The sequence below is a fragment of the Pseudopodoces humilis genome, chromosome 3 (assembly GCF_049639895.1).
Source record: "Pseudopodoces humilis isolate 2021_Gansu_Grassland_sample_001 chromosome 3, ASM4963989v1, whole genome shotgun sequence".
Classification (NCBI taxonomy): Eukaryota; Metazoa; Chordata; class Aves; order Passeriformes; family Paridae; genus Pseudopodoces; species Pseudopodoces humilis.
Window position 1 is genome coordinate 55,025,455 of NC_142202.1, and position 144,179 is coordinate 55,169,633.

Here is a 144,179-nt window from a genome sequence, read left to right on the forward strand (position 1 = left end):
TTTAGGTAATGAGATCAGTTAATTCACAGACACCCAAGGACATGGGCCCTCTATCAGTGTAAGCCAACCTAAAACTAAACTTCTGATAAGAAGCTGTTCCTTCCCACCTTCTTCCCAGTGTCAGAGCTGGCACATGAGCTAAATTCTTACATAAGGATGTTTTCAGTCACACCAGGAAGCTTCTTAGGTGGGCAGCTCTCTGAGGGTGGTCATGGGAAGCTGTGAGCACGGTAGAAGGTGAGCAGGAGCTCAGCCTTAGATTAGCTGAAATGGATCAGGGAACTGCTCTGAGATGCTGCTGTCTGCACCTATTTGTAGGTGCTGTCTGCACTGGTATGGACGTCACTGCAGTGAGCACTCCACCATAGTATGCAACTCCACGTAGTATGCAACTATGTCAAAAGCAGGATAATAGTGATGACCAGCTAAAAGATTTCAAAGGTCAGAGGTGTTCTGTTGATATGAATTCAGGTATTTGCTATGAGCTAACCATAGTGGGACAAACCCCTGCTTTAATGCAGCATGGCTAATATAGCCTTTTCAGGGCCACATTCATTATTGAAATGCCATGAACAGTTTTTGCTCACACAAACTTAATTGCTACATGAAGAATATTTTTATAATTTAAAATTTTGTCTTTGGAGAAGATAATAAGAAGGACAAAGCAAAAAAAAAATCTGATTGTCTTTTGAACTCTGTTGTACAGCACAGCTGTGTGTTCAGCACAATGTATCACACACAGCAAATCAAAGCCAGCTTAGACTCAACTTTTCTACAGCTTTTTCCTCCAATACCTTTGCAGGATTACTAATTAATAGAGACCAGATGCCAAGTACTTGAGCATGGCCTTAAATCTAAGATGCAAAGAGCCTGCTCTCCTTATTGTCCCAGGGGCTAATGCAAATTGAATTTAAGCATCTCTTTTGATTTTTTTTTTACATTTTGTATCTGGCCTTCAATCTGTTGTAAATAATAATACAAAAGATAACAAAGTTCAACCATACAAATACCTTTCTTCCTAAAAATTTTGCCAAATATTCTAAGCAAGCAACGAGCAGGACTCCAATTAAAGACTTGCAGATACAACATAAAAATAGAGAAAATAATGAGAAAAAAAATTTTGAATTTAGATCTTTATTATACAGGCCCAAAGCTGTGGTCACCATGCAGTTACACTGTAATGGGAATGATTTTGCTGAAAGGCTCTCACTAAACAAACGTAAAGAGACCACAGACTACAGCATTCCAAATAACTGACACTTTAATTTTGAAAAGCAAAAATAAATAAAGGAATGGCAAGTATGTCCTTTTCACATATGGTGGGGCATATACATATTCCTTCTTTCCTATAGCTATTCAAGAGACAAAATTAGCAAATACTGCCCAAAACCTTTTGTGTGATGGCTCAGCTAACTTTTAACTGCTTCTCTCTCCTTGGATATTCGATAAAACACACATTTAGATAGGTGCATATGCCAAAAGAAGAAATGCAATGTGGGGAGTTTTGTATTTAATTTTTACTTCCTGCATTTCCTTCTCTTTTTATGACATTACCAGGAAGTAATTGGAGACATCCAGTCAAATAAAAGCCCTAGAAGTTTTCCCTTCTAGTTTTTCATTATAATCTCATAATTTAAGAATTAATCACAAATTTTAAAAGGTTGAGGTGTCTTACAAGGAATTCATCATCTCTGGAATACAGATAGCCACAGTGAAGAGCTGCACATAGACTGCACACATAGTGTTATCTAAAAGTGGTTATCTTTAAAAAAAACCAAAACATTTTAAAAAATCTGTAGATCAAAACATAGCATGTCTTATTCCCTACAGGATTTTCTTGCAACCTGCTCTTCGATTATTTGCACTAGGAGATGCTACAAATGATATTATTACAATATACAGTCCACTGTCATCTTCTGGTCCAGCAGAAGAACCTGTCTCTTCGATGGATGCAAAACTGTTCATCTGAGCAGATCATCCTCAACAGCACAAATATGGTCTAGAAACTCATAGAGTTTATTGTTTTAATTTATAAAATTAAACCTGCCCCAGACAGGTAATACTGGTGTGTAATATTGCCATCCCTGGGTTCTGTCAAAAACGGGGTACTGAGGTGCTCAGAGCCGTCTCAGAGCGCAGCGCTGGGATCCTTCTGGCACTCCAGACCCAAGGTCGATGTGATGTGATGCGTGCTAGAACGTGGGCGCACTTCTCACTTAGCTCTGCAGAGCCCGGGACATGGTAAGCTGCCAGAACTTCCTTCATCTTGCCTGTTGACAAAAGGAACAATTACTAGTCATCACTGGTTGCTGGAGTTTAATTCCAATTTTTAAAAAAGCCCTATAAATGAGATGATTTTTTTTTTTCAGCCATGCAATAGCAAATGAAAGATTTGGGATAAATTTTACAGTCTCTCTGTTAACCACACAATGCTTATGGGGGAGAAAGGCCTAATGCTGTATGGTTCTTAAAACATTATCCAGGATTAAACATACTATTATTTAAAAAATAAATGTCTAGTAGCTTAGTACTTTAAAAATGTCAATATAATATTATCCCTGGAAAAAATAATTTTGTAAAGCAGATTTTCTGGATTAAAGTCCTGTATTGTCTCTCTCACACACTGTACACAAGATACAGAGTAAACAATCTAGTGGATTAACAAACAATGAGCAAGAATCCAACAGGTTAATAAGTGGCTTATATGAGTTCATTGTAGAACTATCTCTAACACATATTGGTCATGTCCATTATGTATTTATAACAACTATAAAACCTTCATAAGTGACTCATTGAATGGGCTTCACAGAACCGAAGGTCAAAACAGACCTCTACATTATCTATTCTGATTTTCTGTCAATTATAATTTTTCCAGATAGTCTTCAGTGAAGTCCAAAGGAAATCAAACTTTTATTATCACAGACCAAGATAGGAAAGACTAAGAATACACTTCCAGTATATATTTGCTGCAGAATATGTAGAAGGCAGAGGTACCTCTGGAGGGTGATTGCCCCACTCTCTAGGTAACCTCAACAAGGTGTCCATCTTTTTCCAAGGACTGTGAGTAGATTGAAGAGCAAAATTTCTTACGAGTACGAATGTGCTATATCGTACCACAGACATTTGACCATGTTCACATATCTATTTCACAAAGACCACTCACAAAGCCACCAGACCCTATTTTCAGTCAGTACTGACATGGGCAAAATGGTAAGAAGTATAATTGCTTCAATCTAAGGTAAATACAAAAGCCATGCAATAAATTCCAGAACCAATGCTAAGATTTTGGTTACATACCCTGCAATTTGCTGGAACTACACAAAATACTTTTTATATATAATTATTATTCTTATAATTATCATATAAATAGAAATACTGAAGGAATAGAGGTAGCAGGTGATGTGAGAGATCTCTTTGCTCACCCCTGACCAATGCAATATCTGCTGATGTTTGTCTAACCTATTTTTAAACATCAGAATACTTTATTTTTACTTTGTCATTTTCCACTGCCTTGCTTCCAAAACGCTTGTTTTGCTCTATGAATTTATTAAGTGTATGTTCTAACCTTTCATCCAAGCCGTCATTGAGAATACTGAATATTACTGGAACAAGGAAAAAACACTTGAAGAACTCTACTAAATGATGCATCCTTGAGAACTACTCTTTGTATATGGATCCCGAATTTATACATTCACATAACAATAATTTATTCTAGCCCAGTTACCCTAGCATAAGGGAATAGTAACAACTAATAAATTTTGCTATACAGTCTTGTTCAAATAAAGCTGCTATTACTAGCAAATATATTTTAAGAAGAATTATATAGACTTTGGAAATAAAATTGTTACGGACAGAAGATTTCAAGTGATAACACAGTCTTGCTAACAACTGATTTCACATCAATTTGTGAAGTATGTGCTTTATTGAAATATTGTTCAATTTAGACTGGAATTGTTTCACAGCCTTTTAAAATTAAGTTTTGTTCAATGAAATGTTCCACTGAGAAAACAACAAACACATACCACTACAGTTTAGAAACAAATCAGTTGCACAACTTCACAAAACTCTAGACCACAAAATTATCATTTACTGTTTATCTTGCAAAAGATACCTTGATCAGAAACATAACGTATAAGACTGCTAAGACCAACAGGGCCAGTCATATTGAGCTTTGCAAAGAAAAGATTACCATTTATATTAATCTTTATGGAGATACAAGCCAGTTCCACAAATACAGGAGGCACAGATCACTCTTCTTAACCTAATTTGGATTATTAACAGACCTTTTCTACTTTTCACTCTATGATATATTTTGTTTGTGCCATCTGCACTACTCAGAAAAATGAAATAACTTGCTCCCCAAGGTGGAAACAGAGTCCCCAGTTCCTTCTGGACTGGAGGAACTGGAGGTCAGCAGAAACTGAAATACAACACAAAGCCCACCTTCAATTAACACAAAATTTCATTTGATATTTAGGGATATATCCCAGTGGATTTCCAGTGAAAGAAAAGTGAGACTGGCTTCCTCTGAAAAATACGTGGTGACAGAGAAACAGCAGCATAAAGAGTACACACAAATACTCCCATCTTTCTCCAGTGGAAAAGAAGGAAATAGGATAAAGGACAGGTGAGCCAGCCTGATTGCTCATGATGTACAGACTGCTGTCTGACTGCCAAGACAGAGAGGAAATCCCACAGCAAACCTGCTTTTTACAGGAAGTCAAAAGTCCTGAAGCTGAGACAAAGCAGATGTCTGCCCCTTACTGAGAACAGCTCTAGGGATTATAAATTATAGAGATTTAGGAGATTTTATCAAGAATTTTAGACATACAGATACCAAAATTGCTTTTGTCTTTTTGTCAAATGGGCTAGGATTTCTGAGAGTCAAGATTTTGCTAACAGTTGACAGGGAAAGAGAGACAAACTGTTCATTCAGAAATACAACTGAAAGTCCAGGCAGCAGCCTGCTCAGGACCAGAAGAACTGACACCTTGCTGACATGGAAAGATGTGTCATGGTGACTCCTGTCTTCAAAGTTCATCGTTGTTCTCTTTGCAATCCACGGCAAGCAAACCTGTGATAAATGTCGGTATCCAACCAGAGTTATCTGGAGCCAGTCAGTGATGGCAGGAGAATCTGAGCCCTGCTTGCCTAAGTGCTTAACACAAGTGGCAGGAGCACCCATGAGGAGGTGTGTGGGTGTCTGCCTCGCACTGCACAGCACTCACTCTATGCTACAGAGACAGAGCAGTCAGCTTTGCAGTGTAAATGTACTGCAACAGTAAAGTGAGATGAATCCCACGCCTTCTTTTCAAAAGGAGAAACAGGAGTCTGTGTGTTGGCTGACAAGGGGAAAATTAGTAACACTCAGTGTAATTAAGACTGCGGTTATCAAATTGAGATTAATAGAAAGTGCAAAACTTCCTCATTTTAGCAAGCAGCATAAAACCTACATAATTCAACTGACTTTAAATTTCAGTGGAAGTTTGTGGGTAAAGACTAGATTACTGATAATGACATACCTCAATCTGTTTGTTCCCTGAGGTCAGATGTCTTAAGCTTTACACTATGGGAATGCTGATCATGGCAATACCTGAATTAAACTATGAAACCCTTGTCCCTGATGTCAGAGAAGCCTCTATCAAGGTAAAAATAAGATTTGGGATCTCATAGGATGTTTTATATCTATTGTGCTGTCATATATAAAAAGGCAGTAAAAAATTTGAAAATTATGAGGGTGTTTTCTATGACTCAGCCTAAGGGGTCTTGGGGAAAAAAGCTGCAGTAATGTTCAATATTTGAACTGCTATATTATTTCTGTATCTGTATACAAAAAGATTGTTATACTTAATTTTTAAACAAGTGAAAAGGCAAATATTAAGTCTTAGAATATATCTAAGAGTCTTGATATCATAAAGTTATTGGGGATGTAAGACTAAATGGAAGTTACAATGCACTAAATTTAAACTATACTTAATGAAAATGGATAACAAAGTCTCTAAACCTTTAGAGAATTTATTTAGAAGTGTATTTTAAAATTAACAAGAATCTGCTAGTTTAACAACCACATGAAACTGTTTAAAAAAGTAGTGTATACTTTAAACACAAGCAGTGTATAATTTAAAACAATTTAAAACCATTAGAAAAAAAATCCTATGCAACATGATTTAAAAATCTGAAGAACTTTCAAAGCTTTTCTGCACTGAATATGGTGGCGTACGTGATATCAGTTAGAAATGAACAGTCCAGTGGCACACTGCATTCTGTAGGTAAGACCTGATTAGGATACCAAGTGATAATCCAGTTGTCAGCCCTCCAAAATACACGCTGGCATCAAATAACTTTACGGGAGTGGGTGAGTTCTGGGCTGAAGGAAGAATTTCACAGCCTTGAAGCAGTTTCCCTGGTGTGTGACTGAAAATGCTTTTACTGCACTGCACAAAACAACTGTAGCCCCTTCTACTTTCTTCCCTTCCTTTCAGGTAATCTATACCTGGTGTTTTTCACTCCATATGTATCTTCTGTCAGCAAGAATTCTGTAATCTGAACTACATAATTCTTACAGCTGTGCAAGCTTTGGCCAATTCAATCCCTGGCTTCATCAAATCCAGTGTTATCAGCTCCAGAGAGTGTCTTGTGAGCTCCACGATGTGATGTTTTTCTGTAAGGCTTCTCCTTCTGAAGAGAGTTGTTCGTGCATGAATAGGAGTTTTCATATTTTAGTTCATTTTTTTATGCTCATAGATGAAAAGAAAAGGTGGAAAATGTGATTTTTAGCTGGTCATAGGCTCAGAAGAATCTGAGAAAAGCAGAAGATAAAAGGGATTTCTAGAGCCTTTATTTTAAGATTATTTTAAAGACAGTCTCATAATCTTGGAAGGCCCAATTTTTGAATATTTGGCATCTGCATGACTAGGAACATCCAAATATACTGTCTTCCAGCTTTGCTGACTGACACAGTTATCCTGCTTTGCCTTGCCATGATGGAGAGAAAGATTTAAGTTTGTTTGGGGGTATGCCTACGCACTTACATGACTGAAACTTGATCATGAGCCAACTCATGACATACTTGCTAGAACACTTCATCTACGTTCAAGCCAAACAGAGCTCATTGGTGTGGCTACGGAATGGCAGATGGTGTGAGCTAGAAACTGCAAACAACACCTCAAGGTGTTAATGAAGAACAGCCTTAATCTCTCCGCAGCTGAGCTCGACTGTGGGAATGCTTCTGGTTTGCTTCAAGGCAAAGACACATCCATAAACCCAGCAGGGGCAGTTCAAGCAAACCCTTTTGGTATGCGCTGAAGCTGTGAAGCTGTGAGGACAAGCTCGGGGTGGGGTGGTGCCGAGAGCTGGCAGGCATGGCGAGAGCATCCCCACAACAGCCGCACGTTCCGTGGGAGAGCTGGGAGCCGACAGTGTGACTGCTGCTGTGCCTCATCAGTCCTGCAGGAGAAGCCTTAAAATAACCTGGACCTCTTCAGCCCGTCAGGTGCCTGTGGCTGATTCAGGGAGCTGCCAGGGTCCCAGAGAACCAAATTTGTCCCAAAGTGCTTTTTTGCCCTGGCGTTAGCCACTGGGAGGGGAGCACTTGGCACCAGTGCCTCTCTCACCCAAGAGACAGGTTGGATTTTGCTGCCTCCCGCTTGTGGGGCTGGTGTGTTCCTATAAACAGGCACACTGGGACAAAGCAAATAAAAATCCATTGCACAATCACTGAATATCAGCTGGAATTGACTAATAAACTGTATGCCAGCAGGACATAGCAGTGCCCTGTACTGTCTCAAAGCAGTAAGTCCTGGCTGGGCTTCCAGCAGCATGGAGGAAAGCTGAAGACCAAACCAGTAACCCTACCCTGAAACTGACTGGAAGCTCTTACACCTCTCTGGGTGTTTCTCAGGGCTGTAAGACACTGATGGCTTGTGGCAATCCTGAGACAACCCAAACCCCTGGATTTTTCTTCTCTCTCACAACTGAAGTCTCTTAATTTTCTACTGAATATCTATGAGCATTTCCTGACAGCAAATTCTGGAGCATGCAAAACAGTCCATAGCCCTTTACTATGTGGAATAGGATGGGTACAAAGTAGGGGAACAGGAGACAGAAAGGTCTCAGCATGCAGGCCTCTCCCATTCCTTTCCATTAAACTGCATTAACTGGCCAAGCTCTTAATTTTTTTTTAACATCTTTTTGTTTACTATTCCAGAAGTTCATTGCTCTGATGACTAGAATATTTTTTTTCCTACTTTGAAACCTGCATTTTCATGATCAATTTATAACCCCAAGTTTTGTGTTTATAATAAGGATATTTTCTCTTTTTTTGGGTGTCCACTTTTTGGAAGTGATTTGAGAGACTATGTTCACAATCTCTTTCTCAAATTTCCTTTTATTAGGTTAAGTCAACATCTGTTAGCATCCTCTTGCCTCTTGGTTCTCCTGTTTCCCTATCTTGCCACTCAACGTCTTCCATTTTTTTTTTTATTTAATCATGAAGGATGAGACTTTATGCTACAAAGTTCTGTTTAGGAGGCTGGTTGACAGAGTCTCTTGGAAGGCAGTCGTGAAGGGCAAAGGAAGCCAGGAAGGCTGGACATTTCTTAAGAAAAAAATCTTAAAGGTGCAGGAGCAGGCGACCCCCACATGCCAAAAGATAAGCTCTCAGGAAAGAAGACTGGCTTGGCTGAACAGAGAGCTTTGGCTGGCATTCAGGAGAAAATGGAAACTTTATAATCCTTAGAAGGGGCAGAGAACTCCAGATCACTACAGGGATCTTTTGAGGTTATGCAGACAGAAAATTAGAAGGGCCCAAACCCAACTAGAACTTAATCTGTCTACAGCTTAAAAGACAATAAAAATTCTTCTTAAGGAGAAACTCCATCTTTTACTGGATATGGGGTGAAATATAGCCACAGAGTATGAGGAACAGGCTGAGGTACTTAATGTCTTTGCCTCAGTCTTTAATAGAAAGACCAGTGGTTCTCAGGGTACCCAGACTCCTGAGCTACCAGACAAAGGATAGGGAGCAGAATGAAGCCTCGATAATCTAAGGGAAAATTGTTGGTGACTTGCTACATCCCTGAGACAGATCCAAATCAATGGACTGGATGGGATCCATTCAAGGATACTGAAAGTGCTGGCAGAAGTACTCATCAAGCCACTTTCCATCATTTATCACCAGTCTTGGTTTACCAGTGAGGTCCCAGATGGCTGGAAGTTGGCAAAAGTGATGCCCACGTACAAGAAGGATCAAAAGGAGAATCCAAGGACCTAGAGGTCTGTCAGCCTAACCTTGGTCCCAGGGCAGGTCATGGACCAGTGTCATGGTGACACTGGTGGCTGGGTTCTTTTCCCCAGGACTGAGATTGATGAGAGAGAGACTGTTTTCTTGTGTTCGGACTTGGTTGTTTATTCTTTCCTTACCTATATTACATTTACACAGAATACAAGGAGCTACATACACTAAGATAGAGAGGTGCAAAATGGCTAACGAAGAATCTCTTCATGGTCTTTTATGTGTCTATTTGTCCAATAACCAAATGCCAAGTAAGTTATTTTTCTTAGTGACCCAATGACCCAACACCTGTGTACTGCACTGCGGATTTCTTTGTCCATTCACTCATTATTACTCAAAAAACCTTTAGAAGAAGAAGATGAAGAAGGAGAAAGGGACAATGCCCTAAGTCCTCCATCTTGTCTCTTATTTTCTAATATAGCTTAAACCCTAAAGTCTAATTTTCTTTCCCAGTGACTTAAGAAAACTCTATCTAACCTACACACTTACATTCCCAGCTCTTCTATTTAACTTTAAAAGTTATCTCCATGGTGTTATGCTAAACTCAGTGCTCTCTTGGGTGTCAGAGCCAGGCACCACAGATAAGGGCCTATTTTCTGTGCTTCTGACCCCAACAAACCAGGTCATCTTGAGTGCCTGCACATGTCATATGGCATGTATAGGACAATCAGGGGATTAGACCCAGATATTGTGGCTTTGTAAAAGGCAGGTCTTGCTTGACCAATTTGGTCTCCTTCCATGGCAAGATGGCCTCCTTAGTAGGTGAGGAAAAGTCTGTCCTTGTCGTCTACCTGGACTTTGACACCATTTCCCACAGCATTGTCCTGGAGTAACTGGCTGCTCCTGGCTTGGACAAGAGTTCCTGCATCATTCACTGGGTTAAAAACTGGTTGGATGGCTGGGCCCAGAGTGGTGGTGAATGGAATTCATCCAGCTGGTGGCTAGTCACAAGTGGGATTTCTCAAGACTCAGTGTTGGAGCCAGTCCTGTTAAATATCTTTATTGATGTTCTGGAGGAGAGCATCAAGCACATCCTCAGTTAGTTTGTACATGACACCAGGCTTGGTGGGTATGCTGATCTGCTGGAGGGCAGGAAGGCTCTGCAGAGGGATCTGGATAGGCTGGACCAGTGAGCTGAGACCAGTGGTATGAGGTTCAACAAAGCCAAGTGCCAGGTCTTGCACTTGGGTCACAACAGCCCCATGCAGGGATACAGGCTTGGGGAAGAGCAGCTGGGAAGTGGCCTGGCAGAAAAGGACCTGGGGGTGCTGGTCAACAGCAGCTGAACATGAGCCAGCTGTGCCCAGGTGGCCAAGAAGGCCAATGGCATCCTGGCCTGGATCAGCAATAGTGTGGCCAGCAGGAGCAGGGCAGGGATCGTCCCCCTGTACTCGGCCCCGGTGAGGCCACACCTCAATTCCTGTGTTCAGTTTTGGGTCCCTCACTATAAGAAATACACTGAGGTGCTGGAGAATGCACAGAGAAGGGCAAGAGAGCTGGTGAAGGATTTGGAGCACAAGTCCCGTGAGGAGTGGCTGAGGGAGCAGGGGTTCTTTAGCCTGGAGAAAAGGAGGCCCAGAGGGGACCTCATCACTCTCTTCAACTCCTTGAAAGGTGGTTGTAGCCAGGTGGGATGAGTTTCTGCTCCCAAGTAACAAGTGACAGGACAAAAGAAAATGGCCTCAAGTTGTACCAGGGCAGTTTTAGATTAGATGTCAGGAAAATTTTCTTTATGAAAAGAGTTGTCAAGCACTGGAACAAGCTTCCCAGTGAAGTGGTTGAGTCCTCATTCCTGGAGGGATGTAGAAGTGGTCCTGAGGGACGTGGTTTAGTGGTGGACTTGGCTGTACTGGGTTAACAGTCAGACTTGATGAACTTAAACGCCTTTTTCCAACCTAAGTGATTCTAAGATTAAGATACTGGTAACTTCACTTTCTCTGCTGGAGTTACCTTGATATGTCCTAAGATAGCATTTCACCCTTTCTATTTTTTTTAACACAACTGCACCAATGGCTCAGAAATATCTCACAACTAATAAACATACTTTTTTATTCTCCCTTGTTTTGTTGTCTCCAAAAAGTAATAGCAGAAAGTTTATTTATTTCATTGAATGCCCGACTTCATATTTGTACTCCTAAATTTTATCCCGATCTTGCAGCATCTCCTTCGGATGAAAGGTACCCACCCATCCGCAGCTGCCTGCTAGGGTTTTGTCAATCTGCAGAATCAATGTGTCTCCTCTGTGCACTCTGCTGTCTAACAATTGTATCTTCTGCCTGGTCTTAGCCATGTACTGGAGACCCACATGCCCTTCACAGTTCTCACTTTGCAGTGGAAATACTGTTTCCAATTGCTGCAGTGCAGGAATTATGTCCCTGGTGAATTAGAAATGCATGAATAGCCAGGAAAGGTGAACCTTACAACATGGAGTTTCTCTTAAAGATCCTAAAAATTGCTTGAAAATATCAGTCTACATTTATATGCAATTATTTATATTTAACTTTAATTAATGACTTAAATAATCTTATTTTACATCTAAGTTAGGACTTGTCATTACTTATGGTTTCTCTGTGACCTCAGCTGCTATTGATCAGAAAGTCAGTAATTCCAGTCTGATTATGCCTGTCTGGGACTGGAACCAAAAATATTTTGGCAACGTAATTAAAATTTATAGATTATGTAAACAAAGTGTGTCTTACTTCCATGCTCTTATTATTCTGTAAATGTCTCTGTATTGATGGTAGATCAGTCCAGCACTAAATAAGCAGAAGTTAATCTTCCTGTAGGACATTTTGTTTCAGATCATTAACTCCATTTTCTAGTCAGCTGCCTCTCTGCAAATTCTAAAAGCATTGACTCAATCTATGTTGGTGTTACTGCTCATTCATTTAAGTTATTCCAGTCAAATGCCACAACACATAAAAAATAGCTCAGATAATCATTATGGGACAGAGCTCCAGGGCACTGCCAAAGCTCTTCACCTGTTGAAGACTACAGGCTGCTATGGTCTCCCAGTGACTTACTATTAAATCCATTCTGGCAGGTTAACTGGATGAACTGTTAAACAGATTTTTTTTTTTTTTAACTGTCTTTCACATTACATTTCCAACTTCTTGGTGTGCTTAATTCTCTCTTAAAAAAATCCAAAACTGTAATGTGCCTCTTATCAAAAAACAATGGGAATAGCTCTGTATAAGTATCACAATCAGCAAAAATTTATTATTTTACCAGCTCCTCATCCCATATTTTGTTTCCAAACTCTCCATATCAAGAAACATCTCCATCACCATTATTCTCTGATAGCTCTCACAAAGAGTGATCTGTTTTTAAACAGAGGTAGTTGCAGCCTCTTGATACCTCTGCTTTTAAAATTATCTCTTGTGCACATGTCCACTTCTAAAATCTTGTGAAGTTCCAGAGTTATCAGGCATTCAACATTAGGCCCTTCAAAATGTTTAGTTTTTCAAGTGTACAATTGTCAACAAACATTGTTTTTTCCAAGATATGGGGGAAAAAGAATCAACTTCAGTTGTAAAGAGACCATATTTCTTTCTAAAAAAAGACAGTCACTAGAGCTAGAGTCTGCTCCTCAGCTCCACCACAGACCACCTAATCCACAGAAAGTTATTCATCAGAATCAGTCAGCTGGGGAATGCAGTCTGCTCTGGATGCCAAGGATCTCCAGAGAGCAACACAGCCGAATTCATATAATTCCTGTTCACCAAAGGATTAAAACCAGAAATATTCTCGCAAATTACTACAATATCTTCTTCCTGTAACTACCACCAGCATTTCTGAAGAGATCTGACATTATAGAAATCATGAAATAAATTAGCAAGTGGTTTGAGACAGAGAAGATAGAGAAATTTCAGAGGATAGTTGGTTTCCAATCAGATTCAATTGCCAAGAATATTAAATTATAAAGTAATCTGAAGATTCTTAATGCTACTTTGAAGAAATATTCTGTTTCTTCTTTTGAACAAAAATTCATCACAAAGGAAAATTCTTTTACTGTAAGCAGAGTTTTCAGTAGGCATTGCAATAGAAGGTACTGCAATAGAAGGTTTTTAAGATATACAAAAAAGAACAATCTATTTCAATACCATTAAAAAACCCCTAGGTAAGACATTGTATCTGTTAGGTTGGCCTCTGGCTCATATCACTAACAGAAAAACCTTGCTATCATTATTTTACCAGTAATTCTGCTAAAATGAACAGGTGTGTATTTTTTTTCTCTAACTGCAGAACATATTTCCTTCAGTGATCCAAATACCTGGGAAATGATAGGTACTGCAGAGAACAAACACATCTGACCAGAAGTAAAGATGTACAATAAAATGGAGATAATTGAGAGAGAAGCTTTAATCAATCCATAGAAATCTTCATGCCCATAGCTACCTTGATTATTGAACTCTTACATACGTTGGTATAAGATTGTTGAAATGCAATATTCACCTAATAATATATTTCTAGTACAGTTACAGCCTAGGAAAATTTAGCCTAGTGCCTTTAAATACCATTTCTTTGGAGATTCCTAGGAATGTAGAGGACTTTCCAATTGTTAAGTTTTGGGGATTTTTTTGCAAACGCAGTGCTGCCAAATATTTTTTACCACTAAATAAATGCTAGTTCAGCTGCATTTGAGCAGTAATAGTGGTAGCTAATGGCCTATTCAGTTAATCATAGTTATTCACTCCCTGGAAATGCCTCAGGATATAATAAATGTTTTGTTTTCATTGTGGACTCTTAAATTATAAGCATTATATAACACCCATGATATATAACCTATCTATATGGATACAAACCGAACCCAAAATCACTCCCCTAAAGTATTTCTAGTATTTGGAGCCTCCAAAGAATGAAATATGTTGTTGTTACCCACAGAGCTACTAAAATAGCACTAAAAGGAGGATAAGAAATTGTTTTAAAGAACATTCTGGTTTAACTAAAATGTGGCTATTTGTCATCCATTTACAGAGGTCTGAAATAACTATTACAGAATATTTTTTAAACGAAGAAAATAAGAAACATGCTCAAATAGCTGAACCACAGAGATCCTTCCCTAAAGGAAAGAAGGGCTGCAGATGTAGGATTTCAATCTGCCCCATCAGAGACAGAATAATCATAAAGTCTTCACTCTGAGACCAATGCTCTCATCGGGTGTTGTACCAATACAAGATTTATCTTGTTCACCTCTTTTTAATATTTATGTAGGTTGCAGAAGTTCCTGCCAGTCTTACTTCTGCTTTTTTCACTGCTCAGGAGAGATTATATATATTATGCTGCATGTTGACAACCTGTCCCAAGGGTAGTGTGAGATATACATACAGACATATATATACATATATCTATGCTATAACAGCTGGTTTTATCTCATCACTTTGTGGTTGCCATTATACTGATGAGGCACAGAATCCCCTGTAGTTTCTTCAGGAAATATATTCCAGATGTATTTTTAAAAGCTGTAGAATATGTTTTAAAACAATGTTCCGCTTCTGAGTTCAGGCTGCAATTGCTTTGTAGAAAGAATTAGATTGTAGGTCATAAAAACATTCCCCTGGTTACTTTGAGAAGTGAAGACAACCTTTGAAACAGTCTTCTGCTGGCTTCCTGGATGAAAGAACTTCTCCATGGAAGCATACAAAAACTCAGAAGACTTTCAAAATTAGAATATGAACAAAGTTTGGTATTAAACACCTCTTTTATTTCTCCTGGAGAAAAAGATACTCAAGTATTTGCTGAAGAAGTAATTTGGTAAGCCATAAAAGACATAGGAGGGTGTTCTAGTTTTAACTTTAGTTTTGTAAAACTTTTTAGAATTTAGTGATGAAAAGAAAAGCAAACCAAAGTGATTACAAATTGAGAGATTTCATCATTCCTAGGAAGGAAAGAACAGACCAATGCTAGAGGAGCACAGGGAATGCAGTCACAGCCAGCTTCAGAGCCTAATTCAGAACACCCCCAGGCAAAGGCAATCCAGAGGGATAAAGAGTTCAAAAGAGAGGACTAGTTTACAGAAGGGCAGCACTAAAGCCCAGCAGCAAATTAAGCCAGTGCACAGTAAGTGCACAGTATGCTATACAAGGAGATATTAATTACCTTAGAGCCCCAAAGGAGTAATTTCAGAGGTATCAGTAAGTACACATGCTGCGAGAACTGCAAAGAATTCACCATGAAAACATGCAGGGAAGAGAAAGATAAAGAAACATAAGAAAAGTCCTGCAAACATGTTAGAAAAAGAAATGCATCACTGAACAACCTTGACAGCTCAAAATAAACTTTGCCAGTGAGACTATTTCTGCCATCACCTGCAGCTCAGGAGAGATCAATTTAGCACCTGAGCATTGCCTTTGGTGGCTGAAATGTCAGTGACCTCGGGTCATCATATGCTGTGCAAATGACAGGCAGAGAAAAGTCTGAGTCCATCCTACTACATAACTTCTGCTTTCAATCACAGAAAGGTCTTCCATGAGGTTTCTCAAAACAAGCTAGTTGTTAATCTGATTCCTTGAATATTTGACAATCTAACACTTTGGTGATAAAGGAGATTTGTAACATCTGATATGGTATATTAAATTGGGTGAGGCTGCAAGCAGTTTACCAGGTTGGATCAGAACTCACCATAATTGCAGTAATTTGGACAAATATTCTGAAATTAATGCACTAGATCCACAATGAGAAGGGCAAATTACCACAGAAAGATTTGAGGGGGGTTATAATGGCCTATAAGCAAACCCTAAGTCAGGATTCTATCCACTTGCAGAAAAAGGGAGCCAGATATATAGTCAGAGTAATACTGTAAGCAAATCAAGTAATTATTTTTCCCTTATCAGCAGTGGCAAAGCCCTGACTGCATTACTATATCCAGCTCTGCCTACTGGGCTGTTGAAGGAGACAGCTGGAGGGAGTCCAGGTAAAAGCCACAAAAATTGATAACAGATGTTGAAGAACAGAAGGTTGAAAGACATGGATTGTTTAGTCTAGAAAGACTGAAGACTACGGGAAGACATGATAACATATTTAAAATATGTAAAAGTTTGTTAGAAGAGGATGATAACTAATTGTCCATATTCATCATGCAGAAGACAAGATTTAGTATGCAGTTGTGTAGAACAGCTTTCTAACATGAGGCCAGCCAGGCAGCAGGTTATCCACAGGTATTGCATGTAAGGGTATCTCAAGAAGCGATAGCAGTGGCTGAGACAAACCCATGTGGAGATGAGAAGCATGCTTGGCTCTCCCTGGAAGCAGGCCGACAGCCCAGGTGATCCCGTGTTAGAACCTGTCCAGCCTCATGTTCAGCCAGAGAAACCAGGCACAGATCAGAGCTTTCCATCAAAGATACTGAATACTATGATGCAAACCACTGTCATTCGTCTCAAAATGCTTGCCAGGAAGGATGGAGCCTGCAGGACAAGGGATGAATCTCTCAAATCCATTTAGCTGGTTAATTCAATTGGCTGGAAGTAGCAGAGAGCACCCACTCAGTCACTGCTGGATGCTCTTCTTGTTTAACATGCTCAGTCATACCTTTACTCCACCTTTGCTGTGGATAGCCCTTTCCAGTGGTTTATAGGAGTACTATCACAGGAGTGATTTATCCAGAGGATTCAGGTATACACTGCTGTGGGGCCACTGGAGGAATGAGTTAGTGAATGCATTAGAATGAGCTGAAGAGGCTTTAAAAGCAGTGGGCAGGGCTGAGGCTGCAGCTATGCCTGGCAGGGACCAGGCTGATCACCAAGGCCGTACCTAGACAAGGCAAATGGCACACAGAGGAAAAAGTGTGACACACCAAGAGCTTGCACCACAGAGATTCCCTCCGTGGGGGCACAGCTAGCAGCCACCAGTGCCAAATCTCTGCCAGGGAGGACAAGCTGTGCAAGGCCACTGCATCCCAGGCACCAAGGGAGCTGCTGTTCCCAGCTGGTTGAGTAAATAGGATCAGAAACCCCAGTATGACAGTGAGAGGCAAAGACAGGCTTAACTGTGGGAACATCCGGAGTGAGGCCCACAAGTTTTGCTGCTTTTAGAAGAGTTGAGGAATAGAGATTAGGGAGAAAGATTGTGAAAGGTCCTATCCCTCATAGAAGGGCAAGCCTGAATGTGCAGAACCTCAAGTGACTTCACTTGTACACTGATGTTTTCACAACAGGTCTCTTCCTATTTTTTTTTTTTTTTTTTTTTGTTAAGAAGCATCAAATTTAATTGACATTAACTGGAATTTTCAAAACCAAAATCCTCATGTAAACTGGCAAGTGGGGCTCATTGATTCACAGAGGGAGAAGCTGCATGGCCTGCAGGAGCAGTTTGGCTGTGCTGGGTCTTGCACACTGCTGCAAGGCACCTCAATGGGTCTTCCCCTGTAGTACAGTCAAACACCCTGTGCCTGACAATACAGCAACCCTGGCATAAGGTGCCCTGTCCCTGCTTGAAGGTGCTCCTTCTAACGGAGCAAATCCATTTTCCAAACTACAGTGGGTACAGAGTGAAGAGTGAAATATTTCCACTTCTCTTCTCTTAACCCTTAACAAAATTCTCTATAAAAACAAACTACTCTCCATTAAAATAATTAAACGGAGAGCAAGGCAAACATAGCCAAAGGTCTCTTCTTATGCTCAATCAGATGTAAAGACTGGATAATATATTGCGTATGTTGGAAATATCTTCTTACATGACAATACAGATCATAACTATTGTCCTGGCAAAATCAAAATAATTGATAAATGGAATTAAACAGACCCTGTCAATTATTCAGTTGTTCTTTCTACTTTCCTGTTAAGTCTTAAAGCTTTCTGAAAAACTTCCTCAGTTTAGAGTAGAATAAAGGTCATGCTTCAACCATGAGGATTTCCATTATTTTCCTGGTATGATGTCAAAATTGCTGCATATTACACTAGCTTTTAATTATAAACGTAGACAACTAATGAGACTGTACAACTTATAGACATCCAGATTTGAATTTTTTTAATGGTCCCTGTAGGGAAAAAAAAAAGTAAAAGAAATAGTGCAATACTGACACAGAAATGTTTGCAATGCAACATCCTGATTACTCCCTTTTTATTTTCCAAATGTACTGAGGTAGCATTAACATTTAATTGTCTAATGCCCTTTGAAAATCATTTAAATTTAACAGCTGTTTGTTTTAAAGAACCTCTAACTGCTTTGAGAGGGGGAGAGTGGGGTGGGAAGGAGCACTCTTAGTTATAGAAATGAGCAATAAAGCAACTCTCAAAATACTTATTTCCTCCATTGATTCCACAGTCACTCCAGAGCCTCTGCAGACTGTATTTGCATGGGTAAGGATGGCCGATGAAGTAAAATAAATCTGAAGGTGACTTCTCTATCAAGTGATGTGACTAAGTGGGATATCATCAATTTCCAGAAAATACTTCCTTTCCTTCATTTTGTAAGATTGCCGTTTTGGGCATCTACTTCAGTCTCACCATGGAATGGCAGCACCAGCTAAGTGCTGTGAATATAGTAGATATTCTTCTTTCTGCTATGCATCGTGCCATCTTTAGGTTGCTGCATGTTGAACAATTATTACAGACATTTATGGCAGCATAAACTCTGAAGTAACTATGCCAAGTAGGACTGAGGATACAGAAAATAATCATGAGCTTCCAAGGACAGAAGAGTTGTCTGTAACTTCCTAATTACATGAAAGCATCCTTGTCTTTGTTAAACAGTTCAGTCAAAATCTCCCTGAAAGCATACAGGTTGTTAAAGGAAAAGGCATCACAAAACTTCCTATTAATAGCAGCAGGTCCCAAATCTGTTCCTAGCACTTCTCTTATGAAACCTAACACACAGGCAAGAATGCTCTTCAGCTAATAGGTCACACTCACTTTACAAATATCCTAGCATGAGAGCTTGAAGGATAAAGTAGCACGTTTTTACAACTGACCATGATTCAAAAAGAAAACAGCCTTTTTCAGTTTTGTACTTAACTATGCAAAGTCAAAATCTTTGGACACAAAGTTCTGGCTTAAGTACCTTGAGAAATAAAGTGATGGCGTGGGCAAGAGCTGGGCAGTTCTAGAAAAAAGGGAAGCTTGAACATAAGAGATATTACACTGAGTGGGAAGAGACAGGATAATCCAATGTGAAAGACTATGGAATATAAATATGCATATTTATAAGCACCCAGCAAATGCTTATTATGTGTTAATCTAATCCTAGGTAGGTTGATTTCAGCACAATCACCAAGAACCATCAAACATTTTGTACTTTACTTTCCAGGTGCAATTCCATTAGGATTTACATCCACCTGCTGGGGAACAATATTTGTGTCTTTGAGAACTTGTGCATTTATGCAGTGCACTTTATCACACTTAAGATGAACAGATGCCTCAAAAAAAGGGAATGATGGACTTGGGTAACCTCTGAGACTAAAATTAATATTTTACTTTTAGTACTGAAGGCCAGATTGCTGTGTCTTGTAATTGATTACTTTCCAGTTATACAATAATAAGCTAAAGAGACCCAATAAAGTTAAAAGCATTTGTTTCCTGTGATGAAAAAAAAAAGATTTTTCACAAACAAACTGTCACTCTCACTTCCTTCAAAACAAAAATAATCTATTATGGGAAAGAAGATCATTTTTAATGTGATGAAGCATCAATTTTTGGATGCAACTACAAAACAGCTTTATTTTGTATGGCAACTTCCATACAAAACATATTTTTGTTTGAGCCTTATGTTTAAACAGTGCAAGTAATTTAATAATACAGTTTCAATGTTCATATAAAATAAAAGCAGATAAGGAGACAAATCAAGGATGCATAGCAATTTACATAGCTATATTCTGACTGTCCAACAGGGACTTAATAGTGCTGTAAATTTTTGTCTGTTTAAAAGAGTCAAGCTAAATATCCTACTGGACTAAAAGCAGCCAGATTCCTGGAAGACTGTAATTGAAACTTCAAGGATCTTGGTGACAAGATATTTATTTATGTCTGGGCTTACGGACACTCATTTGTAGTTATTAAAATATGGTTTAATAATCAGTAAAACTTCACCAAAATGCATCTCAGTTAAAATCTTGCAGCCTGGGAAATATACTTGCTTCTTGGAAAGTTAATTAAAAGTCAAAAAAAGTATCACATCTCACAGTGGTAATGAAAAATCTATCGTCTGCTTCTATCAAAAATGTTAAGTGCCACTGAAAGTAGATGGGAGGAAGGAGAAAATAAATTATTTGCGGAAGATTTCACATGGAACATTTCAGAGAATTAAACTCCTTTATGTGAATTATTTTGAAATTCATGAAAAGTAATTAATGCCATCAAGTAAGAGCTTGCTGGTGGAAGGGCAGTTTCTGTGTAATATTTCCCTAACTTTTAGTAAGAAACTTGGGGAAATCAGCCCAGTTTCAAGAAATGTCAGGTTTTTAAAAATATCTTAATAAAATTTCACATTCTAGGATAAAAAAAATAATGGTTTCATTAGAAAAAACAGAATAGTCTCACATGCTCCTCTACCTTGAACCACAATGTCAAGAAATTAAAAAACTAGGAAATAGAAAAATTAAATGAGGAAAAGGACAAACTAAAGGTGTGTTTTAACATATTAGACTTTAAAACTTGTCACTGGCTTATCAGCTGTGCTTACAATCAAGTAAGCAAATGGTCAGGTTTACATAAGTGTTGTTATATTCTCTTCTGTTTCTCCATTTTTGCCTTATTTCTTCCTTTTCCTTTAGACACTAATGCAATGATGCTCCCACATGTGCTTTAAACGTAAGCACATCTGGTTATTCTAAACAGACTAATCATATTTTATGTGCTTTGCTGGATTAGTATCTAGATTTTTAAATTTCATAATAATCATAAAAAAGAGTGGTAAATCAATGGGGGAAGCAATTCAATCCACTTTTCAAAGTACTGATGAGAAATCAAAAGCATTTATTATTATCACAGTTAAAGCACTGCTGAGTGTGTAAATGAGCACTCTCACAGCTTCACAGAGATTATTATGGAGTTGTGAAGGGACCCACAAGGATCAGTAAGTCCAGCTGTTAAATGAATAGCCTGAATAAGGATCAAACCCATTTGATCATGATGGTGTAATTAGCATCATACTCTGACCAACTGTGCTCATCTCAGGATCTGATTGTGTTTCCAATAGACATATTCCGGTGGATTGTTTTTATACTTTCTCTTTTTGGCAGTGCTGCCCTCCAACCTCTTCAAATGTGTTTTGGTGCTGAAGACTGACAAGGATGAAATAAAAGGGTAGAAAAGAAGACAGTACAGCTTTAAATTACATACCACATATATACCACATTCAAGTATGTTTAATTATTGCTTTCAGATGGTACTATTGAGACCTTAGATGCACAAAGAAAATGTGCAATCAACAGCTACCAAAGCAGCATCCATCTCATCCACTTACACAGGAGACAAAAGTAAAATATACGCTATCTGCTCTGTAATAATACCATAATTTCAACTGTCAGGAACTGGTCATAAGTATTCTTAAATTGACCTGCCTCCTGACAAGGAATGTTATAACACTTTTGAATTTATCTCTACTCGAGGAGAATCTAATCTAACTCTAAATTTTAACTAATTTATATTTAATTTTTTAGAATTTAACTCTAAATTCTAACTTCATTTTGACTATATTCTACCACAAGGTTATTTTCCTATCTACCTCTTTATATGCTTGGGCAGCATACCTTTTTCTTATTACTAAAACTAACTTTATACTCTCTTGAAATGGGTATGGATGGGTACTGATTGTGAGTCAGAGGTGACTGTGTGGACTTGGCTCCCTGATCAGTTTGAAGGGTGGCTTCCTCACCCTCTCAGGGAGCTGCTGAGCAGGATAAGCATCTGCTCCTGACACCACAGTTGATGGTCCTATGTCACGGGAAATCACCAACTGCTTCATTTGACGTCCAGCAGGAATTTGGGAAACTGGTGAGGTAGACACCACTTTGCCAGACTAGGAACAGATTCTATCATAACTCCACAGTGGTCTCTGAGTTAATGTAAGCTAATGCCTTCTAGCTGTGTCAGCACTGAATATTTAAGATATGTTTTAGAATAAGGAAACTTTTTTAAGGATATAGAACATTCTGGAGCAACAATGGGGAATGGCAATGCCCTGTTAACTAAAAACATGAGCAATGCAGACCCTTTTCTGTGACGATTCCTTTCATACTTTCACATGCAAGCACAAATTTTCAGAATAACAGTGAAAATTAGGAACATTTTATAGAAGACATACACAGCTCCTGCTCTCAAAATCTCATCCTATTTCTAGGCAGTGAAAGGTTTGCCATGGAGGTTGAGAATTGGATACAATGAGTAATTTTGTGGACTACTTCCAAATGATACTATGATTTCTCCAGGGTCTCTCAGACTTTTATGAGTGTCTTAAAGCTTGGGGAGAAATAAAATAAAATAAAATAAAATAAAATAAAATAAAATAAAATAAAATAAAATAAAATAAAATGAGAAGCAGCAGTTTTTTCAAGGTTTGCAAAGTTGCACAAAGAACTGTTTCTCAGCAGAATGACTCTGAGGTTTTGTTTCAAGCCACTCCTTTGGGAGACATCACCTTGCCTTGTTACAGGTGTGCCCACCTGGGGATTAGCAACAATAAGGTGGGTGGTCTAAACCTAATGACATGAGCACGTGAAAAAACCTATTTTCTTGAAGTATCTTTAATAAAGCTGACCTTTGGAAACAGATACTATTCACCCAGCAACGTATGCTCCCCTAGAAGATCCCAAGGAAAGCCTGTACTTTGCTCTGACAGGAATGAGAGCTTTCTGTGCCTGCATTTACTTGGCCAGCAAAGAGATGGACAGAAGCCTTCCTTGTTCCTTCCCACTCATTGCTACAGCAGCTTTCACACAGATTCACAGAATATTCAGAGCTGGAAAGGACCCACAGGGATCATTGAGTCCAACTCTAAAGTAAATGGCCAGTATAGAGGGATTGAATCCGTAACTTTGGTGTTACCAGCACCGTGCTCCAACCGCCCTCTCCCAGGACGGTGCTGTCCCTGTACCAGACAAGGGTGACAGCTGCTGAGCAGCTATATCCACAGCATGGCCACATGGAGCACAGGTACTCCTCCTGATGCTGTGCCTGACATAGGGGCCTGGACACCTGGCAGGGAACCTGTCCAGCATTTACAGTGGCAGCATAGAACATGGAAATTTACAATTACCTTTAAAAGGTCTGTTTAAGTTGAAATTACTTTAATTTTTATTTTCAAGTTGTTTAAATCAGAAAAAAAATAGGATTATGATAATTTAGTTAATCTAGTTTTCCATTTGTAATTTTTGCTGTTTTTTTTTCTCCCTGTAGCTAGGTTTACTCTCACTAAAATGACCATTGATCTAGAGTTCAGTAGAACCATTATATTTTTTGATGAAAGAATATATCAACATAAATTTATTTAGCAATGATACAGTTTAATATATATTCAGATCTTGATTTCTTATAAAGAGAATTGTAGATATTATGTGCCTTATTTTCAAAGTGACAATTTTTAGTTATCTTCAATTCTCACCCTTTTGAGTCTATACATATTCATAATTTGCAAACAATATTGGAAGACCTAATCAAATTTCCTTGTATTTTGCACTGACTTATGCAATGAAGTTTGTATTTTGCTTTATATGTGCAACATGGTTTTATTTGGTATACCCACAGGTATTCCTTCATCTGCCATGTGAACTGTGACTCCACAATAGCCCATCCATCTCCTTACTGCCCTGACTGTGCTGTGGAGAGCAGCCTTTATGCTCCCATTACAAACCTGCCTGCTGTGTTTCTCCACCCAAGCCATTCTTCTTGCCTCCTCTCCAGTTACTATTCACTGAACATTCAAATGAAGTTTCCCTTTCATCTCATGAGGAGCTGGATAGCCTGAGCTAGAAATCTGAAAGGTGGGAGACTTTTCCTTCTCTCTGCTGTGAGAAAAATGAAGAAGTAGAGCTCTTTACATGTGAAGGGACCACATGAGATTTACTGATAAAATTTACCTCTGTAAGATTGATGTTGATAAAGGAGTGACAGAATGCAAGATAGACAAGTGACAACATGAAGTTATGAATGACACATGCTGCCCTTGCCTCCACACACAGGGAGACATGTCCAGAGGTTCATGCTGGACCTACTGTGCTACCCCAATAAAGATAATTCAAGCAGCAATCAAACAGCTCAGCTTCTACAGGATCAAATCTGGGTATTGCTATGTGAAAACTACTCTTTGACCCTTCTTCACACAACTGATTCTAACAAGAAAAAAAGGACTTAGAGAAGTTTCTTTCTTTGTCAATATAAATAAAACTGGAAAAAGGCCTCTTTCCTACTGTTTGGGACAAATTAGGATTTCTGTTATCAGATGTAATAAAAAAAAAATCTATTAGCTTGTTTTTTTTCTAAGCAGCATTTTTTAAAAACAGCTTATTAAGTCTGTGTTCAAAAAACCTCATGTCCAAGTAAAAACGGAAAGGGTATTTATATTCTAAAAGCCCCCAAATAAAACCAGATTAACCTTTACTTCCTTCCTTTAAATCACAGTAAAGAACATAATTTAATCCATCCTCTGTACCTGCAGAGAATACTACAGTCACATTGTTCTTGAACAGAGGGAAAATATATTCACTGTAGTATGGGGAGAAAAAAAAAGAACTGAAAACTTCAGAGAAGAACTAGGAAAGATCTTAATAAAGAGATGAATAAAAAATTAGTCACTCACGAAGAAGGCTATCACATGAAAATCTCTAGCTTTCTGGGATTTCCTTTCACATTTCAATGTTGTAAGACTAAACCTCTGCCTTCGTCTTAATGCACTGAGTACAAATCAACATGAAAAAACTGGAATACAAAATCCAACTAGTGTACAGCAGAGGGTACAACAGAGGGTGAAAACTACCCCAGTGAGCGTGGACACACAGGAATTGTACAGAAAGCAGTGCACTGAGGCACAACAGTGAATAACTGTGAGAACTGTATAGCTGTATATCTATACAGCACCCCACCTGTCCAGGGCTTGAGGTTTCCCTAGAGCTGCACCACAGTGGGTTGGGAAGAAACAGCCATGACTACGCATGTGCTGGGCACCCTCTGCTGGTTTCACAGCAGCAAGTCACCAGGCTTGGGAAATAAATATAATGAAGTGCAAGCAAAATCTGGGGAAGAAAAAACATCTTAGCTACAAGAAAAAGTAAAAAAGAGGGATCAAAATGTCTTTCAAAAATTAAAATACATAAATACCTGAAAAACTTCTTAGATTTTAACCCAGCTATCTCAGCTGTCTCTCCTTATAGTCTCTATCAAACTAAGAAAGACACTCTATTCTCATACACAAAGCATTCAGCATTTCTTGCATTGAAAATCACTTTTATCCCCTTTAACATAACTTTTATCAGCATTATGGCTAGCAATAATTTCTCCTTACGAGACTCCCCCTGAGTGCTGACAGGGTTATATGTGAACCTTCATAGCCTGCAAAGCTGACATAAACAAAGCTCTTGCACGTTTGAAATTACCAAAAGCAAAACAAAATACCAAAGTATAACAGTGTTAACCTTCAGCAGCAATCAGCTAGTTAGGCACCAATTCTACATTATAAGGAAGTGAAAACATATATAAATCCCAGTAAATTCTCTTAACATCCCTCACAAATCCTTCCGTTTCACAGTTCGCCAAAACCACTCCCTTTGGTCACTGCCGACACTTCTAAAAACATTTTCAATCAGTACCTAAGCATTAAAGAAAGGAATATGAAATCTCAGGTTTGTTGCATCAGTAACAAAATCAGCAGGTGCTTAGAAACTTTTTCAAATGCGACATTTGCACCTTTGTAAGAGGAGCCGCCATACAGTTTAATTCTCACAAAAAGAGTCTCTCAAAAGAAAAATCCTACGATACTCTGACACTTGACAACTTGCTACTTCCTATGGATTTGGTTACAAAAGTGATTGTCATTTTAGAATGCAGAATAAAATATTATATGAATAACCACAGGTAAGTTGACTGAACTTCAAAGATTTTTTTTCTTGCCCACAATCCACTCCTCAATCCCACTAGAAATAATTTCACAGTTCCTGTGCTGTTTGGCTGCTCATTTTTGCATACTCCTCTAAGTCCATTAGGTTGTGATACATTCAGATTGAAATAAATGCAGAAAACATAATTTTTGAAAGAAGAAAGTTAATAAAGTACTAATGCATTTTGTCAAGGAGGACACTGTACACAGAATCAATGTACACGAACACGGGATACAAAGTATAAAGATAAAAGGTAAAAGAATAAAAAGAAACTAATTCAAATTTCCTTTTCTGCAGTCTCTACAGCCAGAAAATATATGCTCTTTTATAGAAAAACAATGATCCAAGAAATATTTGTTAAATTTGTTAAATATTTCACCACTAGAAAACAACAAATTTAATAGCACTGTGATGTACAGTATAGGATCCTCACCATACACATGAGCAGGTGGTACGAACTCCTCTCACCACTTTTGCATTCATCAAGCTCTATTTTATGCAGGAGAGAATGAAATAGTGGAAAAGCAACGGTGGTGTTCTCAAAGAAGCAACAGAAAAAGGCACAGGTGTAAGGGAGCGTTTGCCACATGTCACAGACAAGACCTAGCAATTCCTGTACTGCACAGGTGCCAGTGGAGTTTAGGGCTTCACTTGGTATTTCAAGAGTTCAGAACAAACATGGAATATTTGTTCCACCCTTCACAAAGTATTGGCCACCCTTCATAAAAGGCACAACCTTGCAATTCGTGTAAGGTCCCAGAGCACCAGTACAGATGATAATTAACAAAGGGAGCAACTCATCCAGCTGCTATTCTCATCTTCCTAAATCCAGAGACTTGCCGCAAAGAAGGGTTCAAAAACTGAATAAGGTGTCCTGGAAAGGCAGGCTTATTCTTTTTTTGCATGCTCCTCTCACTGCACACAGCCTGAGAAGGTGCTCTTTGCAGAAAGTGTCATGTTTTGGTGACACGTCGGACTTTCTCTCTTAAGTGGGTGAGGAAATAGGCTGCAGTGGCTGGCTAGACACCACAGTTCTATGTAGGCAGGAAAAGTATAGAAGAACTGTAAGACCACATAGAAAGTGTTCCTGCAAAACCCATCAAAACTTCACTTTCAGACTGAAGACACTGGAAACCACAATATAATAAACAGCTTTGAAATGCTCACTTCAAAGTGCTTTTGCCAAAGAAAAGAATTCAGGGTGAAAATAAAAATTGGGGAAATATTTAATGACTCCAGTAGAGGTTTTGTGCCTAATGAAAAACACTAAATTTCCTATTTCAGTGTCATTAGAAATAGGTAACAATGGCATCTGAAGGATCCAAAAAGGCACTGGAGGAGATCCAAGAACATCCTCGTTAGGAACAGTGATGACAATGAGATGCAGCACGTTTGTGCTGGCTGCCACCTAGCATGGTCAAGATTACATGAGGAATGGGAAAGCAAACGCAGATGTAAGGTGTATTTGAGGTATCAACCTACTGAGAGTATTTTGGAAGACCAGAATCACAAAAAGTTTCAGAATTAACTTTTGGTCTTCTCCCAGCAAGCGACACCTTGAAGAAGGAACCACCTGCCTATAGAGTATCTTCAGATACAATTCTGTTCCAGAACAATCCAAACAAGCGCCTACAGTGGTTTTATCACCTTTCATCTTTCTTGCTTGTAACTGGGTTCCCTTCAAGTAGAGCACCTGGTTCAAAAATCTGATTTGGCAGTAATTATAATATTGAAAAACATACTAACTTTAAATACTTCTCCTATTTGTAAAAATTAAACATGTGATAAAGTTCAGTACAAAAAGACTACTTTTCTGACCGCTGTAATAATACCACTGTTGTGGCTCAGGTAGAAAAGACAATCCTGATCCCTGGATGAGCAGGGGCCTTGTGTCTATATGGCTCAATATTATCCCACTCTCAAGCCTGTGCATCTGGCAAGACACAGCAGTTTGCTTGGATGTATATGCACTCCCTGTGCTACCTCACAGCCTGAGAGGAAAGGCTGTGGTTGGTGTTTTTTCTGGCTGTGGTTGGTGTTTTTTCTAGCCAAAGGTCAGGGTACTTAAGGTTTTGCCTGTCACAGTTCACCAGCACATCATTTTCTATGGTATAAGACTGGGACTGTATTCTCTCATAACTAAATCAACCACCAACGAGACTGAACCTTTCTTACATATAAAAAAGTATTCTGTTTTGCTTTACTTTAAAAAAATAAGACACCAAATACTGTAAAATATCTGGTGTAACCAACCAAATGTTTCATAGCAAGCTAGATTTAGAACCCCAACTAAATATTTAGGTTTTTAAATGTTCAACTGTTTTTCAGAGATGATGTGCACTTAAATCTGTATGGGAACACTCCCATGTCTGACTCCCTTAACACAACAAAGATGGAAGACAAAACAAGTACGTGTCAGCTGCAGGAAGACCATAAGTGCAGCATACACAGCAAAAGGAAAATGAAGGCTGAAGTCTGCGTTTCCTTTCCTACTGTACTCAGTAAATTCTCCAGCTAAGCTTTCCATAAGCTTCTGTAAAATGGATATAGAAACATACACTGATAGTTCCACAGTAATAAATTTAATGTATTGTGTGTTTTGGGGTATGTAGCTCAAGTCAATGCTGGAGTGTTACTGTAAGACAAGATGTGTAATTTTAAAGCTGCATTCTAAGACACTTACTAAGACCCAGTTTTGAAAATAAAAAAAAAGTGAGACAAAAGAGCAATGATGAAATTTTTTGAGAAGGGCCACTAAGAAAATGTAATTTTTAAGTAACTGGGTTTTAGAAAAAGCCAATCAGATGGTAAAACAGCCCATGAATTAAAACCTTTCCAGTTCTTTAGCAGACTTTTTATGCTAAAAAATGCTAGAAATATTTACAGAATTGTTTTCACAGATTTGTTCCTTTTGGATTTATGTTTGTCTACTTTAACGTATCAAGATGAGAGACATTTAGAACAAATTCATTCTCCAAGCCGGGAAAAGTGAAATTCTTCATAGCATTCAGCCAATCTTTGGTTGGTTAAATTTCTTCACTCTGACTAAGAATAATTAGAACATCTGGTGACAACGAGAAGAGTGGAAAAGGAAAATTCAAGACTTTGGTATTCACTACTATGTACAAGTTGCATGGGACAGCTCCTGAGGCCGCTCTAGTTTGTGCACAATTTTTCAAGTTGCATATTAGACGGGATAATATGCCAGGACATGTGAAAAATGCCATTTTAATTACATTCTTGAACATGCTAGAACCAGACTATCATGACAAATATATATAATTTTGAATAAAATTTTTATTTCTCTCTTTTTTTTTTTTTACATGTCATTCATTACTTCTATTCTGGTTAATACAGAAATATAAGAACTTTCCATGGAGAAGGAAATTCATTGAGGAGAGTTATGCAGCACATTGTAAAATGAAATAAGAAAACTTTATTAACCTAGTGCATTCATTTTTGTAAATCCTTTGAAGAAAAAAAATGCTATTTAAATAAAACATAAGCTTTCAAAAAAAAGCAGTATGCAGATGAAGAAAAGAAAGCTAGAGGACATCACGGATTTTGAACAAAGAACACTGACCACGTATTAAAGGGCTGTTCTACACGCTACAGTGAAAAAATCTACTTAGAAAGTACAATTGTTTTAGGAGAGGTAGAAGATAAGACCAATGCATTTAAGTAGCTTTAATTTGCTTACTTTCTTTCTCTATGAACTCTATGAACTTCCTAGCCCAGGACTAGACAAGTCTAGTGTTTGCAATTTTTTTCAGACATTTTATACTATCTATTTCATCATACTCTTAGAATCCCAATAAAATCTTTATAAGGACTGCCTACTCATAAATACTTGCACAGGAATGAGAATTTGAAAGGAAAAAAAGTTATCACCTAGAAGGCTTTGTGTTAAAAGCAGTAGAAAAATCAAGGAAACTAGAACCATATAATCTTCTATCACCTGCTCTTCTAAAGGGCCCTGAAAAAGAAACTGAGACACCCAAGACCGAGTTTGAAATCCTGGACCTAATGAAACAGTTATGTCTCACTGGTAAACAAGTGAGGCGCATACTGGTTTACACTTAAGGAGCAGTATTTTAAATTCTCTAGCAATAACATGAAAGAATGTAACAATTTTAATCAATAGTTTTTTTCTGCAGATAGCAGAAAGCAAGAGATGCTGCAGACAGCATTTGTCAAACTGGGATACTATTGTGAAATGCACCCTTTAGCTACTGAGATAATTAAAAGTAATCAGTAATTATCTCTGTACTAGTAGTCATTCCTCAATAGCAATGATTGAGATTGGGATTGAGATTCACACAATTTGGTAATCTCCCTCTTTGATTTCTGTGATAGTTTTGCCTTAAACAGCATCACTCCCAACTCCTCACTGGTGTCTGTATTACAGTGATGCAATACATAGAATGTATTACTTATTGAACAGGTAACACAGGCATTAATCAGAACATTCTCCAATCAGCATTCAGAGCGGAACCCTGAACAAGGGCAGTATTTGGACTAGGAGATAAACAAGGAACAAAATAATCTTGGATTTTACACCAACACTTAAACTTAGCACATTCCCTGCAAGTGAGATAATTCGTCATGCTTTTGGCTGGGTTTTAAAGTATTTAGATACCCAAACAGGTATATTAACATCTGTATCAAGTTGTACCTCCAAGAACCTTGTAAGCTTACAAATATTTACACCTACCTGAGTTTTGTGGGAATTTTTTGCTGTTGGGACTGGGTGAGGGGGTGTTCATTTTTAATTGAGGTATGAGCAACACTATGAAAAAAGATCAGGAGTATTTAAAATCTTTGGATGCTTGCTTGCTTGTTAATTAGTAAATATTTAATCAGAATGCACACTAACTTCTGCTGAATCTGAAAAAAAAGAAGGTTTATTCATGCTTACTGACTATTTTTCTCATTTCAAATCAGGCTAACAAGCTATTGCTGCTGAAAATAACCTTATCTGTCCACTGGTTTACATATACATCCACTCTGTACAGTGTTTTCAGTGTCTGCTAGAATATGCTATTTCGTGCCACTTTCTTGTTTTCCACAGTGCTTCTGGTCATGAAATGAGGATTGGAGGAACAAAGCATGTATGAAGTGTACACACAGAAACTACAGGCAGTATGCACACAAAGTTTTAAAATTACATTTAAATATTTTGTAAAAATAACATTTTATTCTAGTCACTTCAAAGTTTTACATTCTAAAAAAAGTAATGGGCACCTCACTCATTTGATCAATTCATAGGACTTCAGCCCTCCAAGTTCATAGTTTTAATATAGTTTTTTTATCATCATGGAATTGGAGAGATGCCATTATTTTGCTTTTAATAAACAGCAAAATTCCAAAACAGTCAGCAAGAATTTTAATTTGCTGTCAGTATTTTACTTTTAATCACAGACAGCTTTACCACTAGGGTCCTCAATAGTGAATTACCTATACTGGTAGTCATACTACACAAAAAAAATCCGTGAGATTCAAGATAAAGACTTACGGTTGTCCTAGATTTAAACATCTCAGTTATGCAACCGAATGACATAATTCAAAGGTATTTCTAACTTACTGTAAGAGGAATTCTGTGATAGAATCGCTTGATAAAATAATGTAATACAAGTATGTAAAAAAAAATGAAAATGAAGTGGACAAACTAGTACAACCTTCAGTAAACATTTTTAAAGTTGAGTGTACACTTACTATTTATGTATTTACACAATTGAAATTACAAAGATTTTCTGGAAGAAAATCACTGAACTCAAAATCACATTTCAAATTCTACAGACAAAAATTTATTGATTTTCTCTACATTTTTGTCTGAAGTTTGAAATAAATGGTCCTTTTCAAAAGGAAGAACTGAAGGCACACTTAAAACTGCATTTTACTGCATTGCTGAATGAGATGTGATTACCCCAGAAACAGCACAAATCCAAAATATTTTTTTGCCCTTGATGAACTGAGGTGGTAGTGACAGCTTCCTTTGACTGGATGAAGGTGAATGCATTTTTAGAAAGGACTTTACACACTGAGATACGCTTTATTTCTACTTAATTCCTGCTGTTATCAAGAAAAAGCTTCATTACTTACTATACAATCTCTATTTGGCGTGGAAGTGACATTCAGATCCAAAGCCCCTGCAACAATGGCTTAGGTGAATCCTACCAACCTACATCTGAGTTAACAACTCTATATCCATTTAACACTCTTCACCTATTCACCTAGTAAGGATTTCTTGCACTGGCTTGCACACAATTGTAATGTTCTAGTACACAAATCAATATGGCTCTGAAGTTACCTGTGAAATGTTTGAGAATTACATCAAGTCATCTGCTTTAAAGAATCTGTTTTTCTGCATTTCAACAGAAACCTTAACACACACTAATGTGAACGCATATCCATTATGACACAGATATGCATACAGAAAATCGTTCAAGAGGAATTTTGAAGCATTGAAACACTAAATCAGGGAGGAAAAAAAATCTTCAACTGGCCTATTTACAAGTTACAATGCTCTCTGACTGTACTGCTTTTTTGCAAAGCACAAAATACTCTCTTGACTGAGGGCTTTAGTATAATTTCATTAAATAAGGAAATTTAAAATTAGCATTAGTGACTTTAAAAGAAAAATGACAGAGTACAGAGTAACATTAGTAAACCAGTGATACAACTAATATCACTGTTACTATGCAAGTGCTGAAATGTGCACTTTAAACTCTTTGAGTGAGAAAACATATTCATCTGCAACTGTACAATACATCATAAAACCCTTTACATTTGTAAGCATGCTTAGACTGCTAGAACTGCCTCCTCTAATCTTTGGTAGCAGAGCATATAAAAGATATTAAGAGTAGGATATTCACCGAGACAACCCTTTTTCATCAAGTTCGTGCAAGATAGGAATAAAAGACTAATGGCAAATACAATTTTACAGTTTACCAACTTCAATAAAAACCCTATTAACAGACTTTCATCACTGACAAGAATCACTTTTCAGATCCTATATGTAAGTTATTACTCAAAGAGATATCATGAATTTTCTTTTTAATAGTTCTACTTTTCTTGACTATGAAATATCATGTACATACACTAATTAAATTATGTTTATTGTGCACCCAAAAAACTTGAACCAAATAAGTGGAGTGAACAATATCACTATGACAGCCCTTCAAGGAAAAACTTAAGACTAGTTACAATTAAGGAAAGATGTGCTTGCCATTCTTCTTCAAATAAGCAGCTTCAAATTAAAAAATGACATCCTGCCTTTATGCCTTTTAAAACAATCTCTCATCTACACAAGTAAATGGCTTCACAGTGCATGCTTACTTGTGGAAAGGAAGTTGAAAGAAAAATCTGATTACTGCAAAATTCAAAAAAATCAGCAGTAGATGTCACAACAGGGAAAGAAAGATCCTTTAATTACCTGAATCAACAGTAACAAAAAAGGGAAAGTAAGATTCTTTAATAACGTGAATTAATAACAAGAATTTGTCCAGCTACTCTTGATGATACCTAATATTCTGAATAGGTTTTAAAATTATAAAGCTGGAGTATGACTATTTACAAGAGCATGTAGTAATAGAACACAGGGCAATGGCTTTAAACTGATGTACAGCAGACTTAGATTAGATAGAGATTCTTTAATATGAGAGTGGTGAGGCACTGGAACAGGTTGCCCAGAGAAATAATGGATGCCCCATCCCTGGAAGTGTTCAAGGCCAGGTTGGAGCAGTTTTGAACAACCTGGTCTAGTGGAAAATGCCCCTGCCCATGGCATGGGAATTGGAACTACATGATGTTTATGGTCCCTTTCAACCCAAATAATTTGATCATTCTGTCTGTTCAGCTCTCCCATTATCAAGTAACAGTCACCATTACTGAAAAGACAGAGAATGAAATTTAGGATCCATTTCTATCAGTTTCAAATCAAATTACTTGAAGATGTGACTTAGGGGAAAAAGTCAAGAGTACTTTTGGTTTCACCAGCAGAAAATATTCTTGCATGTGGTCAAAACTGCTCAAATTGTATATTCAGAGACTTCTGTAATAAACTGGCTTATCTTCTAAATATCTTCTATACATAAGTTTATTTTATAATTTTCCAACTGTGCTTAAGTAATGCCTGTGCATGCCTTGCTACTGGCTTGATTACAGTACTCCCATCTTGACTTACTCAGGCTGAAAGTTCCTTAACTTCATGAAGTCATTTAAATCACTGAAGTGGCTCTAAGTATGTTATAGAACTTTACTGAAGCAACGGAACCTAACAGAATATATTCCCCTGAGTCTGTAACAAAAGGAAGTACCACACATAAAAAGAAAGCGTACCAGTACTTCACACAGAAAGGCTTCAGAAAGGAAATCATGTCCCTATAGCAAATGAAGGCTACATTTCATCTTATTGGATATAGTGTTCTACTCAAATGCACTACAGTGAAGAACCACAGTCTGTTTAAAAAGGTAAATTATGTCAAACAACTTACTGATGCATACCGTTTTCAAGTAAATGTGTGTACCTAAATACATCTTGCCTGCAAAGCTACCCAAAATATTTTTCAATATATCTGTTAGTTATGTGAATCATACATCAGCTTCTTCAGTTCCTAGAATCCACAACCTTTCATCACTACAGCAACAGGCATAAGCCAGAACTGCTACCCCCAATGCCTGGGCCCCATCTTCTTTCTGTCCCAATCTCACTCTCTCCTTTGCAAAAGCCAAAATTAAAAGTCACTCCCATGAATCACATCAAAGAATTGGTCCAGGTGTCAGGACAGTTCTTTTCAGTGCACACATTGGCTTATGATGGCTTAATCTACAATAAAAAAGGAAAGTCTTCACTACAGCTCTGAAACATTTATAACTTCTAACAGATGAAGAATAAAGAAACTGATAAAGAAACCAGACTGTTTCACTGATATAAAGTCCCTTCAAGTTTCTAAATATGGCTATTTTTTGGTAATACACATCTGCATGCTACATTATTTAAATAAAGAAATAGAACAGTTCTAGCTGCAAACATGATGCAACTGAAGACTGTACAACAAACTTTTATTCTACAAAAAAACAGTGTTTAGAAATTGATGGTGTAACATATATGTACAGTAGCCAATTTATTAATGTTTGAAGGATATTAACAAAGGTAATAGATTCATTAAATGCATTGTTCTATACCACTACCAACCAAATTGTTTAACAACTCTCACCTGGTAATTTACCTAAAACTTCATACTATGAACAACTTGGCACACTGCCACTCCCAGTTTTGAAGAACAACAGACTAACTTCTAGTTTTCAGGAGGTTCTTAACAAAACGTTTAAAAAGTAAAGCTACTGCCAATATGTGTTTGATTTTGAGTATTTATTTCTGTTGTCTGTGACTGAAGCCTTTTCAAACTGAACGTATTAAAATGAAATAAAACCCCTTAATCTTAAATTCATAAAACATCCTTAGAGCTATTTTGTGCTTTTGGGCTTTCACACAATCAAGTCTGCCTGACCAGAACACTATGAGTAGGTGGTGCAGCAGCATTGGTCGAGCTCTTGGAGACAGACTGTCCGTGACAATACATGGACCTTTAAATATTGTTCATCTCAACTCCCAAGACACATTCTGGTAATAAACACATCAGCAAGGTCCATTACAAAGCAGTGGTTATTTAATGCATACCTAATGACTACTACTTGCACAATAGATAATAATTGATTCAAGTCCACTCTTTCCAAGGGCTACCTTCATTAAGGTGTTTACTATCCAGAATAAAAGTCCCTGGAACTGCAAAATTCAACTATGACACAGCATGAAAAAATATTCCACCTTCTAGAGGAAGAGGACTACGCACACATGAGTAACTTGCTTCTAGGTTCAAAGGCATGCTAATGCTTTACACTCGTGTGATGTTTTCATACTTTCACCCTTTTGAGGGAAGCAGAAGAAGAAATAAAACTTGCATGTTAATGATTTAATGTCAAAGATCAAAAGTCTAATCTGAGCTAAAAAGGTTTCTTTTACCAAAGGGGCATTCATGTAACAGAATCTACCCTTATTATCTTATTATGCAAGAGGAAAACAACTTTCTTAAAACTGAGTGAAAGGATGCTTTCAGACACAGAATTTTAACAGAACTTATTTTGAAAGAAGTTGGTGAAATGCACTTGAATGGAACAAACTGAAAATCTGACATCATCCTACAGCTTAATCTTTCACCACCAATTGAAAGGATACACAAACAGCAAAGTAGGTGAAACAGGAGAGAACAGCACTACTAATTTACCTAAGCAGCCAATTCATCTCAACAATTTAAAAAGATCCATCAAAACACAACCCCCCAACTCTCAATTTCTGTTAAAAACATGTAGGGTTTTTAGACCAACATCAGCTTTTTACTTTTCATGCAACATTTCTGAACTTTGAGTCATTAAAATCAATTAACCACGAAGTACTCAAACACTAAATCTATCTATCCAGAACACCAAATATATTACAAAATAAGAAAATGCAAATATTTGCTTAAGTTTTGGCTTCATGCATATCTGCATTTTAAAAAGTAAGCTAGAATCCTCCTGCATATTCTTACAGTATATATGTTCCACCTTCTAGAAGTAGTAAGAATGTTGTAACAATGAGCAGGAGCAGATAAATACAAGCCTGACAGTACTGCAGTGAAGTAAGTTCTATCTTACTACCTAAAGAAGGTGAAAGGCAAATTTTCACAACCTAGTTTCATTTAAATTTTATTGAAGTGCCTACAGCATTCTGTGAGTGCTTGCACATACACAGGCACACACAGAAAAAGTGGTATCTACAAACAGTTTACACAGATATTTACATACATGTTATTTACATAAACTAATATGACTGCATGATCTTTGATGTAAAAACCATATGCTTCTCGCACTTATAACTGTTGCATTGGTTTTACAAAAGTAATATAAACCTTTTGCAACAACTGGCTAAGCACATATCATAGCTGATTCCAAGTTTTTAGAGCTTGCAGGTTTTTTAAAAAAATACAATACCTAAAACACTGTTATCAAACAAATATGCTTTATTGGCATCTAAAAACAAAATGCACCCAACATTAAAATGTACTTTTTCATTTTTTAAACCCACTGCAGTACGAGGAACAAATCACAAACACTTACTTTAGAGAAAACAGAGACTATAGTGTAGATTTTACAAAATCACTTTTAATCTCTGTGTTATGCTCCTTAAGTAACATGGGCCATTTTTTTTTTCTGCCGAATTGTAGGAACATAAAATATCACAGCTTTATCTATACTTTAAAATTCTGCAGCAGCCTAAAAACACGGACAAGATACACCAGCACCTGTTTTCAAGTATAACAATTTCGATAGCCAAACTAAGGGTAGTATCTAAAAATTCCATTTTCTTCCATAGGAAGTCTTTGTTTGACAAGCTGTTAATTTATCATTGTGAAATTAAAAGCAACTGGGGGCAAGTTTATGCTTTACCAAAGAAATAAAATAAAATTAAAAAAAAAAATAATAAACAAACCAAAAGCAAAAAACGTTTACCTACCATGTTCAAATTAAGAACAGTGTTCTATACAAGTCAGTTGTACAGTTATTTAAGTGAAAGATGAACATGAACATCAGATTAACTTAATTCTGGCAGACAAAAGTGAACTGCTACGGTCCAGTCAGCCATTTATCTATTACAGAGAGATGACAACTTTACAAAAGGTATCTTTTACCTACTGAGTGATGATTATGTCCCCTCAGTTTCTGTGCTTTCTACCACTGGTTCACTCTCTATATCAGCTTCTGTGTCACTCTTCTCTTTGTTTATCTCGACGGAAGATGTCAGTTTTTCATAAAGTTCTGGATCACCCTGCACCTGTGCAGTTGGAGGCTGACTTTCTGTCTCTGTATTTTCACCATTTACCTGGGGCATATTATCAACTTTGCGTTGAGAAGTGGCCCCATCAAAATATTCAAAAACCCGTGGATGTGGAGGCGGGATCCAGTTGTTTGACATTCTGTCTCTTCCAAACCTGTTTCCATTAATTTCTCTGCAAAAATTAAAATCTCTGTCATCCCTATCCCTCTGTCTTTCCCAGGGTCTTCTGCGGTCATCAAAATCTCTGTGAGCATCTTGTTCAAATCCTCTATTCCAACTGGGACCACCACTCCTACTATCAAACCTATAGTTTACATGTCGAAACCTCTCTCTGTCTTCATGGAAACCTTTAGGGCCACCATAAATAGGGAAGGCATGGTGCTCTCTTTCGTCATAATCTCCTCTCTGTCCCCAGTGCTTGTCTGAATTGAAACCAAAATGCTCTCTTCGGCCAAGGTTATCTATACCTGGTCTTCCAAAATTTTCTCTCATGTCTATATGTGGTCTTGCAAAGTGTTCTCTTCCATCTACTGGAGGCCTTCCTATACCCTCTCTTGGATCAACCGGTGGTCGCCCAACAGAATCTCTGACATCCACTGGAGATGGTCTGTTAAGATTATCTCGGTTTTCCACTGGAGGAAAGCGATAATCTCTGTCTCCCTCCTGTTGAATGTTATCACCTCCAAGTGGCAGCCTTTTCTCTGGATTAGAAATGTTATCAATATTTTGTCTTCCTGGTGTTCCAAAAGGTCTTTCTGTTTGATTAAAAATATCTCCTGGAGCAAAAGGACCACGAGGTGGTGGTGGGTGAAGAGATGGATCAAGGATTGCGGGAGGAGGAATAGTACGCTGTGGTGGCATTCCTGGCTGCATTAATGGAAACCTTGGTCCAGGGGAATGGGGCATTAGGCCTGGACGGATATCTATAACAGGCATTCCTGGCATTCTTTGATTACTGATATTTAAATGAGGCATGTTTGGAACTGCAGCTGGATGCTGCATTGCCAGAAGTCCAGAATTACTTGAAATGTTTGGTGGTGGCACTCCCATAAGTCCAGAACTAGTTGAGACATTGGGTGGTGGCATTATGAGAAGCCCAGAGTTGCTTGAAACACTGGGTGGCTGTACTCCTGCCAGAACTCCTGAGCTGCTGGACACACTGGGTGGCTGCATTCCTGTCAGAAGGCCAGGGCTGCTTGAGACACTGGGTGGATGGACTCCAGCTAGAAGCCCTGAGCTACTTGAGACATTTGGTGGTGGCACTCCAGCCATAAGTCCAGAGCTACTTGAGGCATTAGTTGGCTGAATCCCGCCAGCAAGAGAAGAGCTACTGGAGACAGCAGGTAGCTGCATTCCTCCTGCAAGACCAGAATTGCTGGAAACAGTTGGTGGTTGCACTCCTCCTACATGTCCAGAGCTGCTTGAAACACTGGGTGGCTGTACTCCCCCTGCAAGTCCAGAGCTACTTGAGACAGTGGGTGGTGGCCCTTCTCCAGTATGCCCAGAATTGCTTGAGACACTGGGTGGCTGCACTCCTCCAACAAGTCCAGAGCTACTCGAGACATCACTTTGCACTGAAATGCAGCAACAAGAAGAACAGTTAACAAAAAATACCAGTGTAACATGCAGCATTCAAAACAAATGCAGTTTAATCCATGTTCAGCTAATGCATGTGGTGATGATACTGCTGACAAGGCCTGTCCTAGTTTCTATAACTAATATACATGATATCAATCACACTGATGATACACAGACATTATGCCACAGAAATTAATGTCTTTACATAGTAAAGACTGTACAGCAGCTTAAAACTGACAAACCCCAAAGCCATCACCAATTTATGCAATGAAACTATTAAAATCTTTGATGAAATTCTACAGATGTTATACTATCCTACCCTCTCCTGCTCCTTTTCATTGCTACTTCTGTTTAATTATCAAACTGCATTTTTAAGAAGTTTTCTAATGGTTCCCAGACTCAGCTTTATTTCTTGAGACTATGAGAAAAACATATTTGAGCATAAGCTTCTAGAAGTCAATGATCAATTGATGACAAAAATGATTCTCGCCACTTCCCCAAATCAAATTCAGAATGATACCCTACACAACCCAAAAATTCCTATTCTGTAGTTACCAGCTCAGTGGACCATGATTTGCAAAAATCTCTCAGAGTGTGATGTTTCCTGTACACAATCATATCATATAATGAAAACATTTCTTACCAGATCTACTGTTTTCACTGGAAGAAATCTGAAGGTCTGTAAGATGTGATACTTTGTCATCTGATTCAGGTTTGTTGATTGGCAGGGGATTAAAAACACTTCCAGCAGATAATGTTGGAGTAGCTAGATTGCTAGTAACTGTGCCAACTGGTAGAACAAGGCCGGTAAAAGGAACATCCTTCATCGTCTCTTGTGCAATTGGTAATGGAGGCTGTACTAAAGCTGTAGAGAAATAACAGAAGTGTATCACAGTAATCATATAGTGAAACCTTCAAATTTAGTTTCACAGAACTCAGGATGATAAATCAAAAGAAGTGAAATTAATTACCCTCACTGGTGTATTTTCTGATAATAAATATATTTGATAATAAATTTCTAATCCTCACTCAGCAATGTAATATTTAGGTTTTTTTTCTAGAGATCATGAGCTGCAGGCAAACCTAAGCAATCAGTAGTTGAACATACGTTTAAATGTTAAATGAATGCAGTTGGAATGCTAAACTAAAATATTTTATTATATATTATTCAGTGACTAAGACCAAATAATTCCAGTAACAGCTACATGTGTTAGAAAGGTTCAAGTATTGAACTATGCTTAAGAATAATTAACAATTTGCCATAACTTTTTTCAGTAACTCCATGTTAGGTATAATTTTTCAGTCTACATTATAAACTCTGTAACTGTTTTTCTCAATGCCTGCTTAAACCACCTTAACAGCAACTTCTGTGTTGCTATTTCCCATTACATGGAATTAATTTGCTTTTGATTAAATAACAAGGAGTATATAAACAAAGGAAATTTTTCATCACATACAAACAATTGTTAGAGCAATCAAACTTACGTGTTGGAACAACTGGTGGGACAACAGGTGGTGGGACAACAGGTGGTGGGACAACAGGTGGAACTGGAGGAGGCATATAACCTATATGGAAAAAAGATGACAAATGATTACATGAAAAGCAAAACTTTTGCAGTAAAAGATTGCCCGCATTATTTATCCCAAAAAGTTGCGCCACTGTACACTACATTAACAGGAAGAAGCAACAGCAGTTATTGTTTTCAAAAACAACCCCATCTTTGCTACAGATGATCTGCAGGCACATCTTTAAGTGATATCTGCCAGTAGTATCCAAAGAAGAAAATCAAGAGCTTCAAACTTTTGAAAAGTAAGGAGACTGATTTTAAGTACTTTCAAATTTTAATTTTTTGGAAATGTAAAAAGCTATGATTCCTATTCTCAACAGAATACACTGGTAAAAATAATACCAAGTTAGATATAAGTAATTTTAATCTAGTACGAAATTTAGGAGTCAAAACCTACAACCTCAGTTGTAGCCAGTAGCTGACAGAAAACTCTGATGGACAAAGAGGCACATGAACTGCCTATGCTCATTGCATTTTATCTTTACTGTCTTACCTGGAGGTGGCTGTGAAGGGTTGAAACTTGCTCTCAAGAAGGGTGGTGGAGGAATTGGGCTATAACCAGGAGGAGGGACAGACATTGTGACAGGAAACGCAGGTGGAACCAAGCTAACAGCAGGCACAGCTGGAGCTACTGGAATCTTTTTTCATGGAAAGAAAAACAAGCACCTTCAATACTTAATATTATTCAAGGACATTAAAAGGGATAAACTGATTTAACTGCAATTCCACATCAAGCACTAAATGTACTAAAGGCTTTGTATATATTTCAAACACTGAAGAATTAGATTGCATTTTGAAATGGTACACTATGGGCAAACAAGGACACTGAAAGAATCCTCTTATCTTTATTCTCAGACAGCCAAAAATACAGTTTAACACTATGTCTATTCAAGAAGAAAAATGTATGTATTGCAGAGGGGTGAATGCAGAAATGCAGAGAGAAAAGCAAGAAAAATGTAGATAATATAGTAATTTGGGGGAACTTGGAAAACAGTGATTCTAGTGTCTAGAAAAACTTATGTATGTGAACAGTACTAGAAAATTAAGTTTAGTGTGTGTAATTATAATGCAAATAATCCCAATAAAAATCCTGACAATTATTGAATAGTTCTCAAATTTCTGTTTGAGCTATGCATTTTGTTACAGTGCATCATATTTACAATGATGTAATTAGAAGCAGTATAAATGCAATATATACCTGAATATTTAAATATATACTGATTACAGTGTACTGATTACAGTGTAGGAGACAGCTGAGATAAGAAGACTGAAGATAGTTTTTGCAAAGAGGAAAAAGCTCAAAATTCAATTCAAGTAAATGCTAATATATTAACATTCATATAATTTTGTGTCAGTTCAACAACTGGAAATGTCTGTACACATTTGGAAAGATAAAACACTTAAAAATATAAGTACAAAAACTCTGTATTAAGCAACTGCATGAAACTAAAGATTATGCTTAATCATGGCAACTATTCTAAAATATTTCAGAGATGAACACTAATGGACGAAGGATTTAAATCAAAAATATTTTATCACTTAAACTCAGCATTAAAGTTCGCCTGTACTGAATAAAAAGTCTGCCCACCAGTTCTGTGGGGCATTTGCAAACTCAGACAATACCAACCTGCAGCATAGTGACTGGTTGTGTGTAAGCTTCAGTCTGTGTTGTAATAACGGTACTCTTATCAACTGTAGCACTCTGCGTCGTTTGAGTATTTTCTTTAGCAGCTTCTGAGCTTCTGGCTGTTTCCCACTCTTTGAAAATGATGTATTTTATTATAAAAAGATAATTAATGTGTTATTTTTGTTTAGATATTAAAAAATCCTCTTCCTTCTTAAACAATAAATTTGAATCTAGTATCTACATGGATTCATTACAAACAGTCCTCAAACTTATTATGAAAAGAACGAGTGCAATTATTTATTATTGAGTATTTTAAAGAACATAAAATATTTTATCTACCTGCAATGCTGTTTAATTTTGCCTGTATAAAAACTGATTTTTCAAAACTTGCCAAGTTTTTTCACCAATCATTCTGTTAACAATTTGCAATATAGTGTATGCTCCTGTTTTCTAAAAACTCCTGTAGCCAATATATGTATGTTATCACTCGGCAACTGTACAACGAGAAAGAATCCTGATGTTAAACAAACATCATCACAACCTCTATTTCTTCAAAAATTTTGCACTTTAAGTGTAACCTAAGGGAATGTATTTCAGTAGTATTACATGTTTTAATTTTTGTCATTTATACTCAATTTTCATTCAAAGCAAGATTGTATTTTGACTGAAGAATCACTGTCCTTACTGTAAAAGTCTCCATCTACTGTTTATTTCAGTACTGATCTGTTTCAAGAAAATACAGTACAAATAAATCTTTCATAAACCTAACAAAGTGTTCAACTGGGTTTCAGAATAAGGTCTAACACTACTTGTTTTCCTGTCTCTCTGACTTTATGGAAACAATACCATAAGGTAAAATACCATAAGCTGTGCCTATCTGGACAAGTTATAATTTCAACTTAAGTCTTATACCTGAATATAATACTTTCTTAATCACAAGCAGCTAACGTTTATTAAGGCCTAAACTAATTATGCTCTGCCACCAGTTCCTCATTGTCATGACAATCAACTGGTTACTAATCTAAAAATATAATCTAGATTTCATTATTACAGTGCCATTTATATTGTAAACAAAGAGCTAGAAAAATCCATGTAAATGAAAAAAAAGTAAGTATTTCCTAAACAATAATTTTTCTGAGAATTTGCAATTACCAAAATAAACACACTGTCTAACTATCAGAATTGTTAATGCCTGTACCTGTATTTACTGTTTCCTGGTCAATCATGCCACCTTCAGCAAAGCCTTCCAAATCATCCAATTTCACTTTCTCCCATGGAATATAGGAAACCCCCAGGTCCACATCCCAGAATTGCTTGTATTCTGTTTTCACACCTTTATTCAAAGCCCAAGCAATCTGAAAACAAAACCCAATCAGACAATATGGTTAAATCATATAACCTGGGAACAGAATATTTCAGATTATTTCCCTCAAGTTTCTGTCACTGCACATCAATCCTCAGTGTCTATTAATCAAAAGTTTTAACAATGTTTGAGTTTTAAATGAACCTGATAGAAGTTTACTTATCCTCTACAACAGGTACATGTATGATTAATTACATCAGAAAGCTTAAATTTGTTCTAGATTAACACTAGTGGGGAAATTAAAAATACAGTATTTGAAGGATTTACCCTAAAGCATCAAGCAGGCAGAAGAGACCCTCATAACATTTAATAAAATACTTAACCCTAAGACTACTATAAAATTTAATATTAAAGTGACCCAAATGGTCAGGCACAGGACTTAGACTGTACCTACATAAAATATTGTCCAAATGTTTCCTAAATATCAAGTCATAATATCATTTTTCTATCTTTCATATTGCCTGTTAAAAGCTGCATTTTACACAGAGAGAAAGCAGTTTACACCTCACTGCTTCATTCTTCTTCTCCACATTGTACATTGGAATGAACAGCTGCCAAAAGAAAAGTCATCATAGTAGAATTGTACTATGTTTGAAACAGACAGCATCCTTAAGATTAAAATCACCTTACCTTAATAATTTTAGATCCAATTTTATATGAACCAGAACTAAGTTTCTGAAGAGCACGATATGCATCTTGTCTATGTACCATACAGACATAAGCACATCCTCTTGGGGGAATCATCTATGGAAAAACAGCAGTGGTCTTAAAAATTAGGAAAATCAGTACTTCAGATTATATAAAGGCTTACACTGCAAACAACTGTTACCTTAATCGGCCATATTAACAAGTTTGGGCATTGAGAAAACTTAAGAGTGATACAGGCAGGCTACTTCAGTTCCAACATTTTCAAGAAGCAACAGCAAGCTGAAGAATGCATGTTATAAATGATATGAAAGATTTGAACATGGAGCAGACAAAAACTGGGAGCTACATTATGACAACTTCAGAAAAGCAGAGGTTGCTACCTCTTCTTAAGCTCCAAATTCTCTGAGCTGAGCAATAACTCCTCACAGAGGAGCAAAAAAGTGATAAAAAGTCTATTGCATTTTGAAGGGTAGACTCCTCATTCCTGAATGTAATTTTTTTCTAATGTTTTATTGCATTTATGTATATGTATGGCATGTTTTATTTACTGTATGACACAGCATGTAATCTTTGCAGGCTTACATATTATGTACAACAATTGCTTACATCCGTTTTAGTCAAAAATCTTGGTGTGCTTTTACAGTGTTTAAATGGACACAGTAACATAAAAAACATGTTAGATGACAGATTGTAAGCATATTTTAAGAACTGCATATTTTAAGAACATAATTAAGAACTGCATTAAGATATACATTAAGATTCAGCTTTGTGGAATGCGGAGGATGAACTATCTACAATATGGTTTGCCTTTGAAATGTAACACGCACTGCAACATTGTTGTTACATTGCTTTCCTTAATTAATAATCTCTGCAAATGAGGTTTTAAATGTCTGGCTATGGGGCTGGTTTCTTCACTTGTGAAACTTTTAAAAAGATTCTGTAAAGTCACAAAAATATTACTTATTAATTACATATTTGAATATATTAACATGACAGGAAAACAGTAGAAGTATTATCTGAAATGAATGAAATTGCACAAGAAGCACTTTTAAACTGCTGAAGCAAGAAGAAAACCCAGATTTGTCTCATGTAGATGTGCTGTTTTAGGAGAAAAATACTTCCTTTTTAAGTTGAATTATAGGCAACTGAGGTACTACTCTAAATACCTGACTCTAAATTACTCTAAATAATGAGAATTGCATCTCCCAATTAGATGCATTTTTTCAACTGTCACATTTTAGAATAAATGCTTGTTTACAGCACAATTTCTTTTCTTCTTAACGTTTTATCGAGCAGGATTCTACTTAAGGAATCCTCTGTTTGGAAAGTAACCAAAAACATCTGTAAGTGTCCTTAGACCAAGGAAAAATGATACCTTCTCCATGACACATTACTAAACCAGAACAATCGTAACTTTTTGATTAAACCCTGTTTAAAAACTGCACAAAGTGCTAGAGCTTAAGAAGAGCCTTTTTACCTTGAAGTGTACTGTCTTTAGTGCTTCAAAACAGAGTAGATCAAAACCAGGTGGCAAATACCATGGCCACAATTTTTAACTGTGATGGAAAAGCCTCCTAAATACAAGTTTAATCGGCTATAAGGAATTCAGAGACATAATTATGCATGCTTAAGTTTCTATTCTAAAATTCTGACAGAAGCATAGCAACACGCTTACTTACATTAATTGACTCTATCTGTCCAAATTCTTCAAACAAGTTTGTTAAATCTTGCTGAGTAGCCTTCTTGTCTACTTGACCTACCCAAAGAGTAGTACTGCAAACTGTCAAGAGACACATTCACATCAATCAAAATACTGAATGTTAGCTTATTAAATACTCTATAGCACGAATGTAAAAGGCTTTACAACTACCCAGGAATCACTGATAAAAACCCAAGAATAATAAATCTATTACTTACTGCACAGAGATTACGTACATTAACAAAAGTGATAAAGGGTTAAACAACACTAAACATATTCACCACAATATCCTCTTGTTTCATTTTCTTTAAAAAAACAAAAGTTGTTTCCATAGAAATTAAACGGTAAAATTCTGTAGATTTTCAGCTAAGGTAAACTGAATTATAAATTACTTCTGGAAAAAAACCAAAACATTTCTCTTCTACCTTCCATTAAAAAAACCCATGCCTTTAGGATCCAAGTAAATTTTTACAAAGTAAGACTAAGTTCTAACTGTCTAAAAGTGTATTACAGATGGAACTTATTACTGCAATATTATGCACTGCATTTTCACCTGAAAATAGCAACAATACTATTAATTTACCATGGGCAACAACCTGGAAAGACAAACTTATCTGAGGCCAATCAGGCTGAAGACATCCACAGTACTTCTGATTCTTGTCAATTCCACCACAAGCCCAGATCCCTGCCTTTCAAATGTCCACCCATCCTCTTCGCCAAACATAAACACTCACCAACATGAGCTAAGACTTCCTTCTCCCATATATATATATGGTTGCAATACCTCTGTCTCCCAAATACTGCCTATACTTCATCTATATATGAAGCTTGGATTTCTTGGTCTGGCCTATCCTTAACCAAGGAAACATTATTTCTTCATCATTATATTGATACATCACATCCCCTTTCTGTACCAATCCTGGTGCACCAAAATGGAAACCAGAGCTGTGCATTCTGTCCAACGACATATTCAATCGACATCAGTACTATGCAGTGCTGAGAATGACCAGCTGTAAGATTTGTCTTAGACAAAACTTGTTCCTTACGTGCTTGTAGATATCCCTTTCATATCTCATGGTGTTAAGCTCTTTGAAACAATTCTACAGATCTCAGCAAGTAGTAACAATGGCTGTCACTGAACAAATTTCATGAAGTAGAATGCTTGTCAGGTGAATTATTTATTTACTTCATCACTTACCTCCCCCCAAAGTTTCCATGCTTCACTTAGCCTACTTAGTATCTCCATTAAACTTCACATTACCTCAAATGCTGCTGCTGTTCATTAGGTTACTTAACATCTCTTTCCCTCAGCTCCCAACCATTCTGATTATAGCTCCCTGCCTTGTGGACTGCTGGGAGAAATCTACACCATAAAACCAATTTGTCTCTTCTCATGTGAAAAAACAGAGAAGAAAGGAAAAAAAAACGGCATCTAAACTATAGTACAGTCCCCAATTTAAAGTCACGTTGGAATGATATAAAATATTAATGTGAAGAGAACAGAACACTCTTTCCTTTACAAAAATGAGTTGTGAGCTGCTTATTTTGTCAGATAAATAATATAGTTCTAATGCACAAGATAAATGCAAAACTGTATCAGAAACAGTTTATAACCTATCTAAACAAAATTAAATTCTCAAAATACATTCCCTTTGATTTAAGCAACTGTGTGGAGGAAGTTATTTTTCTCCTTACTACCTTCCTCTTGTTTAGAATGTAAATTCTCCATAGAAATGAAAGCAGTGCACAGCAACACCCTGCAGAGGCTGAAATTCACTTGATTTTTTAATACTTTCTTAAGATACCACCATCATGATCTGTTTTACTGTAGCAAATTCCACCTGATTTGGCAGTGACATTCCTCTGAAAATCTATTTTAAAAACAATGTAAACGTTTTAAAACCCGGGCCTTTAAGATAGCCATCCAAGTGTTCAAAGTGTGCACCGCAGACTTCAATATTTTAACTGTTTTCAGACCAACTGCTGGACACATTCAAATGCCAAGTTAAAGACAACATTAAATTTAGAGAAAGAAGATTGTAACTTAGAGACAGCTCTTGCTACTGTCTGTTTAGAAGCAAAATCAGTGGTGCAAGTGTGAGTAAAAACATCAGTAGAACAGTGTAACACTTGTATAAGATGACATGATGTACCTAAGTTGCAAGAAACATCAGAAATTAAACTTATAAAAGTAGTCAAGATAAATCTTGTTCTGTCAATGAAAACAAAGCCTTTTTTCCATTTAATCCTACATGATAAAGACACTAAGCAGGTGCCACTTACCGCTTAGCGTTTTTGACCGTATAGGAGGCAATCCCTTTTTCTGACGTTCTTTTTCCCTTTCCCTAGCCCTTCTTTCACTGGAGTATGACCGAGATGACTTCCTCTTCCTTTCTCTTGATCTTGAGCGTGAACGCTTTCTGTGTTTCCGCTTACGAGAACCAGACCGAGATCTAGACCTTCGTTTTCTTGGTGACCTACAAAATACTTAATTTTAGTATGCTGAGTTAAAAAAAATATTCTGACTTAGTTGTCAAAATTTTAACAACAAACTTTAGGCACTACACAGATATTTCCATTATATTCACTAAAACTGCTTGGGGAAATAAACTTAATGCCATTTGGGTGAGGAACAGAATAGACACCTTAAACCAAAACACATTCAAAATGTTCTGTATCTACAGTACCTAAATCTCTGGCTCAGAAAGCCTGTCCAGCTGGCTAGTGTTATTTCTGTAACTTGAATAAGTCTTTAAAAATTTCAGTTAAACCACAGATATGGGAAATGAACTGTCACACCAAAAGTCTGCATCTAACACACAAATATTTAATGAACATGTCTTTTCATTGCCAAAAAATGTTTATGACAATTTTGGAAAATATAGAACTAAGACTGACAATCACAAATTGTAACTTTTGTTCAGAAAAAGTTCATTTACTTATACAAGGTAATTACAAAACCTTGAACGAGATCTTGAACGAGTTCTTGATCTTGAATGAACAGCTGATTTCTTTTCTTCTTGTTCAAAAATCTCTTCTTCAGCAATATCCTGACCTTCATCTATATCCATGTCCTGAGGTCAGACATAAAAGATGTTCAATAACACTTTATAAATATACTCACAATATATATGACTTGGAATCATGTTAGTATGTGTTTTCCTTTCAATTTCTGTAATAAAATTTTATATAGTTTTACCTGTTGTTGAATATCCATTGTATCATCTACATTTGCTTCTACTTCTAAAAACTGCTGTTGACTACTCCCTTGTGATGGTGACGCAGAGTGCTCTGAACCAAAATTTCCTTCTTGATTCTCCTCAGGGCTCACCTAAATAACAGTTAATAATATACCATAAAGCCCCTTGCAATTACGAATGTAATAGTCTAAGAAAATAATATTCCCATTTCTCATTAATATGAAAGCTGAACTGGATATCAATCCACTCCATTCTTTTTTTTGTGGTATCATCCTTAAACACAAAAGTTTGAAATAATTAATATTCCTGATTACAAAATATTAGTATTTATTTGTGAAAATTTATTTGCCAAAAAACTACGATACACACAAAGTACACAATTCACTTCTTAATATAGCTGCCTCAAAACAGAAATTCACATGACAAATGTAGCTATATATACAGTGACCATGAAAGACACCCACTTGTCCCCCATTCATAAGCATTAATAAATGTTATTTTGATACTAACATAATAAAAATATTTGCAATACCAATTGACCTAGTTAAAAAATTTACACTAATCTGAACTTTTTTACAGTGCATGATTTCAGACAAGCAATTAATGAAAGATAAGTGAGGAAGCTATGTCATTTATACCAGCATGCCAATTTCAAGAGATCTAAAAAGATAAGCAGTTCTGAAAACACATCAAAATTAATGAATGTGGAATACTCAAGGTGTTGATGATTTGCTAGAGAAAAATCTGTAACAGCCTGTGCCTTGCCAGAAAGTACAGATTTGGAAAAAATATATCTAAGATACAAGATAAAAAATTCAAGAACCAGAATAAATGAAATTAAAATAATCAGAAATTATATGAGAACAATTTTGAAAAATAATTTAAAATCTACAATCCATTACTGCAGGTAAACATTTTAGTGATCCTCACTATATTTTAACTTCTAATTAAACAAATCCTATGTATTTTATCTGCCTAGAGAATGACAGGAAGTTAGCAGAAGGACTAGTAGTAACAATTTTATATTTTTTAAACATAACAAGCTTGTAAAAAAATATTCTACTGTAATTCAATTATTTATCCTCTGACAGAATGTTTTGTCTCATTTTCCTTATATTTAATTATTTTTCAACCATCTGTTCCTTGATATCAATGCCTACAATTCTTGTTGCTCCTTCTGTTTTTATCTTCTGTCCTCTCCTCCTTCCCCTCTGTTCCTCATCAGATACCTCATCATTTCGTTTTGTGCTTTATCTTTCCTTCTCTTTCCCTTTGATCTTTCTCAATGAAACTTACACATGAAATTAAAGAAAATATTGCCCATAGCATACTGCAGTCACTACAAAGTAGTTCCAGCAGCAGTTTGTATCTTTTACCTGTTATCAAGGTGAAAATAAAACTTTCTCTCCATACTGACTAGACAAGAAGACTGGATCTGAAGGGAAAATTCATCAGGTCTTGTAATAGAAAATTAAATAGTAAGGGGAGAGTCAAATAAATGTTCTACCCATAAATGTACTGTAAACTTTGGTTTTGCTTATTTCACAATAAGGTAAGCATTCAATATTTTTATTTTCAAATTAGACAGTTACTTTTTGATATGACACATCAAAAGCTTCTCAAACTGATCATTCTTCAATGCTTTATTCCTTTACAACATTTTTAGTGTTTAAAGATAGAAATGGCTAGATATCTTATTGGACGTAAGACCTAAAACTATTTAGTCTGTAGCTATGTAGTATATTCCTTCTCATTTACTACACTTAAATGAGAAATTAAAATAAAACAGTAGAATAAAGCAGTAAAGAAACAATATCTAGTAAAAATTAAATTATTAAATTCACAAATTCAAAGCTTAAATGGCATTCTTGATTGAAAGCTGAGGCACTTGGCTCAGGTAGTGGAATAGACTAATCAGGGAGGTGGTGGGGTCACCAACCCTGGCGGAGTTTAAGAGGTATCTGGATCTGGGCTGGGTGATGTGGTTTACATCATTTCAGGGGTTACAGTGGCAGTGCTGGTTGACAGCTGGACTTGGTGATCTTAAGGGCTCTTCCAGCCCTTACTATTCAATGGTTTATGACTTTGCCTTTGCACAGCTTAAACTAAAATCTCCAACAGATGTTTGTTGAGTTTGTGATGCCTTGTCTTTTCTTTCAATCTGAGATTTATATTTTCCAGTGAAACCAGATACAAATATTCCACATGAAGTCCACTTTATACCTGGCCAGGATCAAGACAAAGTACTTTTGCCTGTTTTGGTTTTGGTTTTATTTTTTAATGGGATCAGGAGAGAAAAGAACAGTTAATTACTGAGGACTAATCTCAGCAGAAACAAGCCAAGTTACTTCAGTGTAAAGAGGACACAATTCATATAGTTAGAAGGATCTCAGGCACCAGTTCTTAATGAACAATTTCTCAGGAAATATGTGTCTCTGTTCTTTAGGTCTGATTCTTCAACAGAATTATTTCATTAATTATTAGTCAAGACATAAAACCTGGGGAAATTAAAGTTACCCACAGTCTCTATTCTGTCCTCCCTTCAGAGACAGGAGCATAATCACCTCATTGCTCACCTTATTCCTTCTGCAAGCATAGGAAAGCTTTTTTTTCCCCATATAAAGAGCTGAATAGCCAAAGCAAAGTCTAACTTAACTAATGAGTACTCTATCCTAGGAGAAGCAATACGTACTTCCCATATGTTTGGTTGTGCAGTTTTTTTTCTGCTTTAAGCACTTTTTTCACTTATCCCACTCACTCTGCAAGCTTCTGTTACATGGTCAGCTAGTGACAAAGACTTTAATTATACGAAAACTGTCAGTAACAACACAATTTTTTTTTGTCCCGGAATATACTTTTTTAATCAGTGGAGAACATAAATTACTACAACAGCCACAAGATGGAGATCTTACCTTTTGAGGCTGCTGCTGCTCCAGAAGCTGTTGTCTGAGATGTTCTAAATTTTGTTGCTGCAGCTGTTCAGCTAGTTGGTGAAAAAGTGAGTTGTTCACAGATTCTGGTACTAATGGCCTAAAATGAAATAACTTAAATTAAAAAAAAAAAAAAAAAGCCTACAGTTTTTCTCTTAAACAGTTAGTATATAGGTCTTCACAACTGGATTTCAAGTTTAACTAAAATGTAAAATAATGAGGACAATGGAGCTAGCTCCACCTTCTAATATCATCACTATCCCATCAACTGTATAAATAAAACTATAAAAAGCAAAGAATATGGTAACTTTAAGATAAAGTCAAAAAATATTCTGGCACAAAAACTTACAGTAAAATGTGTATGTAATTTAGAAAACCGTTTTTTCTCCTCCTACTGTTTTAGTGTACTTATGCTTGGAAATAAGTATTTTCCGTACTTAATGCTAATATTCAATTAGCATCAGGCAAATTTTAGCATTTTCCATAAGAAACATAGCTTAGTCTTACAATTGGGAAGAGGGAGTTTCCTTTTTAGGCTCTTCATTTTGTTCAGATTCTTCCCCAAAGTCAAACCTGTCCATCAGCTTCTAGGAGAAAACAAAATAAGCATTACTGAACACTCCTTATATGTCCCTTTATGTATATTTCCTTGTCCGTAGGAAAGATGCTGTTACTTCATACCTTAAAAAAAAAAAAAAAAAAAAAGGTTGGCATATAAGCTGAATAGAAAATTAAATGTCATACTGCTATTGCTACCAAACTCTTGAGTGCATCAAATCTTGGCCCAGCTTTCCTGAGCTCTGCTGCAACAAGTACAATCACATGTTCTTTCCACCGTAACTAAGAATTACTTTGGAGTAAAGCTTAAATAAAGATGAATTTTATGTAATGGTACCTTTAATTAGAAGAAATTACTACGAAGAGGCCAACTATTCAATCCTTTCGTAATCATCAAACTGCTCTGCTCATATCAAGAGAAGACCTACAGCTTGATAACTTCACAAAGAGTTACTGTATTTTCACACACAGGTGTCATTTAGACAACCTGAATTCCTTCAAATATACTACTCCTTGAAAACAACTTCTCACATAGTCTGCAAAAAAAAAATCAAAGCAAGCAGTTATCATGTAAGAGGAATAATCCTTCTAATGGATAAAAAGAAAGATAGCTGACAAGGAAAAAAATTTGGATAAACTTCCTGTGTTATCCATGAAGATATCTACATTGGAGTTCTCCTTAAGTAAAAGAGTTTGTCTGTTAATTTTAAAAAGTTCAGAAGCATTTTAGTAGCACTTCACTTTCCTGAAGAGAAAAACTAAGGAACAAGCATGCAGAAATACAACAGATGTTATTTGTCAGTGAGACTGCCTTTTCTTCATTATTTAATGATAGAGCTGTGCTATTAAAGCCATGTCCATGCATCTTTACACACCTTGGAAGTTTTCTGTAAAGCAGAGCTAATGCTATACTATCAATCACCATAGCTTCTTCTCAAACCTTAATTTCAGATGAAAAAAACCAAGAGGATGAGAACATATGGCAGTCATTTTGAAATACTAAGGCAAAAAACATCTTCAGCAACAAGCCATGATGATTCAGTAACCCATTTTCTTTCTCAGGATGCTCTATTTGCTCTCAATTATTGGAGTCCAGGAACAACAACAAAACATAAGCTTACTAGAAGATGGATCAATCACTGTTCAATCAAGAATTTTAGAACCACTTTTCCCTATATAATATTTATGAAAGCAGGACTAAGTATGTCTCTGAGAAAATACAGTAGAAACACAGAGCATCAATCTTATGTGAGATAGGACGATAAAATCCAGAATTACTTCCAGCACATCTATCTAATCCATTTACAGCAAGGCGATGCCTTTTTTGTTTGTATTGTTAGAATATTTTCCAATGAGGTACTTAAAAAATGCTGCTGCTCTGAAAAAAATTGTGCATTTTAGAAAAGTTACCTCAAACTTAAAATACTATTAATCATCATGTATCTTTCATCATGACAAAGTAGGAAGGAAAATAACAGAATATGTATTATTTATATGGCTGAAAAAAGAAATAAATAGAAACTAGTCGCCAGCTCATGACAAACAAAGCAAACATTTAAATTAACCAAGGCCAGAGAAAACAAGAGAACTTCCAGCCAAGACAGGTGAACATGCATGATTTTTGTTTACATTTGGTTTAAGTAGCATTGCACATATTGAAACGAAAAATCTGAACTGAAAGATCTTGATTTTTACATAGTTTATAAAAGAATACTCTCTACAGTGAAATAATAGAAATTAAACCAAATTAAATACTAGGATACCATGGTTAATGTTACACACACAGGCATAAAAAAGCACAGACTCTTCCCTTTATGCTACAATGTTACTTTATTTACCTAAGAAGAAAATATGTTCAGAAAAAGCAATAGAAGAGATTAAAGACATGAAAAAAGCTTTTTATTAGAAAGGAAACAATTTTTTTTCACAAGAATCAGGATATTCTCTTTGGAAATTAAAAGAAAGGGTGTACGGTAAATGCATACTATGCATAGGAAATGTTGAACAAATTTTTTTTTACTGTAACACAAGTATTTGGTTCTGTAGCAGGATCAGAAAACATGCATATTTGATGTTGCCAGAAGAACTTTTCACATAATGCAGATCAATTTGCACAATTAAGTAACACAAAATACAACAGACTGAAGAGATTGAAAACAAAGGACTGGAAGAACTGCCAAATAGTTTTTTTTTTAAAAAAAAGATGTTCACTTACGTATTCATCAAAATTATTTTCTTGCACTATTTATATTTGTTATGCAATTCACAAACATTATGTCATGGAATGAAAACTATGCTTCACAGTTTCCTTTGGATCACAATACTAATAAATCTTTTTTATCATAAAAGCTGCCCTTTCTTTTATGTCTTTATACAAACATCTCATCAGAATGTGAATTCCTTCAATTTACTTCATTTCAGCTGTCCAAAATTCAAGACAGCCACACCTATGAATATACCAATCCATGGAAATGCTGGAATTAAAGTCTGCAGAATAATGCTGTACTATAAAATACTTTCAGTATGTAAATATTATACCAGTTCCTATTAACTGATGCATTCATTCCCTGGGATTACACCTCTCTCAAGTTCATGGTTACAGCTGTGGTAATAGGGGTACAGGATATTCTTTTCCTGACTTATTTTTACAGCTGCATTACTTTCAATAAAAAGAGATTATCTGAGTGAAGAATAAAAAAGGGCTTTTTGCTTCTCCAACCTCCTTATTCTTACTATTTATTCACTCCAGGACAATCTTACAGAGATCATGTACACATAACCTGCTTCTTCCAAAGATAATAGAACTCCTATGTTTATTTATTTATTTATTTCTCTAGTTAGTTATAATTCGAGCAGAAGTTCTTCCCTTTTGTTATTATAGGTATGTCCTGGGTTGACTTTATGATACTGGTATCCCCAATCGTCTGGTTTATGTTATATATTAAGTTCTGCACCTTTAAGACTGGCTTTGAGAGCAAGAGAGGGGGAAGAAGAAGCGCGCAGTTTGTGTTAAGGAAAAACATCACTCCCACACATCTCGCTGGCGGGACTGTGGTGTCTGCAGCACGGACAGACAGCGGGACAGAGCTTCTCTCTGGCTTTTAGTTAGTTCTAGCTAGATGAGGCAGAGAAGTTCCCTGGACCTTTGTTTGTTTTTTTCCCAATTTTCTTGGATCTGTGCAAGCCTGCTCTGGACTGAACACCCAGCCAAACCCCGGGAGCTCACGCCTGTGGCCCACCGGGGCCTGGGCCTCAGCACTTTCCAGCGCCAGAGGGACTGATAAGAACCTGAGCGAGCCGAGCTACACCACATGAAAAGGACTTTTTTTTTTTCTTCCTAGATTCGCCATCCCATCGAACAGCAAGAAGTTTTATTATTTAATATTACTCAATTTCTGTTAAATAAACAGCTTTTTCCACTTCTCTCCAAGGAATTTTTTTTTTTCTTTTCCCGGACCAGTTGGTGGGGAGGGGCATTTCCCTGGGAAAATCCCCATTTGGAGTTTTCCTTCCTAATTTGCCCTAAACTAAGACAAGGTATTATACTACTATGACTGCAATTGCCAGTATGGTTGTTGCTACTTGGCATTAGTATTCTTAAATTCCTGCATTCTGGTTTTTTTAGTAGTTTGGTTTGGGTATTTTTGGCTCTTCTTTTTTTTTTTTTTTTTTTTTTGGGAGGAAGTAGTTGTTGATATTCGGTTTTTTGGTTGGTTAGTTCGTTTTGGGTTTTCCTGCAACAAAATTTTCTTTACCTACAGGCTTATTTATTCACTTACATCACTTTGTGGCTAAAATTAAAGTTTTCTTGGCACATACTTTATGATGCAAGGAAATTACAAATCCAACTTTTTACTCTGAGAAAACAGTGTACATTAATTCCTGCATATTTTCCATTTATTACCTTGTAAGAAACAATTCTCACTGTCGTGTTACAACAAAGTGGGGAAAAAATATGTAATGATGGATTAATTTTGCTAAATCATAAATCAAATTTATTACCATATTTAATAACCTTTGTGGGTCCCTTCCATCTCTAGATATTCTAGAATGTGCTATTTAGCCTTACGCTACTGTCTAGACAATTTTTTTGTATTTTCAAGCTGTAGCACTTTATAGTATATTAATATATTTTTTAAATGTCCAAAGTCAAACAATAAAATCCAAAAGAACTTCTCACATACCTTTTAAAAATAAATACTTCTTCAAATTTCTATTTTTTGATTTTTACCTTATTAAAAGAGACACTCTGTTCCAGTGGATTAAGTGTGTTAGCAGCAGCTGCTGCAGCTGTGAGTTGTGCTGTGAGGGCCTGTAACTGAACGACGAGACCGGCATCCAGGGCTTGAAGTAGCGAAGGCTGAGGTTTCTGCTGCTGTATCTGCAGCGTCTGTATCAACTGCTGAAGCTAAAAGAGAGAAGATAAATACACTGAACAAGATTTTTTTAAAGCAAAAAAACAAAGTAAAACATAGACTTTTCCTCTTCCACTTAGTAAAAAAACTCCCAGGAATGAAGTATCATCTAACCTGTGGCTATTATTTCGTCTTGGTTTGTTTTCATTTACAGCAAATTTTGTTCCCATGTACTGGCTAATTTGTTTTCTGGGGCTGATAAAATAGTCAGATGCTTCTTTTTCCTAACTTGCTCTGACAAGCTGCATGATGATGGCAGTCACTGATGCCTTAAGTTTTAGCTTCCTTATTTTCCATATTCTGTGCTGCCTAGGTGTGTAGTTTTGAGCTTCATATTAAAGTGTTAGTGAGCTCTCATCACACGGTAGGTAGACAAAACAATTCCTTTTCTAGCTTGATACCAAGGACAATCACTACAATGGACAGGACAATCAGGCCCAAAAGCATGAACAAAGGTGGACTGAAGAGAGAAAATAAGAAGGATGGGACTTCATAATGAGAAGCTGTGATTGGACAATTAACCCCAATATGAAGATGGACCAAAACTTGTAAATGTGAGACCTCATGACCGGTTGTCCACTTTGTGACCATTTTAGGTCCATCTTGGGTGAATCCCTGGCCAGGCTCTTGTACTGCCCAAGGTGTATCCTTTAAGGCCTTTCAATAAATACTACTTTATTCTTAATTCTGTCTAGCCTCTCTTCTAGGTCAGCCATCTCAAGGCATCAGTTCTGGCGACCCAGATGGGACAGAAGGCATCTGGAAAACCCTCTGGAGCAGAGCAACACCCAGCTCCTACCCCTCCACTCCTGCTGGCAGTCCTGGAGAGGGCCCCAGCTGCAGTCCAGAAGGTATCAGAGCCCAAGAACCTGGTATCAGAGGAATGTGAGTAACTGAATAAAGGGGTATTCTGTTTGGCACCTGAGTTAGGTGCTGAGAGATCTCTTTCAGGTTTTTCTGCCAGCAGTGGTGCAGTGAGTTGGCTTGAGTGCTATGGCTCCGAAGGTCAGGAATCCACATTCTGTACCTTAATTGTTCTTGCTTGCTATTTCACTTTCTCTTGGTTCTTTTTATCTCCATGGACTGTCTTACTCATAAATGTTAAGACATGGGGTGTATATTCTCTTGTGAATGTTCTAATAGTAATACCCCGAGAGATAGCCTTTTGGGGTTAGTATTGAAAAACTGGTGGGACCTGACTGGTGGGGAATCAATGTTTTTTAAATTCAAACTTACCCAACTCTCAGAAGAGATCTGGCTGACTTATGAACTTAATAATGATGAGGTGTGGCCTAAATTTGGTAGCTTTTATAAGAAATGACTATCAAGTTTGATTTCCCATATACGCAAAGATAGATACCTCGATGAATTAGAATATGCTAGGCTTTTTTATGATCTCAGCATGTCAACAAAGCCCAGCAGCAAACAGAAAGGCAGAGTTAGTCTAGTCTAAGTTGCCCTAAATTAGTAAAGTCTAGTTGCCCCCGCCATGAGGGCGGGCCCGGGCCCAGGTCAGGGGGTGCCCCCCCCCCCCCCCGCCGCCACCATCAGAGCCGTTGTCACGACAAGGGAGGGCGGGGGCAGGCGCAGCTCAGGCAGGGTCCCAGCCACCGGTGGAGGAGAAAGGCGAGCCTTGGCAGCCACGGACGCTGTCCCCGCGCTGTCACCGCCCAAAGGGGAGGGGCCGGGGGAGGTGACAGCCAGCATGCGCAGCCCTCAGCACCGCCCCTGGAGGAGGAGAGGGGCCGAGCCTTCTATAAAAAGGGTGGCGAGGGGATAACACTCCCCCCCAGGGGGCGTGGCGGCTCTTCGGCCCTCAGGCCTGTGAGTTTTCATAGCAACCCTGAACGCCAGAGAGCTGCCTCAGGGGATGACTCCACCAAAGATCGCAGACACAGCCCGGGACCAACGTCGCAGTAAATCCTGCATGGTGCCTTCTAGGATTGGGACTAGTCGAACTAGATTATTTGCTACAACGGAGTCAGACAGCTCTTGCTCAAGCAACTGGAGCAGGATGAGATTGACGAGATCATTGTTGCCCTAAACAGGCGAAGGAGGGGAAAGATAGTGATAAAAGCCACCCAAGAGCGTAGTCCAATTGCCAAACGTACTATGTCAAAAAAGGATAAAGGAGAAGGACCAAAAGAACCAGTTTTGCAAGCCCCATTAAGGCAGGCAGTCGGCAATCAGGGGCCAATATATGTGAAGGTTCCATACTCCCTTATCAAGTTATAGCAAGGGAAAACTACTGTGGGGAAATATGAAGAGAACCAAGATAAAGTGGCAACATTAATAGAAAGAGCAACTAACTCACAAAACCCTGACTGGGCTGATTTGAACTCTATGCTACACACATTACTTGATCCCACTGAGAGACAAATAGTCAGTAAATAGTCAATAGTCAATCAGTTGAAGGGAGCATAGCCAGTGGACTGCTTCAAGGCACTGTCACTCAGATATTCCCCCTGGAAAATCTAGGGTGGGATCCAAATATGCCAGAACATATGGCGAGGTTAAAGTGTTATCAAAGCTTTGTGGTATGAGTTAAAACATGGTATTCCTAAAGCTATAAATTGGTCAAAGCTTTATGAAGGCAAAATTATGATGAATCACCCACTGATTTTTTAAACAGGTTAAGAGAAACTGCCATCAAATATACAGATTTAGATCCTGAATCAGCTGATGGTAAAGCACATCTAGTACTTTTGTTCTTGGGTCAGGTTTCAAATGATGTAAGAGGAAAGCTGCAAAAGATAGAGGGAGTTTGAGACATAGATAAACTGCTAGATGTTGCCTGGAAGGTATTTCGAGATAGAGACCCAACTGAAAGAGTTAAAACCCAACCTAGTAAGAAGGCAACTCAGGAAAAGTCATCCAAGAAAACTTGCCCTACAGAGAAGGACCAATGTGCATGCTGTAAGTAGTGGGGGCATTGGAAGAATGACTGTCCTGCGCTGAAAGAAAAATCCTCAGTTCCCCAACTCCCACTAGTACAAACCTCAAGCAGATCAAGCTCTGAATGAAGGGCTACCCGCCCCAGCAGAACCTCCAGTTATAGCTAAGCTGGGGAAAAAGGACATTGAATTTCTGGTAGATACTGGAGCAGCATATTCTGTGTTAAACACATTAGAAGAGAAACTGAGTCACAATATCGTACATGTTGTTGGGGCAACCAGGGTAAGAGAAACACAGCCTTTCTTCCAACCTTTAAAATTTAAACTGGAAAGCTCTGGGTAACCCATCAATTTCTCTATATGCCTAAGTTCCCTCAACCATTGCTGGGGAGGGATTTGCTAGAAAATTTTGAAGCAGAAATTAAATTTAAAAAGGGAAAAGGTGTAAGAGTTGTAATTCCTGAATCTAAATTTGTCCAAGTTCCAGCACTTTTTATACAGGAAAAACGTGGTGAAATCCCTGCTGAAGTTGAGAATGTGGTAAATGCAATAGTGTGGGCCAGTGATATCCCAGGAAGATACAAACTGACAGAAACAGCGAGTATTACACTCAAATCAGGAGCTACACTGGTAAGGAAAAAACAATACCCTTTGAAATTAGAGAACCGTAAGGGACTGGTATCTGTAATTGAAAAATTCCTACAACATGGTTTACTAGTGCAATGTGAGTCCAAATTCAACACCCCAATTTTAGCTGTTAAGAAAGCAGATGGTAAGAGTTATTGATTAGTGCAAGATTTAAGAGCAATTAACAAAATTACAGAGGACATCCACCCAGTGGTAGCCAATCCTTACACCCTTTTGACCACACTGACACACAAATTAGGATGGTTTACTGTTGTAGACCTGAAGGATGCCTTTTTCTGCATTCCTGTGCACAAAAACAGCAACAAACAGCACAAAACCAGAGCTTTTTGCCTTTGAGTGGGAAAATCCCAAGACAGGGAGAAAAAAGTCAGCTTACTTGGACAGTTTTATCCCAAAGTTTGAAGAACAGCCCAATAGTATTTGGAAACCAGCTAGCAAAGGAACTAGAGGACTGGAAAAGACAGGAGCCAAAAGGACTTATTTTCAATATATGGATGACATCCTGATTGTGGCTGGAACCAGAGATGACTGTATACAACTTACTGTAAGTTTATTAAACTTCTTCGGACTGAGCGGGTACAGAGTTTCTAAAGAAAAGGCACAGGTTGCTAAAGAAGCAGTAGTTTACTCAGGGCTTGAGATCTTTGGTGGACACTGACAGCTCAGCAAAGAATGGAAAGAATCCATCTGTCGACTCCCAGAGCCCCATACTGTAAGAGAGATGCAAGCTTTCCTGGGAATGGTAGGTTGGTGTCATTTGTGGTTAGCAAATTATGGACTGCTGGTAAAACCCCTATACGGAGCATTAAAAGCAACCACAAGAGGAATTATCATATGGACTGAAAACTCTAGAGCAGCTTTTAAACAGCTGTAACACTCTAATGTCAGCTCCAGCACTGGGACTGCCAGACTTAACTAAACCTTTTGAACTTTTCACATATGGAGAGACTGAATGTGGCTTTGAAGGAACTAGCACAGCACCTTGGGAACCAATGCGGGGCTGTAGCCTACTTTTCTAAACAGCTAGGCAATGTTGCCCAAGGCTGGTCAGAAGGCTGTGGCAGCCACTGTCATCTTGATCCAGGAAGGCCAAGAACCCACCCTAGGGCGACATATTGTAGTGTATGTACCCCATGCAGTAGCAGCTGTACTGGAACAAAAGGAGGAGCATTGGTTATATGGTAACTGGATGCTTAAATATCAAGTACTGTTATTAAAGCAGGATGATGTTACCCTGAAAACAACCTCTGTTGTTAACCCTGCCATGTTTCTGTCCTCCACCTTAATTGACAATGAGCCTGAACATGACTGTTTACAGACTATTGAAGAGGTTTATTCTAGGCGACCAGACCTGAAGGATATGCCCCTGGAAAATCCAGATCGGGAGCTTTTTACAAATGGGAGCAGCTTCATGAAAAATGGCAAAAGAATGACAGGCTATGCAGTGACCACACAGGACAAGGTGATCAAGGTAAGGGCCCTGCCAGCAGATGTGTCATCACAGAAAGCTGAACTTATTGAACTAATGAGAGCCCTAGACCTGAGAGAAGAAAAGAAGGTAAATATATGGACAGACTCTAAATATGCATTTAGTGTTGTCCACACCCATGGAACCATCTGGAAGGAGAGAGGACTCAAGGTAATCAAATCAAACATGCTGAACAAATACTTGCCCTCTTAGAGAGCATTAAAAAACCCACAGAAGTAGCTATCATGCATTGCAGAGGTCACCAAAAAGGGAAAACCACTCCAGAGTTGGGAAATCACTTTGCTAATAAAGCAGCAAGAGGGATTGCAGAAAAAGGTATTCTCACAGTAATTCCACAAAAAGAGATTGATTTGTCAGGGTTCACCCCAAAATATGACCAAGCAGACCACAAACTAATTAAATTTCTTAAAGCTGAGATCACAGAAAGTAGATGGGCTGTTACACCAGCAAACCAGGTTGTAGTCCCACCCTTGATCCTTCAGGAGCTAGCTCAAAGAGAACATGAAAAAACACATTTTGGGGTTGAAAATCTTCTGAAACATCTAAAAAGGATAGTAATAGGAGAAGGAATGAATGACATTGTACAATCAGTAGTGAGCAAATGTGAAATCTGCTGTAAGAACAACCCTGACATGAGGAAAAGAACTGCGTTAGGAGTAACAAAAGCAGGGGATCTTCCTGGAAAATAAGACTTTGCGGAGTTACCATGCAAAGAGGGATACCGGTACATACTGGTATTAGATGACACCTTCAGTGAGCAGCCGGAGGCTTACCCCTGTCACACGAACACAGCCAAGGAAGTGGTTGTTGGATGGAAGTTTTGCTCCATCATATAATTCCGAGGTTAGGGGTTCCCTTGAGGATGTCATCAGATAGGGGACCATACTTGGTTGCAACAGTGGTTACAGAAGTTAGCCAGATTTTGGGAATTACTTGGGATCTGCATACACCTTACAGACCCCAAGCAAGTGGTAAAGCTGAACATACAAATGGGACTCTCAAAACACAAATTAGTAAATTTGTCAGAAAACATCCATGACATGGGTTCAGGCCTTGCCTATAGCTTTACTGAGAATCCACATACAACAAGGAGGAGGGATAACATCAGTCCCTATAAAACACTGTATGGCAAACCATATCAAATTCCACATATTCCAGGTGAAGTTCATGTGAAGGGGAAACTTGATTTGCAGAGATATCTAATGGCTTTAGATTCCACTTTGCAGAAGCTCCAGAATTACACTGTGCTACCCAGCCCTATAGGACTGAAACCACCTGCACATCCCTTCCAACCTGGAGACTGAGTCTGTCTTAATTGGTGGGACAGTGATCCTCTACAAGCTAAGTGGAGTGGACCATTCCAAGTTATGCTGGCCACCCTCACCACAATCAAAGTTGCTGGCAAAAGACCCTGGATTCACTACTCCAGAGTTAAGAAAGCTTCTGCTCCTGAAACAACTGTAAAAAGAGAGACTGATGCAGACGAAAACTTACTTTAAATGATTCCTCTTCTGTGTCTAAAGAACTGTTCACAATAATCATTATTCTTCTTTGCATGATAGAATATTTGACTGTGCAAATCATAACTACTGATACATGTTTATTACTGTTTATAATTGCTATTTATCTAGTGTCAGATATTTACTGTTAGATATTTACTGTTATTAGATACTTATCTAGTGTTACATATTTATTTACTATTAGATATTTATCTGTTGTTAGATGTTTATTATTGTTAGCTGTTTACTATTGTTAGATATTTATCAGTTATTAAACATTTATTATTAGTAGATATTTAGAATAGAGACTCGACAAGGTAAAGGCCTTGTCAAGCCTCAAAAGGGGAGAAATGATGCCTTAAGTTTTAGCTTCCTTATTTTCCATATTCTGTGCTGCCTAGGTGTGTAGTTTTGAGCTTCATATTAAAGTGTTAGTGAGCTCTCATCACACGGTAGGTAGACAAAACAATTCCTTTTCTAGCTTGATACCAAGGACAATCACTACAATGGACAGGACAATCAGGCCCAAAAGCATGAACAAAGGTGGACTGAAGAGAGAAAATAAGAAGGATGGGACTTCATAATGAGAAGCTGTGATTGGACAATTAACCCCAATATGAAGATGGACCAAAACTTGTAAATGTGAGACCTCATGACCGGTTGTCCACTTTGTGACCATTTTAGGTCCATCTTGGGTGAATCCCTGGCCAGGCTCTTGTACTGCCCAAGGTGTATCCTTTAAGGCCTTTCAATAAATACTACTTTATTCTTAATTCTGTCTAGCCTCTCTTCTAGGTCAGCCTTCTCAAGGCATCATCACCACTTAGGATTTCCTGCTTTCTAGGGTCCCCCCTCTTCGGTTTCTCCAGTTTGATTCCTTTTGACCTGAAAAAAATCTTAGTCTACTCCAGCTTCCTGAGGACCCATCTATACTACCATAATCTGTGTCCTGTAACAACACTTGTACAGAGGAAACAACTGCACTCTTGCAAGCTCCACTTTATGCCAATGCAACCTGTTTGTAGGGAGAGCTTGCACTAGTGTCCCTGCACAAGTCACAAGTGAAATCTCATGGTGAAACTCAGGTGTGGGTTGATAGAATGCAATTCTCTTGTTATGCTAATGAAACATAAAAAGCAAGTGTACAAACCAAACCAATCACTCGGTCTATCATGATTTCCTTACTTCAAATTCCTATCTGTATATAATCTTCTAGAGAAGCTGTCCTAATGAGGAAATAAAAGGCTTTTTCATGAGATCAATTTATCTGTTGAATAAGGATGCTTCCAAAAAATTGTGCAGATTTGCTTTAAGGAAAAATACTAACCCTAAGAAAAGAGGTTCTCCTAAACCACTGTGGAATTAGAGGAAGCAGTTGTTTGACATCCTCAAGATAAATCCCTAGAGCCTTATCTTTAGGTATTTGTGCAAAAAAGGTTGAACAAATTCAGGTAGTTCAAATTTGCTGACGTAAGTCCCCGATTACCCTTACCTTCAATATTCCAACCACTTATAGGTTTCCCCACTAAACTCTTGAAGGTTCAATCCCTCCCTTCTTGCTAGCCTCACTAGAAACTTCATAAACTGATTAGGTTCAGTTTCTTCCACAATGCATCAAAAATGTATAACCCTTTTTCAAGATTGTTTAAGAGTTACTTTCTGATAATGTGAAACATTTTTCCTTGCTCTTTTAAAAAAGTTATACAGATTTCTTATACAGCAGAGCCTCTGAAAAGGCTTCAATTGTTGATCTACCTCAGCAAGAGCTTCCCCTGGTTATTGCAATAGGCAAAACTGAGGAGCTCTCTCCTTGCCCTCTTTTGTCTGATACAGCTGTTCCGCCCTGTGCACTGCTCTCAGTAGGAAGGAATCAAACTGAAGAAGCAGAGATGGAGGCCCTAGAGTGGAAAAATCCTGGGTGGGCACCATTCTTGCTGTTTTCACATTCTTGTTGGTCACATCTTTCTTAGCTGGCCCTCTCTTATGTCTAGTCTCTCAATTTACCTGCGTGCATTCTCACCCATAAAACACAACTGTAGGATTAAATCAAGGTCCTTGGAGTTAGGGAGCCAGGGAGAGGTTGTGGCAGATGGAATGGTGTGGAGAACAAGAAGAAAAGAGATGGACAGGATGTAAGCAAATATAGTTCCTCTACCAATCCTAGACATCTGCATGTACATATTTATTGTGTACTCAATCTGTCTCTTCTCGTCTGCTTAAGACCATTTTGAGCTAAATATCCAAATGTTATTTATTTCTTTGTGATCTGCTGACTTTAAAATCCTAATTATCTTCTCATCTTCATTTTTTTCTCTTTCATTTTCTTTTTGTATTTGCTAAGCAACAATCTTTAAAATTACCTCACTGACTTTCCATGTATTTACCATTCTAATTTCATATCCTTTTCTTGTTTAAGAGCTAGTCCACAGTTTTTCCTTCATATTTCACAAAGTATCCCACCACAAACTCATTTTGCTTCATTTTTCAGTGATTTCGTTTCTTCCAGTGTAATCAGATAAAAATATTCCCTCCACTTAACTTATGAACAATTACAGTCAATTCTAGTTACCTAAATACTGTAAAACACTCTCACTAAGTAAAATCATTATTGCCAGCACCAGAGCTTTCACTAGCCACTGCTTCTCATTTTCACGCATGAGATTTTTGTTTAGTATGCCAGAACAACCTCAGACGAAATAAAAATCATAATGCCAAAGTTATGCAGGTGCCACAGCACAGACTGAAAAATTATCTACATTTTTACAGAAAGCCAATAGTGTGTGCTTAATTTATGTAACTGCAGATTATGAGAACAAGCAGTTCTTGTGATGCTAGACATCAAGACACTTTTTGGAGTTGAGCATTTATAAACTGAAGAACATAGTAACTTCTGAAATCTTATTTTTGAATGCTGCAAAATAAGATCTATGTTTAGCTGATGGAAAGATAAAAAATGGGATCAATACACAGTACCCTTCCTGAACACGTCTGTTCCCATTCTATAATTTTGTACAACGTTTAGCTCTTCTTCAGGCATCCAACAGAGATATATGCTTTAACTTGCATTCTACTTTATATCTATATCCATGGCATCTTATTCTTGCTCTTGATTTAGTCATCTGCAATAGATCTGTACTTGTCATCTATATAGACAAGTATGCATTACAGACCATCTTATCTGAAGTAATCTTCTGAGACACTTTTAAAGCTTTAAAGGTGCTGGGTACAAAAGGTAACATGGAGTTTAAATTGACCTGGAACTTACTTATAATGAACAACCTCACGGGAAACTTAACATAGATACTGGACATAAATACAAGTGATTCTCATGAAAGCATTCCTTACCTGTACCTTAAAGACACAAAGTATCAGAGGGTCTACAATGTCTTCAGTGTAACTATCTACAAAATAGTTACCTGTTGGCCTTGAGGACTCTGTAAAATCTGTGCAACAGCAGCAAGGGTGTCTGTGTTAGCAATCTGAGATACCCAAGGATCAGGTAAACTCTGTGCCACATTGGCTGGGGTAACTGGAGTCACAGGTGTACCTAAAAAAGGGAAAAATCAATATACCAAAATATTTAAACACAGAAATTAAATACAGTGTTAGAGAAGATAAAAAAGTGTTATTAAACACTGAGAAAGCAAATAAATTGAAACCATTTTTCTGACATACATTGAAAGCACATAGGAATAACACAGACTCACATCAGCATTCCTCAAGCAGCAGAATTACTTTGTGTTAGTGTAGTTCACAGTTGTTTTCACTATTGACCTCTTGGGATTATTAGCAAAAACACCGATGAAGGCAAAATAAATAGGTTTCACACAGTATTCCAAAATATTACATGGAAACTACATATACCAAAAGATAATTGTTAGCAATCTCTCTCTCTGCTAGTCTGAATCTCACTGGACTTGCACTTTATCTCCAGGAGGAGTCTGAAAGATTCTACTAAAAATTTCACCCTGCATCAGCTGGATTCATGAGGATTGCTTGTTTTATTGTTTTTTCTCAAGAGAAACACTGAGTCTAAATCAGTTCTGGTAATTAGTCTCATGGCATAATCCAGAAGAATCTTCCACACTTGCAAATATTTTTGCATTTATAGCTCAGAAGTAGAGATCCACCAATGAATGCTAAGTAGGACTAGATTACTGTTTTAAAAGTCAATTTGCATCAGAATTTAAGACTTATGATTCTAACAATTTAATGTAGTCATACTATATAAAAATAAAAAATACTGAGCTGGAAGATGAAGAAAAAGCACCCCAAGATCTGAAAATCTCACATAGTTCTTTTGCCAATGAAAACTAAGGTTAATTTGTCCATCTCGTTGCTTTTCAGCAGAAGATCAGCAAAAGCTGGGCTACAAAAGCAGGTGCCAAAAGCCATTTCTATCCGGCCAATTTCCAATATTCTAATCTCCAATTTCCCAACCTTAAAAAATTTTGATGAAGTGAAAAGTTAAAAATCCATTTTCCTGCCATCTACCTACATCAGCAAGGCAGATGCTCAGAGCACAAAATGATCAAGCCTACATTTACAATAATGTTTTCCTGTTTCCCTGATCTTGATGGTGTCTGTAATATTCTTTCTAGCATTCGAGTGAGATAATTCAGCATGTTAACAGGCAACATACCAAAGCTGACAGAAGTGTTTTGATTCAAAGTATGACTTCCATCTGGTTTTGTTTACCTGGTGTATTGTTGCTCATAGCAGCTGTAGTGCTGGGCAAGACAGGGGTCACAACGGGAGGAGGAATTCCTGCTGCCATATCCAAGAGAGGCTGAATAATTTCACTCTTGAAAACATTATTCTTCTGCCACAAATTAAGCACTCTAACAATTTTGCTCTAAAATTAAGAAAAGACAATAAAAGATCTGAGTCATGCTTATTTTTCTTGTTACTGATTGTGGAATTCTTAGCTAGCAACCTTAATCTGTCTAGACTGAAGGACCTTTATGTTTGCAAACAGTGAGGACAGTTATACAGTGTGACACCAAATATGTCTAAACTGTAAACCTGTGACTGATCCTAGGCAACAGCAAAGAGGTACTACACACAGGTGAAAACGTTCTCTCAACCAAAAATGTGCCTTTCATCTTGGAAGATGTCATGGAAGGGAAATTATTTTAAGGAAGCATTTTAAAGCATCACTAATAATTAAAATAATAAATTATTACTCTCCTAATTTTTTATACTTAACATATATAAATGTAATTCAGTTCTGCCTATGAACCAAAATCATGTATGTGCACTGAAAACTGGGCATATACTAAGACTGCTAAACATTTTTGTTAGAAAAGCAACTTCATATTTTGCAAGCTGTCTTGATGAAGTGAGGAATTTAAAAGTTTAAACTGGAACACAATTACCTGCTTACTGAAAATACATAGTAATATTAAAAAAGGTGGATTATGGGGAAGGAAAAAAAACCAAATTAAGACTTCATACAATTCCTTTAGCTGTAACTCATTGTTCAGCTTACATTTCTATTATATATTTTTCTATTACAATAGAAACATTCTATTACATCACAAACAGATCATAATCTTGATCTACTTCCAGACTTTTTTTCAATAAGCTTCACTTCCACCAAAAGGAAATATTTTGCATTATTTTGGGGAAAAAAAATCAGTTGCATTACAAAGAGCAGGAAATTCTTCACAGGATCTGGTGTTTGTTGTCACAAAGGTGATTTAATTACTTGAGTTCTATAAAACAAGAATACAGAGCACTTAACCACTGTGTTCAAAACGAAGAAAAAGATGTCTATTCGCCCAGAACTACAAGAGAATATTTAACTTAATAGAGAGAAGTGCTGAATTTTCACTGCATGGAAAATGCAATTTAGAGTTCCCTTAAAGAAATCTCTGAAGGCTTCCACTCAACGTTTTGGTATCTGAGCCTTCAGACTTCTTCTTTGAAGTCTGTATTGTAAGCAGTCCTTGTCGAGTCCACCAGAGGCTCTAACTTCCCTCATCTCTCCAGAATAGGAATATAAAACTGTGGCTCAGTATCTACCCACACCTTGCACTTTCTCTGGGCCAGACAAAGGTATCAGTGAGGTATTTTTCTTGTTACTTTAAGTGAAATATTACTGCATTTCTGTTTGATTTAAAAACAAATTCTACATTTGTTCATATAAAGATAACTGCTATGTTTCTCCATTATGTCTTTCAACCAAATTAAACATCAAAGTGTTACATAAACCAGGTACATATCTTGGTCTCTGACAGCTCAGTTTTTTGCTAGGCAATGTATAGGACAACCACTTTCGCAGCACAAAGACCTTACCATAATAATGAATCCATATGCAGCACAGCAGCAAGACTTAGGATTTCGAAGTACAATTTTATGCTGAGGTGAAAAATATCCTAGAAATGAACCTGACAGGACTTTTGTGGACCCTAAATAGAATAGGTTTTACTATCTTCACATGAAACACCTCTTATGCAATACATTAATTGCCATGCATTGAAACATCACAGGACAAGTAGTGCTATTTCTTAGCCTAGAATAAATTTACTACATACTTTTTAAAATCAGACACAAACTGAGTACTTGCATCCATCCTTGTTCCAAACTCTCCTTCTTCAATACATCAGGATATTTCTTTATATTTCCCAAAGTAGCAAGCTAAATGAATTTACAAAACACACTGATACTGCTAAAGGAATACAACTAAATGAATAAAAATGTAAGTTAAAAAACTGTGCTTATTTATAAAAAAACTACAGAAAAACACAGTGGAATTGAAGCAGCACAAGTTAATCACATAGATAACCTAAAACCAGGCTGGAAAAATGTCATTTAACTTAAATAACCTGTTCAGCAACACCTCAGTTGCAGAAGAGAAGACAGACATCCTTAGCCAAGTTTATCCAACCAAGTAAAATTTGCAGCTCCTGATACATGTTCCTGCAGAGGTCCTAACTACTCTAAAAAGGCAGGAATCCCAAGACAACACAATGGCTGAACGTGCCTTAATCACCTTCCATGGATGTCTTGGGTTTTCCTATCTCTGGTTGAAAAATACACCTGTAGGAATGCATGTAACTATTCTAGATATAACTCTTCCTGTAGCATTCAGCCTCAATACTTTAACTAATGACTCTATTACACAAATATCTGTGAAGACACAGCCCTTAGCATTTAAGAAGAAACACCACCTATTTTACAACTAGGGACAAATATGAAGGAAGTTAAAATGCCTGCAGTCTGCTATTTCCAGCCAGTCTTTCAGAAACAGAATTTGGTGGCTATCTCAACTACTGTGATCCAAGGGTACAGCTGAACTAGTGAGTTAAATTAAAGGTTTATTCAAATTAAACCTTATTTAGCTGCTGGATGATCATAGAATCAAAGGAAAGATGACCTTTTCAAAACTCTAATTAATCTCATTGGATGTATCTTTCTAATCCCCATACTAAGACAAGCAACATTAAGAAATATATATACAGGGCAACTTTATAAGTAGATCCCCTCCAGCAATAAAAAGTAAGATTAAAATCTTTATAGATGATATGCTAAAGACTGTTTTAACTAAAGGGCTCTGTAAGTGGTTTACCTTGTCATCACCAGGACAACGGTACAAGTTCTGGAAAGTGCTGATGATGTTATTGCTGAATCTTGGCGCAAATACATCCTTTTCTTGTCCAAACTGATGCCGGGACTGTCTCACAATGGAGTCAATGACATACAGACCAGGAACCTTGTACTCTGGTTTGCACTACAAAGAATGGCAATTTAAAAGAAGCATATGTGAAAAATAACCAAAACCATTAATGGCAGAGTAAATATAAACAATCATCCTCTCTAATTTTTAAGTGGTTCCAAGTATACTGAAATGTTCCCTATTTAATAAACTGTCCTGGAAAATGAACTTTCTCAAAAAACATCTAAGCTGTAATGTTTAAATTATCACATCTATATGCACTCTGAAGGTATGCAAATGGTGTAAAATCAATTTCTAACTGCTAACGAATTAACTTTTAAAAATCTATTAAAAAATTAACATACAATTTACATATCCATTTAAAATGTACACTCTATTTTAAAAGTGCTGCACAAAGCATGACCAAATCCTTAACAGTAAATTTGGACTAGCTGTAAATGCAATTTAGGATAATTTTGTCCTTCTTTATGATGAGAGTAAACACTAAAGTTAAAATTTGTTTGCTTTCTTTTACATTGTTGTAATTAGAGTGCGATATATCCTCCCCTGCAGAAGAAAAACATATTTATGGGGACACCTGTTTCGTCGAGTATGTAACAATGATATTTATCTTACAACTCTGGAAAACTTGCATAATTTACAAACAACATGATATTTATCAGGCATGTCTGCTAACCAAAATACTAATTACTTATGTAATTTTATTTTCTTAACAACTAATGCTAAAATTTTTGCCTTTTAATTACAAAGTAATTACAACACATTATTGCAACCAGTTTTAAGACAGAATGAAACACGGTCCAAAAATATAATGAAGTCATCATCAGAATACATTATGTTATGGATTCATTTAATAAATATTGGGTGTATATCACACAAAATGTTATGGAAAACATGAAAAAGGACACCCTTTTCCTTTGTGGTCCTGTAGACATATGCAACACACTAAGTTAATAATCTTTAATAAAGTGCCAAACAAACACTTCAGAATATTAATTTTACTATGCCCTAGATACAAATGTTCTGTTTTGAAAAGTGTTGATTTGCTAACACTTGCAACCTTTAGAAAGCCTTTCTTTAGCTTCTAAACATGCTTCAATGTATTTAAGCAAGGCATTCCCTATTTTTAGAATGTGTGCTATCCTTTTAGGAATGTATGTGCATCATTAAGCTTAAATTTATTATAATACAATGTCTTCAGAATATCACTTCAATGTACTGTATCTTCTGAAATTTTATTCAAATTATTAAACACGAGTACTTTGCATACAGAGCAGACAGGAATACAACTTTTCACAATATTCAAATTAATAAAGCTCACAGATATTTAAAGAGAAAACTCAGGACATACATTAGGTGAAGTATTTTAAAGCATGGCACATAAAGAAATCAAAATATGATAATAATGTAAAAATATAGATTATATGGAAAGGGCAATAAAATACAAGTAAAAAATTTAAAAAAAAAATTAAAACTGGGGCAGTGAACCTGCCTATCTCTAATCTCAGATGGTACAGCCTTTACACACAAATATTTACTTATTTTCTGAGTGAGTAATCAATAAGGTAATTTGATTACTCAAAGAAATTAAGTCTGGCTCTCCAATGGAATAACTTCACATATATGAAATGTGATCATTTGACTCCTGAAGTGATGTTTTTCCAAGGAATAAAATAGTCAACCAAAGTAACCAGTGAGTTAAGTGTCACAAAAAGAAGAATGTCATGGGCAATTACTTCATCTGAAGTTTCAGTAACCTCATGAAACTACAAAAGAAAATACTGGAGCTGTAAAGGATGAAGAACAAACTAACTGAGATGGCATTGACATCACTCTGGTCAGGTCTACAGCAGATTTTAATGGAAGATTCAGTCATCTTGAGCTTTAAGTGACTGCTTGAAGAAAAACATCCAATTATTCTCCAAACATACAATTTAAGCTCTTTAATAGCAAATATCTAGCTTTCCTCTGCTTGTCTCTCATTCTACTAAAGCAAAAAGTTATTATTTTAAGTTATTAAAGTTAAGTTATATTGCACATGTCACTAAATTGTTCATGAAATAATTAAAAACCCCTCAGCAAGACCTCCAAAGGGAATCATATAATCCAGGGTGATCATTAATAAGGTTATAAATAAGAACATACATCTGCCTTCTCTAATCAGCAATGAACAGTGCAGAACTTCCTCATCAAGTAGTACTGGACACTGAAGGCAAATGTGTAAAGATAACTCAAACTAGCTTGTGGAAGAGTCATAACAACCAGTCTCACTCCTGACAAATTGCCATTCATTCATGCAGAGGATGAAACTTCTCTTGTGCCTATGAACTGAACTGCCAATCACATCCACTGTAAATAAAAAGCAGTGTTTAGAACTCAGACAATTCTGAGTTAATGTCAGGACGTGAAACTGCAAAATGCTACTGGTCAGAGACGGATAAGTTGTATAACTGCTCTCCAACTCCTGTGTTCACCTGCAGCACTGAACAGGTATCAGAGGATAGTTATCCCTTTCTCAGACATGGATAAGTCAGAGCCAAGGACCCAAAAGACAACTACTTGACAAAAAACTAGCAGTATTGTGTTAAAGTATACTTCTAGTCTTTACTACTGCTTTGAAACACATACATAACACTTTTTTCACATAAGACTGATGTACTAGTACCTAAATATTTCATTCATAAATAGTTCTGAGACAGATGAAAACACCAGGCTGAAGGTGAAACCTGTTTACACTGTCCAGCCACTGGCAAAAGGCACTGCAGACTACACTGGGCAACAAGGAATAAAAGTTAATGAGCTAGACAGGTTACTAATACAGAGCAATCCAGACTGATTTGTAAAAAAGTAACAGAAGGAAAATTGCATCCAACATTGCAACATTAACAGCCTAACTTTAGCTTGTTTGTCAAATCTAAATTGCATTTTGGTCATAATTTTTTGCTATTTATAAAGAGAGAAGAAATTCAGTACCAGAATGACCAACTGAACAATCAGCTACAACATGGATAAGCAGGGAAGACTCACAAAATTGAATCCATGCATTTCCAACTGGAAGCAAAATGCAGTTTTAGCCAAGAATAATTAACTTTTGCAAGAAAAGAAAGTGCTATAAATTTTTTTGCTAGAAAGAATCTTTAAATTAATCCTACTGTCTTCCCAAAAAGTAATTCTAGTCTAGCCATATAAATATTTTTGTTTCAATTTACTTGCAAGAATCACCAACAGAAATGCTACATCTCCTGATACAAAAAAGATGAGGCTGAATCTTCCCTGCAGCTTTAAAATCAATGGGAAAACCTGGCAGAAAAACAAAAGCAACTGTCAGTAGCCAAACAACTGACAACTGTTTTGCTGTTAGCTGTTCACCGACGGTCTCTTTTAACATTAAATAAATACACACAGAAGTAGTCTTAAAACAGTATCCACAGTGATTCATATCAAAGAACAAAATGAACAGTGTTTGTTGTTCTGCATAATGGGTTATGATCTGCTGCCGATTACTAGCAGAAACTGAAAAATGGAAATAAAGTAACATGTGCTAAAAATATTAATCCATATGTGTACCTAAACCCCCACATGACTGACTTACCTTTTGAATGAATTTCTCAACACTCTGAACAACATGCTTGTAGAACTGAAAAATAAAATAGTATTTCAATAGAGAAATCTTAAGATGCATATACTTGCACAAGTAAGTTGATATATTGATAGCAAAACCAGAAGAAGAAACTTCGGATTATTAAACAGGAATCAAATACTACAGCTGAACATGCAATCTTCCTTAAAACACTTAATAGCATATAAAAAAGCTAATATCAGTGTTTCTTCTTTTTCTTGAAGGTTTTTTACACTGAATTATTGAATAACATGCTTATTTATTGAGAACTAGGAGAATAATAGAATTGTTTCACCAAAACACATGGTTACTTCACTGTACACAACTGAAGATGTTCACCTAATGTTACTAAACATGCAACTTCTCTGCATTCCATTAATTAATAGCATCTACTGCATACCTCTTCTTTAAAGTCATCCTGTCTTTCGTGGAGTTGTTTTTTTAAATCTCACATATAATCGCAATGGCTCTAAATCATGTCAATAATTGAGATAACCACTTTACACAATTAAATGTTGTCATTGAAATGATAAGAGTGGAAGTAGGATTTCCAAGTTGAGCACATGATAAAACATTTTGGTAAAATTTAATCACTAAATTAATAGAATCATCTATTATGATTTATGACTTAAGTTCAATACAAGTTTTCAGCATTTCCATTATACTGCAACACACAGGCTTTAACTTACAGAGACATACTTAAGAAAGCCACTGAATTTCATTCTTCAGTCATTAAATTAGTCTTTCCCAATTACACAAAACACCAATAAGCATTTTATTATCTGAAAATATATCAGCACTGTTAGCAAAGGATTGTAGATAGGAAGAGCATTAAGTTTGGTCTGTCCTCTTTTCTATCTCTCCAGCTTTCACTGAGTTTCCATTTGTTTTAATGTCTAACACTTAGTGGCATACTTCTTTCCTTCACCATTTTTCAGTGACTTTTCTGCTGTCAGAGAAAACTTTGTGGCAGGAATAATCCTTAATGAGTGCATTAAAACTAGAACTTAAAAACAATTTGTATCCAAGCAGTAAGAAAACTGAAATCTATAAACAATATCCATGAAAAGGTATGCTAGGAATTTAGAAACATGAACAGCTGTATTGATCCAAAGGCATGCATACATTTTGGGGAGGGAGGAAGGGAGAGAGGGGAGAAGGAAGTGTGGATTTTAGTTTTCTATTTAGTCATCCGTTAACAGGCATGTCAGTGTTTCCTTTTTAAACTGAGGAAAAAACCTTGTCTTTCAGATCTGATAGAATTCAGATAGAGTGAAATTGGTATCATTCTTTCTCACATATGACAACCAGCAAATGAAACTCGCACAACACTTTTAGCCTTCTGCTGCATTCCCAGGTATCACATATGATTACAACTTTGAAACTGTATGCACAAGGAAGGTGGGAAGTTCTGAAGAAAATTCTTTAGACTTTTTCACAAAATTATTTTGATATATATGAGAAATGTATAAGAGGTCAAAAGAAGTTAACTGATTTCATACCTTTATAGCCTTGATTGCTGCCTTGGTGATCTGTGTCATTTTAGCTTTAGAAATGGGTGGCTTATAATCATTTAGCGAGTACAACTGAAAGAAAAAAAAAAAAATCAGAAATATAATCTGCAGTTGTAAGCAGAATACATTATTTTTCCACAAGAAAACACTATTTTTAATTTTCAGTGGATTTTATGTATTAATCAAGAAAACACATTCCCATTTAAGAAAAAAATTTAAAAAGCTCAATAACATATAATGTAAGACTCAAAATGCTTAAAGGAGAGGAGGTTTTTCTTTGCAATGGTCTCTATATATACACCTAGCTTTACCAGCACTAAATACTGGAGGCATTTCAGATGAAGTTACAAAATAAATACTTGCAACATGCAGATGCAGTAGCTCTTACTAAGTTTTCCAGGGCAAAGCCATTGATATACTTGAATGCCTTTATGGAAGTGTAACAAAACCTTAACTTAGTATATTCTTCATCATATGCCTGCTGAATAAGGTTTTTTCATTTTCCATTTAACAAGCAAACAACAACAAAATCAAGCCCACTGAGCATGAACATGTAGCAATTTTGACACTTAAAAGAGACAATAAAAGTATAGACTTCATTTACTGCATTAACTTGGAAAAGTAATATATCGGAAGTATTACAAATGCTTAAGCAAAAATCCAGCTGTGTTCTCAATTTCAAGCTGAGCATCTTAACTTCACTAATAGCTAACCAGCAAAACAACCACAGCTCACAGGTTGTGTGGTTTTGCAACAATGTTCTTCTCCCTAGACACAGTATTAACTCTGTTCATTTGCCTGGTACGTACATCTCCCAGCCGAAGCAATCCAGCATGACAGGTATTCATCAGAAATTTGCTGCACAGTGAAACTTTACACTGAGTAAATTCACAGCTCTGACTGATGGGTTGTAATTAGAAGCAACTGCTTCCAAGGCTATTTACTTGCTGTGAAAATCTTTGATTACCCACAATATGTGATTTTGAACAAAATGCCATTCTTTTCTCCTTCAGCTCTGAGAGTTATAAAAGAAGGGACTGGCTGATACTTGCTACTTGCAGACATAAAAAGACCAGATACAAAATTCCAAACCAGATTTAAGGACATTCTTGACTTACATTTTATTTTCGTTTACAACACATGTTTAGAAGCATGTTAGTTCAAAAATTGAGTTCTGATAATAGGAATGATCATTCATAACCAAATTTTTATTTCTTTCCTAGAGACAGGAAGAACTGAAATTCTTCCATAAAACAGTAATTGAAACAGAAAAAAAGCCAAAACCGCTCTCCTCTCTTATACAGCCTGAGAAATGCAATATAATGAACCCATACAGATATTCAGAATATTTTTAACTTCCCAATATTTGCTCAATTTGTGGCAAACTGCTAGCTCAGAAAACATAGTTCAGAATTGTTTATATTTAATAAAGCAAACTGTAAGAGTGAACAGGATCACACAGTGGAAAGGATCAGACAACCTTAAATACAGGTCATGTTCCCCAAGTTGCTTATAATAATTTATCACTGAAGGTAACAAGTAGATATTCTTTCATCATATTTGAGTTTCCAAGAGACAAGGATTTGTTCTCCTTGCAAACATGAGATGTTTTTTTTTTTCTATCCTTTCCTGTCAAAATCAGTTTTAACCAAAACCTCCTATAGCTGTCAAAACACAAAGTGAAAAAAAATTGGTTTGTCCAAGCATAAGTGTCTGTCTACTCAGCTTGAAAGGATTTCCATTCTAAATTATAGAAATGTGAAATTATAACCAGTTCACAGCTAGACATCCACTTTTAAAACAACTGTTACTACTTGTCACTAATGCTAATTGCTATTGCAAAATATCCTGAATTATTAACATGCTGCTCACACAACAAAAAGCAATAAATTTCTAAAATGTAGGTGTATTAATGTTCTTCACTAATGTTCTTAACCACCATTGGGTTAAAGGGAGAAAAGAGACAAAAACCCGAGAGTCTCCAATCAGTTTCTTCTCTGTTTTCACAGAATCACTAAGTTGGAAGAGACCTTCAAGTCAAGATCATCAAGTCCAACCCAGCCCTAAACACCTCAACTAAACCATGGCACCGGATGCCACATAAAGTCTTTTTTTAAACACATCCAGGGATGGTGACTCCACCACCTCCCCAGGCAGACAATCCCAGTACTTTACCACTATTTCTATAAAATACTGTTTCCTAATATCCAACCTGTATTTCCCTTGGTGCAGCTTGAGGCTGTGTCCTCTCGTTCTGTCAGCTGCTGCCTGGAGAAAGAGACCGACCCCACCTGCCTACAGCCACCTTTCAGGGAGTTGTAGAGAGTGATGAGGTCACTCTGAGTCTCCTTTTCTCCAGGCTAAACAACCCCAGCTCCCTCAGCCGTTCCTCACAGGGTTTGTGTTCCAGGCCCCTCACCAGCCTCGTTGCCTCCTCTGGACGTGCTCAAGGGTCTCAACGTCCTTCCCAAACTGAGGGGCCAGAACTGGACACAGCACTCCAGGTGTGGCCTCACCAGTGCTGAGTGCAGGGGGAGAATGGCCTCCCTGCTCCTGCTGGCCACACCATTCCTGACACAGGCCAGGGGCCATTGGCCTTCTTGGCCCCTAGGGCACACTGCTGGCTCGTGTTCAGCTGCTGTCACCAGCACCCCCAGGTCCCTTTCTGCCTGGGCACTGTCCAGCCACACCATCCCCAGCCTGTAGTGCTGCAGGGGGTTATTGTCGCCAAAATGCAGGACTTGGCAGTTGGATTTATTAAACTTCATCCTATCAGATTTTTGTCCATCCATCCAACCATTCCAGGTCTCTCTGCAGAGCCCTCTCACCTCCCAACAGATCAACACACACTCCCAGCTTAGTGTCATCTGCAAATTTATTAATGAAAGACTCAATACCCTCATGCATGTCATCAACAAAAATATTGAACAGAATATTTTGTCCCCCAGCACAGACCCCTGATGGACACCACTGGTGACTGGCCCCCAGCTGGATGCAGCCCCACTCACCACCACTCTCTGGGCCTGGCCATCCAGCCAGTTCCTAAACCAGCAAAGAGTGCTCCTGTCCAAGCTGTGGGCTTACAGCTTTTCCAGAAGTACTCTGTGGGAGAAAGTGAGTTTTACAGGTCACTGTTCAGCTTGTAGTTACTCACAGGTAATTAACAAAATGTAATCACTCATCCTGGCTACTGGCTGGATGTTGTACAATTACAGCTAAACTATAGCTAAACTTACTTCTGGGAACACTACAGCACCAGAAACTTTTTGTTTATATTCTGTTTCTTAGAAGAGTCATTTTGGGTATTCCTGGTCAGCATTCTCAAGCCCAAAACACTAATTAGTAAAAGCAATTTACAGGTACATGAGCAAATACGAAATCAGCCTAGATTCAAGAAGCCAATCTTGCCAATCCGAAAACAGTCCCAGATGGGATTGGCACAGGAGCTCCTCCACCTACAACACACCTCCTGGAAGGAGGGAGAACCACTGACTCACACAGACCACAACTGACCATGCTATCAGATTTGAAATAATCTGGGCCCTAATGGGGCAGTTCAAATTATCAAGGAAGCCACTATGCAATTCTGGGAAACAAGCAAGAATTGCACTCAACTGACTCTGAGACATCGGCTGTGCAGAGTCAGGTATCATCTTACCATCACTTATTAGGAATATGTCAAAAGCCAACAGGATAACATGGGCTGTTGCCAACATCCCAATACTTTATTCCAGGTAGAAAAGAGGTAAATTGAGCATTAAGGATTGATAATTCAAGGGGGAAAGGTGGTGGTGGAAGGGAAGCAATAAAAAACGTAAAACAGTACTTCTGTAGAGAGAGGCTTTTCGGACAATGGATACATCTGTTACAGATTTTAACAGCCATTTATAAAACACACAGATCCCAAATTTAATACCCGGAAGAAGCCAAGAAAATAAATAACTCTTCAAAAATTATTTTACCTTGTCTTCAAGAAGCTTTTAATTTGCTACAAAACATTTCATTCTGAAAAGTTTATTCACCTGGAAAGACTGGTGATTGTCCTTGATATCATCCTGCAAGTGTATCAATCGCACCTCAATGCTGAGGTTGCATTTGATCCCACTGTCTATGTCATCACAAAAAAAATAATTAAATAGTATCAATCCCAGTGTGGACATCTGCTGGACACTACTTCATACTGGTCTCCATTTGAACACTGTAGTCATTAACTACAACTCTTTGGGTACTGACATCCAGCCAGCTCCTTATCCATCAATCAATCCATCAAGCCCATTTTCTTGTACTGCTAGGCTGACTAGAGAAACAAGACTTGATTGCCACTCTAGTAATGAAAACTTCTGGTTTTCATCCAGCATAGATGATTCTTTTAAGACATTTGGAATTTGAAGAATAAGGAGTTAAAGACACGTATTATTTTAAAAATCTGTGTTTATATCCCAACTTAATTTTTCCTGTATGCCCTTTCCTAAAGATGTTTAACTAAACCAGTTTGCTCTCTAAGACCACTGTCTTAGTTTTGTAAGACACTCATGCTCATTTACAGAAGATAACTGCTTATCCTTACATAAAAGAAGTCTTTAAATAAACCAGAAAAAAAACCCCAAAAAAACAACATGGCTAAATAGCAAAGTCAAGGAAACTCTCTGATACACTTTAGAAAATCAGTCGTAATATTCAAAGGGATGGGGAGGAGTGGGAGTGACCATAAACTCTGGTTGGTAATGTACATGCAAAAGATAGTGCAATCAAGTTTGAGAAACAAACAGGAGAAAGCATGAAAATGAAACACTGTAATCTTCAAGTGCCAGATAAAACCAGAAGTTTCAGAGGTTTGGAAACAGGCTAGTTCATGTGTACAAGCTGGAACAAAGAAAGGGAGTAGCCCATACGTAAACTTCAATAAACCATGCTTTTAGAGCTGAGCTACCATATGATTCTGTGAATTATGGAAAAAAATCTTCTATTTACTATCCACTTACTGCTTTTCTGGATATACATAAACACATCTTTAAATGTATCTTTAAATGTCTGATTACTACTGAAAGGTATTTGATCACCGACTAAAACTGTTTTCTCTAGTTATCCCTGTTGTAATGATTTGCAAAGTGAAAGCATTTGCACCGTTTCTTCTATGAAAACCCAGTAAGTACAGATATTTGCTGTTGAAATTTGAGGCATTGCTGTGGAAAGCACCACAGTGTGTGGAGTCTCTTTTAAAAATGTACGTTATGAATTTCTCTCCGAACACTGCACATCTATCACCTGCTGATGATGTACATACATAATAAAACCTAATTTAAAAAACACCTTATAAATTGATGGATCAATTTATTTTTCCTATTCACTTAGTAACTGATTTTGCAGCAGAAAAAAATAAATATGCTGATCTCAATCAAACCAAAACTTATCTCCCATCTATCCTACCATCTAGAGAGAAGAAACAGTCCCCTGGTATTTGCCCAGAAAAGAGCACTTCTTCAGTGATTATGTATTCACTCAAGAGTCACTCTGACACAAAGACTTTCCTAAGCAGTCACCACAACAAAAACACAACATCTGGGAGAATGCTGCTTCAGGTTAAGATGGAGTGATTTAAAATAAACTAAAGGGTTAAACCCTGATTAAGAAGAACAACACAACTGCAAATATACATTAAAAATTTACACAAAGCTTTGTTTTGTACTGTTCATTCTTGAACTATGGCACATTACTCAGAAAATTAAAAGATGAAACATTTCCCCTCTAAATGTAGACGGTATTATCATACAAGGACAAGGAAGGAACAAAGATAAAATTCTACAGAATGGGGAGGGGGAGAACAAGAGGGGATGAGGCAAGAGTTACACAATCAATAATAAGTCACAAGGAGTCTGACTGTACTGGTAAGGTAAACCACTTTCAAACTATTACCTCAGGTTTTGAAAAAACAAGTGTTAAATAATTAAGTTACAAAGAGCATTAATGAATGATTCTTGTATGATCTTTTGGGAATAATCTTATTTTCCTCTGACAAAAAATACATAGTCAAAGTAAAGAGAATACTTCCAAGTTACTGTAAAAAATGCCAGTGTTTTTTCCAAGACAGCACACTTAACAGTAGCATACATGTGATTTCAATGTCAATGAACATCTAATGATCTCACAGTTTATTCTAGAAAGCTGTGGACAAGACTATACTGCCTGCCTCAAGCATTCTAGATGACTGAACATGCTCAGCCCCAAACACACTGCCAACAATACAGGAAACTACAGAATACAAATGAACATTAATCTTCTTAACCCATTTAAGCTAAAGAAAACACCAGATAAAATTTACAATGAATTTGTGTGCGGGGAAGTTGTTTCACTGGTTTCCTGTATGGCAATTCCATCCAACCATGTCCTACACACATTGGCCCTTTGATAATTAGGTGGGGGACAATCAATAAACCTTTGATAGAAATATGCATGTTTAATTAAATGCTGAATATAAATCACAGGAAAACCTTACAGGGAAGACCTGAATCTGAATGGCACTTCAGGGACAAAATGAGTCCACAAAGATATACTTGCTACAAATCCTAGTCTGTCTCAATGAAAGCAATTCCCAGGGTCATGTTCTTGCAAAGTAAGAATCAAATGACAGCCAAATGTCCATGTAAAGCACGTAACAGCTTATTACACAGATAGCATTAGAAGTCTTAAAGATGATCAAAGTAATAGTGCTAAAAGTGGTTTCTAAGACTCTCTCTTTCTTACAGAAATGTACATCTGTGTATCAGGACCAGGCCAGCAATTAAAGCCAGTTAATTATATTCACAATTCTGCATTTTCCTCTATCTGATAAAACAGTTTGTCTTAGTTTGTCATCAGTTTAATGATTTGTACAGCAAAAAGTAATGACAGGAAGAACTAAGACACTACATACAAGGCAATATTCCAGTGTACATAAGGGGTAACACCAGTGTTAAAACTCCTTTTCCCCAATATAATTTTAAATAAACCAAGTCCTCTTTCCAAACTTTGGAGAAAAAAATACAGGTTTGCTCGAAGATCTAATGAGCTGTATGAATTATATGTTGGGATTGGGGGAAATTCAAAAGATCAGGTTGATACCATATATAAAGCAGTGAATTTCTGCTCTGTATTTTTTTCTTTAATTATGTTAAGAAAAGTTATCTTCAAGAGAAGGCCTACTGAAAGTCAAGAAATTTATCAGCTTATTTCAAATTTTCATCATTCATTATTGCAAATAGTTTTATCATTACAATCATAATTAAATTAGTACTTAAAATGAAATCTACTGTAAATACCTGTAAAAAGCAAACTCTACTGCACACAGCTGTAGTTTACAAGGCAGTACTACATGCTGCTAAGCTACAGCCTAAAGCATCTCAAGTGAAGACCAGACATCATGCACATGAACTTACATCTCCCAAGGATGGGCAGCTGCTTACAGAACAAGTTACTACACGCATCCACGGAAGCCAATGGCACACTGCACTTCTATAAAGCCCAGCACTGAATTCCAACATCTTTCAGTGCTCTTATTCAATAGGCAAAAGAGCCAGACAGCTGTTCTTGTACCAAAACTTTGAATAAAAAATAGAAAGAAATAATAACTTCATAAAAATTTTAAAAGCTTCATAAATAATATATCCCTTTTTTTATACCTCTGCCACATCCTATAAAGACAAGAAAAGCAGTCCAGGAAGTAATTTTTCATATAATTTTTCCATAATTTTAGAAGGTTTGAACGCTGCGAACAACTCTAGTCTCATGAGATACAAAGGAACAGATATTCACACAGACAAATCTCTGTAACACTGATACAGCAGCTAAGGGAATAAACATTTTGATGCTGATACATCCATCTGTTAAGTATGAGATTATGACCAGTGTGAGGGATATCAGTTACAAATCTCTCTACAGAAATATTTTTAGAATTTTCTCTGGCTGCTACCAGGGCATAACATTAAAAAGTCATCAAATAGTGACATGACCTTAACCAGATATCATATATACTAACAAGTATTTGCATTTCAATGCAAAAAAAACCAAAATAAATACTTAAAGTCATGCCAAATACATAGTATCTTAATAAATTAGGTTAATTTATTTCGTATTTCAATAGCATTAAAATAAATCAAATCCAACTGGAAATACAGAAATAGTCACTGAATCGTTACTAAATGTTAATATCACCACACTGTGAAGAACAAGAAAAGACTATTGTCATTTATTGGTTTAGAAAAAAGGACACTTATCAACAAATTTCTAGGTTCCACTTTCCACACTCTCCTGAAATTTAATTTCTTGGAAAAGTTACTCAAATTGCATGCCCTCATCTCTCAGTGAGTAGGATTTTAACTTGATGATGCCATGTAGAAACTACCTATGAGAACTGTTATTTAAAGCCTGTCAGCACTTTGTTACCCTCAGTGCTGCATAAAAATGTTAAAATCTATACCATAGATGTGCATGCAGGATGACCAGAATGGCAGATTCTCCTTTCAGCGTAAGGTATTTCAGTTTGGAGGAAAAAAAAAAAAAAAAATCTGTTTCTTCAGTTATCAACCAAGATGAGTCGCCAAAATTCAACATTAAAAAAGTACAGGATGAGCAGGTTGCAACACAACAGCAACTACCTTAATACAACTGTTTTCAAAAACAAAGTGCATGACACATGGTTTTAATTAAAAAATATAAAATAATAGTCAATTTTCTTGATATCTAAGTATATGTTCCTTAAAACAAAATTTGAAAGCAACCAAGGACACTCACACAAAAAACTCAGCCCCCCTCAAAACATCAGTTGCATTATACACCACTGTTTGTGTTTAAAGAGGACATTTAAATATTCATGCCAACTACTGTACAAGCAACTAGGTGAAGTAAGATGTGAAGGTAATACTGAAGTCCCTCCAGCCCATCAGATACCAGCATAAGAAGTCAGGTGTTACCACCACTGCATTTGTGTAGTGCTTTTCCTACTTCTTTTAAGGAAACACAATTGTGACTTTCAAGTTTACTTGAAACAAACAATTTGAGATGGAATGACAAAATTCCATTTTAGTTTTGACATACTTGAGCCACCAGCCCATTTACAATTTTCTTTAAACCCTCGCCATTACTCCTTTCAAATAAAGTTTCCAAGTTCTCTTGATACAGTCTGCTTTGTACAAATTTGAACATAAAACTGGAATTTAAAGAAACCACCTGGATTTGGCTCCACTTTCCTGAACTCCACACAACTGCAAAACAGGTGCCTACGTCAGATAGTCTCTAGCACATACTCCATTTGCTCTTAGCCATTTATAGGAAATAAAACACAATTCCCCTTTTTCTCTTCATAGTAACTTGGGGTGTATGCTACTTGAGAACAAAAAGCCTAGAAAGACCTAAATGGACCAAAATAAATAGGTAGGTAAGAGTGAGCACTTCAGCAACGCCTGAACTAGTGATGACAGAAAGGAAGAATTGATTAAAAGATCCAGACAAGAGTATCACACAAGAAAACAAGAAAAATAATGGAAGCATTTCACTTCATGCAATTTTCTCATCTTTCCTGCCATATGGCTAATTTCTATCATTAACATTTTATCATTATTATATGTAGCTAATTCTAGACCAAGAGGAAAACAGATCACCTTCTGTCACAATACCAGTCTTAACAGATTTCCAGATGTGAGCTTGGGGGCTGCCCATATTGGAGAAGTACCCTCTCTGTCCTTGTTCCAAGGCACTAGTTTGGTAAAGTGTGGCATAACACAGAGTTAAAAGAGAAGCCTAACTACAACACCTCACAATTCTGAGATATGAAATATAGGAACAGATCTTAAACATTTTGAAAATCAGACTCACACATTTTCTCTGCCAACTGTTTTTAGAGCCCATGACAAAAACTGTCTTCTTGTGTTGATGTCAAAAGATCTCCTTGGATATAGTTTAAAACCCCTGCATTCACAATGAAACATAATGATTCAAAATGAAAAAAATAATCACAGTTTGTACTGGATTGGATTTCTCCAACCACTATTTTTGTCATATAAATAGTCTTCATTTACTGTTAAGTGCTTAAATGCTCCACTTCACTCTTGTGAAAATTAAGAAGCAAGTGGTTACTACTGCATACGTGGCAAACAAGTTATGAAGAGCAATGTGTTATCTGAAGCTATTCCTTTTCATGTGAACCGGCTTTGTTTTGTTAATATCTACAGGAGATTCGGTACTCTGAAAGACTTTGACTCGATTTAATCAGGTCTTTTCACTGGGTTCCAACAATCTGGTTAATATATTCTAAGCTCTTTGGACTTACCCTCTGAAAAAGCCAAAAACATTTATAAGTATGATTATCTCTCTTTTTAAAACTGCAATCACATCACTAGCAAAATATTAGAATTGTATTTTTATCTATTGTACTAATTTCTAAATTATGCACTGAAAGCTCCATAAAGTCCTGCCAAAAGGCCAGTATTTTTAAACCAACAGTTTTATAGCGAGGGCAATTTACAGTATCTTTCACTTTAGAGAAAAAACAAACTACAGAATAACAGGGGTGGAAAACAAAGAATGAACATAATTAATTCTACTTAAGTTTTTGAAAGTAACTAATAAATACTGAAGATGGAGAACAAAATAAAAAGCAGGGAAACCCTTACCACTTGACTCTAATTATTTGGAAACACTAGACTGAACCATGCAGGATGATGGATCTTCTAAATTACCTTTCCCAAAAATGCGTGCTATTTCAATAATACATTCCAATTCAAATATGTAAGACAGCTATTCACTTCCTTGCATAAAGGCAGTGCAACTTGTTCAGCTGTTATAATTTTTTATGAAGCACTATTTCAGTATCTCAGAACTAATGCTATAAACAGTACCTTATAATAAACAAGCTCAAGGCTACAAAAATAGGTGGCTTCAACCTTTCAGGTGTTGTAACCCTCCACTGTTTTACTGCTCAGCCACCATCCACCCAAACCACCATTCCTTGCTACTACCTCCTCCTGGATCACAGCTCTGCCACTGTTCTTTGGGGCACATTTTCTTTTGTGCCTTCATTTTAAATGGGAACCAGAACACTCTTTGTCATCCCTCAAAACCATCAACAGCAAACACATTAACAAGAGTGCCAAGCCTCACCTTCCACACATGTAGTTTAGTAAATTAAACGTGCATTATATTTCTGACAGGCAAAGCATCAGCCCCCCACTCATACAGCCAAGGACAGAAGAAAAGAACAACCTCGTGCAATCAAAAACTCTACCCAGTAAAACCAGCTAAGTTATTTAGGCAAACTCTCGCAAAAAGAAATGGAAACAAAATGATAAGTTGTTGTATACCCATAGTAGTCACTTTTGTACAAATGCCATCTCACTTCCCAAAAGTCTAACAGCAATAAAAGCAGATTATTACAAGAAATATACATTTCTGGTAGGGATCAATCTGATAAAGAGAGAGTTAAGGTGACAATGCACTTATTTCTTCTTACTTCCTCCAAATGTTAACAATTAATTTTAAATTCTGTTTATAAAAATGTCTTATTTTGCTCAGTACATACGACAAGAATAGGTAAAATGTGTACTAGTACAGCAGTAACTGGACACCATGTTTTTGCCTTAAAGAACACATACCCTGAAGTGTAGAAGCAGCTCCTGAGCAAGGCTAACAGAATTACCTACCCAACTACTGCTGTTGTCAGTGCTCCGCAAGAAATACTGCAGAAAAGAATGGAAGAATAGAAATACACATGCAACTTACAAGAAGTTCCAAACAGGAACAAGGACTAATATAGTTTTGATCACTTTTCAGAAGGTGTTTTTATTTTTGAACTTTCAAAGCCAAGCTCACTGAACTCTGGATGCACATATGAACAGCCAATAATACACCACTGTCCCAGGCCTCACGATGGAGTTACACCAGTAGCTGCAGTGGCCACAAATGTGAGCAATAACCAAGGCTGAAGGAGCCACTCAGGATGAATTTTTTGGTGGCTGTCCAAAAGTAAAATGATGAACCAATTTTACGGACAAGAAAATAGAAGACCTCTTCCTAAGTGAAAAACCATTTTTATGGGAGTAATTTAAGTACCTTGAAGTATTTCTAAACCTGCCTTATCAAGAACTTTTATTCTGAATGGCTTTTTTTTCTCGTAAGAAAGCCGTCTGGATTACCAGACTCCGTTTCTACAACTGCCATAGGAAAATAGACTATTGGTCATAGAATGGTTTGGGTTGAAAGAGAATTTAAAGGTCATCTAGCTCAAATCTCTCTGTTATGGGCAGGAACAATTTCCACTATCCCAGGTTGCTCTAAGTTAGTTGCATCTAACTTGGCCTGGAACACTTCCAAGGATGGGGCATGACTCAAATAGTGGCAAATTCAAACAAGACTTGTTAAGATAATTTCAAGTACTCTGTCAAAGACTGTAGCCCCACGTATAATCTTGGTAAGCAGGTGACAATCAAAGGATCTGAAGTTATAAGAGTTCAGAAGGGCATTTGTTTAAAACTGCAAAACGGCTCACTGGTCTCTAAAGGAGCAGCAAGTGGGTTCAATACTTGCAACTATCCAGAGAGAGTTTGCAGAATCTGGAGATCTACACAACTGCTCCAGGCTCACAAGGATCTGATCCAGATCACAGTTTAAGAACAAATTTAAAGTCTAGGTATCTAAGACTGAAAATCTATCAATGTCTGTCCTATACTATTTCACTAACGAAATGAGATCCTTGAGCAAGATATGCACCAAAATAAAACCAAACCCTAACATTTTGAGCCTTTAATACACACTTGCATGAGCATGTCTTTACAAGGCCAGAAGTCAAGGTTCTATGGCAAATGAAAATCAAAGGTCAGATCAGTCTTTGAAAGTGTGATATTAAAACTGCAAATACTTATTCAGCACACATGGAGACATTTAACCAGGTGAACATCAATTTAATATTTACTGTACCTTGAAGAGAAAAGGACTTTCCTTCCCTACAATCTTTAAAAAAAATCGTTGAGAGTCAGCAAAGTTCAACTCTTGCTGGGAAACAACAGAGTAAAATACTTACTTTTACTCATTAGGAGCAATGATACTGCTCCTAATGTTCCTGACAGTAAACAGGAAACGAACAAATTCTTACATATTTTGTTGCATCTTAAGGGAATTCATATAAATATTGACAATTTTATTTGAGAAACACTACGGGATTATACAGCAAAATAAAATGGAAGACATTTTTAACATCCACCCCAGTGGTTAGGAATGAAAAACAGAAACAACTTTTCAGATGTACGAAGGCCTGCATACAGATACACGTATCACTTTTTCTTCTGACAAAAGACAAAAGTAAACCAGAAGCTTACACTCCAATTTGCTACAATAAAATTTACAAGTATCAGACCATAAAAGGTCTATCAGATGAACAAAAAAGAAGAAAGCTTTAAACTTATCACAGCTGCCGAGTCCTTCTAACAGCAGAGGATATGAAAGAAGGTCATACTCTTTTTTTATGGCAAGTAAAATATAGTGACAGAGAAAACAGATACAGGTTTTGTCACTGTCACAGCAACTAGGAAAAAAAATCCTGCAGGTGTTTCAGGTGCTCTGACCAACACGAAACATGCAGAGAATTCAAGAAAAATATCTTGACAGGGAGTAGCTTTTGAGTCTTTTCACAGTTCTTTAACATAACCGCTAGTATCTACTTGCACTAATCAAAGCCTTGGCTGCTCATTTTATAAAGTATCCCTTTTCTCCCCACTTTGCCCAGCTATTCAGCATCAATCTCTACTTAGCATCTTCGTGAGGCATACCATTTAGCTTTTTTTAGCGTCAACTGGCATTCTTTCATGAAAAACCCGCCTCGTTGACTTAGACTATGCCATTTAAATAAAGCACTCTGAAATGGAATATTTAGTTTAGCCTTCTGTATGTTTATGCACCCATACTCCAATGCTCGGTATTTAAAATGTGGGTCATTTCCAAGGGTCACAATTCGTCTGAAATTGTAGACCACTGAACTGTTCCTCACTGACCCTTAAAATATACCTTCCAAAGAATTATCATGATAAAGGTGGCCAACATAAAATGAAGTGCAAATGAAGTACAGAGACAACAGCATTATCAGTAAATGATCAGCATCTGCTATGTCCCTACCATTGATCAACTTCAGAATGACAAGTGACCCCAAAAGCAGCAATAGCTACTTTATGTATCATCTTACTTGACTCCCAAAAGCATTATGCACACCAAAAGCTCAGTGTACTTTATGATGAACTATGCAAAGACAATAATTTCCATTGTCAGTAACAGCTGAACACCAACCTAGCAATGCTGCAGAAGTTTTAGTTATGACTCTCACACCCTAGAAAAGGCACAGGAACCCACATCACTCTTTAAACAGACAGTAATCACGACTTTAACCTCACAGCACTTTATGTGCATCCCACTTTAAGATGGCCGATATTTCAAGTCTCCAACATAACACTTAAGTTTTCTATTCAATTCCCTTGTACTTGAAAGTATCAGCACCCAACTGCACAGACAGGAGATACTGAGCTTCTCATACAAGACATGCTCAAATGAACAAGGCATTTCAGAAAGGAATCAGAAGACGCATGACTTTCTTGTTCCTGAGTTTCAAGGGATCAGCTTTACCTTATTCTATTTTATCTTTTTTAAAATATACTATTGTCCTTTTCTCAACTTTTCTCAACTGCCTATCCAATGTCCAATCCAATGTCACGCACTGTCTGACAAATACAAATACAGCTAAAATTTGTGGCACTGGATGATAACAACTATTGTGCATTGGCTTCAACAATGTAAATTCCAAATCTAGATATGCTATCTAACTCTCCTGAGTAGATTTTACCATTACTAAACCTTCTAAATGGCTGTAAATCAAAGATGCAAGTACCAGTCTCAGCAACTCAAAATGAAAACAATATTCAGTGATTTGACCAAAGCATACATAGCTTACGCAGGAGATATTTTTGCTTTGTTTTTAAAGAGAATGCAAAACCAAAAGTATCAGTAAACATCATGAACAGCAAGACTTGATGAAGCTCATACATGAAGAGATGTGTGCCTGTGAGCAAAGATAATGATAAACTTTAAATTATTAGAAATGCTATATTTAATTGAACCAGATCAATGAATTACTACTGCAGTTTTTAAAGAAATAAATATCTAAGTTGAATTTGCTCTGTCTTTTCAAGATTCCTATTATTTCATTCTTACAGATACAGTTAATATGCCTAAACAAAGCATAACTTCAAATATTCAGTTTGTGTTGTACTTAAAAATGAATTTGCGATCTCTGTTCCCCCTAAAATAAATTACAATCCTGTGGCTATTTATGTGACCATAAAACTATTTACATTTATTCTACATGCTAGCATAGAAATAAATTTTAAAATATTTAAATGTGTTTTAGAATTAAAACATCCTTGCCACTGCAAAAACGACAAGTATTGCAAGAAAACTCTGCGGAGTATAGCACTCAAAACCAACTTCAAGTACAGTCCCTGAAAGCAATGTGACAGCTAGAGTTGATTATGACAGTAGGACTTTAACACTGAGCTGACTATATAACAAATAATGAATTATAATTATATATATCTGCAATAAAATCATTGTCATCTGAGCACTGGAACTGCAAGGATACACATGTGTGCCTCCAGTCCATTTGAATTTTTCTTTAACAAATACATTTTAGACAGCATATACAGAATTTGAAACATTTCAGTCATTTTCTGCTGTCAAGACCTGTTCTTGAATCTGACTTTGTGCTTTTCTGAAAAACTCAGGGCCTGAACTGAGGCCTGGAGGAAAATGGCTCTGCAGTGGTAAGCCTTCATGGTGCCAACTGTAACAAATTACAAACTCTGTGGTACAAAACATTGCCAATTACCTCAACACTATACTAAGTCAGTTGTATATTACTGAAATTTTCAGTTGCCAAGCAGTTTTAACCAAATAGGAAAATGTCAACCATTACATGAAAACAATACTGAGCATGTTTTATTTAGGAGCTTGATTATTTCTCAGCTTTAAATTTACCTTTCCCATGACCTGAAATGTTAGGGCTAATTTTACATATACAACTAGGTACAGGACAGACAGTGCTACATATCATCATTAGACAGTGAACAGCTTTCTGCAATAGCTGTCATTACTTCCAGTAGCTACTGTTCAAATAAACTTGAAATTCTTCTTTCTAATCAAACTAATGACAACCCTATTCTAAGCACTTCAATCTCGAATGCCATATAGGATAGCTACAATACAAGATATTGCTCAACTCACATACAATTCTGGAGTTACCAGATGATGGAACCAGTTAGATGGATAGCTGCCTTTATTTTAGCTTCACTGCAGAACCCAAACACAACTCCTTCCTTTAAAAAACCAAACAAAAAAAAATCAACCCTAGAAGTAGCCAACCTGCAGACTGAGTGCTTAAATGTATTGGAATGCTCCTTCTAAAGCATCATCTGTTTTTTTACCAACATAAAATGCTGCAAAATTATTAACTGAATGCAAACTGTACAAGAGTATGGTAAAAGGTTTTATACAATTTATTCTGTCCTGTCTGCTGCTAAATTTAATTTACATCTATTTTAAGCCAAAAAAACTCTAAAATAGGACTCAGTTCTGGAGTTTAACATGACCTTAAAACAAAATATAAACAAAGAACAGGATTTTACAAGTGAAGAACCAGTATTTTGTAAATGAATCAAAACCATTTAAGAAAAGCAATATATAGACTCATACACTTTAGCTAATTCAAATATTTAGTGATCATTTCACAACTCTAAATTGCAAAGTGTATATAGGTAAACTCAACCACAGAAAATGACAGAAAGTTAAATTAAAGTTCAGTTCTGCACTGGGTACAGAGGTATTAAGAGTGGCTAGCAATGACACTTGGGATTCTTTAACTGTGGCAAGTCTGGTACCATTTACTTCCAGGAACAGAGTTTGTTTAGTCATGGCATCTTTAATGACACTGTCAGATCTTCTGCATTTTCTTTTCCAATAACCCACTGTCTACCATTTTTTAAGCATTTAGAAAATTTAAGGCATAATCTAAAGCTCTCCTCTTCAACACAGTTGCCACCTTAAGTCTCAGACTTATTTTTACAGTACTTATACCCAAGTGCTCAGCAAGTCAGTCAGAAGCTGTTTTTCAACGTGAAGAGGAAGACTTCTGCTCCTACTGATAGATATATAGAAGGAAAATATTCTGAACAACTTATGTTCTTCTGTTCTTATGACCAGATTCTTCCTTTTCCCTACATAACAATATAGCACATGTACCAATCAAAAAATAAAATAGGAATAAAAGTTTATAGTGCTTGTTTTTCTTCTAGTGGCCACAATGTGCTTTTTCCTATTTAAGAACTGAAATTGTATGAAGTGCAACACCTAGAATTGAACATCGGTTAGAGCTGCACAACTGCTCCTGAGTTACTGGAGAGTACCTGCTCATTTTAAATCTATCTTACTGTACTTGTAGAAACAACAACATGGTTGCCACACTGTTCCACCACAGGTCAAATTAAACCGCATTACTTAAAACCATTAAAACCGTACTACATCCCTGCTGGGGCCAGCCGAGAGGGCAACTGGGAGCTTCAGTACGTGAGCAGTCTGTAGAAGTATACATTGTAACGAGAGCTGATATTTTCTACAGTCAATATAAGTTAAAAACTACTTTGTAAAATGTAGGACTTCCTAAGAAAAATATGTATTTGTTTTTCTTGCTCGTACATTAACTACAAGATACAAATGATACTCTCACAATGAGAGCAACAAAGCAGAGTTGCCACAAGAACCATCTTGCGATAAAATAAACATTAGCTCTCAGCACAAAAGAGAAGCCAGGTGTAGTATGAACACCTCAGCCTATATGTGTATGTGTTCTTGGGTGCCGTAGCCCACTCTCTGCACAGTCCTCCAGCGCAGGATCTGAGCTCTGTGTAGCATGTAGGGAATGTCTGCTTCCATCCTGACCACTTGGAATATACTACTCTTTAACACGGAGACGAACCTCCAATGCCTTTGTATTCCTTTCCCCAGATTTAAAGCTTAGCTGCACGAGATGCTAAAAGTGAGCGCTGGCGGGGTTCGCATACACATGTAATTAGCGAAGAGGAAGAGGGTGGCAGGAAAGACGAGGGAAGACGTGGAAGGGCACAGACCCCGTGCCCGGCGAGCCTGGACTCCCCCCGCCGCCCGGCGCAGCCTCCTCGGCCGCTGAGCGAAGTTGGCCGGGCATCACCCGCTCCACTGCGGGCCAGGCGCAGGGAAGAGACCTCTTTCTCCTCCTCCTCTTCCTCCAGCCCGCCGCCAGATCTATTCTTCCCCTTCAGCCGCCCCCAGCCTCACGGCGGAAGAAGCTGGGGGGGAGGGGGACGTCTCCATTACCCTCTCCACCCTCCCGCTTCCCAGGGACGGCGACAACGGCCCTTTCCCGCCCGACGCGGGGAGAAGCCCTGGACCGGCCTGCGGAAGCGCTCTCCCGCACCCCTGGGCCCCCCGGGGCTCTCCCAGTTCCCGCAGCCTCCCCGCTGCGAGGAGGGGGCAGGGAAGGCGCCGGGCCCTGGGGCCCCGCCCGCTCCCCGGCCCTGAGGAGGGGAGGCCGCCGGCAGGGGGTTACACACCTCGCTGTTAAAGGCTTTCACAGCCTCCATGTCGCGGCGGAGGCGGGAGCCGGGCGGCTTCTCTCCGCTGATGGCGGCCGGGCCGGGCCGGGCCGGGCCGGGCGGGGGCAAGTCTCGGTCCGTGCGTGCGTGCGCTCCTTGCTCAGGGGCCGCCTGGCCTTCTCTCCATGGCGGGTGGCGCAGGGGGCGGGCGCGGGGGGACGCGGGCCCCGCTCGTTTCCGTCTCCTCCTCGCCCCGCTTCCCGCCCGGCGGCACCGGCGTTCCCTTCCCTCCCTCCCGCGCTGGGCTCCGGGCGGCCGCGCCGGCAGGAGATGGAGGAACAACGCGCGGCGGCTGCGGCGCGGGCGCCAATATGGCGGACGCGCGGGGGCTCCTCGCAGCGCAGCGCCGGAGCGGCGCAGGCGGCTACAGCGCCCCCTGCCGGGCAGCGCCCGCACAGCCGCCCGCGCGCTGCCGGGATGGCGCCGGGTCCGCCCCGCCCGCTCTCCTCCCTCTCCAGGAGCGGGCGGGAAGGAAAGGGTTACGGGAACGAGGTGTTGGACGCCGCCGAGTTTCGTCACCGGGGGCAAAGCCAGGAGTTCTTGGGACACCGTTTTCGCCGTTTCCGGATCCCCCAACCGTTGCCTCCTGGCGCCCGGCTCGCTGAGTCTCTCTCTCCACGCTGCAGGGCCCTCCGGCGAAACCGGGAACGGCATGCAGGCTTGAAAAAAAGGCAACGGGAAAAAGAATCAGCGAGGCGTAGGAGGGCTAAAAAATTCATAACTCGATAAGCCCACAAGTAATCATTACTATTTATCAAGAGGAAAGGAGAAAACCCAGACAATCGTAATGGAAATCAGTCACAAACCCCGGTGTACTTACCGCATGAATATTATAACTCAAGAATTACACACCAGAAAGTCTCCAAACCCATCACCAGGCATTAAGGCATTTCTGTTTGACTATCCAGGGCGTATTGCCAGGTTTGGATAGGGTTCACTTCCCCATGCCCCCACCACCATGCCAGACCGGCAGAGCACTTGCCTCTCCCTGAAGCACAAACACCTCGCTTAGCTGAGAAATCCCAGCAGGAGCAGCTTTGTCGAACAGGAGGACTTACTTCCAGGGCATAGATTTTTGCTCCCTCAAACACAAAGCCACCACATGACTCACTTTTGCCAGGAAGGATATCAGAAGCACTGTACATGAAAACATAGGTTTGTCCTTCTGTTTTTCCCTGTTTGGTTATATCCTTTCAACTCTACTGACACGGGAGAGAAAGGACAGCTCCCATCTGAATTGCATTTCATTATTTTCCAGTCACAGCTCTAGGTCAGGCTCTGGATAGACTGCCTCGATGGTCTCACACGTGCTCCTCACACCAAAACCACAAAGGCTCTTCATGGACAATGAAAATCCCACTTCAGGCCTGAGTCAGGGACTTCAAACTGAAGTGGGCTTTATTCAACAAAAAAGGTAGCATAAATTAAGCCCAACATTGGAGGGAGACCTGGAATCCTACAGCTCCATTCATACAGAAATAAGAAAGATTACCAAGTCCTTTTAGAAAAGGAATTTGAAGTTCCTCCTGTCTTACCCCCAATAGGCTTACTTAAGGATAAAACCCATCTCTAACAACCACCCTGGTTGCAGTATCAGGCCAGCAAGAGGTTCAGGGAACAAGAGCAAATACCCTGTTAGGATGAGAGGACTGTGTCTGTTCAGACTGAAAAAAACCCCAAAAAAAACCTGGCCATGGGTAGGAAGGACACCCAATGCCTGCAAAGTAAAATGTCTTTTTTTTTTTTAGGACTCACATTGGCATTTGATTGTGTTTAAACAATTGAATAAAGCTCTTTGCAGACCTCCTACACAGCAGGAGATCAAGAGGTAGTAGTCATCACTTAAAGCAGGGGAGGTTCTGACACAGCCCAAGAAAAGCACAACCCAAGAAAAGGTTGTGAACATGGCCAAGCAGTGGAGGAGGTTTTCCAGACAGGCTGTGCGGTCTCTAGCCTTTCATGAAATTCCATGGGATAAGGACCTCAGTAAGCTACTCAAAGCTCACAGCCTGACCCTACTTTGCGCTAGACTGGACTAGACAAACTCCCCAGGTCCCTTCTAATCTGAGGGGCTCTATGAACTGCTGAATTCAGTGCAACCTTCTGGCAGTCCCTCTTCACAGATGGTTCAGGAGAAGCACAGTATGCTTACCAGGAGGGACAAGGCCTCTGTTTCTCTTTTGAGTTTTGTTTGGGGCTTTTTTTAAAATTTGTTTGGGGGTTTGGTTGTGTTTTGGGGTGGTTTTTTTTGTTTGATTTTTTTTTTCCTGTGGGAATTAAGATTAAATAAAATATGAAGAGACAACTCTGTTCAAATTATTGTGAAGGCTTTACAGGGTACTCCTTGTACTACAAGAGTAACCGCTGTAACTATTTATCTTGTACTCCTCTGGAAAGCTTACAGAAGTGCTGCAGTTACAAACAGTCCTCCAGGATCTGGTAACTTCCCTTTTAGATTAAATTGAAGCAAGCCTGGTTTTCCCTAATAAAATGGATGGAATACCACACTGCAGAAACTTTGTAAAAAAAGTTTTGAAATTGGCTTCAAAGTGATTACAAACTCCTACTCAGTTGCTTTTCAGGAATATTTTTTTTCCAGAAGCATTAAAGTTATTCCAATACTGGAGAAACCAAAGAAGGAAGGGTAGGATTCACATTTAGAGATACGTGCACAAAGCCTTGACCTCAAAAGTGGAGTCTGAATTTGAAACTAAGTGGTTCCCCTCCCCCACACATTTTCAGCTTGCTTTCTGTAGGTCTGTAATAAGCATTTAAGCAAGTATTTTTACCACTTAAAATGTTGAGGTAGCAAAGTCTTTTAACAGCCCTTTTTAATTCCAGAAGTAAAAAGAAGAGCTGCACAGTACATCCCTGATCTCAAAAGGAGCCAGCTGTCATCCAAGAATGAGAAATAGGCTACAGAATGAATTCTGTGAAACATCTCTGATTATATTTACATGGTCTAATTGAGAAAGTATACAAATGCTGTAACATCAAAACACTAGATTATCTTGGGGCAAGGTGGCCTTGCCCCACAAGGTTCTCTAGTTCAGTGACTTGGTGTCACTGATGACATGTCAAAGGCAGGAGATCTCTCATTGTGCTACACAGCAGAGTAAGTGTCAGCTTCCTGCACAGCACAAGCTGTCTGCAGTTCCAGTGCTCTGCACAACTGATCAAACTCATACCAGAAACATTAGTTTTGCAGATGAAATCCCACTTGTTTTCCAACACATCAATAAATTATTATTGGGAATAAAACAGACAGTACAATGGAACTGATAAAGGAACCTAGTATCTTAATCCTAATCAAACCGACACCATGGGAGAGACAGACACAGATAACTACTCCCTGGGGCAGAAGTGACCTAGAGATATGTTGTGAAACTTTGTAATGATTACCAGATAATTGATGTCATGAAGAATGTATATCCAGTGGGAAATTGTTACCAAAAATAGAACCCTGTATAAGTACTATACAAGTAAAACCCTATATAAACACCTTGTATACTAAATAAAATTGGCTTCTGATCTCAACTCGGGTGCCCCATCTCTCAATCGCCAATAAATTATAGGTGGGATTTGCAATGATGGGGCACATTTCCTGTGTGGATGCAAACACCTAGGTTTGCAATTCTGAGAGAAAAGCAGGACTGAATCCATCTTTAGTCTCCTGTTCTTTTATTGCCCCCCACATAAGAGAAGGTAAAATAGATATGCTTGCTTTTTTCCTACTTCAGACAAGTCCAAATAGAGGCTCAATAGATCAAACAAGTGTCATACTGGCAAATGCCCTGAAGAAAGCTGTCATCCAAGTAAGCACTTCCCTGTTTCCTCTCAGCAGAGGAAACTACATCCAAGTATCTGGAGGGAGAACTGGTGTTCCAGTTGGCAGAGAACAGAGGAAAATTGATCTGTTATTAGTACTTGTAGCTTCAGGTAAGAGGATGTCACTCAGTTTTCCTTGTACTAACTCCACAATTTTTTTGAGTGCACAGCTACAAATCATCCTCCATGCACCCTGCCCATTTGTACTTAACTTTTCAGTGCATTTTCAATGATTATCTTACATTTTTTACTAAAACTTATTTCCCCTCTGTCCTTCTTCACTAACTGTACCTCATCTTTCATTTGCATTTTCAGTTCTCTTAACCTCCAAAACAATTTTTAAAGTTTAAACTGTAACGAAAAAAAAAATGGAAATAAATTTTCTGTTGAACTTTTCCTAAATTTGTTACAGGTATATGTTCACATAAGGAGCGCCTTTTCGAGTGTTAAAAATTTCAGAGGTTGAAAGAGAACTTTTGAGTCATTTGTAACCACATGTTAGTCATGATAGCCTCATAATTTGGAACTTCAGTTGGTTTACTATACAGTTCCTTCTGGTCAAGCTTGACTGACTCTTGCACTTATCCAAGCATGATGGTATCAGATGCTCTTAGCACAACACCACAAGAACAACCTCAAAACAACTTTGTTCGAAAAAGCAATTGGAGCTTTAATTTACAGGCCAGCTACTTCTCTCAGAAGCACACTATATAAATCTCTGTTGATTTCAAAGCAAACTGCTTTAATCAGAAAATCTTCCAAATTACACTCAAGTAACATTACTCAGACTTGTCCATAGCAGGTTTGGATAACCTGATGCTAAAAGTGTGTTGGCAATACAAGCCACATCAACCGTGGCATTTCTAATAAGCTTAGCAAGAAAGCATTTACTAATGTTTTCTTATTCAGTGTGGGATTCTAATCCTGGCACTTGAACTTTGTGGCATCCTGTTTATCGATTGTAGCGTACAATTACAAGGTAGAGCAACCATTGTTTCCTACAACTGCACACTTACATTTAGTTCTGCTCTGAACAAGACAATTCTTTTAAAATAAAGGTCAGACAATGGTTTTACTGTGGCAATTACACTATGCTTGCATCATTTTAATGTAACAGCAGTACTATGAGGATAGAAAACCCATTTTAGCTTGATTTTAGCTTGCAAATATCATAGAAGACAGGAGAAATGTTTTATAGTAATTTCCAACTACAATCATATCCACTTATTGTTTAGGAGAGGCTGAAATATATATATTTTTTTTTTCAGTAGATATGCCTATAAGAACATATGTACTGAAATTGTGTTGAAGAATTCAATCCTAGCACTAAAAAATGAAAACTTTCTAAAATATATTTAAGAATTCCAAGGAAAATTCAAGGATGATTCATTAATAAATTTCAGACATTATAAACAGCAGAGGACTGGATTACTGCTGTACTGGAGTACAGATTTGGAGTACTGCTGTTTGTAGAGGAACAAGCAAATGTAGGGTCAAAAACCTGAAGTAAAACATTACTTCAGCTGATTACTTCAGTTGATTACTGATCAACAGAGAACAATTTTAAATGAAAAAATTAAAATAAATAAATAAAATAAATAAAAATTTAAAAAATAAGTGTTTTACCAGCTGGCTTTTTTACATATGGGCTAACAGCAATGAGGACAGACCTTAACCAGCAATTTGGACCATTCCCTCACAGACTGTTACTTTTTCTCTCCTGCCACACAGCTCAAATTTCCAACTTACAACAATAAGGCTGCAAAAGCAGAGTTATTTCTCCTTTTCTGCTAATTCAGCATAACAGAATTGAGCACAATACACTAAGAGTAATTTCCATAGTGTCTCTTTACTGTCTCTAGCAAATAACATAGGAAAACGAGCAATTTTGGTTTAAGCTTTTTAAGTTTGCTTTGAGCTCAACAATTTAGATTTAGACCATCACATGCATTATCTTAAAAATCTGCAAAGAGTTGGAATCAAAATTTTAGGCAATGCTTAAGATTACTTTTCCTATCAAAAGTGAGGCTATGCAATACCACAATAAAGATAATAAAATCAGCAGGCAGATCTCCTAGGCACAGGCCTTTGCCACAGGTACATATGGAACTGGACGCATTTTTCTGCAGTGGTTGGTCCAGACTCAGCACGTGCACCTGTACTGTGATAGCTACCAAAGCCTCAGTCTGCAGAAGCCCAGAAATGAAGGAGTAGCCAAAGTTCATTTCATACTGATTAAGCCTAAACATGTTCAATGTCTGATTGACTACTGATAAAAAAAGCTTTCTCAAGAGAGATATTCCACAGAGCTGAAATATGCCTCCTTATCACATTGACAATTTTTTCATTACATTCAGCTGCTAAGCATGATTTTTCTAGTTTCAGATCTTTTCTGTCAAGTTATGACCTCACTTCAGTCATATCATTTACACTTATTTTTGTCTAAAGAAATGGAATTCTTCTGTAATCCTCTGCATTTCAATAAAGAGTAACCCCAGTTAGAAAAGTAAATAATTTCCTTACACTTTCTTCTGGTAGATCTTGGACAGTGAGGCTCAGCTCATTAACAATTTACACCACAATAGGAGAGACACCAGAAGTTCATGATGGCACAAACTATACAGAAAGTCTGTTTTCTTTCTAAAAACATGCTTAGAAAAAACCAGCTCAGTCAATAAAAGCTTTGCATTGGAAATGTTAACTTGGAGCAAGCAGAACAGGATAATTGCACATACATACACAAGGTGTGGGCCAGCACAAAAGCCCAAGGAATTTTAAATAGCTACCACATCAGCCAGGGTGATAAGGAACACCCTGGCAGAAAAAAAGAAAAAAAATCATTAGCTACTTAAAACTGTTGCAGGAGAAACTTACATAGCTGTGCTTTCTGTATATTTGTGTGTTCCATTTCAATAGAAATAGGAAATAGATAGATAGTATAATGACAATATTTGCTATTTACACTATTAACTCTATTTTGTAATGGTATATGTTCCTGACATGGCAGTTAGCTTTTTCTATGAACCATTCAACTTCTCTCCAGATACTCTAGAAAAAAATTACTCAATTCAATTATAGTGTACATACTTAGGATAAAACAAGTTTTAAAAAGTGATCTCTTGAGTGTAATGCTCAAATTCTACAAGAGGAAACGTTGTCCTCCTTGAATGTTATTAGGCAAAACTCTCTGCATGCTTCAAGCTAGGTATGAGCACATGCTCACTAGTTTAAATAAGCCATTAGTTAGACCATCTGCAAGACTTAAAGATCAGAACCGAATAAAAGGAATGATGGCAAATCCATTTCTTCTGCCTCCAAGAATGAGACTTACCTGTGTAGGCTCACAAAAACAAAATAAACATTTAATAAATAAAAACATTAATAAATAAAATTGCACAGAAGATATTAAAAAACTCAATAAAATCACATGGTATGAAGGTCAACCAGATCTTACCCTCTTTTGAAAGCATAGGAAGAAGAGAGTAAGCTGAATTTTCAGTGTAGCAGGTGACAGTGTGGCACACATGGATCTTCACGGGAAGAAATACGGACAACCCTTGTTTGGGCAGAATCCTTTGTCCAGTAAAGTCTAGTGGTTAACAGGGCCTCTTAAACCTCCACCTTCCCAAAAGATTCAGAAGTCCACAGACACACTCCTTACTCTTTATTTCTTGGCCTATAACTAGCACAAGACAGTAACTAACAAAAATTATTTGTAAACTCCATCCAGGGAGGGAAATGCTCAGCACTTGAGTATACTTAATTTTAACAGGTTTGAATTTACAGTTTCCTAATGACTGTGGTTGCCCAATCAGAAACTGTACAGAAATCACCCATCTGGTTGACCCTGACAACCACCTGCTTGTGAGCATTAAACCCAAGAATGCCTAAAATAATATTTGGAACAGCACACTGGCTGCTGGTTCCTGAACTAGTGGAATTGGTGAAGATAGAGAGCAAAATGTTCATTATTGCCTCCATAGGAACACAGGTATGGACTTCTCAATACAGTCCAAATACCTCTCTTTGCTTCAGCTTTGCTACAGGACAACTTGTAATCCACCTTTTTGGTGATTGAGAGACAGGGACACCCAAGCCAAGATCAGAAGCCAATTTTATTGAGTCTACAAGGCATTTAAATAGGGTTTTACTTGTATGGCACTTACATAGGGTTCTATTTTTGGTAACAATTTCCCTTGGGTACACATCCTCTATGACATCATTTCACCTGGTAACATCACAGTTTCACAACATGTTTCTTGGTAATTTTTTTCCCCAGGGAAAATTTACCTATGTCTGTCTCTTCCACGGTTTCTGCTTGATCAGTCCTAAGATATTTATCAGTTCTATTGTAGTCTGTTTTGTTACTTAGCCTTTTTAAGTAAATACCTTGACTAACAAGGTATGCATTGCCATGCTTGATATCCCCATATACACCCCACCTTCAACTTTCAGGCTTCTAACTTTGACTTCTTAAGGGTATTTATAGCCAAAACATAAGATAATGAGAGGTATGTGGCCTATATAGCCTTTAAATTCCATATAGAACTATGATACACAGGTGAAAAATTATTGCTACAAGAATAGAAACACCAAGAAACTTTATATGCACTTATAAGATTCTCAGTGCAATAAAATATTAGTATTTTTATTTAGCAAGTAATAACAGGTAGATCTTACATTTGTCTGAAGTTTTGAGATGAGCTCTTTATCAGCCTTCATAAGACTTTGTGGCTGTAAGATCAGAATTGTTGATTCTTAGAGGAAGTCATCTTGCCTGGCAGAAATCACCCTATGCAGTCTGATGTGTGTTACAGTAGTCACTGTCTTTAAGGGCAAGCCTTAAGAAATTAACACTGCTATACTGTGTCTCAATTGAAAGACTGCTTCACCTAGGTAATAGTACCACTATAAGAACATGAATGTCCAAGAACATTGGGTATCATCAGATCTGCTCTTGATGTGAATGCATCATTTGAAGAATTGCTCCCATACATTCCAAATAACTCAGAAAGTGCTAAATGAGGCATTCAGAAGCACAGCAGGGCACAGCAGAGAGACAAGCTTTGGATGTGTTCGCAGAGCTTTCCAGTTCAACAGCAAAGTGAAGTTAACTACAGTGCTTTAAAACACACACATTTCCCCAGAATCCTCACAGAACAAAATGTAAATAGGAAAGCTTATCTCTCCAGACTACAGCTCAGCTGCTGTTAGGAGCCAGGTGAGACTTAGTCTTATGCTTACCTCGCAAAATTCACAGAACAAGATGATGTCATTTAAAACCTCTTACACAACCTGAAGTATGGTATGTGCCAAGCTATCCAGAAAACCTTGACCAAACTGAGTATTTAGCTTCATATGCATCTATTCAGGTATAATTAAATTGACAATAAACTAACCTGCAATCTGCAAAAATATCAGCCTCTTGATTGTCCAATATAAAACCACTGTGAGGATGGTATAGAGATAAGTCAAATGCAGGAAGTAGACAAACAGAATAAAAAACTAAAAAAGCTTGAAGTATGAACTTTTTCCCAAGTTTAAAAAAGTTTTCAAACATCATTTTGTCTCGGTTTAACTATGCTAAAACCCACGTAAGAAGACATACTAAGATTTGTTCTTGTGTCCTTCAAATAGAAGATACAGAGAAAGTTGCTTCTGATGAAAACTTTCCCTGAGCCATAGTTTTCCTGGCATGCTGGTAGTGTTCACCGAATGCTTTACAGCTGCATCCCCAAAGGTAAAATTGCATCAGCAGTTGCACTTCACAGGTTAAATGTCTGAAAATGCCCTACTAGCTCCTGGCTCCTGACTCTTTGGGGGCACAGCCTGTAGTCTCTTCTCAGCTTTGGATAGTAAAGAAGCAGGACACAGAGATTTGTTCAAAAGCCTCATGAAGGAGAAACAATTCTACGGAGCTTGATAAAAGTGTCGTGAGCCATCAGGAACAGGTACCTCAACTAAAACCCCTGGCCTCGGTCATCCAGCCGCCGAGCGACAGCTGAGTAACGCTGAGGGCAGCTCTAAGAGGGGAAAAGATAGTGGTGAAAGATATTATTGTGTTTTCGCTCTGCATTTAGAGTCCTGAGGGTTTTTCCCCCCGTCGCTGCCCCAAAGGCGTACAAGGCAGTCACGGCTCCCCGCGGAGGCGGACTCTGCAGCCCCCGACAGCGAGCTCAGCTCTTTGCGCCCACAACAGCAGCAAGCGTCGGGCGGTGCCATTACTCGTCGTTCAGTCCGTGCTTCCAGCCGGCTGCCAAAGCCCCGGAGCTCGGCATTTTCCTGCCTTCCCTGGCAGGAGAACAGCCCCGGCCCCTCAGGGCAGCCCGCCCGGCCCCGCCGCCCCTCAGGGCCGCCGCGGCGCAATGGCGCCACCTGGCGGGGCGGGAGCGCAAAAGGAAAGCGCCTTCCCTCGGGCGGCCAGGGCTGTCTTCACATCTCTTTCCTTCCTTTTCTTACTTTTGAGGGAAGTACGGCTCCCTTCCCAGCCCTCGGCATTCCTTTCTTCCCTGCTCACATAACCCCGCTTCAGGCGTACCGCCGAGGGCAGACTGGCCGCAGTCAGGAGGCAGCTTTGCAATCCAGACCTGGAAGCAGGTGAGCCCCTGCTCCCTCACAGGCGCCGAGCTCCCTGCGCTCCGGCTCTCCCAAAAATCACTGCATCCTCCCCGACAGCACGGCTTGAACAACGCACCTAAAAAGAGGTGGCTGGGTCATTAGCCAGTCTTTTTATCTCCCTCTATCATTTCCCACTGGTAGAAGGGATTTTAAAAAACAAACGAAAACCCCCCACTGTTCTGCTAACAATCTATATTAATAAAAGATTGCCTTTACTTGCATGCTGCTATGCCATGTTAATTATATATGCCACATCAAAAACAAAGTCAGATTATTAGCATATGGTTTGCACTTCAGCTACAGTTTTTGCTGATTTTTATTCAGTTTAGGTACTTACCCCCCCATGTGCTTTGCATACTGAGGACCGTAACTTGTGAACTCAGCTTTTGCCCATCAATCACTGTGTTCATACAGAGTGCTGCTGAAATAAATACAAGTAGTGAGCCACCTTTACTATCCTGCACTATCTCCTCCTAGTCATTTATGGAGAAATTACGCAAAATCCAAGGAGATATGAAATGGGAACCTAGCAATTTATTAGTGCCTTTATAAACTCATTACTTTTCTTGATTTAATGCCTCTGTTTCCTCTTTTTAATTTTTGTCGCATTCTGAGTAAATATGGTTCCGTCACAAGCTACCTAGAGCCTAGGAAAATGACTGCCTCTTACAGAACACACAGAGATGGGACTCCAATCTTAATTTTGGCCTCTCAAAGCTCCTAGTTTTAAGCATTGGTGAATTTTCAGACTTGTCTATACGACTCTGGAGCACCTGATTTAGCATCAGGTGGGGCTGTAGCTGTAATACAATGTAACCAGGCCAAGGCTGTACATGAATAAAGTGCGTTATAACCATAGGCGTAAAGTCAGTGAGCTATAGCTCCTTTATTTGCTTAATAGGTCTGACAATCCTGTAATTAAAACACTAATTCTAATAAAGGGAACCCTGATACTAGTAATTTCTGCCTGGTGGGTTCTCTTCAAAGTGTGGGAAATAATGATCTAAGTACAAAAAAAAGTGCAAAAGCTGAAGTTCTATGTTCATTACCCAACAAGTTATAGTTGATGCTAGAAAACTGGCAACAACAATCAAAATTAAAGGAGAATCTTTAGTAACAAATGCTATGGCAGGCAGCAATTAAAAGGAAATAAGCCTATGCTACTGTCCAAAAGTACTCTGAAAATAATTGAGTTCACAGTTACATGTTCATGAACTAGTAAAAAGTATACTAGTTCATTATAGTGCCAATATATGGCATTTGGATCTTCTAAACATGCTGAGTAACTAAGTGATAATTGCTATAAGCCTGATTCCTACATTCATGGTGGAATCAACTTTTGAAAAAGAAGTATGATATGTCCCTAACTCAACATGCTGTTCTTATACTAGAATTCTCTCTGGGAAAAAAACCCAAACTGAACAATTAAAAAAAAATATTTAATACAAAGATTTGGTCCTAATAATTCAGTACAGTAATTCTCCTCAAAACTAACATCAAATTGTCTGCCTGAGTAATCCTCTGAAGTTTTACAGAAAGGAACAAAGTGGCATCCAATTATAAGATCAGACTGCAAGACTGTAACTGATGTTGACAATTCCCTGGGATTTCTCTTCAAATCTATTTGAAAAAAGATTGGCTAGACTTGGAACACAAAGATTCAGTCATGAGCAAAGCTAAATTTCATGCTTCTGTTGCTAGTCAGACTAAAACAAGCAACAACTGTTCCTCTAATAAGGAAGGTACAATAAATGTTATTGTGCACAGTTTCTTTATCACAAGTTAGATGTAGCCCTTAAAATTTTGGTAGGTTTCCAGTGCCATCCTTCCCACAGAGTTACCTACCAAGAAATTAGTATTGAATTTTCATCTGCTGTGAATTATTGTATATTGTTCTTTCTCTAATACCTGCTCAACATATGAGCTTTGAGATTTGAGGAAGACCTGGAGAAAAGTGGAAAGAAGAAAATGCTACGGAAGAAAAACAACTTCAGAAAGCAGACTAATACTAATTAGACTGTAGTTAAATACAAACAAACAAAACCCATTTAAAAAAAGTCATGCTATTTAAACCACTAATTCCGCATAATTTTGGTCCAGACCCCACTTCTATGTAAGCTTTACTGCACCAAGTAAAGGAATAAAAGTAGCTTGCATGCATTCTACAGTTAATAATAACTTGGCTAAATTCCATTATCTTGAAAGAGTGGGGTTTTTTAGGCATCATTACTAGTAATACACTTCTTCTCCAAAAACATGACTCTCAAAACCGTAAAGTAGCACCTTACATTTCCATGTTAGCAAAAGTCCTAACTTCACTTTAAACTATGCTGTTAAGTCTAGGTTTCATGGAAAAGATAAATACTGTATCAGTTTTTCTAAGGAGGCATATAAGAAAAAAAAAATGGGGAAGAAAAGAAATGGATTTAATCTGTTCATAATCTAAGGAACAAAATGAAGAGTTCCTGCTCCTGAACAAAATTAAGGTATGGAGTACATTCTGCTTTAAGAATAAAAGTGTTGTTTTAGCAAAAGCCTTAAACAAAAGCTACACCTAAGATATAAAGAACATGCTACAGAACAATCATGCTGCTTCTGCTAGGTGTCTATCCTTTCTCCTATTCTCTTACTGGGAATTTCCTTTAAAAGTCTGAGCACTTACCTGAAAAGGCTGTCCTAGAATAGGTAAGAAAATTAATGTCCAAAACTAGCAGATTTAGACCACTATACAAGGAGTGGGATTTAGCCTAGCTCACAGCATTTTGCTGTGCTAGAACACAGCACTATTTATCATGAAGTATGGGAAGCCAGGGAAGGTGCTCTGGTTGATTCAAACAGAACTGTATTACCCTAGCTCTACAGGGGTAGACACCAGAAAAATTGCAACACAGCCACATAATCAAAAATAAAATTACACAAAAAAAAACCCGACAAAAAAACCACAAAAAAACCCAAAAACCCACAAAAAAAAAAAAAAACAAACCAAAAAACCCCAAAACAAACAACCAAACAAAAAAAAAAAATACAGAAAAGCTTTTCCAGAAAGACTTTTGTATTTGGAAGCTTTAATAGGGGCCTTTTTTCCTCTGTCTTTTTGAGTATATCTTCCTTCATCCAACCTATCACAGTAATACAAGGGCTTTCTCAGAAGGTGGTAGAATAAGTGCAAGTGAATCAGAGCTTCCTTAGGCACAAAAAACAAGAGAAGACTTCACACTCTGCCTAAGTTCCCATGGAAAAAAAACATACTTTTTTTTCACTCCACATAATTAATGTGCACAGAAGTGTCTATGGAAGACAAATGCTTATATCCTGCTACTTCTTAGAAGAGAATCAAGGAAAAAAAGCCCACTTAACTCACTACCTTGACACAGAGAGCAGATGCAGCACCTTTCTTGCCTCAGACACATGAGTTTCTAACAACAAGCACTTCTCTGAAAACACCTGAGGTACTTTAATCTCTTCAGTGATGTCAGTCAGACACCTCCTTTGCTGATAAGCCTGAGCAGACTTAACTCAGAAGAAATAATTCCATCCTGTTTATTTATCCCAGCCTTGGAAAGTACTACTGAGCCACAAGTAAGCATCTTTTGGCGTACTAGTTTATAACTTTGCATATTAAATGCTTATTTAACCTTAGTGTGGCAGACCTTAAGCCACAAGGTTCAGTTTTCCTGCCATAGAGCTGCAACCACTGGAAGAGAGAAAATAACAAAATGAAATTGATCTTCCATTTCAGTTTCCCTTGTTTTCTTGAGTTTCTGCACTTATATTGGATGGTAAACTAATTAAACCAATTCCAAATTCTGTAATAGCAAAAGAGGTCATAATAGAAGCATCAATGCTTTAAAAGCTCTTTAAAATTTAAACACCTTAACCTATTACCATATTTAGATAAGAAAGTTACAGTAATTAAAATAGCACCTCTTTTTTCATTGCAATCAAAATATATACAGGATATTCAGCTTAATTGCATTTATTAGGTAGGAAACAAAACAGTAGATTAAGTACGTAAACCACCTTGTTTTCTTGCTTGGCTTGTCTTTTAAGTGGTAGTGTGAAAAAACCCACCTTAAATAGCTAACTTAATCTTCTTAATGAGAATAAGATACAGATGACAGAAAACTACTTAGGGTAGTTTATTGAGAAGGTGTGGTGTACTTATTTCAAAGAGTAAGCTATTAAAAAAGGTTTTTTATCATCTTATGTAAGGAGGTTAAAGGGGTTTGTTTGTTGTAGTGTGAAGGGTGGGCTGATTTGTTTGTTTGTATTTTTTCTCTTTCTCTAAAAATCAAAATCCTGATTCTGGAGTTTTGCAGCTAAGAGTTTTTGATATGCATGTTCCTGTTAATAAATCATATAGCTTGTCTACTTCTGCTTGAAAGGTGTAATTAGTTCAGGGGACAGGACAGAGGAAAATATGCTACAGCTGTGTTGAAGAATATGTTAGCCTGTAAGTCCTGTACTGAAAGAAAAGATGGAAATGCTTGCAGCTCCTGTATTATTGGTAGTCTTCTAGACTGTGTTGCTACATAGGCTTGTTGCTTGTCACTGATCAAGATGGATGCTTTGTCTCAAAGCCTCACACAAATGAAGTGGCTTATAAAAACTGAGCATGTTAGAAAAATGAACAAGGAGAGCTAAGATTGTCTAGGGAAAGAATTTGTACTCAAGGTAGAAAAAGAAAAAAACCCTTGTGCCTTTAGTGAGCTATCTCTTGTGTAGTTTAATCAGTATGTGGCTTGTGTGACAAGTAAAAAAAATACTGATTAGTTCTTACAGTTTAGATTCCTATAGGGACTTGATATAGTAGAGTAGGCTTTTATACTAAGGTTCAGGGGTTTTTAGTAGCTTGCATTGCTCAAACTGTCTATGTACTCTGTGTACTTGTCAAGGTCTGTCATCTCTAAAAGCTGAGGTGGGACTGTCTAGAGTTGCATGTAAGGAAATTTAAGCCCCTTCATAGTAAGCTGTAAATTAAGAGGAGTAAAAATTACCTGAGAAAAATTATTGGTCCCTAATGTAAAACAGAGCATTTCACATGGAATTATTGATCTATTTTTAAAGGTGACATTGCTTTTAACCAAACTGAATTCTGTTACCTGTAAGATAAAATTTCCTGGAGTCTTGAGTTGTTTTGTTGAAATCTCCACGAAAATAGTGAAAGTGTGATATAGAAAGTTATTAATATTTCTGTAGAGGTACCTAGTTCATTACAATATAGGAGAAGTTTAGAGAAACTAGCTTAATTCAAGCAAAACTTCATATCTGTTAAAATACAGTTAATGTTCAGTTATCAAACATAATCTTAATAATAAAAAAGATGCTCTATAGGCCTTGTTTCAGTAACCTCCTTTTGGAACAGAGCTGCAGCTATGCTATGAATTACATGGAAGCCCTCCTTGTAGAGTTTGAGCTTTGTATATGGGAATTTGCAAAACCAGTGTTACTCCCTTTTCCCTGCAGATATTTATAGACAGGTTTGTCATCTTGAGAGATGGTTTCTTCTTCTCATGGAGAAAAAGAGTCATTGTAGGAGTAGCAGGAGTTGGACATTTAGTTACAAATCTGCACTTTTTCTTTGGTGTGTAGTTGTCTCTTACAGGGATCAGGCTGCCCCCAGGACCGTGTTGGGTGCAGGTGTCAGATCTCTGGCGTCATAAGCTTCAGGCTGCTCTAGAGTAGGACCAGTGCTCAGGTAAGAGGCAGAGGTGGTCACTTGAGTTAGTTAGCCACCAATTGCTGAGTCTTTGTGCAAAAGTTCAGCTGTCAGAGAAAACAGAAAATATGTAATGCCTGCCTAATTTTTCTATAACCCTTAAGCCAGAGCACCTCCCCATCTCTTTTTCTGCCTATGCTACTGAGGGTCAATTAAGGCAGTTTACACAGAACAGGTCAGAACGGGTTTTCAGTCATGGTTATCTGGAAATCCTCATTCAGTGACCCCAAAGACAGGGTGGCTTTTACACTTTTAAATTCAGTCCATCTTATTCTCAGTAAACTCGCATATTCATTCTCTTAAAGGGCTTGCATGTAACTTGTGTTCTCTTCCTTTAAAATAAAACCAAGGAAACCCTGCTGAATAATGCTTATTTGATCAAGAAAAATGTGAGAACAGAACAAATCTTGACATGCACAGTGTAAAAATCTGTTACAAGCCCCAATAGCGGTGCATGGGTGTGCTCCAGTTTGCTTTCCCTCCTCCAACTTTGGAAGTAGATAATCTTTATTTTGATACAATGTTACTGTGTTAGATGTGAAAAGGTCCCTTGACATCACATGGCTAATTGGGGCTCCTTAGTGAATAGGATCTGGCCTTTTAGCTGTGCTCTGAATGCACTATTGACTTGCTGACAGGAAGCCTTGTAGTGATAACAAAGGAAGAAATGATTCAGCAAACACCGGAAAGCCTCCCTTGATTTCACATCTGCTGGTCCATCTATTTCCATGCTGGTGGAGCTGCCTTCACATGAGTGCAAAGTCTCTCATTGTTCTGCACTTGTTTCCTCTCTTTTTTCTTCTTTCTTTTTACTTTAAAATGTCGTATTTTCCACAGGCAGTATCAAAACCAAAATAAAACAGCTGCTAGAGTGATGGGAGTGTCAAAAAGTATTAAATACTGCTGTCTGTAGCAGAAAATGCGTATGTGAAGACAAAGTGCTGCATTATAAATGGCAGAGTGGTTTCCAAAATTAACTGAAGAAAGTCCAAGGGATTAGCATGTTGTCTTACTGAACTGTGGCAGGCCATTATGTTTCTAGTGTGACTAGACTCCAGCCCTTTAATAGCAAAATCCCAAATCCTGCTTTAGATAAATTGGTTTTGGGTTGTTACTGTATTAGAGGCAGCATTCAAAGTTTAAAATTCTTTTGCTTTGTATTACAGAACCCAGTGTGTCTAAACAACTAAGGAAGTATTAGGAGATCATTTTACTTTAAAAATAAAGCAATAAAGCTAGTTTTTCTGTTGACTCATGTTCCTTGTGAGGATACAGTGTATACCAGCATATTTAGCTCTACTCGGAAAATTCTTTCACTGTATTTGGGCAATACATAAACCAGGACATTTTTTTACTTATTTGGATAAACTTAAAGCATCAGATGTTCTGGTCTAGATATTTGAATACAGACAAAATTAAGAAGTACATAAATAATAACCCAAATATGTTTATTTTAAAATGTCACACACCGTGTTACATGTCCTTGTTTTAATGCAGTTTGTGATGTAAGCATCTTCAAATTACTATAGGATATCAAAGCAGCTGTCCATATACTTTGTTGTTTAATCTCCTAATTAAAGAAACAAGTCTGAGGGATCCCTGAAGTTGTTCTTTGCCCTAATTAAATCAGAGGGAAAGTACAATTTGCTCTGCCTGCTCACAGAGAACACTGTCTTCTTCCTGGAGCAGCTTATCTTTTCAACACTGTGACTTGGCTAACTCCTTGCACTGCTTCTTCTCTTCCAGCTCTTCTACTTTTTCCAAGTGTCTGGGTTTTCCATGAGTCTCTATTACTGCATGGTTTCTGAGGGTTTTGTCTTTGTTATTTAGGCCTCTGGACTGGCTTCCTTTCTGTGAGGGGATTTAGGAGAGGTAAGGATTGTTTGCTGAGTCATCCCTAAGATCTGGTATGAGATCTTTCTGAAGGCTCAGGGAAAATCCTGGCAGACTACATCCTTTTACAGAGCTGGTGGGGATGCAGTTTTGTGTCAGAGGCACTGGAGCCCAGCCAAGACATGGCAAATTTCTGGTTAATCCTGTCTGGAGAGAATATATAAGGATTATATTCAAAATAACTAAAGTAAATCTCCACACTTTAGGTCACGTCTGTGGAAAATGGTTGTAGATGCTCGCCACTGTAGGATTCTGCACATGAGGATGGAGGTGAGTCGGGGAAGGGCAGAAGGCAAAGCACTTTTCCCCATGGCCTGAAAAAAATGTCAATCTCTGTAAATATGGTCAGGGTGAATATGAAATACAGTGTGAAACTGGTGTTAATCTACAAGTGACACTAGTACCCGTATGCCCACTCTCAAGCAGCAGTGTCACATCCAGTTATAATCCTTAATGGGATTTTTCTAAAGAGTGCCTATGGAGCCAGAAGACAGAAGGCATTTCCAGTGTGCTTTTGCTGTTACCAGCACAACTCTTGCAATTGTTTTTTGGGAAGTGTTTTAGGAGTGCTTTAAAGTTCTCGCAAGAGTTTTATGGAGGAAAATGTGACTCAGGAACACAAACCCCTAGCTAAAGGGAGTGTCAAGCTTTAATTATGACTTTCTTGCTGTGTATAAAAGTCTGGTTTGTATCTTTTGGAAAGCTGGGAATAAAAGTAATCATAAAATCTTAGGTGAAGAGTAAGAGAGGAGGGAGAGAAGAGGGAGAGAGCATGTATTTACAGAGCAAGATGTTCCTTGTTGATAGGGAACTCTGCTGTGAAAATGAAATGGGGATGTAAAGCACCATCTTTATCGTATCAGAACCTTAGTTTGTCATAGATATGAGAATTCTTTGAATTGTCAATATTTCTTCATCACACCTAGCACTACCCTTGTGCATTAATTGCTGTATTGTTTGTCCCATGTGCTGATATCTAAAACCAAAAAAAAAGTACAAATGCACTGTATGTATGTAAAGATGCTTTTGTGTGGAACAAGGGTAAATATTAACTTGTACAGGGGAGCGGATATGTATATATAATAAAAAACTATATATTGCTATAAATATATTCATAGAATGATAGAATGCCCGCAGTTCTTTGATATAGATATAGCTCTATAGGTACACTATAGGAATATCTCCCGACCTGTGAGCATACAGCTCTCTGTGTATCCTTACCTGTGGTTCTGCTCCCAGCAAGGACGGGCAGGGTCTGGGAGGCGCCTCTGGCCGGGGCTGAGCGCTGGGGGGCAGCGCTGGCCCGCGGCTGCCCCGCCGGAACCTGCCGGGCTGGAAAAATTCGCGCGTTTCGGGTGCTCACAGCGCGCCCAGGGGATCCCTGTATCTGCAGGGCAGGCAAACGCAGCCCTGGACAGATGGCCTGCATGCTTCACCCTCTTTTTTTTTTTTCTTTTTTTTTTTTTTTTTTTTTTTTAAATTTTTTTTTTTTAATTTTTTATTTTATTTTAAACACGTAATCCTGTTTTCCGTGTGCATCCCTCATGCACTCTGACTTTTAGTAGAGGGAGCTTGGCAGCTCTGGATCGGGCTGTGAGCAGCTCTGAGCAGAACGGTCTTCAAAGCACAGTTTGGCACTGCCAGGAGACGATGGGACCTGTGGAATCACAGCAGTCCAGTCCTGCAGGAGCCCTAGAAGGCCTGGAATGTGTGGATTGCACACACAGAAAAATCAGGTGAATCAGTCTGGCTGTCCCAGGCAGTAAAAGTGTTGTCTATGTCCAGATATCCATAGGAAATGTGTCATTCCTGTATGTCTATCGGAATACACTGATTAGTTTTGTGCTCCTGCATGCTTCATCTTTACATGTCTAGCAGCCAAGTGAATGCTGAAGAGATCCACTACCTTCTGCTGGATTTGAAAGAGCACTCTATTACAGGAAACTCCACATCATGCTCTCATGGAAATATTTTTTTTTCCCTTGTATTGCTATTTTTTCCATAAGTTATATATACGTTTTAAGTTTCTAAGTGGAACTTAAAGCTCTTCTCTGACAATGTGAAGTACTAGCCATGGTGACAGAAGATGTATCCCATATAAAGGAAATTTTTGCTCACCAGTGAAATGGAAGTCCATTCTAAAAAAAGCTAAATATTTAGTAAATGCTGCTCCTAAGATGAACCTTTTAGCTGTCCTGGGACAAAAAGATAGCAAGCAGTAGTATATGTGTTCTATAAAACTGTATTGGCATGCAGGTTTTTTTGTCACTGAGGAGGATCAAATTCTTCAGGAAACACCGTATTTTTATTTTTTTTTTAAATCGCCTCTATCAATGAATGTGTTCATTGATGACTTTGGTTTGTGTCACTGGAAAATGATAATTTTTCCTTATCTGCTGTCTTGATGCTTGCTTTCTCTAGAGTGCCCCAAGGAACCAGATTCTGTGAGCCTCTATTCACTAACAAAGCACGGTGATTGCTTATGGACTTCATTTGTCTGTGTAAAGATGGCTCACGGTGCTAAGATCACTGTGATGAAGCCATATCTGTGTGGGCTTCCTACATTATGATAAGTAATGTCTCTCACTCTGATTTTTTAAATGTAGTTCTTAATCCCATGTGGGAAAATAATGCTGTGAATGAAGTGCATTTACTTATTTTATTTTCTGTTGGAAGAGGTATATAGTCTTGTTTACTTTTAGGCATTAAAACCACAAAACCAAGTGATGAGTGTTTCCTTTGGTTTAGCAATAATGATAATATCTGGTTTTCATATCATGTTGTTGGATGATATTATTTCCATTTCATACGTGGGGATCTGAGCACAGCAAAGTAAAATAAATTCCTGGAAAACACTCAAGAAGCACATGGCAGAAGCTGGAAAACAATCAAGTATTCTCAGTACTAGTCATCTGCTTTATGCACAATGGTTCTCCTTCACTAAAACTGAAGCACTTTCTTGGGAATGAGGAGGTCAGGCACTGTGTGAGAGGCATTTAGAATCTAATGTAGCTCTAACTAGCTGAAAAAAAGAGTACAATTTCCATTTTTTTTGAAATGTAAATAACTTGAACTTTTTACCAAAGAGAATTCTATGTAATGGGGGAAAAGAGGGACTTGGAAATGAGAAGTTAAAGGAAAGGAAGGAAGAAATATCAGTAAAAAAAAAAACAACTGTTGTTACTGTATTGTTGTAACTAATCTGTTCTAAGGGTTTGTAGGCTTAATAAAACTAACCTGTCAATGCTTCCTTGGCCTATTGAAAGTAAGCAAAGTTCAGACTAAAATATATTTTACAGTTACCTGCAGTTCCAAATTGTCATTGTTCTTTACTTCCATAGTAAACAGGAAGATGGCCTGTCCCATGTCTCCCCGCTGTAGGTGGTCCCTCAGCATGTTCTGAAAGGTGAAAGACCCCATTTTCAGGACAGGTGCCATAAAGCACATGCTTATCAGCCATGACTGAACAACACTTTTGAGCCTGGCCAGTCACATTTTTCCTTTGAACCTACCAGCCCGGGAAAGTGCCTTGTGATGCTGAAGCTGCTTCTTACCAAACATCAAATCTCCCACTTTGGACATCAGAAAACAGAATTGCTCTGTCAGACTGGAAATAAAAATATCTCTTCTTCCATCATCATCCTCTGATCTTGTACCAGTAGGTCACAACAAGGATGGATGTCACTAGGGTGTTGATGCATCCCACTTTTCTTGTCCACCTCCCCTTGTGACTCAGCGTAGTATTCTCCAGGACCATGTTAGCTTAGGCCTGGCTAATCTGCCTTTTGTCCATCACGAGGTGCTTGCTCTAAGCATCCCATAACCCCCATACTGTTGCAGGATTAGACAGCCAGCTTTCCTCAAATGAAATTTCTACCTACCTGTGGGTTGATAATTTTGATATGGGCACTCTGACCAAAATAATAAGAGTCTGCAAAGAGATTCATATCATAGTTTAACCTTAATTCTTTTGAGAAAAAAATGAATGCATCTCCAAATGCATTCTTGATGAATGCATCAAGTACTTGCTTGAAGGCAACAAGATTACTCTGGGACTACTAAAAGATATTTTTGCTTCCATTTCATGACCCTTCAGAAAGTAAAAAAATATTCCAGTCCTGGTGGGATTTAACAGTCAACTGCTTAACAATTAAAATCTTGAATAACACACGATGCCTATTCACTGTGAGAGTATATAAAAGAGAAACTGAGATGTTGTTTCTCTCTCATTGCTGTGGTTAAAGTTGGGAGGTATAGTTTATGTTGGGGGCCTGCATTCCTGTCCTGTAATGGGTTATGTCATAAAGAAGACTTTGGTAAGTGGAAACCCTCCAGCATTCCAGGATATTACAAGACAATGTCCAAAGATGTACATGAGACACTGAAGGCAAGAAGAAGCCATTTCTAAAACTATTTCCTTTTGCAACAGGTCTTGTCTATGCTGTTATGGCCCACGTGCAACACTGGCAAGACTAAAGACAAATATTTTTCATATGGACTCAGGTTGGGACACAGCTGATTGACTGAGCTCAGGCAACCAGGAAATCTGCTGGTTAGTGCTGGTGGGCCTTAGTGACAGGGAATGGAAGAGAAGGGCTGCCCTATGGTCTTACATGCTGGAAATACATGGTAATGTTTGTGAGTTACTAACTGGGAAGGTATGTGCTGCTCTTCCAGGAAGATTGAGCTAGAGATCTACTGTAGTTATTTCTGGTGATCACATGAGTTTGCTGGTTTCTTTGCAATACATTATTATTTAAGAACATTAAAAGACGGCTGTTCTGGTCATTTTAAGAATAATTTGTTCTTGACAATTTCAGTTTTATGTTTCCTAAAAGCCTTTATTTTGGCTGTAAAAATATAGTTGGAAAATAATGTTAGTCCCTTTGGTTTTTCAATGTTTCAAGCATTATTCAGCTCTAATAAAATTCTATCATTTATAAATCTCTTTGAACAACCAGTGCTGCATAGGAAAAACAAAAATCTCAAGTCCTTAAAGACACAGTTAAGGGAGGTGTGTGGAGGTTTGACAGATGACCTGTCTGATAGCAGTCTGAACGTGACTTTTTGAAGGTGTAAACCAGTGCCAATGTAAGCATTCTTGGTTTTAGTTAGTCAGTGCACATACAAAATGCTTAAAACCTTAGTCTTAACATTTAAATCAAAATATTGTAAACAGAGTTTTAATTTTAGAAGGAAGGTTTTAAATCAGTTTTGATGAAGGAAGAGAAACTGAAGGTTAGAGGTGAGAGAAAACACTGCAAAGCAAAGGGTGGGAGCAGGGAGGTGATGGGTGGGAAGTTGTGCCTGGCAAAAGACAGTAAGGAAGACTTTGACATTGATGCTCAGAGGGGCAGGGTGCTTAGAGGCTTATTTTATGTGTAGGTCCACCAACACACTGAGCCTGGGCGACACAGAAAGGCTGGAGGTCCGAATGCAGTCAGGAGGATGTGTGTAGACAGATTGTGCAGTGTCATAAGAGTGTTCTCATGCCTCTTTCAAAACAGATTTTTGAGCTGTTTAAGCATGTCCAGGACCTGTGGCTGTGTTGGGTTAGTCTGCAGATGGAGAGGATGCAAGCATTGTTTAAAGTCTTTTCTTCTTGTCTCAGCTTCTAGTACAGCACTGATTCAGGCCAAAGAATCCACTGGACTTCATCCAGATTTCCCTTGTTCTTAGGCTGTATTTACTAGGGTTCAAATAACAATGAAATGTGAATTGATTTTGTCTATCTGGCTTTTCTTTAGGTCTCAGACCTCTTTGTCTGCTTCTAGTCCTATAATAAAGAGCCGTTTCCAAAAGTGATGCAATTACAGGTCTGGCAAGCCAGGATGCTGCTAAAATCAGTGCATGTAGGAATTAGATCTCAGAATGGCAAAACTTCTAGCCCCTGGTCTGTGTTAAAGATCCAGCAGTGGACAGTTGTGGTACTCTTACATTGATATAAATCACTCTGGTTGATGGTTTACATACTCAGACCTTTGTATCCAGAATACTCCCCAGAGCAGCTGTTGCCTTTGGTGAGCTGGAAGCACAGCCTAAATATGTTCTGGCCCCCTGCTCTGGGCTAACTTGGCCGGGGAGCAGCCAGAGTTAGAACTTCAGTCCCAGCTCCAGGAAGGCTCCTTCTAAACAGCACTAAGAAGCACAGCTCATTTGGAGGAAAGAAAAATCAACCTTCTTGTTACTCAAGGACCAGCTCTGATCAACCAGTTAAGGAATATTTGGTGGTGCTTCAACTTCTCCTGCCTACTAATGACCAAGCCCCAGGTCAACTCCAGGGCAGCTCTAGAGAAGTGTTACAGAGCTCAGTCTCCTTATGCCCCATGTAGCTGCTGAGATATGTGGGATATGTACATGTGATGGTGTGTGAAGGCAGTGGCCAATTGCCTGGAAGAAGAGGTGAAAAAAGTTAATAATACGAACAACGTGAGGTGGTGTGACAGCTCCTTTCTGAGCACTGTGTCAGAGAGACTGTCTGAGCTTTTATAGAGTGTTTACATCCTCTTTCTCTCCAGCCAGCTTGCTAACTTGTTCAGAGCACTGACATCATGCTACAAAACTGACTCTTGGGAACATTCAAGCTTGTGGAAATATCTTTAAATTCTCCTTCCCAAACAGAATTTTCCAAACCTAATATCTGTTCTTTTCCTCACAATTGTGTTTGGGGATTTTTGGAAAGCTGGTTCTTGGTTTTGTTTTTCTAGTACTCGTATGGTCTGAAGCAATGCAAAGAGAAGTTGCTTATTTGAATACCAAAATTTTAAGAGTGGTCTGATATTCACAGAATTAATGATGGCATTTGTAGAGTCTGAGGCATTGGTTAGAAGTCAGGGGGTTGCAGATAATTGGCCTGCTATGGACTGCCAAAAATGTATACTGGTGGGTTTTTCCCTCAGGAGTGGATACTTTATAGCATCTATTAAAGGGACTAAATTGGAAGAGAAGCAGCATGGATTGGTGTGAGACTATTTTTTTTTTTCTTTAACATGTGAAATGGTGCCTTGGTAGAGGAACCAAAACAATTTCTTTGACAAAGTACAACATGTTCATGGTCACCAGTATCCTGCTCTTTTTAGTCTAAGAACTCCTGTCCACACATGCTTGTCTATTGAGCAGATTCTGACCAGGCAAATACATTTCTAAAGTGTATAAAGTTTGTATAGAACTGGGGAGGGTATTTGGAGAGGAACTAGAGATAGAAGAGGGTTTGTCTTGGAAGGGTTTTCTGGAAAACTGGGTTTTCAAGGTTTTTTTGGAAGCTGAGTGTGCCAGAAAAAGATGAAGCAAACAACCTCTCGCTGTTCTGTGGGAGGCTGGGCACACTGCCTTCCTCTGGTGCCCAGTCATGGGGAGCCCCATGGGGCTGTGTCTGGGACCTTCTTCTCTAGAGGCTGCAGATGCACAGTGCCAGCAGGCAGTAAATATGCTAAAGTTAGAGGGACCTGTCTGACCAGTGATATTTTATTGCAAGAAAAGTCAGCATAGGATTTGACTCTCGTCCTTTTTCTCTTAAAGTTTTGATTTAATACAGTGAAGGTTGATATGTTGCTCTATTCTATTAGTTTATTTCTAGATTTGAGGCCCTTAAGCCTGTATCATCTGCTTGCTGTACAAAAGCTGAAAAGGCAGGAAAACCTCTAATGGAAAGATGGGTTTGAGTTGATGGTCAGGAGATTTTTGGGTTTTAAAATTATTTTTTTTTCATGGTTTTGATCAGAGTACTGCAGCATGAGGGGAAAAAAAAAAAGATTTTTTTTTGGTTTTTTTGTTTTTTGTTGGGTTTTTTGTGTGTGTAGTAGCAACAGTGATAATGTAGTGCTACTATCTGGCAATATCATACTTAGAGGGAGTCCAGGTGGGAAATCTGCTGTGCAAACATCCTGCCAAAAACTCCTCAAGCCCCTGGAGAAACCTTCCCTGCTTTCAGAAGTTTCCAGTTCAAATAACTAAAACAGAAAGGAAAGCAGTCATTGAAGTGCCTTGGAATTGTTGTAGGTAGAAGAAAGTTTGCTTAAGCTATATACCAATCTATCTCTTAAATGGCTAGAAAAATACAGAACATATAAACATGTATAAATCTATCCTTTCCATGTTTATGGGGCCTTTCTATGACCTGAGAATACTTTTCCACCAAAACAGACTGCACTAGGGTGAGCATTCAATTACAACACCTGTGTCCAAAGAGCTTGTAAAAGCAACATTTCCTCACTCAGCTTTGGATATGGCTGATGAAAGTGATAAAGAACCTCTATGGCCAAGGAATAGGAACGGCTCTTCTATAGTAACTTTTCCCGTATGATGAAGAAAGAAAAAGTATAGAACTGAGTTGCTGCACTAAAAGCACTATTATTTCAGTTGTTTTATGTTGTATTTACCAGGAGTTGTCCAGAATATGAAAGGATAGAATTGTGTGGGCTCTAAAATGGTCAAAATTCAAGCAGAAGGCTTGAATTATTTTGTTGCCTTTTTTTTTTTTTTTGGTAAATGTAATGTTGCTTTCCCATTCATCATCGCATATTGGTGTGTATTTTACAATTCTTGTCTGCTCTTAAGTTGGTTTGGGGGTAAGCGTTGTGGAGATGCTGGCTCTAGTAGTCATGCACAAACAGAGAACTGTTCATAATCCTCTTCCCTAGCTCCATCCTCCTCAGCACGGAGAAAAAGTATTCCAGACAATAGCTTCTGTATTCTGTAAACACACCAAAGGTCATAAAAATATACAGTGCTAACATTAGCTCCGTCTTTTCAGCCTTTGCTACCCTCATTTGACCCCATATGGTTGCATAAAAAGGTGAATGAATAGCTGTCTTCAGCCTTAGCAGTGAGGAAAAAGTGAGCTTGAGCACTTCTGTAGCAGAAAAAACACTTTCTCTGTTGGTATTAACTTTGGAGAGTTCTGTTTGCTTTTTTGTTTCTCTGTCCTGCCAGCACTGAGGACAACCATAATAGGCATTTGCCTAGAGTTTTACTTGAGTGGTCAGAAAAAAGTCTTCTGTTACCTGTGATTAGATACAGTTGTTTTACTCCTCGGTTCAAGTTTGCATACTCTGCTGTCTGGGGTCATTCATTTGACTGCATAAGCGGCAAACAAGCAAGAATGGAGCATTTAACAAAGTCTAAACTTTTAATGGCACAGGCTTGCCCTTCCCACTCTGATAGGTTTTTATTCTGTGGGTTTTATTCTGTAAAAGTAATGAAAGAAATCTGTGCTCTCTTTGAAATATTTGATGAGCTCTTTCAAGAGAAGCACTAAGTTACATGTCAACAAACTGAAGTCAGGCCTATAAAATTTAGTTTTCTTGTAGCATTTACTGATTTCCAGGCTCTGTATTTCTCTGTCAAGCCTGGCAAGGCAGCAAGGACATCTGTTTCTGCAAATGAGCAGAAGGTGTGTTTCATTCTATGGTATCACATTTTTGCTGTAAGAACTTTCATGACATAGCTTCTGTGTGTTTAGGGTTGGTGGCAAACAGTGTGAAAAATATGGAAAGCTACTCCTGCTGTGAAGTTTCATCACTTCCTCTCCTCTCTTGTTAAAAGTATCTTACCTACCATTAAAGAACAGGTAATGTTAAGGTCCTAACTTGCCCCAACCTATGTAAAAGGATTTGGAGTTCCATAACTTCACTGCAAGTTGATGTGTCCAAGTGGGCTATTGGAAGGAGCTGCATACAAAACTGGGAACTAGCACTTTTAACCCTTGATTTCAGTAACTCTTGTTTGGAAATATATGATCTGACATCTGCTGTTTTATTTAGATTTAAAAAGTTTGCCTTTGTAATCTTGTTTCCTCTTCATGGCTCTGAGGATGCTGTCCTGACCCCATTGCAGCCAACAGTAAAACTCTTATTTGACACTAGTAAGAGCAGGGTTGGACTCCCAGTGCTTTGCATCTTGCTTACAGTGCATAGTCAGCTTTTCAGCTTTTCAAAAGGTTGATCTTACTAGAATAAATCTGAAAAGTCAGCAGGTTTGGGGACCTCTTGCCTCAGCTAGGTACCTGGAGTCCCAGAGCCTTAATTTAGGCAGTGGCTTAACTGCAGACCTGCACTCTAGGGCAATGACCACAAAATTGCATTCCTCTCTAGGACAGCAGCACTTCCAGATCATTTCCTCCCTGCATGGAGCTGGGGAGCCTTGGGCTCTCCAGAACCTACAGGAGGGTGAAGGTTGTCACCATCCAGGCTGCTGCATTACTGCAGCTGATGGCACAATGGGCAGTAGTGCCATATGGTATGAGCACTTTTGCTGGCAAATGGTGCCATTCTGCCCCATCTTGTGTATTCCTTGTTCCTCTGGAGTAATAGAGAAAGAATGTCTTTGCTTAGGCTGTGTTAAACATTGCAGGATCTCATCCCTTGTATTTGGCTAGGTACTGCTTTTGCATAAGTCTTGCAGTCTTTTTAGTCCAGCTCTGTACCTCTGGCTTGCTTTTTAATTCTGCCTTTGCTTTTGGACTGACTTGAAATCCAAAGTCGTCCCATACTGCTGTTGTTATTTAAAGATGCAACTCCCCATGCCCTTAGAATTCTTTTAATTCTTTAGTTTTCACTAAAAGCAATAATAGCTTGGAAAGAAAAACAAAAAGAGAGCACTTAGTGTAATCCAAACTTTAGCTCCCCTGATCATTGGCTCCACTTTCACAGCTTGTGATGTCAACAAAAGTCTTGAAGATTAAGAACTCATATCAAGTTTTACTGGCTGGCTTAAAGTTACCCTACTGGGAAATGTTGCTTTTCTCTCTGCCAAGTCCCTTTTTCTCTCTGCCAAGTCAAATCTTAGGAAGTTTAATACATAAATAAATAAATAAGATCTGAAGAAAAGGTTTCTACTGGAATGAAATGGATGTGGGCCTCCAGAGCAGGCTGTACAGTCTTCTGGCCAGGATTTGCCAGCATACTACCTGCCCATCATCCCCATGTTCTGCTGCATCCCATGGTACAGCCACAGCCATCGCTTCTGCTTCCTAATCCAGACTTGGACTTCAGGTGCTCTTGGCTCTTGCCTAGCTGCTCTAGGATCACACTTTCTCCAAAGCTGAGATGTTCTCAGGAATTTGTCTTCTCTATCTTCTCCCCATGCCATCAAATAAGAAAATACAAGCTGCTACAGTCTGTCTCCTTGGGTACTCCTGGGCTTCAATGGTTTGAAATGATTTGGACTGGGCGGAGAATTTGAGTTTTCTGATTTCTCGAAATAAATCTGAATTTTTTAATATCTAAAAATGAGATTGTAATGAAGTTTAATGCAGAATAGAAGCAGTGGTGTGTTTTTACTTATAACATGTTTGCATACATCCAACACAAGAACTTTTTTTTCCAAGGGAATTGCATTGTCAAACTACAAACTTTTCTTGAAAGTCTTTCTAATGTAGTGAAAAACAGACACAGCCCTTGCTCTCATCTTCACTCTGCCACACTGTGGTCAGCAAGTGAGGAAGCTCAGTCTGGATGTGTTTGGACAGTGGCACCAAATCTTACACCTTTGCTATGCACTCACTACTAATCCCACACATTGCTTGTTCTCTGCTTCCTCCCATCCTTCAGGACAAAAACTGTGCCTTTTGGGGATTAAAATACATAAGAGGAAGGACTGATTTAAGGAGTGATTGGCAGTAAAGGGTCCAGCTCCTGGGATGGGTTCCTGCTTTCCCTCTCTGGTCAGGCACCGGCTTACGCTCATGGAGGGGGCAGAGCCCTCATTCCCTCTTGCAGTTTTATCAGATAAGGCAGTAATTTCTGACTGAAGTTTTCCATGGGAGCAAACTTTCACTTCATTAGCACTGGCGTCATTAGTGGGATGGGGTAATTCACCGTGTGATCCAGCCCCGGCTGTGACCTGCATGGAGCCATCCAGTGGCAGTGCTAATTAGTGCCTTAGTGCCACGTGAACAATTCTCCGCAGTCCCTTTGGCTGAGGTCACGATTAATTTCGCATGAATCACTAAGCAGCCATTGCCTGGTAACTAATTTTGACCTCTAACTGCTTCGGCAAGACCTCCAACCCTGCTGCTGAGGATAAATGACATCCTGTTGTTATCTGTCCTCTGGGCAGCTGCTAAATTCCCACAGCAGCTTTGGTTTGCCCTCCCCGTGGAAGGATAGCACTCCAGGCATTGCAGCATGTCCCCGAAATGAATGTGAATAACAACTATGATTAGGGGCTGGCTGGGCAGAGACCCATCAGGCCGTGGTGGCAGAAGCTGAAGCTGGATCCTGGAAATATTTCTTCCTTTTAGGTCTAGTTTTTGGATGAAGGGGGAGAGGAGCTAGGACTAGAAGTGCTGAGGCAGAGCTAACAACTTTCTCCTGTTCCCAGGATACACAGCCAACACTTCTGTGCATTCAGTTCTGCCCCTGACCATTTGGTGTGGCTGTGCAGTTTACAGCCATGTGCACAGCACTGAGAGAAGTTGCAGGACAAATACCTATGGTGAGAGATTGTTTGGAAATACAGGAGAAAACAGTACTGTGTTTTGCAGGGGTGCAGACAGAGTTTACCTGGGAGATATAGGAAAGCTAATTTAAACTCTGATTAGCTGGGTTTTGTAGCTGAGCAAGGCCTTGGAGTTAGTGGTGTTAAGTGAGCTTGTACCTACAAGGAGAAAGTATCTTCTTGCCAGGAGTCCAGAAAGCTCTCTAGTCTTGTTAAACTAAATTTTGGTGTCTATCCTCAAGGTCTTCTAGCTGTTTTCCTAGTGTTTACTGTATTAGACAATTGAGGCAGCCCCTGTTTCCTCAAGAGCAGGCCCTGTGTGACCAGGGTGAGCACGTGTGCCAGCATGTCCTGCCTGAGAGCATGTTGCGAGTGCTGGTGTTTCACTGAAACCTGCTACCAGGGTCATCTTTATCCGACCTGTTATCTGACAGCTAAATGCTGTCTTCATGAAACTTATGGGAAATACATCAAGAAGAATAATGAAAAACCTTGTATTGGAAAAAAAATCAAACAAAACTCTCAAACCACCCAAACTTCAAAAAAACACCCCCCAAACCCAGTGTTAGTACAGAAATAAAAATTGTTCCTCTGGCACTGGTTCTTAAACATAATTGCTGTTACAAGTGGTCTCAATTAGGCAGTATTCTGAATGCCTTCTTTAGAAATTTTCTCTGAGGATACAGTCTCTGCTCTGGTGGAGTTTTGGTGGTGGGGTATTTTTTTGTTCTTCAGGTGTTTAGCTTGCCTTTTCCCATGAGAAATCAACCCTTTTCCATAGAAAACTTCAGAATTGCAGTAGGCAATTCAGTAGTAAGTCAGGGGAAGAAAATGAGGCAACTGGAAGTTCACAGTATCTTTTACAGACGGATTAGCACGTAAAGATATCCACACAGTTCAGTAAGTCTGGATATCTAGCATTCAGGCTGTCAGGTTTCAGCTATGGGACTGTGCTTTCCCCTGAGGTAGATGTTTATCTACTGATATAATGTGTGAGTTTGAACCTTTGCAGTGAAGCAGAAAATCAAAGCCCTTGACAATTTGCAGTCAGTAAAACTTACATGGCACTGTTTATAAGGGACTTATTCTGTGATTGAAGATATATTTCAGTTTGTGTTGATGCCTGACCTGCTTAAAATATTTTTTCCTTGTTTCTGTATTTCACTAAACTTGTGCTCGGTCCTTTGCTTTACAAACCATCACTGTATACCATTTAAAAATTCCAAATTGATTAAGTCTAATGAAGGATGAAGCGATCCCTATTTGTGTGTGTTTTTCTGAAGCACTGCTAACAAAAGCTATGTAAATGTAGCACATGACCGCTGTTTATGGTAGATTAAACTTGTTCAGCTCTTGTCAGTAATGTACCCAGTTTGCAAGTAAAATAAAAGGATTTTGTGATGGGGTTGTTTTTGTGATTTGTGTTAATAATTAACCTAATCTGACAAAGACTGTCTGACAAAAATTGTTAGACTGGACAGATATATGGCAGAAGGCTCCACAGCAGGAAGAAGGTGACCTTAGGAAGTGAACAGCAAAGACAACATGTTAACTAGCAAGCAGCCTATCTAGATTTTTTTTTTTTTTCCAGCAGTGAAATACAGTTTAAACTTTCTCTTTTTCTGTTGTCCCTGTCAGCAGTACACTCACATTTGCAGACCTCTCCAAGAGCACAGCTCTGTGTGGTAGCACACAAACCATGTTATGCAAGCAAATATTTATTATTAATATTATTTACTATTAGAGAATTTGTGGACCCTGGGAAGAAAGCTCTATAACAGCTTTGACCCATGGAATCACACTAAAATTTCTGTGTTTCTGGGCTAATTTCACTTCTGTTTTACCTGAATAGTTTACTTTTAAAAGAGATAAGCTTCATGTGAGAACGGAAAACTATGGTGGCCATTGTCTAGCAGGCTTGTGAGTGTAAACTTAGAGAGAAACCAGTTTGGATCTTGAAGCTACGATGTGAGTGGAAAAGAAAGCACGGTGCTGTGACTGATGGCACAGAAATTGAGAGGAAAGGCAACACGTGTGAAGGGATGTCTTGGATTTTTTGGCATTTACAAATTCTCCTTGACCTGCCCTTGCATTTTGCCCTTTGTATATAAAAACTAATAAAGAAAAGAAAAAGCTTATGTTTTTCATTATCAAGGGCAGTGGAAAATCTGAAAAAATTCAGGACTACAAAAACAAGGCAGATGAAGTTAGTGGGTGGTCTGTGTTCACTGCAACATCTTCTCAAGTGTCTGGACACTGAATTTGCTGTAATCATTCTCTCTTTATAAGCATATAACTGGGTGGGAAGGGAGTGGGGGAAAGAGGAAAGTAACAAATGCTATTTACTGAGACTATATGTTCCTACCAGTACTGATTTTTTAATTTATTTTTTTTTCCATAAAGGAAACATGAGTCAGTGTCTTGTTAAGAATCACATTGTTTATATTTTTGTATCACAGTCCAGTCTTTTGTTCACTAAAATTAATTTCAGTTTGAATCTTGCTTTTGTTTCTTATTCAAGTGAAGCTCATGTTAAAAACTTTCAGTTCCTTTTAAAAATGCTGATCAACTAATGGATACTTCATCTCCTCATTGGCTACAAGAGGCAGACTTTGCTTGCCTGTGGGTTTTGGGGAAATGCCTCCATATGTGGAGGCATAATATGCATTTGCCAGTAGTGAAGGAGGCTTTTTAGATGCAGAGTGCCAGACACCAGCGGGCAAAGCTTTTTAAGCTTTTTTTCTCTCTCTTTAAAGAAGAACAATGAAACTTTTTTAAAGGAACTGTCGAGAAAACCATTTTTTTTTAGTGTGTCTGTCCAGGGCTGCCTTCACTTTCCCTGCATAACAAATATAGTAGGGAGATCACTCTCCTGTGCCAGGGATGGTTGTCATCCCATGGGGTCACTGAGGAGTTCCCTCCCTACTGCCCACGGGTGCCAGGCACTGAGCAAGATTATCTGAAGAGGCCTTTAGCAAACAGGTTTTAATCTGATTCTCAGCCTGTGAGCCTTGTGCCTGCTCCTGAGCTTGAGTCTGGGTGCATGTGCTGGACACCCCTCTCTGCAGTCATGGCACAAGACCTGGTGAGTATCTCCTTCTTTCTCCTGCATGAGGAAGTTCCCTCCTCCTGCAGGCTGGGGGACAGCATGCTATTTTCTGTCATACATGCAGTCTAATGTGAGAAGGAGATAAGGTGGTGCACAGTTTCTATGCAGCCGGGTATATTGGAGCAACCTCTACTGCATGAAATCTTCAGCAGATAGTATCATGCTTGTAAATATAATGCCCCGTTTCCAAACACCTGCTGTATTACATCACTCTCTACATTATTGTTATGACCTTTTTGGCACTTTCTCAAGGAGTTATTCCTTATTTTCCACTTTTTAACACAGCAAGTTAAACTGTGAAGGTGAAATTGCACAGGGAGTACTTTTGTTCTAGGGTAATTGAGTACTGCCCTGTATTGCTGATAGCTGAATCTGACTGCCTTGCAGAATTATGCTGTAGGAAGTTCCTCAGACAATGCAATTTTGTTTCCTGTTTCTTCCAAAAGCAAGAGCCAGAATTTTTTGTGTTTATATCCTCTGTACTTCTCTTTCCCTTGGCTTACCAGATAAAGCTGAACTCAAGAAGAAAATCTGACTGCTTGACAGATGGGAGAAGTTTTTGCAACTCTGACCTAATACAGAAGCCAATTACATTATTAAGTCGTCTCCTATGATTGTTTTGTTTCTAACTACTGCTACTGTGTCCCACCTCAGAGCTCATATAATTCAACTCTCAGACACTTTCACACACTTTCCTGGTTGTGTTGTTTAGCAGTAATAAAAGCCCTTTGTGCCCATCATGGAGCAAAACAACTTGCAGGAATATGCTGTCTGTGGAGCTGGGTAACCCTCCCCATCAGTACCAAGGCCATGCCCCACTTTTGACACCATTTTCTCTGGGCTATTGCCAAAGATGCAGAAGCAGTTTCCAATTGCTTTGAACTACCTCGTGTTATGTGCAGGGATATGTCTACAGCCCATGTCCTTGCATGTGTGCATTAGTCCTGCTGCTTCTGAGCGATCAGTTTGCAAGCACAAGAGGAGATATTTTCTGCCTGTACAGTTCTCCTTGGGAGGAAACATCCATATTCTAGATGAGGGACAGAGGTTATTACATCTGAATAAAAATAAATTTAATTTTAGATTAACATTTCATTCTTAGTAAAGGTTAAATGCCTCTTACGTTGTTGATTTCACAGAGGATTTCAAAATTCAAATGTTTTTAAAGTGTATTAATGAATTATGTGCTGTGTTTTATGCCATACATTATATAACAGTTAATTCAAGATGTGCCACAATTTCTCAGGACCAAACAAATGGAATGTGAAGCCTTGTATATAAATCTCCTTTTACCATGTGCAGAGCACTGTAGAGCTGTTTGGATTTTTCAAGTTTTTTGTTTGCTCTTTGTCTTTTTGTTTTGTTTGGTTTCTTTTTTGTTGTTTTTTTTAAACTAGTGGTGGGCTGCCCTTTTTTATATTACACAGTTGCATGCAGCTTAAGCGTACCTTCTTCAGTTTCATGAAGGTGTCCTCTCTTGCATGATCTGTATCAGTACTCAGCACTTTATATTACCAAAATGGTACAAAAGGGTCTTAAGATGAATGAAGACCAAAGAAAAACTATTTTTGGTGGATTCTACAGATCTTCCTTCTCTGTATGTTACTGACTATAAAAAAATCAGGATTCATTTATAAAAAAAAAAATTATGTGGATTCAAATTCAAACTAGTCTAAGTGCCAAAGCTGTATATTTAATTGTATGGTATATCCCTACAATTTATAGTAGAAGTTTAGTTAACTGCAGAATTAAATTGCTTTGTTTTCCACTGCAGCGGCTCACTATTGAATTTGGCACAGGTTCAATAGAGAGGCCTTGTAGCATCCAGCATTTGCTGGATCATAAAGCAAAGACCCTCCCTAGGAACACAAATGGAATTTCTTTCCACCACTGCAGTGAGATTAATGACAGTTTAGCAGGGTTTTTTCTTCCCCCTTTGTCCTGTAAATCTGAGCTCTATTTGACTGAACTGCTTTTTAAAGAAAACAAACTAAAACTCAGGCTGCCTAAGTTCTCCTGAGGCACCATTCAAGGGGCAGTGTTTCACTCTCCCCACAAACTTTTCAAGGCCCTGAATTTGGGGCAGGAGATGTATACAGGATCAGGCATGCTGGCAGACTACTGGGTTGTAGGCAAAATGGGCTGCACATCAGCTGATGCTGCTGATGTGGTGATGGATTAGCGAACAGAGAAAGGTTTGCATTGTGCTAAAAATGGAAGGATTAGCAGCTGCCCTTGTTGAGTCAGGCTTGAGGGAGGAGGATGAGGAGGACAGCAACATACTGTGACACTGGTCTGTATTAAATTGCTATCAGCAGCATTCTCTACCACTGATCTCCCTCCCCTTTCTTCAGTGAGAAAAATAGTGGAGGACTTCATAACAGGAAAAAACAATTTGATTTATCCTTTCCTCTTATGCTTTTTCTTATTTCTCTGCTCATTGCATTTTAACTTTTCAAATATTTTTAATATGAAGTAATTTCCAGAGAGAAAAGAGTTAGTAGTACTATCTTAACTGCAAAGGGAGATCCCAGCCTGAAGTAACACCCAGAGATGGTTGTGCATATGGGTTTATTAAATGCAGAAACATGTGGCAAGACAGTATATTCTCATTGAGATCTGTTATCTGTTCCTTCGACGTGAGGTTTGAATTTAGATTCATCTCTGAAATTCATAAACCGCATTATTTTTTTTCATCTCCTCCTCCTCAAAAAAAAAAAAAAAAAAAAAAAAATTGGTTGCTCATGTTGATTTTTATCACTTAGTTCCTTAGGACCCCTGTTTTGATGTAGATCAGCAATTAAGAGCCTTATGTTTGGCACAAGACCTGTTTCAGTAATGTCACCAATAATGTCATCACTGATGGACTCTGGTAAGAGTTGAGAAGATTTCTCAGACACCTGCTGCCTCTTGCTCTCTGCTCTCCCCTTTGCTGAGGGCTGCCTCCCACTGAGATTCATCAAGAGGTCACCTGCTGATGACTGTGTTGGAAGGGGCTTGAGCTGAACCTTAAATAATTTCTGAGTAAGGCTCTGAGCTCGCTTCTTGGGTTGTCACTGCGAGCAGCTGTGTCACTGTGTAAATCTTCCCTGCCTGCTCTGCCACCAGCCTGCTGACCCTGGCCAGGTGGTGGGGTGTGCATTGTGGCTTGGACTTCCCGAATCTACTGCAGCTCCCAGGGCTGTGCTTAGGTGCTTTACTGAACTAGGCTAACTGTCCCTTCAAGTACTTTCAATATTTTTGAATGTTATTTGGCCAAAATGAATTGTACTCCTCAAGGAAACAGCTTCTCATCAACCAGACACCTTGGATCTTAGCAGAGAGCTCAGTCCAGCTGCTGCAGGTGAGTGAAATCCCCCTTTTCAGAGTTGCACTGCAGTCAGTGAAGCTCTCCTCTGACAGATGAACCTAAGGTTAAAATTCCTCTGTAGAAATAACGATTAAAACAGGGGGTTTAAGTTACCTGACAGTCGAGTGGTGAGACAATGCGGTGGCCAGAGCACTCACAGGACTCACTGTTTCTAACCTCTGCAGCTCCCCACTAGGTCAGCAGAACAGAGTGTTCATGAAACCCAAAGCTTCTACTAGGGGCAGCAAAATTGGGCTTGTACTAACACAGGATAATGATTTGTGGTATTTTTTAAAAGCAAAGAGCTTTGTGGATTAATATTGGTATTTTAGTTCTAACTATAGACAGCTTTTAACAAAGAGAGGCCACGAGATTGCTAAAACGTGTTGTATTTTGGTACAGCAGGACAAACTTATCTGGACAGCTTTGCATTAGCCAGGGTGCAACATCTCTTCCTATTTCAGTTTTCCTTTAATTCAAGGAAAAAAACAAACCTAAACATAAGTGTTCAAATTCTCAAACTGAAGCACATAAAAAAAAGCTCTATTTTATTCATTTCTTTTATCCTGTATGGGTCGAGTTCCTGAGAGCTCTTCAGAAAACAGGGCCATTTTCTTCAATGACTCACTGTGAATTAAATGCTTAATTTGGGTTAATCCAATTGAAAAACATGTCTTTACAAGAAAGCTTGCTCATATGAAGAATTTAATTGATGGTCAAAGAAGGTAAAAGAAGTTTTTTGAAAATAGCTTGATTTTAAAAAAGTACTGCTGAAGAAAATGAAAAGTAAGAATGTAAGTGCTGTTCAAAACAGATGATTCCTCTTGTTTGAAAGCAGAGTCTCCTTGCAGTGCTTGGGGGTATTTGCCATGTGGGGTCTGCTCAGCTACATCTCTTCTGAGCAAGGACAGAGAAACATTTGAAGATGTTTCTCTGACCATCTCTGACCAAGCACTCTTGGTCATTTCTTAGAATCACGATTTGCTGCCTTAGTTTGTATCACATAATAAAGTAGAATATTTGAGACCTCCAGTTGAAAGAAGAAAGAGGCACTGTAGGTACATGTACTGTTTAGAGAAAATGATAAGAACTTGCCAAGTAAGAAAGCATTTCACCATTTTTCTTCTCAGAAAGTTATTTGGGAAGTTAGGGCAGAAGGAGGCAAGGAAGAATTTGGCTATGTCTCACTTCCAGATTTTTTTTCTCCTTTGGGGAAACAAATCCATTTTAAAAGCCGAAGTTAGAAGAAGAGTTCTCTTAACACCTTACCTTTCTGTCTTTAGACTGCAAGAGTGAGTTTTTCCCCATCTCTAAACATTATTGTTGCATGAGGCCGTCATTGTGACGGGCACCAGTGAGAGCTGTAAAGGACATGCCTGAGAGAAAGCCGAAATTAATTCTGCAGAAGCACCAAATCTTCAAAAGTCTGAAGGGATCTCTGATATCCCCTAATTCAAACTCTCATACAGAGAGTTTGCCATGCCTTTACCCATCAGCCAAAGCTACTTCTGGACAAGACTTTGGCACCTTCTGTGTGGAGACTGCACAGGTGCTCTGGGTGCTTGTGCCAGGCCTCCAACACCTTCCTTGAGAGGAAAGTAAGGAATTTCTACAACACATAAAGCAAATGTGCACTCATTACAAATATGTACCAGCCCCCTTTATCTGCAGAGAGGAACATGATGCAGAAGACAACCTTTTTTTTGTTTCAAATCCCTAAAAGACAGGATTGTTTTGTACCCTCAAAAACAGGGTGAAGTTCATTTGGAAAACTTATTTGCCTGTTCTCATTGGAATATTTATACCATGCACTTGAAAATGTAACTTATTTAAATTTTAATATCACTGTGCTAGTTAAATGTGTTAGGGAAAAGAACATGATGAGTGTGAGGTTTTTCACACACTGCTAAGGAATGGCTCTTATTGTAGACAAGGAATAAAACTCGTTCTCATCCATATTAAATAAATGTACACTTAATCCAAAGTCCATGGAACTTGTTGAGGTACTCCAGTGGATATAATGTTAGGGCTACAAGACTCTTTGTTCAATGATTCATTTAAATGATTCCAATGAGAAACCAAAAGCAAAATCAGATATTGTAATTTCCTCAGAAGGAGAGGACAATTATTGAGATCCCAAAGAGGTATACAGAGTTCTTATTGCACCCTGATCTATGTAATTTTCAGGAAGGTGATTTCAAGAATAAATTTGACAGAAGAGGAACAACAACAACAAAAAAATTCTCTGGCTCTCATGGTCAGTAATCTGACTTGTTTGGAAGATGGATGTGAGAAATCTTTACAGGAGTTATTCATGGGATCTCAAAATCATTCATTTCTCTGCTACAGCTCAAACTGTTTTGTAAAGAGAAACTTAGCATACCTCCTTCCCTTCCGAAGTACAATAAATTTCTTTCTCCCCATGGAGAAATAGCAAGGGAAAGAAGCCCTGCAGCATACACTCCTGATTTTTGCATGAGCTCCTCCCTGCCAGGCTGTGGGAGCAGCTGTTGCCAGCCTCCATGCAGATGGCTGCATCCAGCTGGTGTCTGAGTACGTCAAGAGCTTATGCTAAGATTAATCACTTTCTAACATTAATCACTTTCTACCCCTTTAAAATTCTGTGGTGGATTGTGCTGAATCCTGCTAACACAACAAGCGATGGAAGCTCTAATGCATGGGCCCAGCATGGCCTTCAGCTGGGCTGGTGGAACAGTGACGTGGTTTCTCTGGGGCAGGAGGCACCCCCTGAACACCTGACTACTTGGGGTGCTCCGTGAACTGTGTCTCTTGGGCTTGTTTTGGCTACCAGTGCCTTTCAAACAGCTCGAGTGCTTGTGCTGTACTGCTGAAAATGCTCGTGACATCTTGCATTTCTGCTGACTTCAATGCAAAACTGGCCTTTTAAGCAAGTAAAAGGCTATGTTAACATCTAAATTTTATTTCAATTATATTCCTGTATTATTTCAAGGAGAGCTTGAATTATTTTGACATATCCTGAGATCTACCTGCTGCAAGAAATGCTGAAGATTCCCTGGTGTCATTTTTTAATTCCTCAAGATCATCTGAAAAAATATTCTATATTTCTGTGTTCTAGAAAGTTTAGATATGACCTTTTTTAAAAATTGTAGTTATGAACAGCCCAGGCACCAAAGCTGTTGGGATTTTATGAAATTTTCTTTCACTTTCAAAACTATAATTTTGAACAACCTTCTTCAATAGATTGATAGGAACAAATTAAATTTTCAGCAATGGATCTCAATTTCTCCTTCTGCATACAGGTGCTACTTGTTAGGATTGCTAGGATATTGTGAACACAAAAGGCCAATTTCTTTGTCAGGAAACAACTTTTCCTGAATAATTTATAGCTAAACTCATAACTGAACAAAGTATGAATCTTGCATTTTGTTTCAGTGATAGTGAGTCACTTCCCTTGCTTTTGTCGGTCATTCAACAGCAGAAGATAAGAGGATATCTTGAACACTGTGAAGTTTCCATTTTTTTATTAAATGTGCTTGTGGTTGCCAGTGATCTTTCAGCATTAACATTGGACGTGACTACTGTCTCATGCCACTCTCAAGTTTTTAAATCTGAAGTAAATTATCTCCAATACATAATAAAAACATCACCTGATAATAAATACATTTTAAAAAAATCCCAACAATATAAATCTCATGTCATCCAAAACTTGCTTTTGTTTTAGCTCCACGAACTGATAAGGCTACAGCAGTGATGTATGTGCGTAAGTTTTCCATATGAGACAGATAAGCGTATCTAAGTCCAGTTTGTTTATGATCCACTCCTGTAGGATCCCCTATTATCCCTATATCTCCTATAGGAATCCCTATAGGATTTCCTATCCCTATAGGATATTCCCTATCCCTATAGGATCCCCCTATATCTCCTATAGGAACCCCTATTGTTCAAAGCCTCGCTTTCCTTCTTCAGAGAAATGTATTCTGTGGTACTTTACTCCCAGGCAAAGGGAAGTGGAGAAAAGAATCACTAAGAATTTCTGGAAACCCTCACAATATGTGGGCCCTTGAACAGACTCACAGATGTCATTCAGTCAAGTGCCACAGTACAGTGCCACAGAGGTGACGAATTTTTAAAGTGAGGTTGCAAAATCTTCAGGAGAACAGCAGAAGATACTACACCTCTGATGATAACTCCAAGTCTGCATTTTACTGACTTTTGAAAACCAGCTCTGGCGGCATTTGAATCTCTCAGCTTTGAAAAGCCTCCTTTGAAACACAAAAAAATGGAATACTGTTTGCACATCACACCTGGCCTTGTCTTGCATTGCTTTTCACTTGTCTTTCAGAAAGCTCTGGACAAGCCTAGCTCTGACTGAGTTCCCACTTCCAGCCCCCTGTATTTGCCACACGCATAAAATCATAGAATCATTCCAGTTGGATAAGACCTCTAAGACCACTGAGTCCAGCCATTAACCCAGCACTACCTTGTTCACTATTTCCCCAGGTGTCACTTCCACATGCCTCTTGAGCACTTCCCTGGGCAAACTCCTCCAATGCCTGATCACCCTTTCAGTCAGAAATTTTTCCTGATATCCAATCTAAACCTTCCCTGGCACAACTTGAGGCCATTTCCTCTGGTCTGGTCACTTGTTACTTGGGAGAAGCGATCAACTCCAACCTGGCTACAGAATCCTTTCAGGCAGTTGAAGAGAGAGATAAGGTCTCTCCTGATCCTCATTTTCTCCAGGCTAAACAGCTCCAGCTCCCTCAGATGCTCCTCAAAGGACTTGTGCTCCAGACCTTTCACCAATTTCCTTTCTCTTCTCTGAATATGCCCCAGTGTCTCAATGTCTTTTGGGCCCAAACCTGAACACAGTTTTTGAGATATGGCCTCACCAGTGCCATGTACAAGGCAATGAAAGACTGCATGGTTTCCTTGTGTTGTGCTCATGCAAAAATGATCACACCAAGCACAGTAGATTCTCTGCTCTGCAAGAAAGTTTCCTCTAGAAAACACATCCTACTCATGCCTATGGGATAGGCACATGCTGAAAAGCTTCTCTCTAGCTTGGGACCATAGAAGGAGTGCAAACAGATTTTGTCTTGTCTAGCTGACATTTGCAATGAGTGTACTTTAGATAAAGACTTGGGAAGAAAGATGAAAGAACAGTGGAGAAAGAAAACACAACAAATATGCTACTGACCCGATAGAGCTTGTGAGCCCCTCCAAGTGTAACAAAAAGCCCCATCCTCTTTATTTCTGTGCATCTGTGGTTAGAATTAAAGAAGTCTTTGATAGGAGTAAGGCTAAATTGAAGCTAGATACATCAGCTGCTTCATCAAAAGGCAGCACATTAATGCTTTTCATTTCTCAAAATATGTGCCATTTATACATGGAGACAAATGGTAAACAAAAATTCTGTATTATAAATGCAGAAAAGAAGTGTACAGCCTTACATGTTACCAAAGACTCAAAGCTGGAGATCTGTTCTCTATTTGTACTAATGATATATCTCAACACTGACATCCTTTCAAGAGAGCTTAGTTCAAATGCTGTTTGGGATCTGGAGATGGTAGCTAGCTCTAGTGAGCAATGCTACTGCAGGAATCTGGCTCAGATTCAGGTATGCAGGAACTTAAGACTGTTTATCCAAAAGCTTGAATCACCCTCACTTGCATCTGAGCAGTCTTGGCTGGCAATCAATCAGGAAAGCAGAATTCTTCATCAGCACAATGCTAGAGGCAGGGATGTATTTTACGGATAGGGAGGATGCAAGATGTCACTGCTGAACTGGGAGGAAAGGAAGCTGTTGCTATGATGAAGGAATAGAAACAACCAAGTGACTTTGTCTTTGAAGATAACAGCATGACTGTGAACCTAGACACGTCTCCAACATGGGAAATGCTGTACTTGCCCTTCTGGCGGCCTTATTACTTTATTACTGCTAACTTGTGTTCTTGGGAATCTGCTGTCCCTAAGGTTGCTTGTCCCTCTGCTAGTCATCAAACAGAATTGTTGCTAAGGGGATAGAATTTGTGTGAATCCAGATGCCATTCAGATATGCATAAAGAAATTAATATCTGATGTCTGCTGGGGTTAATGTTACTTTGAACTGTGGAGACTGCAAAACTGTAAAGCACCAAGTTCTGCAAAGCTCCTTGGCAGCCCAAGACCTGGATTTGCTGTGCACAGGGGTCAAAAGGCTTCGATAACCTTTCTTTCTATATTCCTTAGTAAAGGAGGGATTTGAGTAGTGGTCACAGTGGAAAGAGAGGTAAAGTGTAAAAGAGGAGAGATACATTTGGGTTTCAAAACTGGGATTCCAGCATCAGAAGGCAATTTTGGCTCAGCAATTGACTTGTTGTGTGGCCTTGGAGAGCTTGGTTTATAAAGTGGGGAGGGGAAACTGGCACAGGAGCATCAGAGGATTAAAAGATGTTTACAGAGTGCTTTGTACTTGCATCATTTTATCCTTTCTAAGCGTTTATTATTTTGGACTAGTCTCTTATGCCACTGTAATATTATTGAACTTCCCCCAGCCGGATCTGTTTCTTCACAAAAACCCTCAGATGGACATGAATAAGACAGAGCACTCGGCACAAGTTCCAACCAGTTAAAGGCCTTAATATCATCTTGTAGGTATTCAGTGTTGAAAAAGATTGGAATGCCAAGGAGGAGAAAAAGACTTTATGGGATAGCTGTCTCATGAAGGCTTTCTTATTAAGCATTAATTTAAGCATTTCTTAACTGCTCAGTTAAGGAAATATTTGACTAAAAAAATATACCTTATTTTTTTCTTTGACAATCTGCCATTTTATTTTATATTAATTTAATGATACCTTCTGTGGCATGAAGGGCCAAGAGTATTAAAATGGATGTTTCTGAGCATCCAAGCCTTACTTTTCTGTATGAGAATGAAGTGAAAGCAAGTGCTAGTAGATACTGCCCACAGGCATTGCTATGCTTATTTTGAGAGATAAGAAGTCATGTATTAATCATTATTTCAGTATGAAACTACTAGCTGAAGTCAGTTTCAGGATTTATGCAGAATGATTCCCCTAAACCCATTTGCCTGCATGGCCTGGTGGTGCTCTCTGGGAGACACTGGCTCTGTTGAGCCACTCAGGTTAACTGAAGTTAGCCTGTGAAGAGCATATGAAAGGGAGGTGGAAAACAATTCTGAAATAATGCTGATTATTGGTATTATGGTGAACAAAATGTAATGGGTCAAGGGGCTGAAAAAATGCACAGACAGATGTCATAAATATATATTATGAATACACAAGAAAAACGGGATTAAGTCATAAAGGAAATATGAAAAATATGAACAGGACAAAGATTGTAAGGAGTTACACAAACATAGCCTATGCAGATACAGGAGATCACATTTGTTGTATGCATATATTGAAAGTCTGGAGTTCTATGTACAGTAGGTGTAAAGGAAACATTTCTGTGCTTATTTAAATGGCTGATGGAGCTCAGGAGCTATAAATGTCTGAAAGTGGTAACTATCTCTCACTGCTAATTACATTGTACTACACTTTAGCAAAGCAGCTCTGTACATACAAGCAGTCATGTGGCATGTGTTTTGGATGGCTGGGGCCCTTGGTAGGTTTGTGGTACCTACTGCTGAACTGCAGGTACATTTTCAATAAGCTTGGGAAGGAAACTAGCAAGGTCAGGGAATGAACAGGTACACCTGGTTCCCACCCTTGCATTTTTCAGGTGAGGAGTCATGAGAGAAACTCCTTCAGACTCAAGTACCTTGGGTCAGAGACACACATTCAATGTCAATGTATACAGACAAACAGTCTGATTTCCAGGAATGGCAAGGGGCACAGCAAACTACAGGCACGGTGAGATTTGTGTAACAACCAACAACTCTGAAAACCAGGGCCCTGGTATTAAGTGCTTAACACCAGGCACGTAATCTTGGATATGTTGGCCAAATGTTACAAAACTGTGCTCCTTTTTGAAAACGGAATATGGGAGGGTTTTTTTAAAACTCTGTAGTACTGGATCTTTGTAAACAATCTCAGGTATTTCCGCTATAACATTAGTAAGTCATTTACCAATGGAGAAATAGATTGGCTTAGTTTTTCTCTCATTGTCTTTTCTTCTGAGGTCAAGGTTGAAACACTAGAGCTAAAATGATTACTAAAGGAAGAATGTTCTTTGCTTCTGCCTTTCCAGCTATAAAACTTGTAAGAGAAAGAGTTTCTCACTCTTGGCTCTCATTCCTGGAGGTTAGGCAGTTCTCCCCCCAAAATGTTTTTCGATTTGCTTGAAGTGCTTCCCTTCTGCATTTTTATTTAGTGTCTATGTACAATTGGAATGAAATATTCTCATGGGTAGTTAATGCAGGTTGCAGGGTATGAAATCCTCATGGTCTATTGGTATTCAAACACAGACTGAGCGAGATTATTATGAAGGAAGCATGGCACTTGTGCTGGAAAGTGCTGTTCAGTTGCAGTGTCTGTTAGCCTGTGGCATCTCAAACCACCCCATAACTTCTAAAGCCTTTTCCCCACTTTCAAAACATTTCTTCGGGGTAAAATGAAATGAGAGCGGGACGAAGCATAGCATTCCCGGTGGATATATGAGCTTGGTTTCTTTAATGTGCTTTGTCTTTTGGCTGTTTCTTCTTGTCCAACAGGCTCTAGTAAAGTTTAAAAATTTGCTTCAAAACTTTCTGCCAGTTCCAGGTGCCTTGGTATTTTTCAGTAGTACAATCACCTCATTATTCACTGAAATGATTACAGAAGATTAACAGATTTATTAACCAAAGATTGACAGGAATGTCAATGGATGCGTAGGAGAGCTATGGAATTTCATGTGGCAGAATCTGGACATGGAAAATGAGAATGAGCATTTATTCACTTTCTTGATGCATCCCATGGAGACCTTCTGAATCTTGATCTTGCCTGCAAACTGCTGAAATACTCACTTTCTAGCCCTGCTGCAGGCCTGATCAGCACTCACACTGCCACAGAGGAAGAGATTCAGAGATGTCTTTGCAGGAGAAATACATTCTGATATATAGCATTAGATGGTCCCATAGCTGGGCTTATTGATCCAATAAGACTTAAAAGCTTAGAGGTGTGCAATTTTTTTGTCTTAACATGTGGAAATAAACCACTCCGCAAACCTAACTGCCTCTTTCTTTGTAGCTTTGAGTGTAGAAGTTCTAATTTGATGAGAAATTTGAGGTATGCATGTGTGATGCTTGCCACTAGCTCAGTAATGTCAGCAATATCTTTGTCTTAGCAAAGCTCTGTGAAGACATTCTAGGCATGCTGTTGTCAGGGTCGTCAACTTTCATTGTCCACAAATGTCCAGCACTTGGCAGGGCAGATCAGTGAGTGAAGAAAAAAGAATGAGGAAAGCTGTTCTGCCCAAGAAAAGAAGGAAACCTGCAAATGGAAGCCTCAAGGTCAGCAACCAAAAGGGTATCTTGAGCATTAATTCTTTGGGATCTCCTGTGAAAGCAAAAGGGCTCAAGGAAGGGACAGACTCATGACTTGAAAGGCAGGAGGAGGAAAGTCCCCAGAGCCTTTCCTTTTCTTGCCTTGCATTTATTTTGTGTTGACCACCACAGGGGAAGGCTTTCATGGGCAAGGATGTTTCAGTGTAACAAGAAAGAAATGCACAAGCAAACCCTTGCCTGGACACCTCTCCTTTCAGAGCAGGAACTGCCCAAAGAAATCTGCATGTAACTTCTGACTTGCCAGCATACTAGAAACAGTATACACTACTATAACACTAGTATATAGCCAGGAGTTATTTTCCTCAGCTGTTTTATTTCCCTGAAGCATCTACCTCAGGGGCCCTACTTTGCTTCATCAGGCAGACTTCATGATGAAATGAGCCACTGTCTACATATTCCTCTTGTGTTGGGGCTAACACAGTATTTTTTTTTTCTCAGACATCATTCTTTTCTATCTTATATGTCCCATTGGGGTTAACAATTAATATTTTAGTGCCTGCCTGCTATTTATTTATTATTTATTGACAGACAAAGCAAGTTTGGGAATACCAGGCTGTTCTCAGATAAATAGGAGGCAGAAGGAAGTGCCAATGGCTAGGGGTAATATAACAGGTTGAAGATGTTCAACACCTTCATGTTCACAGACCACAAATGCAGAACCTCCAACTGGGAGCCTTACAACAGAACAGAAGGACATGAGAATTGAGAGGAATAGGAACACCCAAAGCTGTGAGGGAAAATGGGGTTTGGAGGTATTTTGGAGCAGAACTGAGGACAGCAGGTCAGAGGGAAAATAGAACTGAAGTAGGGCTTGGGAAGCTGAACAGTGGGAGTGCATTAGGCCAGCAAGGAGAATGAAATAGGATAAACAGGGTGAGTGAGCTTAGGCCTGGATGGGTTGGAGGAGAAAGAGTTTTGGAGACGAGGCTGTATATAGGAGGAACATTGGGAAAAAAAAGGAGTACTAGGCTCGATATTCAGCTTGGGAAATACTGGGAGATTCTGAAGAAAGAGCAATGGTGACATTCAATCTCTTGGGCACTGTGGAGTATGAGAAGCTGGAGAGAATCTGTGAGACAGGAGTGTTACAACTTGCCTCTCTGGAATGTTTGGGACTTACACTTTGTAGAGGACCAAGGATACTCTGCCAAATTTCTATTCAACCTCTGCTGTGATGGGAGGGACATCCACTGAAGTGCTCCTCCTGTGTTCTCTCAGTTACATTACTGCCTGACACCATCCCCTTGAATGTTTCCTACTTTCATTGTGATGGTCTAATCAATTTTCAGTCATGTAACATCCTATGGCTAGAAGAATGCTGGCTTAGAGTTAGAGGTACATTTTAGCCGCTAATTATGAAATATAATGTAATGTAGTATGTCCTAAAATCCAAAATTATTTAAATGTATCTTTTAGTGACTGGAAATAAAAAGACATAGCAAAATATCCTCATGTGGTGGAACAGAAATCCTTCTCTTTCCCCAGACTGTCTATAAGCTGTGGGTGAGGGTCTTTAGTGATGCAGAGTCCCCAGGCAGGTGGAAAGGAGACACGCTTTATTGCAAAAACCGGGCCTTTTAAAGCTTGTTATCAGCTACATTGTTTTAAATCATAACAAACATAATCTAACCAACCACCATACACCACGATGTGAACACATAGAGGTCACATAACTTGATTTTTTTACCCGTGATTCAGCTGAGTCTCTTTCATATATTCCTTTTCTACTTAGCTGAAGTAGCAAGCCTGAGGCACGGTTTTACAAGGCCTTCCCTTTTTAAGGTTGTACTTGTATGAAACAATAAGCGGTCTAAGAAAATTGTAAAAGTTAGCATCTATTTCAGTGGAAGTAAAATTGCAGGCAAATGCTGTACATTCAGAGAGATTCCTACTGATAAAACTGAGCCCGTGGAAGCATGAAATTCCATTTTATAGGCATATGTGAAGCTA

The 144,179-nt window shown here is 38.2% G+C and overlaps 2 protein-coding genes across 4 annotated transcripts; both read right to left on the reverse strand.

Moving 5' to 3' along the window:
* Positions 1-1,136: 1,136 nt before the first annotated feature.
* Positions 1,137-96,128, reverse strand: SCAF8 (SR-related CTD associated factor 8). Of its 3 annotated transcripts, none has more exons than XM_014263513.2 (21): positions 95,768-96,128; positions 77,109-77,192; positions 75,580-75,624; positions 71,880-72,041; positions 69,005-69,161; positions 67,723-67,853; positions 57,593-57,769; positions 53,311-53,390; positions 52,786-52,903; positions 49,873-50,004; positions 49,635-49,747; positions 48,957-49,150; positions 46,654-46,754; positions 44,957-45,070; positions 44,162-44,318; positions 42,964-43,094; positions 41,830-41,974; positions 41,254-41,334; positions 40,412-40,633; positions 38,049-39,764; positions 1,137-2,270 (listed from the first exon to the last, which is right to left on the reverse strand). In XM_014263513.2, exons 1-20 carry the CDS (start codon positions 95,795-95,797, stop codon positions 38,059-38,061), a joined length of 4,080 nt encoding a protein of 1,359 aa, XP_014118988.2. In that variant the 5' UTR covers positions 95,798-96,128; the 3' UTR covers positions 1,137-2,270; positions 38,049-38,058. The 3 variants fall into 3 exon arrangements, with proteins under 3 accessions (XP_014118988.2, XP_005518474.2, XP_014118987.2); XM_005518417.3 differs by having other exon boundaries at positions 38,045-39,764; XM_014263512.2 differs by lacking the exon at positions 1,137-2,270 and having other exon boundaries at positions 29,669-39,764.
* LOC148184652 (uncharacterized) lies at positions 95,910-108,956 on the reverse strand. Its single transcript, XM_088052618.1, has 5 exons — positions 108,918-108,956; positions 106,593-106,673; positions 106,176-106,331; positions 96,206-96,468; positions 95,910-96,101 (listed from the first exon to the last, which is right to left on the reverse strand). The coding sequence occupies exons 2-5, from the start codon at positions 106,663-106,665 to the stop codon at positions 95,910-95,912; spliced, it is 684 nt and encodes a 227-aa protein (XP_087908744.1). The 5' UTR covers positions 106,666-106,673; positions 108,918-108,956.
* Between the last annotated feature and the right edge of the window lie 35,223 nt (positions 108,957-144,179).

Coding starts and splice junctions, on each gene's coding strand:
- SCAF8 (XM_014263513.2), bottom strand. CDS start 95,797: ATGGAGGCTGTGAAAGCCTTTAACAGCGAG. Junction 72,042..75,579: donor TTGAGAAATTCATTCAAAAG/GTAAGTCAGTCA, acceptor CATTCTTTGTAG/TGCAAACCAGAGTACAAGGT. Junction 49,151..49,634: donor CGTTCAAGATCTCGTTCAAG/GTTTTGTAATTA, acceptor AGTATTTTGTAG/GTCACCAAGAAAACGAAGGT.
- LOC148184652 (XM_088052618.1), bottom strand. CDS start 106,665: ATGAACACAGTGATTGATGGGCAAAAGCTGAGTTCACAAGTTACGGTC. Junction 96,469..106,175: donor CGGCCAGTCTGCCCTCGGCG/GTACGCCTGAAG, acceptor CTTTTTTTCAAG/CCTGCATGCCGTTCCCGGTT. Junction 96,102..96,205: donor CCGGCAGCGCGCGGGCGGCT/GTGCGGGCGCTG, acceptor CCCGCGCCGCAG/CCGCCGCGCGTTGTTCCTCC.